Raw genomic sequence first — 144,179 nt, forward strand, 5'->3', positions numbered from 1 at the left:
TACATTTTAATACAAGGCAAGTTTCTTTGTTAGTACTTAGAAAGGGAGGAGTGTTTCTTTTCACCTGTTGACTGCAGTGTTTCGTGTAAAGTTAGGAATAGTAATTTTATAGTTTTAGGTGTCTACTCTTTCATCGAGAGAAAATTATTTTCCACGCACATCCCATGGGCTACAGTAATAATGATGATGATGATAATGTATGATGATGATGATGATGATGATGATGACAGCTAACACTTATTTAATTATATTGGTCAGCATTAGAACAGGAGTCAGCAAGCTTTTTCTGTGAAAAGCCAGATAGTAAATATTTTAGACTCTGTAGCCATATGGTCTTTGTCAAAACTACTCAACTCTGTTTTTGTGGTGTGAAAGCAGCATAGACAATATATAAATGAGTGAGTGTGACTGTGTTTCAACAAAGCTTTATTTACAAAAACAGGTGACTAGTACTGACCCATTAGTTTGCTGGTCCCTGGATTAAATTATAGACAAGATTTGAATTCCAGTGAATTGCTTAATAGTACCTAGGTGTTTTACTTCTTTAATTCTTGCTTTAAAATATATTATCCTTTAAAATGTAATAAATTAGTTTAAAATATGTTCGTTTTCAAAAAAAAATTCACCCCCATATCATGCATGTTTGCTAAAGCCTTCTAACAATATTTTGCATTTAAACGAACAATAATAATGGGTATCTACTCTTTAGTAAGGTGTCAGATTTTGTTATGTAACAATCACTCCTAAAATGTAGTTGCTTACAGCAGCAACCAATTATTGGCTCACAGTTTTGTGGGTCAGCAATTTGGGTGGTCTTTGTTCCACATAGAGTCAGCTGAGCTCACTCTATGAGTATGACCCGTGGAGGCTGGATTGACTGGGGTGGCTGGGACCTCTCTCCACGTGCTCTTTCTTACCATTTGAGACTAGCAGGAGTGGCAGGGTCCCCAAAGCAACAAGGGCTTGTGCACAGGTACTTTTCAAACCTGTTCTTGCATTGTATTTGGGATGACTTTATAATTATGTCCTTTGTGCTCTCCCACTTCAGATCCATTTTGGTGTCAGCCATTTAGGCTGTATAAACTAGTTTACTCTAGTTCAGGCAAATCGTTAGGAATAAATTATGTACAAAGGAAGCAAATGAGCATACCTGTTGCTTAAAGCCATTTAACTCATTTTCCCACACAGAACTGTCTTTTAAATTGATTCCAATTTCCATTCTAGTTCACTTACTTGCACTGTGAGGCAGAGACCAGAGCCAATTATTTAGTGTGCTTCAATATACCCTGTGTACTACCAAGAAGTCTTAAAGCAGTTGCTAGATTTCTGGAATTGAGAAGTTCCCTTGGGTACTAGGGAATCACATTGCTTTCCATCTAGTCCCTAAGTCTGACCTTTCAGTCCAAGTAAAAAATGCGTTCTTAATAGCCAAATAAATCCCTACTCAGTTTAAGACTGATTTTTTCAAAATTTTCTTAACTCTAGTTCTCTTTTCCTAGAAATAGAGAACCAAACTTATCTCCCCTAAGCTGTTCCTGCTTTAAAGCTCTTGCATCCCTGCAGAAAGCATGATTTCTCTAAAAGCTTAAAGTATTTTCATTCCTCCTCTCAACTTTCTTCAGCCCATCTCAGTGACACAAAGCTCATATTACGATTTTCTTAGAAACCACTGTCTTCTGCGTCAAACATTATTATATGCCTACTACCCAATTACCAGGATATATTCCCAAATCTATTATTTTCAAGTAGAATTTGCAAAGTTTACAGCTCTTTTTTAAAAATTTTGTTATTTCTAAAAAGTAGCAGAATTTTAATTAAAAATTTATTCAAATATCTTTTACTTTTTTGCTGTTTTTTTTAAATGAATACTTGACCTAAATTGACTATTTTATTCTTCCTCAAGTCTTCGTCCTGATACAGTCATTCCTTTTTTAAAAAGTTTCCATAATTGCTATTTCTAATAGAAAAAAAGTTGATTTACAAAATAGAACAAAACTTGGCCACAGTTGAGACACACTGTTAATAGAGAAAGGGAATTAACAAGGTGAGTCCAAAAGAAAGAAAAATGAAAAATGTTCTTTTGGAAAAACATGGAGAAGGAAGATTTTATCACAATGAATTTTTTTCTATCTAACTTTTCCTTTTAACTTTATCAAAATCTTAGAGTTGTATGCAAAAATCTAGGAGCACACTAATCTTAGACTTTGCTTATTTGTCTAATACAACTATTTATTTTCCAAGTAGGCTATAATTTAGGGGCTGTATGGACTTTACAGGATTTTAGTAACCAGTGATTATGTAGCTGCAAGTTGTTGGTCACGAGCAATCTCTTTTCTTAAGCTCATCGAAGAAAAATTTGAAAACTGAACAGCTAAACCTAAAGATTCTGTTTCAGTTGAACCCGAGGGAGAATGTGATAGATGACCACAAGGCACTTTTCAACAGATGTGCTTTGGCGAACTTCCTAGTGGGCCACAGGCATGCTTTAGGGCTCCCCTTGGAGTCGCTCCTTTTTCTTTTGGAAAAGCTTTGGGTACTGGAGAAGAATAAGGTTCCTGGTTACTGTGTCATCTCTGTCCACCAGGCTTCTGCCCAAGCCCACCCTTGCTGCTCTGCCAGCCCACAGCTTTCTGGTACTCCTGATATGATCATGCATGGAAGCTGGGCTTGGTAGAAACTGATTCTCCTGGCTCTTTGAGATAGGAATGAGCCCTAGATCCCTGTAAGGGGCTCAGAGTAGTGTTTGTTTCTGGGTACAGAGAACTCCCTGAGACTGATCCAAGCAGTGGTGAAGGGAAGGGAAGGGTGATGAGGGATACCTGTTAGCAAAAGCAGCAGGGCCGCAGTAGGAAGAAGTTGCCAAAGGCTTACACTCATGTTTCTAACGATATTCTCCCTTTCTTTGCTCTGTACTCTCTTCATCCCTTATTTCTCTTTTCTATCTCTTCTTATTTCTGTTAACTACTCACTCAAGTTCTTGCTTCTTTCCCTTACTGTACTTCCTTTAGTATAATCAATCATATTCCTTTTAAAGACCTACCTCTACTCAGTATTTTTTCCCTCTGATAAACATTGGAACAGAAGCAGTAGGAATTAAGAGGTAAGCTAGTATTTCCAAGTTAATATATTATTTATGTATTTAATTTATATTTTAATTTAGCATATATAACTAAATTAAGAAATTTGCCTAAGACATTTGACTTTCTAATTTCCTTTCGTAAAAGTTCACCCACAAAGAGCCTGTGTTGACTGTCAGTGAGATGTGGGAAGGCAATTACAGTGGGGGCAGTTATTGTCTGACTGTCCTATTGGCATCCCAATCTCTTTTACTGAGAATGCTTTATCATGTGTAATTTGGGGAGGGAGTGGCTGCCCTCCCTTAGGGGGACTCAAGGGTATGGGAGTGGGGAAGTATCAGGGTTAGGGGGTGTTGAGCCTATAATTTAAGTTTAGACAATCAGACACCCTTTGGGACTTTGAATTTTGGATCAATGAAACACCATTATGAAAATATTCACAAGTTTTCAAAGATTGTTACTGTTGCATGAATTTTGCTGAGAACTTGCTTCCTGAGCCTTGAGAGCAACTTGATTCCTGTTCTTTGTCCAAGCTCAGTCTCTCCAGCTTTCTAGGAATTCTCTAAGCTCTTCCAGTAAATTCCATTTTGCTTAACATAGCCAGAGTTAGTTTTTGTTGTTTGCAACCATAAAATCCTAGCTGAAGTACAAACTGCCAACTTCTGATTCCATTACAAAAAATAAAAATAAAAAATTGTATCCTGGTTATATTGCCAAAAAATGTTCTAAGATGACAACTCTACAGTGCTCTCTGGAGTGGTCGAATGGATCATTAATTACACTTGGTACTCTATGGAAATATTTAATATTTTAAATCAATTTTTACATTTAAAGTAAAAATTTAGAAAATTCAGAAGAAATAGAAAAAATGAAAACAAATGTGGTCTCACTAGTTAAATCCAATTACTGTGAAAATTATTTGCAGAATAATCTCAAAATTGATGCAAGCAAGTACTTCTATTTATCTATCCACCTCTCTATCTAAACATGAATGAGGTACAAATTTTTTCATTTTTCTTCTTTGCTACTTGGTCTTTTTCTATTTGTAGCTATTTATATATGCAACAGATCTTCATCGATGTTGCAGTCTGTCGATTCAACCACAGAAATTTCTATGATGTTATCTACTAAACACTGACATTTTGTTTGGTTTGTTCAGTTTGCAGGGAAAATAATCATGCGTATGCTCAGGCTATACTGTCTTTTACATCTCACTTACAGTGGTTGATAAACACCTAAATTGCCCAGTGTGATAGGGAGATTTTTGAAGCTAAACAGTCCTGATTCAAATATTAGTTCTTCACATCTATTTGCTGTGTGATCTCAGGTATTTTATGTGATCTTTATGCTTCTTAGATCCTCTATTTGCACAAAGGGGATAAGACTATCTGCCTTCAAGGGCAATGTGAAAATCAAAGATAAGATATGGAAAATGCTTAGTGTAGTGACTAAGCTACGCTTTGGGTATAGAACCTCTACTGTCCATGTGTCATCTATATTAAGTAGGCTGTAAACTATAGCCAATATTAAATATAAAAGGAAGAGTAACAGCTGATTACATCATTTTTCTCCCCTTGCCTTAAATTAGTAGTTGTCTTTTTTTTTTCAAGCATCCCTTTAAAACCAAAGAAAGTTATGGACCTGCACTCCAGAAAAATAAACACCACAAGTCCAAATTTTTGTATAAAATTTAATGAGAGTACCAGGTATCTTAAAGCCATTCCATGAACTCAAATTAAGAGCTCCTGCTTTAAATCAGGTAGCTTCCTTTTATGTCTCCTGTGTAAGAGACAGTGTTCACAAATGCCTGTGTGTTGCCCTATAATTGGGATGGGGCTATAGAAATAGTTCTGGCCGGAAGACTCTGAGGGTAAGGACATATGACACCTCCAGTCCAAGACTGTAAAGGCAGGTGTGAGTTCTCTGTGTTTTCTATTTCCCATCTGTGGGGCTGGAAGCAAAGAAATTTAAGATGGCAGAGTTGTGAGATGCAAGCATCTCAGGTCTCAGAATTGAAGGAGAGCCACCAAGAAGATTCATCTGACACATACTGGAATATGATGTGATGGAGGAATAAATGTTTGTTGTGTTAATGCCCTGAGAAGTCAGGTTTGCCTTCTAAGGCAGCTTGCATTGCTTAACCTAACTAATACATCTCCTCTACTGATACAGAACCTCAAATAACTTGGATTAATCTGTACCATGTCCATATTAAATCAAATGTGTATATTAATAATAACAGGTCTGTAAAGTTCCTGTTCAAAGGTCTTTCACATATCTCACTCTATTTTTACAACTTTATGAGATAGAAGGGTAGGGATTATTATATCTCTTTTATAGTTAGAACAAACTAAAGCTCAAAAAATGTATGTGCCTTGACCAAGCCTAATACTAGAGACCAGAGCTTCTTTTACTATATTTCTTACAGAAAAATGTCTTAGAACCTTATTGCAACTTCAAAATTTGATCTATTCATCCATTTATTCCAAACTTGTTCTATAAAAGATTTGAGGTGGTTAATTTCAAGTGGATTCTCTATATTAACAGATTTAGCTAAAGTAGATGCTATATATAGAACGTCTGATAACTTTCTGGAATTATCCTCAGTTAAAATTACTGGATGGCTTCAACTAAAATACCACGTATATTTGATAAAAATTTGTTAACCAAAGTAACACATTTTTGATTGGGAAATTCACTAACAATAATATGGCTTTTGTATTTTACATTTCTTTTTGTCAAAAATAAGATATTTGCTTCAAAACAAGTAAAAGCTGTATTTTTTAAAGAAACCACAAAATTCACTTCTTTAATCCTTTATTATTATGAGATACATAATACAGGAAAATACATAAGCATATGTACACTTTAATGGATAATTACAAAGTAAACATATGCAATTATCATCCAGATCAAGAAATAAAACATCACCAGCACTTCAGAAGCAGTCCTCTTCAATGCAAAATTCACTTATTATTAATTCAACACTCAATCTTTTTAATTCATCAGAACACAAATTACCCATGACACTGATTTTTTCCACAATTGCATTAGATACAAGAATTGAAAATGAATACTGAATTTGCTTTTTAAAGCAAATTTGAATTAACAATCTATTTGCTTTAAATAACCTGTTTCTGCTTGTCAAGACATGCTATTCCTTCAAGAGAAGTGAACATCATGTTGAAGGTACCAATGTCCTCAGAAAGAAAAATTGGAGTGAGCTGTGTTATTATTATTATTTTTTTTGTTATGGGGACATCATTTAGATTTTAACTACTTAATTAAAATGTATATGCCACACTTAGCCAAAACTAAAATACTTAGAGCATGGTATGATACATTTTCAAATGGAGATAATTTCTCTCATATTTGAGAATTTATCAATTTGAATTAGGTGTAGCTATGAGTAACAAAAAATCCAAAATTACAGTGGCTTAACAAAATCATAGATTATTCTCTCTCTCACACAGAAAAATCTGGAGGTAGTCTCTTTAGAGATATGCCATTCTATGGTGCCAGGAAACCAGGCTTTTATCTTTTGCTCTGTCATCCTTCACATGTGGCTTCTACTTCATAGTCCAAGATTTAAACTCCAGCTATCATGTTCACTTTGTAGCCAGAAGGAAAGAGAAAAGTAGAATAGCTCTTTCCCTGTAAGGACATTTCCTGGAAGTTCCATGCACTACTTCTGCTTATATCCTATTGGACAGACATGGCTACATCAGGCTACAAGGGAAGTGGGGGAAATACAATGTTCTTCTGGACAAAGATGGGCCCACTAAAAACCAAGAATTCTATAAAGAAAGAAAAGGAGAAAAGATATTTGGAGAAAGCCTCTTTGTGTCAGGGCTTTTATATTTGTGGTGTTTCACAGGTAAATTTATTCATTATATAAGCAGGTCAATATTCCTTTGAACATAAAAATAACTTTTACCTAGAAAAACATCAAAATTTTATTTTAGGATTTTTCAATCCTAATTTAATCTAATTTTTTAAATGTTGATTTAAGATGGCCTCTCTTTTCTTATGTAGCTGATGAATATTCCTTTTTCTAGATGTATGGTTTGTAATGGAAGACAAAATGAAACCCAGATGGAAAACATTTTTAAAAGTAGAGTATTCAGTACTACCACACCATTGCATACCACCTGGTAAGCAGACAACACTAACATACATCTGGATCTCTGCCGGTGAAGTCATATGCCCCTACTGGGCTGGGCTACAAGGACATACACCTGCCTATATGTGCCAAGCATGCTCCCTGGCACAACGCTCTTAATGCAGTGGCCTAAAAGCACACAGCACAGACCAAGGGTGGGCTTAAAAGAATATTCCTACCTAAGTCACATCATCCCAAGATAATAATAAAACTTGATTAATTAGGAAATATTAGACATTTATAAAGGTGGAATTATCATACTATTTCCTCAAACACTGCATGAAAAGCTGGGTACCTGGTAATTCTAGCTTAAGTTGGATTAAGCTGTAAGTCCACATGACTCCCTTGATCTATCTCTCAGGAATTCAAACTATGAACAAAATACCTGAATATGCATGTTTGGAAAGTTTTGCAGAAGTGGATTATATGATAATCTCATGGAGCATTAGAGTTTGTAAAGAGAGAGTGTTCACAGTGGTAATGATTGCAAGCCACAGGATCCAGAGAAGCCCTACTTTAACAAGAAATAATTGCAGAAAGTATTAGAAACCTCTAGGTTTCTACACCACACTCTATTTGCAAGCAAATTTTGCTTTAGCAAAGACCTCTAAACAGATTCCAATCTCTCTAAAATTTAGGAGAATAAAAGGGCCCCAAGAAACTACTTGCAGTCTTTTCCTTTGCTTTGATTCAAAGACAGATAATAGCGGAAGGATAATACAGAAGCCTGTGAGGCAGTGATAAACAATTGGAAGCTGAAGAGCTACATGTAGCTTATCTAGTGACACTATTCACTGGCAAAACAATTGCAAGAATAAGAAATGAAAGCAGAAGGTAATCATACTCACTCATTCATTAGTTTTCACCATGAGAATGAATCCTCCTGCTTGTATACTGGGACTGGGGTGGTTGCATGTTGCTCCAGAACTCAGTCAAGGACAAAGGCTTCCTCAACTGATGTGGCATTTGGGACAGAAAGACAACATATGGAACAGCAGTAAGGAGCAAGAGAAATCACATCCAGAAAGAAAGACTAAAGAGCTGCTTTCATTTCTAAACTCTTTCTTGGAGAAATGTTGCTAGTTTTTACAGTTCCTAGCATTATTTAAAAACAACCAGTATTTTGGTACAAAGTAGACAAAACTATGAAAAGTTTTTCAAAATAAGAATCAGCTTCCCTATAAAAAAAATGTTGCTTACCATTATCTTAAGGTTTTGTATAGCACATGTACTGTTTTACAAAAAGAGGTTTGCAGAGGAAAGTTTGCGTTGCAAAATGATCTGGATAAAACAGGGACCTGAACAGGTAGGGCCCGAGCAACTGCTATTGTAACGCTATAACTCCTTGGCCAAGTGGAGTTGCATCATACATTAATTGGAAAACTGGTACTTCTGTTTTGGGGTAACTTCCTGGCACAACAGAACCCCAGTGCTTCCTTTTTTGGCTCCAGCCTGCTCTGCTGTAATATAACCAGGACTGTAAAAGCCTAAGGTGGGGACCCAGAAGCAATTTAGATGTTCTACCAATCTAAATTTTTAATCTGTCGGTAAATGAGGATATATACAAGCGGACAACCATGTCATGCAAATTATATCTAATACTGTAGTTTTGTGAGCAAGGATTGGTTAGTATCTTGGGGTCATCTGTGCTGTATGTCTGGTTATCCACTTCATGTGAGACCCATATGAGGGGTATTGAAAAAGTTCATGGAAAGATTCATATTATCTTTTAATTCTATTTTTCCATGAACTTTTTAAAGTACCCTTGTATAATGATGCTTCAGGTTGTATTTTAAGTTATTTGGAAAATGATTCCTCACATAGTGTTTTTTAAATGTGGTGAATATACATTTATAAAATTTACCATTAAAACCATTTTTTTTTTTTTTTTTTTTGTCTTTTTGTGACTGGTAAGGGGATCGCAACCCTTGGCTTGGTGTCGCCCGCACCGCGCTCAGCCAGTGAGTGCACCAGCCATTCCCATATAGGATCCGAACCCATGGCGAGAGCGCCACTGCGCTCCCAAGCACTGCACTCCCCCGAGTGCGCCACGGGGCCGGCCCTAAAACCATTTTTAAGTGTACAGTTCTGTGGCATTAAGAAAATTCATATTGTTGTGCAACCATCACCACCATCTATCTCCAGAACTTTTTTCATCATATCAAACAAACTCTGTACCCATTAAACAAGAACTCTCCATTATCCCCATCCTCCCAGCCCCTGGCAACCACCATCCCACTTTCTGTCTCTATGAATCTGACCACTCTGGGTACCTCATATATGTGGAATCGTACAATATTTGTCCTTTTGTGAGTGAATTATTTCACTTAGAATAATGTCTTTCAAGGTTCATCCATGTTATAGCATGTGTCAAAATTTCCTTCCATTTTAAGGCTGAATAATATCCCATTATATGTACACACCACATTCTGTTTATCCGTTTATCCATCAATAGACACTTGGGTTGCTCCCAACTTTTGGCTATTGTGAACAATGCTGCTATGAACACTGGTATACAAATATCTCTCCAAGTTCCTGCTTTCTTTTGGGTGTATACCCAGAAGTGGAATTTCTAGATCATACAAAAAATCTATTTTTAAATTCTTGAGGAACTGTCAAACTGTTTTCCACAGGAGCTGCACCACTTTACATTCCACCAGCAGTGCACAAGGGTTCCAGTTTCTCCATATCCTTGCCAGCTCTTGTTATTTCCTGTTTTGTTTTTGTTTTATAACAGCCATTCTGTTGAGTATAAAGTAGTATGTAATTGTGGTTTTGATTTGCATTTCCCTAGCAACTAGTGACACTGAGCATCTTTTCATGCGCTTACTGGCCATTTGCATATCTTCTCTGGAGAAATGTCTATTCAAATCGTTTGTCCATTTTTAAAAATTGGGTTGCTTGTTTTTTGTTGTTGAGTTGTAGGGAGTTCTTTTTATATTCTGGATATTAATCCCTTATCAGATATATGGTCACATAGTGCTTAAAGGGGGAATTCAGTCTATAATGATGGCTGAGTAGCAGTAGAAGACACACACTGTGTGTAACTGAATAAAACACACTGATAAGTAGGTTTTGTTGGGGTAGAAACAAATACACACTAGAGACCTTCCCACAAATGCTGAAATAAAGGGTTTTGACCTTTCACTCTTAGGCAGAGTTGCCTTTGAGTCCCCTTTGCTTTTTATCACCCTTAGTGTGGGGGTCTGGAGTTACCTCAAGTTCTGTGCCATTTTTCTCAGACCCTCAACACCTACATCAAAGACCACCCCAGACAGATCAATGATTTTCTTTGGAACAGTGTTTCTCAAACTTCCCTCACTTAATTTTTGCCGTATTCACGTATCTAACATTTTTTCTCCTACATTTCTCTATTGCCATATTCACATAATATCTAGCATTTTTCTACCACTTTGGTTTAAATCATCTCAATTTTGAAAATTAAATTTATTTCAAAAGGAAACTTTAAAATCAGCATTGTATATGGCATTGGGTGTCTTTCCCGGCACAAAAGATGACAAACATCAGTTAGTTCTTTGTCATCCAGGACACCCTGGCTGTTGGCCCTAGATAAGCACGCCCTCTCCATAACAGGGAGTTCAGTTACATCTGTCAGCATGCTGGAGTAGGGCCATTTACTGACAGAGGTGCTGCTCAATGAACACTTTGCACTTGTGCACAGGTTTGTGACCAGGGAGTAGAGATGGGCTGATGGCGGCATAATATTATCCCAAATGTTCTTCCATACTTTGGGACACAGTGCTCTAGCCTTGAGAACACTTCTTGATATTTTATTCTGGGGGAAAAGCCACAGATTCCCACAGGTATGCTCTGTATATCTGAGGGAAATGGAAAGGGGGATAGAGGCTTGACTAACCAAGCTCATCTGAAAGTAATTCTTTAATTCAGTAGTTCTCAAACTTTGTGGTCTCAGGGCCCCTTAAAAATTATTGAGGGCTCCAAGGAGCTTTTGTTTATGTGAGTTTTATCTGTGATATTCACCATATTAGAAATTAAAACTGGGCTGGCCAGTTAGCTCAATTGGTTAGAGTGTGGTATCTAACACCAAGGTCAAGGGTTCAGATCCTTGTACTGGCCAGCTGTGGAAAAAAAAAGGAAAGAAAAGAAAGAAACTAAAGCTGAGAAAAATAAAAAATATATATTAATCCACTTAGAATAACAGACTAATAACATGTTAACATAAATATTTGTATGATAAATAACTATATATTTCAAAACTACATTTTTTGTAAATCATTTTAATATCTGACTTAATGGAACTCAGAAGGATTCTCACATCTGCTTCTGCAGTCTTTAGCAACATTATGAGGGTACTTCAAAAAGTTCATGGAAAAATAGAATTAAAAGATAATACGAATCTTTACATGTCATACAGCCTCTAGAAAACTACACTGTTCACTCATGAAAGAAAGCAAAAAAGCCAATGTTTTAGTACTATTATGAAAAGTTTGGACTTCATAAATCTTCTGTCAGGGTCTTGACTACTCCCAGATCACACCTGAATACTGCTTTAATTCATTTAGAGATAGCATAGTGTAGTGGTTTAGACGGTAGACCCTAGAGCCAAACTGTTGAGTTCATAGCCCAGATCTGCGACTTTTATTATCTGTTTATTTTTGGCCACATAACTTAACTACTCTGCACTAGTTTTCTTACTGGTAAAATAAAAATAATAATGAGGTGATACACATAAGGGCACATAACTATGAAATTAGAAAAATAAAATGGGACCTTGAAAAAAGGTACAAGTAGCTGCTTAGTCTAGTCTTAAACAAAGTCCGTTGTTATTTTTGTTTGTATTTCTTATTTAATATATGACATTGAGTATTTATTATTAGCCATTTATATTTTTCTGACTCTATTAATATATTCTATCTACTTTCCTGTTGTGGTGTTGGTTTATTTTACTTTTTTACCAAATGGAATCAAGCTGCTAGAGTTTTTTTTTTTTTTCCTGCTAATTTTAGGAGCTCTTTAGACACATTAACTTCTCCATTCTTTTATGTGTTGCAATTATCTTCTCCAGTCCATAACTTATATTTTATTTGCATCGTTGTTATTCATGATGAAAAAGTTTTAAATTTGTATGTGTCACACCTATCAATCTTTTTCTCCATGGCTTCTGGACTTTATGTCCTATTACACCTACAACAAAACTTTTCTTCTATATTTTATTTTAGTACTTTTATACTTTAATTTTCAAATTTAGATATTTAATACACTAAGAATTTATTCTGGTGTATGATGTGAAGAGCTGATCCAATTTTTCTTTCAGAATGGGTAGACAGATTATTGTTTCAACATCATTTCTTGAATACTCCATCAATTTGGTACTTATTTTGAATGTTTCCTTTGGAATACACTGAATTCTCATTACCACATGGATCTATTTTTGGATTCTATTTTCGATTCTCTCCTCTGATTCATATAGTATTTGTCTCTTCCAATATTCATAACATACATTTTGAATTACTTTAGACTTAGAGTACATTTTAATGTGTGGTATGAAAAGCTTCCCCTCATTATTATTCTTTCTCATAATTTTGAATTTTTCATGAATTTATTTCTCATGATAAATTTTAGAATTAACTTGTCATATACTACCCTCAACTCCCCAAAGTTGTGACTGTGATTGGAACTGCATTACATTTATATATTAATTGAGAAGTATCTTTACAATATTGTTATCCCATCCAGGAAATTAAATAGCTTTCAATTTAGTCAAATTGTTTTATGTCCTTCAGTACTCTCTTAAGATGTTCTCAGTATAGGTCTTGATACTTCTTTTAGAAAAACATATACTTGGGTATTAAATGGGATATTCTAAAAAGATCTGATTGTGGTTATTAACTTTAGTTAGGGTAAAAACTATAAGGCAGATATAAGCCTACGATTGTGACTTTTCTCCTGCATATTTTTGTTTTGCCTCATATTAAAAAATAAAAGTTAAGGTATTGATACTCGAGGTTTACATGGAGAACAAAATGCATCCAGAATTAAAGATAATTTTGTATTGGATAACATGGAGGAGCTGATTATCTAGTATAGTTGTATGATCCATTAAATCTGTCTCCCTAAGCAATATAAAGTGTTTGAGTCAACAGTGACCCTATTCCTCTACTTGAGTCTCAGAAAGAGAAGAGTCAGTAAGAAATAAACTGAGTCTAATTCAGTGATTCTCAAACAATCACATGTATCAGAACCATTTGGAGGGCTTATTAAAACAGAATTTACATTTATAACAAGTTCCCAGGTGATGCTATGCTGTTAGTCCAGCGACTACACTTTGAGAACCACTGTTCTAATACAACAACTTCGGGAGAGAAAGTCCAGTAGCCTTGCTCAGAGATGGATGCAGGAAGTGATGGAAGAGAGAGTACTATAAGTAAGATCTCTGATCACAGTAAGAATTATTATGTTTGGCATTATATTCCTTTAAAGCTATGAACTTTTCTCTGAGTTTAGGTTTTATTCATATCCCATACATCCTCATATGAAGCGTTCTAGTTTTTCAATCTGTATACAACTTGTAATCTCAAATTTGACTTCTGCTATGGTCCAATAATTACTTCATAGTGTTTATAAAATTGATTAAGTCTTTTTGATTTGTTTGTTCATTCATTCAAATATTTATCGAGCATCAGCTATGAGCCACTTGCTTGGGATTTATTAGATAGCAAAAGAGACAATGCTTCTTACACTTATGAAGGTTACATCAGTGGGCAAGAGATAGACAATAAACATCATATGGAAATTATATAGTATCCTAGAAGGTGTTAAGAGTTATAGGTAAAACAAAAACAAAAAAGAGCAGAGAAGGGGGAAATCATTGGTGCATGCTGAGGGACTGCAGTTTTAAATAAAATGATCAAGGTAGGACCCACTGAGCAGGTGAAATTTAAACATGGACATAAAGCAGGTGAAAGAATTAGCCAAGTGAATATATAGCAAAAGAATACAGAGAAACAGCTTGTGCAAAAGCCCTAAATTAGTAGCATGCCCAGAGTACCAAGGGGAGATAACTGGAGATGAGTTTACGGAAGTAAGGAGGACCAGTTTATGTAGGACTTTTAGGCCACTGTTATGACTTTAAGTTTCACTATGAGTAAATGGGGAGACACTGAATAATTCTGAGCAGATGATGACACAATATGATTTACATTTTAAAAGCGTCACTGGCTGCTATGTTGAGCATGGACTATAGGAAACAAGGGTACAAGCAGAGAGATCAAGTAAAGGCAACTGAGTGGTAATATACAGATGAGAGATGATAGGAGCTTGTATCAGAGTGGTGGTAGTGGATGAAATGAGAAGTGGTCAGATTCTGGTTCTCTTTCAAAGGTAGATCCAACAGGACTTTTTGATAGAATGGAGGTATGTTGTAAAAGAGGGAAGTCAAGGATGATGCTAAAGTTTTTAGACTCAGCAACAAGAAGAATGAAGTAACACCAGTGAAATGAAGATGACTACTGAACAGGTTTAGGGTTGAAGATGAGAAGTTTGGTTCTGGATACGTTATATTTGAGATGTTTATTTGACATTCATGTGGAGATGCTGAGTAGATAGATGTAGAAGTCTGGATTTAGAAGAGAAGTCAAGGCAACATATAAATTGGGAGTTGTCAGCAAATAAATGATTTTGAAAGCCATGAAACTAGATAAGATCTCCAAGAGGTATGGATAGAGACAGACTGAGCCCTGAGGCACTCCAGTGTGACGAGATCTGGGGTCAAGTATCAGACCAGTAAAGGAGACACTAGTGAAGCAGGAAGAAAACACAATGTGGTGCTCTGGAAATCAAGTGAAGAAAATATATCAAGAGGGAGAGAGTGATGCACTTTTGTCAAATGTTGTAATAGGTCAAAAAAGGTTGAAGACTGGACATTGGAATTAGCATATGGCTATTAGAGACCAGAGCAGTTGTTTCCCTTATAGGGGATAAAGCCTGATTGGAGCAGGTTCAAGTGAGAATTAGAAGGGAGGAATTCAAAACAGCAAATGTAGACTATTATTTCAAGGTTCTGTGTTGCAAAGGGGAAAAAAGAAATAGAATAGTAACTGGCAAGTTAAATGGAATCAAGAGTTTTTTGGTTTATTTCTAAAGATGGTAGAAATAACAATGCTTGAATGCTGAGGGAAATAATCTAGTATGGAGGCAAAAATTGGTGAATGTAGAAGGGAGAATTGTTTTGTCAATATTGAGTGAGTGACACGGAATGGTATCTACTACAGGAATCACCAAATGCTTTCTGTAAAGGGTCAGATAGTGAATATTTTAGGCTTCATGGCTACACGTGGTCTCTGTTGTATATTCTCCCCCCCCACCAACCATTTAAAAATGTAAAAACTATTCTTGGCTCATGGGACATATAAAAATGAAGAGCAGGGTTTGGCCCATAGGCTGCAGTTAGCTGACCCGGATCTAGTACACATGCAGAGAGGCTGATTTTAGATAAAAGCATGGAGAGCATGCCTAGTTGGCATATAGTAATAATATGGCAAGCAGAATATATGAGTTCAGATGTTGATAGAGAGATAGATGTGGTGGCAAGAGGTCTCTTCTGATTGCTTCATTTTTCTCCAGGAGTTTGGAAAAAGTTATCATTGAAGGTAAGACTGGGAGTAGAAAATGTTGGCTATTTGAAGAGAGAGAATTGTATAAAATGATCTAAGAAAATGCGAGTGCCATGGTCTGAATGTTTGTGTCCACCTGCCCCTCCCCCCATTCATATGTGAAACCCTAACCCCCAAAGAGATGGTATCAGAAGGTGGGCTTTTGGGAGGTGATTAGGTCTTGGAGGCAAAGCTCTCATAATTGTGACTAGTGCCCTTAAAAGAGAGGCCAGAGAAAGACCCTTCATCCCTTCCACCATGTGAAGACAGTGAGAAGGTGCCATCTATGAACCAGAAAGTGGCCCTCACTAGACACCAAACCTGCTGATGCCTTGATCATGGACTTCCCTGCTGCCAGGACTGTAAGAAATAAATTTGTTGTTTATAAGATACCCAGTTTTTGGTATTTTGTTATAGCAGCCCAAACAGACTAAGACAGGAAGAGTGAACATATTTGGAGAAAGTATAATTTGATTATCTGGCAGCAATTTGAACTCACATGAGGTTTTTGTTCATGAATTTAAAGTGAGACCCTTGCCTTTTTCTTCCAGTTATGTTCAGCTACTTGGGAGCAAGAGTGGAGTAGATGAACAATGATTAGGGTTACGGTTTTGCCAGTTAGTATGACGATCAAGAGAGGAAATCAAGGGAATATCTAATGGCATGATTAATGGTTGACTATGGCATTTAAGCATGGTTAGGAGACAAATAAGTGTGAGGGGCAGTGAAACAGTGATAGGTTCAATATAATGGAATTCTCAATGAAGTTGTAGAATTATTAGAAACCAGGGATTTACAGGGGGTGAGCTAAAAAGATAGGAGGTAGTGGTCAGAGAGGGGGATGCATGAAACTGAGATAATTGAGGGTCTGCAGTTACTGGTAATGTAGATCTAACTAGGGAATAACCAAGGGAGTGGCTTAGGTAGAGTGAAAAAGGACAGATGTCCAAAAAGTTGTAGGTCAAGGTATTGAAAAGATCATTGACATGCATATTAAAATCACCAAGAATTAAGGCAGGAGTGCTGGAGAGACTGACAATGCACCAGCAGTTAAAATAATTAAAAAAATAAAAATAACATTTGTTGACTTTGGGTTTTATATTTAATTAATTAATTAATTAATTTATTTATTTCCTGCAACAACTTCAGGATTTATTGTTCTGAGATCTGAAGAATAGTTTTTAAGATTTCTACTTTTTGAAATTCACTAAGGTTTTCTATGTGGCAAACCTTATGATTAATATTTGGAAATGTTCCTTGTGCATAAGAGAAGACTGTCAATCCCCTACTTGTGAGATACAAAATTATATTTATAGTTTATGTATTTATTTGAACAAATAAATGTGCATATCCTTGTTATATTAAAAAATTATATTTATAAGTATTTTTCATTTGGTTGTTCTCAGCAAATATGGGGAACTCAGTTAAGAGGCCATTGTAAAGACAAAGGATGATGGCTTGGATTAGGCTGGTGGTAGTAGACGAAGGCAACTGGATGGAGTGAGAGTTATTTAGCAAGTCACATAAGTAGGACCCAATGATGAACTGGATAAGGCATATAAAGGAGAGAAATTACAAGGGTGACTTCTAGGTTTCTATAAAAATGTGAATGATAGTCTAGCAGTGTCATTAAAAACTTAGGCTCTGAGAAGTAAGGATTCCTTTGTTCAAAGTTAGCCTTACTTAGAAGATGTATGATTTCAACAAGTTATTTTACCTCTCAATTTTCTCACTGCAAAAAGAAGACAATATCTGAAGTTCCTGTAAGAATTAAGTGAATTAATGGATGTAACACTTATTTCAGTCCTACCACATGGTAAACCCTCAATGACTGGGACCTATCTTAACTCTGCAGGGATAGAAAATATCCAAAGATGACCAAGTTTGAAAGGCAAGGTAACGAGCTCAGTTTTACATTTCAAAGATGCATTTGAAGCATACATATGGAGATGTTAGGTAAGCAAGCAGTAATATATCTAGGCCTGGAACTCAGAAAAAGCATGTAGGTTGAAGATACAAAGTGCCTATAATGAGGCATATGTGTATAGGTGGTACCTATACGCAGAAGTGATGGAAGTGGATAAGAGTGCATGGGAAGAAATTAGTAAAGAGAGGAACTGCAATGGTTTGAATGTGTCCTCCAGAGTTCATGTATTGAAAAACTAATCCCCAATGCAAGTGTTAGGAAGTGGGGCCTAATAAGAGGTGATTAGGCAAAGAAAAAGCCCTTATGAATAGATGAATGTCATTATCATAGGAGTGGGTTTGTTATTGCAAGAGTGGGTTTGTTATAAAAGCAAGTTCAGTCCTCTCTTTCTCCCCATGTGATGTCTTCTGCTATGTTATGACACAGTAAGAAGGCCCTCATCAGATGTAACCCCTAAATACTGAAATTCTCAGTCTCAATAACCATGAGCCTATACATTTCTGTTCTTTGTAAATCATGCAGTCTCAGGTATTCTGTTATAGCAGCATTAAATGAACTCAGACAGAAAATTGGTACTAAGTGGGGCTGTTACTTCATCAAATACCTGAAAATGTGGAAGTGGCTTTGGAAGTGAGTAATGGGTAGAGGCTGGAAGAATTTGGAGAAGTAGGCTAGAAAAAGCCTAGACTGCCATGAATGGAGTGTTTGTCATGAATGGAGTGTTTGCTATGAACAGAGTGTTAAGGGCAATTCTAGTGAGTGCTCAGAAGACAAGAGCTGAAGGGAGAGCCTAAACCTTCTTAAGGATTCCTTACCTTGTTGTGATCAGATGTTGATAGAAATATGGACAGCAAAGGTCATTCTAATGAAATCTCAGATGGAAATGAGGAACGATGTATTTGAAACTGGACTAAAGGCCATCTTTGTTATACAGTGGCAAAGAACTTAGTGGAATTGTGTTCATGTCTGAAGACTTTGTGGAAGGCAGAACTTAAGAGCAATGAACTAGGATAGCTGGCAAAAGAAATATCTAAGCAGCAAAGTGTTCCAGGTGCTACATGGCTTCTTTTGAAAGCTTACAGTAAAATGAAAGAAAAATGATTTAAAGATGGAATTTATAATTAAAAGAACAAAATGTAAAAATTTTGAAAAATTTCAGCCTGGCCATTTAAGAAATGAAAAAGTGTGTTTCAGAGAGAATACTAGGGGTGTGGCCAACCAAACATTTCCTAAAGAGAATAATATGGATAGAAGGAAGCCAGGTTCTATTCATCAAGATAATGGCAGAATAACCCCAAAGATGTTTCAGATATCTTTAATGCAAGCTAGGACCCTCAATGCAAAGTTTCCAGAAATGTGCCTGTAGGACATCAGCATTCACTGCCCTCAGGACTCTGCTCCCCCAAAGTCCTCCCCAAAGTCTGGCACAGTACCCCTTGGCTGCCCTAGCCAAGGCTTGGGTGGACACAGGTGCAGCTTGACCTGCCACTCTGGAAGGCTCAAACCATAAACCTTGGCAGTATCCACATGGTGCTAATTCTGCAGGCACACAGAATGCAAGAGTTGTAGGGCCATAGCAGCCTCCAGCTAGATTTCAAAGGATGTTGCAAACAGCCTGGGGGCCTAGGCAGAAACTTGTTGTGGAGACAAAGCCACTGCAAAGTGTTCCAGTTATGGCAATGCCTAGTGTAGCTGTGGGAGTGGGGCAGACCCCAAGACCCCAGAACTGTGAAACTCCAGCCTTGGAAAGCTGCAGATACAAGACTCCAACCCATGAGAGCTGCTAGGTGAACTGGGCCCAGGAAAACCATAGGGGGAGGGCTGCCTGAGGCCTTGGGGATCCAAACTCTCTCGGTGTTCTCAGGATGCAAAACATGGAGTCAAAGAAGATTATTCTGGCATCTTAAGATTTAGGGCTGTCTGCGTAGCTCAGTTGGTTGGAGCATGGTGCTGGTAACACCAAGGTAAAGGGTTTGGATCCCTGTACCAGCCAGCTGTCAGAAAAAAAAAAAGGATTTTTTATTGTTTTCCCTCGAATTTTGGACTTACTTGGGACCAGTTACTCCTATCTTCTTGCCTACTTCTCCATCTTAGAATAGAAATGTCTATCTCATGCCAGTTCCACCACTGTATTTTGGGAGTTGATAATTTGTTTAATTTCATAGGCTCGCAGCTGGAGGGAAATTTACCTCAGGATAAATAGTGCCTTGAGTCTCATCCATATCTGACTTAGATGAGACTCTGGACTTTGGACTTTTGAGTTAATGCTGAAACAATTTAAGATTTTTGGGGCTATTGGGATGGAATGAATGTATTTTGCATGTAAGAAGAACACAAATCTTGGGAACCAGGAGTGAAATGCTGTGGTCTGAATGTGACTGTCAAAGTTCATACTTTGGAAACAATTCCCAATAGTGTTGAGAGTTGGGGCCTAATAAGAGATGATTAGATCATAAAGGCAGAGCTCTCATGAATGGATTAATGTCATTTTCATGGAAGTGGGTTCATTATCACAAGAATGGGTTTGTCATAAAAGCAAATTTGACCCTCCCCAGATCCCCTCTCTTGTCATGTGATGCCTTCACCTATATGAGAGTACTTCAAATAGTTCACGGGAAGATTTGTATTATTGTTCAATTCTATCTTTCCATATACATTTTCATATATCCTTATATTATGACACAGCAAGAAGGCCCTCACCATATGCAGCACCTCGATCTTGAACTTCCCAGCCTCCATAATCATGAACAAATAAATTTCAGCTCTTTATAAATTACCTGGCTTCAGGTATCCTGTTAATAGCAGAATGAAATGGACTAAGAACTATTTTTTTTTTTAGTTGAGGTAAAAGTCGCATGACATAAAACTCACCATTTTAACCATTTTAGTGTACAATTCAGTAACTTCTGGTATATTCACAATGTTCACAACCATTGCCATTATCTAAATCTGAACATTTTTATCATTCATACCCATTGAGCAGTAACTCCCCATTTCTACCTTTCTGTAGTCCCTGGTAACCACTCGTCTGTTTTCTGCCTCTATTAATTTGCTATTTTGGATATTTCACATAATTGGAATCATATAATATGGGAGAACATTCAAACCCTCATGTGACTTTTTGTGTCTGCCTTCTTTCACTTAGCCTGTTTTCAAGGTTAATCCATTTATCACTACTTCATTCCTATTTGTGCCTGAGTAATATTGCATTGCATGGATATACCACAATTTGTTTATCCATTCATTTGTTGATGGACATTTGAGTTGTTTCGACTTTTTGAATCTTTTTTTTTTTTTATGTTTCTTTGATTTGCATTTTGTTTTGTTTTGTTTTTTTAATTTTATTTTGTCGATATACATTGTGGCTGATTATTGTTGCCCCTCACCAAAAGCTCCCTCCCTCCTCCCGCCCCCCTCCCCCCCACCAATTTCCCTTCTGTTTGCTTGTCATATCAACTTCAAGTAATTGTGGTTGTTATATCTTCTTCCCCGACTTTTTGAATCTTAAGAATAATGCTGGTATAAAGATTCATGTACAAGTTTTTTTATGAATACCTGTTTTCTGTTCTCTTGAGTATATATTTAGAATTACTGGGCCATCTGACAATTTTATATTTAAAATTTTGAGGGGCTGTCAAAATGTTTTCCACAGTGACTGCACCATTTTACATTCCCACCCACAAATTATGAGGCTTCCAATTTTCCTACATCCTTACCAATATTTAATTATAGCCATCCTAGTGAGTGTGAAGTGGTGTCTCATTGTGGTTTTGATTTGCATTTCTCTAACGACTAGTGATGCTGAGTGTCTTTTTGTGTACTTGTTGGAACACTTTTTGTGTGCTTGTTCAATATCTTCTTTGGAGAAATGTATATTCAAGTCCTTTGCCTATTTTGTAATTGCATTATCTTTTAATTGAGATTTGTAAGAGTCACTTAATTAACCTTTACCAAATATATGACTTGAAATATTTTCTCCCACTCAATGGGTTTTCTTCATAGTGTCATTTGATGCACAGTTTTTAATTTTAATGAAATCCAATTTATGTATTTTCCTTTTGTTACTTGTGTCTTTGGTGTAATATCTAAGAATCCATTGACAAATCCAAGGTCATGAAAATTTACCCCAACATTTTCTTCTAATGATGTACAATTTTACTCTTTATAGACTCTTTTTTACTATTTCTTGTAGGGTAGGTCTACTAATGACATACTCTCCATTTTTGTCTATCTGGAAATGTCTTAATTTCTCTCTTTTTTTTTTTTTTTTGGCTGCTGGCCAGTATGGGAATCTGAACCCATAATCTTGGTGTTATAAGTCTCCTTTACTTTTGAAGGATAGTTTTGCTGGATATAGAATTCCTGGTTAATAGTTTTTTTCTTTGAGCACTTTGAATATGTCATCCCATTCCTCCTAGCATACATGGTTTCTGATGAGAAATGAGCTGTTGATCTTATTGAAGATCCCTTACACGTGAGGACTCACTTTTCTTTTTCTGCTTTTAGGATTCTCTCTTTGTCATTAACTTTCAATAATTTGATTATAGTATGTCTTGGCATGGGTATCCTTAAGTTTACCCTATCTAGGGTTCTTTGAACCTCTTGAATATCTAGATTCATGTATTTCATCAAATCTGGGAAGCTTTCAACCATTATTTCTTCAAATATTCTTTTTTCCCCTTTCTCTTTATCCTCTCCTTCTGCGACTCCCGTTATGCATATATTAGTATGTGTGATGGATTCCTACAGGTCACTTAAGGTTTGTTCATTTTTCTACATTCTTTTTCCCTTTTGCTCCTCAGATTGGGTAACTTTTTTGTTGTTGTTGTTGTTGGTCAGACCAGGGATCCAAACCCTTGACATTGGTGTTATAACACTGTGCTCTAACAAACTGAGCTAACAGCCAGCCCTAGTTTGGATAATCTTAATCAACCTTTCTTGAAGTCTGCTGATTGTTTCTTTTCACTATTCAAATCTGTTGGTGAATCCCTCTAGTAAATTTTTAGTTTCACTTATAGTACTTTTCAACTCAGAATTTCTATTTGGTTCCTTTTTTATAATTTTGATCTCATTATTGATATTCTCTATTGGCGAGATATTATTCTACTGATTTGTGTTAGTTCTTTGTCCATGGTTTCTTTTAGCTCTTCTAGCATATCTTAAAGTATTGATGGAAAGTCTTTGTCTAGCATGTCCAATGTCTATGATTCTTTAGGAACGGTTTCTATTAATTTCCTTTTTTCCTGTGTATAGGTCATACTTTCTTGTTTTCTGTGTTTGTTTTTGCTTTCCTCGTTATTCTTTTTTAAAAACTGGACATTTTAAATATTACAATGTGGCAACTCTGGAAATTGGATTCTTCTTCCTCCCCAGGGTTTACTGTTGCTGCTTATTAGGTTGCTGTTGTTTGGTGAGTTTTCTGAACTTCGTAAAGTCTGTATTCCTTGTTATGTGTTGTCAGTTAAATCTCTGTTCTGTTAGCTTAATGGTCAGCTAGTGACTCAACAGAGATTTCTTTAAATGCCTGAAACCAAAACAAGAAGCAAAAACTCCCAGTCTTTGTGAATGGGTCTGTGTATGTTTTAGGGCACACTTTCAACATTTAGCTGGGCAACTTACAAATACACCTTAGCTTTCACTCTCTATTTGAACAGACCCTGAAAGTTAGTCAGAGGTGAGAGTTTAGGGCCTTCTCAGATCTTTTCCAAGTATTTGTCCCATCTTAGGCATGCATGTGACCTTTTGGATACCCAGGAATAAATGTAAACTTTTAAAGCCATTATTCCCCAAAGTATCTTACTCTCCAGCTTTTCTTCCCAAGGTTTTTGGTGTATCTGTTGTTTGTTCCAACTGCTCTTCCTTGCCCCACATGGCAGTGGCTATTAAACTTGCCTTTACATATTTTTGACAAATGCCCACTGGTAGTTATCTCTGCCTTGGGAGAGTTCTGAGTTAGGCAAAATAAAGGCTAGCCCTTTGCACCACTCCTTCAGGGAGCCATCAGGCAAGTCGAAATAAACTACCACAGTTCTTTGAGAACAAGATCCATTCTGCTCCCCTTGGCATCAAGAACCCACAGCAGAAATGCAGGTTGTCATCTGCAAAATTTCTGAGGAACTGGGCACAAGAAGATGAGGCCAGGGTAAGTATAAATGATACAAAGCTCTCTTCCTGAGATTCAGCAACTTTTTTCTTAAGTGTTTTTATAGTCAATGTAAATGTCTGACTAGTTTCTGAAGTTCACATAAAGTTGATTCTGAAGTTTTGCCTATTTATTAACCGCTTTTGTGGTGGGATAGGCCCTTGGGAGTTCCTTCTACTTGCTATTTTTGCTGATGTCACCTCCAAAGGACTGATTCTTGAAGAAACTCAACATTTGGTAGTAGATCAGAAGAAGATGAATCTGTGAAAAGGAATGAGAAGAAAGGTCAGAGGAGTAGAAAGAAAATAAGAAATGTGTTGTGCCACAGAAGCCAAGAAGAAGGGCAATGAAAAGAGAATAGTTATCAATGTCAAATAATATGAGATCAAGTAAGAAAAAGATTGAAAAATGTTCATTAAACATATGTATAAAGAAGTGATTTGTGACCTTAAGATTATTTCTCAATGGGGAGATCCTGCTATTTTAAACAAGACAATTCTTAAATATAAGGGTCTGTCCTGCACATTGCTGTATGTTTAGCATCTTTGGCCTCTGACAACTAAACACTGGAAGCAACCCTCAGCATCATGTCATATAGAAAATATACAAGTGAGAAACCAAAAATACTGCCACACATTTCCAAATGCCCTTGGAGAATCAGCAGTCTCTTAATAAACCACCACCTTGGGAAAATTTATTTTGGTAATGTTATGGGAGATGTCAGACTGTAGAGACCTGAAATATGAATAGGGAAGTGCTGAGCATTGATTGAATTGTGTACCCCAAAGTTCGTATATTAGAAGCTTAATTTCCCCTGTAACTGTTGTAGGTAGGAAATCCTATTACGGTAAATGAAAGGAGGGACCTTGACGAGGTGATTAGATTGTAGGACAATACCATAATAAATGGACTAATAATGGTGGTCAGGGCATAGTTCTGAGGGCTTTAAAAGGAGAGCACATGAGAGTCTCTTTATCTCTGCTCCACCATTTCACAATGTCATACCTTGTGTCACTGAAGTCACCACCAAAGAAAGCTCTGACCAGATGTTTTCCCTGAAATGTGGACTTCCCAGCCTCTGAAAGTGTAAGCAATAAATTTCATTTTCTTATAAATCACCCAGTTCCAGATATTTTTATAAGCAACAGAATCATACTAATACAGGGAGTAAGGAATAAAACCAGTGAGGTGCCACAGATAAGATGTGTTGGAAGTTTGGCTGAAATGAGAAAGATGAAAGAGCAGTAATTGGGGGGAATAGGGTCAAGGAAGGGTTTTTTAGAGACAGGATTCAGATGTTTAAAAACCATATGCTCCAGATAAGAGGGACAGTTTGAATACACAAAGGAAAAAATAATTGATAGTATAAGGTAACTGAAGGGGTGGAAGGAAAGCACAGGTGAAGAAAACGGCTTTAGATAGGATGCTTAACTTCTATTTTGAAACAGTCACCTTAGGACAATGCAGTAGTATCCTAACTAGTTTCCCTGCTCCCTTAATTGCCATATAGACTATTCTCAATACAGTAGCAGCATCACTTCTCTGTTCATAACTCTCCAATGGCTTCCCATCTCACTCAGAACCAAAGTCAACTTCTTATAATGTCTATAAGATTCTTCACAATCTGTTCACCCCCACTCTTTAAGCTATCTGACCTTATTTCCTAATATGTTCCCCCTCAGTCACTACCCTTTCACCACAGAGCTTCCCTTGTTCTTGAACACACCAGGCACACTCTTGCCTCAGGACTTTTGCTCTGGATGTTCCCTTTGCCAGGAACACTTCTCTTTAGACACCCATATAGTTTGGTACCCCATCACCTTCAAGTCTTTGATCAAATGTCATCTGCCCATTAACCACTCATTAAAAATATTACCCCTCAATCCAACACTTCCTCTGAACCCACTGTTCTCTGTAGCACTTACTATTTTTTTTTTCTTTGTCTTTTTCGTGACCCTTTGATCAAATGTCATCTGCCCATTAACCACTCATTAAAAATATTACCCCTCAATCCAACACTTCCTCTGAACCCACTGTTCTCTGTAGCACTTACTATTTTCTTTTTTTTTTCTTTGTCTTTTTCGTGACTGGCACTCAGCCAGTGAGTGCACTGGCCATTCCTATGTAGGATCTGAACCCGCGGCGGGAGCGTCGCTGCGCTCCCAGCGCCGCACTCTCCCGAGTGTGCCACGGGCTTGGCCCAGCACTTACTATTTTCTATGTTACTATATCAGTTATTTATTTTATGCCTGTCTTTCCATACTAGAATATAAGCTCCAGGAGGGCAGACTTTTGTTTGTATTGTTCACTGATATATTCCCAGCAGACAGTGGGTGTTCAATGTTTGTTGAATAAATAGGAGAGAAGGATAAGATGAGTGTAGGTAAATTTACATATTTGGAGCAGGAAGAAATTTCCATTTGGTGGTTCCAGTTTGGGAGGAAGGAGGTGACAGTTATTTGAAGAGGTGAAAGGGAGATAGTAAAATGAAGGAGACAGATTAGAGGAGAGTAGAGGTTTTTGGAATGGGTGAGAAAAGTTGAGAGAAATGTAAGATTGCCTGGCTGTATCCAGGGATCATTTGATTTTGGTGATCGTAAGATTGTAGGGGAATCAGTTTATTCTATTATTCTACAGTCTTGAGCAGTGTAGAACTGCTCAGAAGTACTGAGAAAGTGAATAATTGGGTTAATTTAGGCTGAAGTTTTGCCAGACAGAGGCAAAGAGTTTAGAATATGGTTTTCAATCTTGGCTGAATTTTAGAATCTATCACCTGGAAGGACTTTAAAAAATCACCAGTTTGGTAAATCCAGCTCTTATCTGTACTGCCAATATATATCTGAGTCAAAAAGTAATTGTCCCAGGATCTGCTGATTACATTATTTACATTATCCTTGCCTAAAAGGATACACTATATACTGATATGATACTGTTATGGAGGTTTTTACTCCCCTTTTCAAAATAGTAATTTTTGTTGTAGCTTTCATATTTTTCCTTATAAATGAACAAAAGCCTCACATTACAAACCTGAGAACCCAAAGCCTCTCCTTTTAGTTATGCATTACAGTTATTTAAAATACACACTCTATAAGAGCAGAGACCATGTGATTGCTCTTAATACTATGTTCCTAAGACCTGATACACAGAAACTCAGCATTGTTTTTTTTTGTGAATACATCAATGATAACCATTAGTAGTGGAGCATGTATGTACCAGGTGCTGCTAAATTATTTACATAATTTCATTTACTTTTCACAAACAGCACTATAACCTATCAAGCCAAGTTTAAGAGACAATGAAGCATAACCTCTGAGACTTCAGTTATATGCCCAGGGTCCACACTGCTAGTCAGTCAGTAATGCAGCCAGTTCTACATTATGCTATTCTGATTCTAAAACCTATGCTTTGCACTACAGTACCATGCTGAGTTTGAGAGGAAGGCAAAGACAGACGACAATAGAGATAGAAGTGAAAAGAAGCAGATAAAAATTTCAGGGACCACATATCTCTTTTGTGACCCTTAGAAACTGCAACAAAGCTTTTTTAAGTCCCTTTACAACTAGTGGCTTGAGGACTTCACTTTTTGAATCTTCCTCCATTAACAGGATCACATTAAAATCTTGGTCACCTACAGCCTATGAACTAATAGTTCTTCCCCTCTATTGGTTGATATATGTTAAATCTATTTATTGAAATGTGGGTCTTTCAGTCATTTGCAAAATAGGTATCTCTTATTAGATAGCAATGCAAATAGTCTGCTTAAGATTAGCTATATATGCAAATTTATACACATTTTCAACTGTTACTATTACAATATTTTACCTGTGTTAGGAATAATCCAGCTTTTTCTCATTTTATTTGTGAGAGCAGGACTGGATTTATAACTCTTCTGTTCTTTCAGAAATCAAGTAGAATTAGAATCATATGCCTTTTCCTCTTGAGAATTCCAGTATTTTGTCATTTTCTTTGTACATGTTTTTGTAGGCAAATATCCTTTCATTCGACAAATATTTACAGTATGTCACATGGAGCTTTCATTCTAGTGAGAGGCAAACAATAAACAAAATATGTAACTGTGATATTCTGAAATATATATTTGGTCTCTGTCCCAGTCCCTTTCTTGGCACACAACTCCTAAAATTCTTAAGAGTCTCCAGAGTGATGTCTTTTTGTATGCTACTGAGTTGAGCATGGCTTGTCGTCCCTAAGGTAGCTTCAGGATGGTGGCTGGTCACCAAGAAAGACCAAGGCATGATTAAAGAATTGGGACTTCCAGCACTACCACCCAACCTCCTGGGAGGAGAGAAAGGCTGAAGGTTAGGTTGATCAACAATGGCTAATGATTTAATCAATCATGCCTATATAATAAAGCTTTCATAAAAACTCAAATGGATGGGGTTCCAGAGAGCTTCTGGATAGCTGAATACATGGAAGTTCCCGGAGGGTGGTGGGCTTCTTTCCCCATACTTTGCCTTATGCATTTCTTCATCTGTATCCTTTGTAATATCCTTTATAATAAACTGGCAAATATAAGTGTTTCCGAGTTCTATGAGCTGCTCTAGCAAATTAATCAAACCCAAGTAGGGCATGTGGGAAACCCAAAATACAGTTGGTTGGTTGGAAGTCCTAGAGGCCTGGACTTGTGACTAGTGTTTGAGTAGGGGCATTCTTAGAGACTGAGCCCTTCTATCTCCAGGTAGATAAAGGGCACCTGGTGTCCACTGCAGAATTGACAGTTAGCTTGATGTGTGGAACAAACCTCAACACATTTGATCATGGAAGTCTTCTGTGTTGACTGTTGTTGAGTGAGAGTACAGGAAAAGCATTTTGGCTTGTTTATTCCTATATACACAATAACATATTACTTTAAGAAAAATACAGTAGGATAAGAAAAAAAGATGGTGATGGGGTGCTGTTAAATAGAGTACTCAGGAAAGACCTTTCTGACAAGGTGAGATGTAAGCAGAGACCTGAAGAAGTGATAGTGAGAGCCAAGTAGGTACCAAGAGGAGAGCACTCAAGAGTAGAGGAAAGATCCTGAGGCAGAGACACGCCTGGTATACTGGAGAAATGAGGAAGATAGAGTTGTGGGAAGAGAACAAACAATTTAAAAAGTCATTAGATAAGAAGCCAGAGGTAACATGGTTGGTGGCAGTTTACACAGGGCCTTGTGGGTCATGGTTAGAACTCTCGCTTTTTGTGAGGAAAACAGAGACAGACCGGACAGGCTCCCTTACCTCATACTGGCTGAGCATGGCTCAGCCTATCTGTTGTAAATATATTGTGTGTGTGTGCGCCCAGGTGTTCCTTGGCTATCTGACTGTAGTATAAAAGACAAGAGCCCTGATCTACTGGGGCTGAGCTTGCATCCAAATGAAGCTTGTTAACCTTGCCAGTGACTCCCAGGATCTTTCTCCAATTACCTAGCTCACTACCTGCATATGAGGGGTCTGTGAACCAGTCTGTACAGAATGAGTTTGAAGGGTCTGTGACCCAGCTTGCCACTTTTATTCTGAGTGAGATGGGAAGCCATTGGTAGGTTTTAAGATAGGAATGACACTATCTGACTTTTAAAGGGATCATTCTGACTGCTGTATGAGTAGACCAAGGAAGCAAGCATGTAAGTGGGAGATCAGTTAGAAGGCCTTTGCTATGGTCCAGGTATAAGATGATGGTGGGTTGTACTAGGGGGAACTGAGATAAGATTCTGGATATATTTTGAAGGTAATGCTGGCAGGATTTGATGATGGAGTTGATGTGAGGTATGAAAGAATCAAAGTTGGCTCCAAAATTTTTAGCCTTAACTGAAAGAATGGAGTCCCTATTTTATGAGGCCTGAAGAGCACTTGTTTGGGTGGAAAAGGAGTTTGGTGTTAAATACATTAAGTTTGTGATGCCTGTTAGACATTCAGGGAGTGCTCTAGAGTAGGCAGTTAAGTGTGAGTCTAGTGTTTAGGGGAAAGGTGTAGACTAGAGATTCAAATTCAGACACAGATCTGAATGAAATTGCCTAAGAAGAGAGGACAGAAGCAGTTCAAGTTGTGAGATCTGAATCCTGGGGCACTCCAGCATTTAGAGGCTGGAAAATGAAGAACCTGCAAGGGGATGAAGGACCAGCCATTTGAGAAGAAAGAGAAGCAAGATAGAAAATGGAATCCCAGTGGGTAAGGAGCTTCAGGAAGAAGAAAGTCATCAGCTGTGTCAAATGCTGCTGACAGTGAAGCGAGATGAAGACTGAGAACATGAAGGTTACTGATGATCCTGAGCAGGTTCAGGAGCGTGGGAATACAGTCTGTGTGGGCTCAAGACGGTGTAGTAGAAGTGGAGATAAAATATTTTTGCAAAGGAGAGCAGATCAGAGAGCATTTGGAGGGAGATACAGGCCAAAAGTTTTGTTTTCTTTTAAAGATGGTGTCCATTTTGTGTTGCTATAACAGAATACCTGACAGGGTCATTTATAAGGAAAAGAGGTTTATTTGGTTCATGATTCTGAGACAGCTGCATCTGGCATGGGCCTCAGGCTGCTTCTACTCATGGCAGAAAGTGGCAGGCAGCCGGCGGGTACTAGCAGATCACATGGTGAGAGGAAGCAAAAGCAAGGGACGAAGTGCCAGGGTCTTTTAAACAACCAGTTCCCGTGGGAACTAATAGAGGGAGAACTCACTCACTATCCTTCCTTCCCCAGGGAGAGCATTACTCCATTCATAAGGGATTGGCCCCCATGACTCAGTTTCCAACACTGCCACATTGGGGATCAGATTTCCACGAATTTTGGTGGGGACAACACATCCAAACTCTATCAGATGATAATTAGTATAGAATGTTTATAAGTTGATGGAAATAATCCAGTTAGGGGGAAAAATTCATAAGGAAAGTGAACGATTTTAAGAGTAAAATGCAACTTAATGCATAAGTGGCAAGTTTGGTTTTAGATAGGAACTTTTGACAGCTTATCCAGTTACTGGATTATAGCACAGTATTCAGATGAAGAAAGACTGGTAGGTGCAATGGTGGGGGTAGGTGGGAGTTGTCCCTGCTTTCTGATTTCTTCTATTTTCTTGAATAAGAAGATAATGACCTACAAATGAGGAGTGAGCAGGTATTTGTGGGTTTAGAAGATGTGAAACAGCTGGTTAAGAGGGCAGGCTAGATTAGGGAAATGTAGCCTGAGCGGGTGAGGAACACAAGGGGCTTCCTAGTTAGCACGGTTATGTGTTTTTGTCCAGCCAAGTTCAACTGGTTTGCTGCAGGCACAGAGTGGACTACCAGGGCTGTGGTTTAGGCAGATAAGATGGAGAAGAGGAAAGCAGTTGAGGGCACAGTATTTGCAAAGGACGATTTATCTAAGCTAGAAAATGAGTTTAAAAACATGGGCATAACATTTAGATGTGTCCGTTAGTAAACACAGTTGATTATCATTATTTGTGGTAGTTATGATTAATAAAGTCACAGTGAACACTGAACTGCTCCTAGGGTAAATACAGGGTTAAGTTCCTGCGAGCCTTTGGTCACAGCATTTTCATCCCCTGATCAATGCATAATCTTGTTTTACGTGTTTCTGCTTAAAGACACCTTATTTAATATATATTGCTAATTCATTAACATGGAACTCATGGCCAAAACACTAATAAGCCTGAACCAAACTTATTCAGCACACCTGTTTTTTCTACAATGCACATTGCGGTTTTCTAGTGCTTAGAAATATTAGACAGCACTTCAGCACTACTCTTGGAGGAGGGGCAGGAATTTAAAACACAATGACCAATTTAAAAAAAGGACAAAAAAATGTAAAAAAAAAAAAAAAAGTGGCACTAAATATTCTGGGAAAAGGATAGTTGTGTTTGCAGCATGAGAATGAAATAATTAGGCAGAGCACTGCCTTGTTCAGTGTCAGCTGGGAACGTGGTGTCAGGCAAGTTAAATTTTCTGCCACTCTGCGCGTGTCCACGAGTGCCGGACATGTTAATTTGGGGGTTACAAATAAATTTAAATGAGTAGGTGAATTTGCAAATATGAAACCCTCAAGTAATGAGGATCAACTGTACAATGCTTGGAACTGTTTCCCCCCATAGCTCAACACAGTCTGCTGCTTTTGTTTAAATGGTATGTATCAATTTCAGCAGACATCTGGTTACCAAATTGGTAATTTTGCTGCCAGTCTTCAAAAAGTTTAAGATTTACATTCTTTTTGCACTCTTCTAATCTGATGTCTCCCATCTTCAATGTATTTGCTACAAAAGTGTTAGAAATTGCACACAGGGCTCTACTTTTTTGTTATATCAGTCACCAGCAATTTTTTTATAAGTTACTGATAGCTTAAGTGGGCATTAATTAAGTGGGCTTTCATTGGTCCTCACAAACAGCAATAACCTGAACAGTTCGCACGTGAATGTGACAAATATGGCTATGTAATTATTTCTTTCAATCAGTTACCACTATATTTCATCTCTTCATTAGGCCTAGCTTGTTGGGAACCAAATACATCAGTTACTTTTTGACGTTTTTTGGCGGGGTCTTGTTTCTTGTTTCCTATTTTTGCCTTTTTCTTCCAGGTTAGACATTTCTATATTTATGTTTACTACAGTCCTTTTCGTTAAACTAACGCTGCCTTACAAAAAAAATAAACAAATCACCTGAATACCACCATCCTCAAGTAAAGCTTAATTGTTGGGTATACTTGACATTTCCCCTCCCAATGTGCCTGAAGCAATATACAAAATCAAATTTGTAGCAATTTCATTCAGCACACCCCATGCCTTTATTCACATCCAGGATCTCCAAATGAATTTTCTTTCACCAAAGGACTTCAGCGAGGAAGAGAGAAAAGTGGGGAATAAAGACAGGAAAGGGGTGGGGAAGGAACGGCCGGGGATGGAAAATATAAAAAAGGATGAGGTGGCTCAGCACCTTTTCGAGTAACCCATGCCCCTAACTCTCCAGTCTCCTCCGCTGTTTTAACTCACTCCCCCAGCGGCGCTCACTCTTCAATCCAGGAATCTCCACCTTCCAGCCGCCCAGGCAGGCGGCCTTCCCGCGTTGGGTACAGTACCCATCCAACGCTTCCCAGTCGCCATCTGTCGCTCGGCCAGAGGGCCTTCCTGCACGCTTCGGGGGTGTGACTTACGTCTAATATGCCGCCCGGCGTGCTCGCAGCAGCCACAGCCCCGCCGCAGGCCGGTCGCGCGCTCCGCGTCCGGCCAGTGCCAGTGCCCGAGCTCGGCCGCGACTTCCAGGAACCGGTCTGAGGACGCAGGGGCTCGCTCCGCACCTCCCCGGAGGCGGCGTTCGCGGCTGCCCCCGAGGCAGCTATGTGGTAACCGTCCGCCCGTCGCCAGGCCAGGGGGTTTCCGACCACCCCGCCCGAACCCGAAGGGGCGGGGGCGGGGGCGGCGGCCGAAGAGCACGCCGAAGGGCACCCCCCCGCCCGCAGCGCCTTTGGGCGCACGCGCAGCCGCCGCAGCCTCCCTTATTTAGCCCGCGATGGCCTCCCTCGCGCCCCACCGTCCTCCTCCCGAGGGCGGCTCCCTGCCTGCGCCGGCCGGAACCCGTGGGACCAGCCTCGAGCAGGTCCCCGAACGGGACTCTCCCTAAACTGGAACGGCGGTGGCCGGACTCGCGCGTGAGGAAAAGCTGCGGCAACCGGAAAGGTCTGACGGATTGCGGGGAGGCGAGCCAGGCCTCAGAGGAAGAGGAAGGCCGGAGGAAGCCGAGGTTTGCCGAAGGCGGCGTTCCGGAGCGGCGCGGGGCGGGGAGGAAGGCCGAGGGTGGGAGAGGAGGGGGCGCGGCGGAAACTGCCGAGGTTTTCCGAAGGCGGCAGCGTCCGAGTAGCCCGGATGTAGTTGGTGGAGCGGCAGCGGCGGCACCAGCGGCGGCGGCGGGAGGAGGAGGAGAACCAGGCAGCGGCGACGGCGGCGGGGGGAGGAGGGGAGGAGGCGGCGGAGCAGGAGGAGGAGAAGGCGGAGGAAGCAGTAGCTCTCCGCGAGGTTGAGCCGGACGCGTCTTCTTGCCCCCCTCCCCCCGGTTCGCGCTGCCGCCGTGTAGTTGGCGCCGCTGCCCCGGCTGAGAGTGAACGTGGTGTCGACGGAGGGACATGGCCCGGGAGCGCCGGCGCCAGTAACGGGGAGGTGCTGAGAGTCACCGAGGGCGCGCCGGGCCCTGGTGCCGGGGCTACCGCCCGCCCGCCGCCGCCGCCTGCGCGCCCGCCCGCCTCTCGCGGCCGCTCTCCCCCCTCCCCGACACACACTCATAGGCCGGGCATTGATGGTAATGTATGCGAGGAAACAGCAGAGACTCAGTGATGGGTAAATTGTCTTTTCGTTTCGGGCCGGGCCGCAGCGGGGGCGGGGGGCGGCGGCGGCGGCTTGGGGGGGGGGCTGTTCCTCCTTATCTGGAGCTGGCCAAGCCGCCATTTTTGTTGTTAACCCTGATCCGGATCGGGCTGGGGAAAGGAGCAGCCGCGCGGGCAGGCGAGGAAGGAGTGAGTGTAGAGGGGAGTGGGGGGCCGGGTTCGCGGCGTCTCGCCCTTCCTGCCCCCCGTGGGAGCGCTGTGTGTGCGTGGGGGCCCCGCGCCGGTACGTTCGGTAGGTCTCCCGCGGGGAGGGGCGGCGAGGGGACCCGTGTTCTCCCATCGCCCCCCCCCGTCGCCCCGCAGTGTCTCATGTCGCTGTCTCTTCCTGTTTTTCAGCTGTCACGACCGGAGGGGGGACTCGCAGCCTTACCAGGTACCAGCCGAGGCCGGGGTGGAGGCATTGGAAGGGGCCGGAGGGGGAAGGGAGGGACTGCTACTCGAGCGCAGGCTTCAGAAGTCGCTACAGGCCTTTCGGTGCAACAAATCCGAAACTGGCGTCGCGGGTACCCTTAAAATTTTGCGTTTGGTACCATTAGCGCCCTCCAACAAGCTTTAGAGACTTATTTTGACAGGTGACCGGAGGAAGTTCTGTTTTTTGGGGAAAAAAAAATGAGTCGCAGGCGGGAAGACTTACCCGATAATTTGGGTGTGAAGGGATCGATGGGATGAGGTGATAGGTGGCTTTGGTGGTGTATGTATTTTATATTGTTGGGGAACTGAAAGTTAATGTAAAGGTGTTAACGTTAGATAAGTCCTGAGAGAAATAGCCAAGTGATTTACAACTCATGTCGGTTTTAAACTACTATCCCTTCCCATTTTAATTGTTACTCGTTCAAAAAATTGCCTTACAGTTGAAAGGTGGTGCTTTTGTTTTTGTAAGAATGGAGATCTTTAAATATTTGGAAATTCATTCTAATGTAGATGGTTCCAAGTTATGTAGGTTCTTTTTTGTTACTGCAGTTGTTGCACGTAAAGTTCTAAAAAATTATGATGGAAGTGGGGGGGAACCTGGTAAATGGTTAGTAACTATCAGGTGACAACGGAAGTAAATACTTTTCTATCTCTAATCTCTTAAAGGATAGAGACCAGTTTTCTAGCCTGATGGTTTCTAACATGAGTTCTTAAAACTGAGTTAAGAACAGTAGGCCCCTTATTTGTAAAACACTGTCCGTTACATTTGAATACATCAGAGATTAAATACTACTGAATCTGTCTCCCCAAACAATTAATTACACATTGTAAAAGACTGTTAAGTTAATATCATGGTTGTCTTAACATATCTGTTAGAATAATACTAAACCATTATTTTGAGGGTGTTTCATTAAGTTATATTATGTTTTTTTTAGAAATATTGTTCATATAAGAGTTTATTTTGGCCATTTATTTTATACCTTAAAATTGTTTCCCACACCTGTAAGAGTAGGTAAGTTAGGTCTGAAATGCTTTATTTGAATTGAAATGGTGAAACCTGTGTCTTTTTTTTCTGTAGGTTTGCAGAAACATACAAATGCTTGTTTATACGTGTGCCTGTGCTTATCTGTTGTAGAGCACCAGTTGATTCCAGTACTACTGATTTTCTAGTTTTCTTTTGATTAAACTTTCAAAAAAATTTCTAATGTTAAGTCCCAGAAAAATTGAGGAATCAGTTTGCCAAGGTGTTTGATTTCTTGTATTTACAAGATAAAGGAGTGCAGTGGATTTTTTTTTCTTTTTTTCTTATGATTTGTTTTAAGAATCTTATAGTAACTCTTAAGCCTTTAGGTCTCATCTGAATAACGTAAGGGCACAGTTGGGATTGGAAATTTTAATTTTATTGATGTAAATTTATAAAACTTAAGCTAATACACCAAGATTTATGATTGAATTAGTTTAGGGAGTTAAGTTTAAAGTTTCAATATTTTCTCTCTTCCTTTGGGGGGGTGATGTTTTACAGGCACTTAAGTATTCATCGAAGAGTCACCCCAGTAGCGGTGATCACAGACATGAAAAGATGCGAGACGCCGCAGATCCTTCACCACCAAATAAAATGTTGCGGAGATCTGATAGTCCTGAAAACAAATATAGTGACAGCACAGGTCACAGTAAGGCCAAAAATGTGCATACTCACAGAGTTAGAGAGAGGGATGGTGGTGAGTAGCTTTCTTGTTGAAACTTTCACATGTATTTATTTTAAACAATATATGTACATAAAACAATAGGTGGCAGTGATATTTTCAGTTTGAGGACCTTTACTGTGTAGTTATGTCATCAGAGTATTTTATTTCTACCAATGTTTTTGATTCATAAACAAGTTATTGTAAAAGTAAGATGCCAACCTGAATGTACTCCAGTGTTTGATCATAAGGGAATACATTTGTGAATACAGTCTACCAAATGCTTTATTAATAATGATGGGAGAAATGCAGGACATTTTTCCAAGAAAGGAAGTTTAACCTTTTCAAGTAAACATTTCAGTTTATTGTACTTTGAGATCATTGCTGCTTCAACTTATTTTTCAAGGAGTTCAAATCTGTTTCCTAATTGTAATAATAAATTATGAATTTAAAAACTTAGTAGGTTTTACAAGACAATTCCCAGGTTAAAAAACTATTTATGATTCAGAAAATTCATTTTTGGTTTTTGTTGTGACGATTTTAAATCTTATTTTTCATATTAACCAGTGTCTTGTTAGTGTAACTATTATACTGTGTCAATTGAAATACATATTAAACTTTCTAAAAGTTAGCCTCATTTTTTTTGCATGGTGCTGATATCCTTCAGTTGGTTCCTTGCCTCAAGCTCTTTGTGGTAGGAAGCTGAGAATAAGTAAATAAAACTAGCTCTCAATAACTATTTTCAGACTTAATTTGCCCCAGATTTACCACAGTAACAGATTTATGTCTAAAACGTGTTAAGGAACAAACCAGTTTCACTAAGGTAATTAAGACATCTATACTTTCTCTCACTGTAAGAACTTATATTGCTAACAAGGTAATATTTGAGATAAATATACAGTATTAATTGAAAGCTTCCAAGGATACTCAGTAGAGTACCATGTGTCTTTTTACTCCTCTTGGCAACTAGCTTCTCAATACTTGGCTTACGTTTAAAAAATAATCTGCATCTCCTGGGGTTTTTTTGTTGTTGTTGTTTGCCTCCTAGGATAGAAATCAGCTTTATTCAGTGTGTTTGTATATTGAGAAACATTGGCCTCCTCTACATAATTACTGGGTTGAGGAAATTAATGGTCAGAAGATTGCATTGGGATGAAATAATTTGGATGATTATTGAATGGGAGGGAAATAGTTCTCTGTTGAATATAGCTTTAGCTTTGTGCTATTTATGCAGTTAAACTACTTTTTTGTTTGAAAGTAACAGTAGTTCATGGGTTTGATTATTAAAGTGTTCAAAGTTCTTTGGTGGCAAAATTACTTAAGCTTTTAGTTTTATGCTACATATAGCCTGAGATGATACTGTTTATCAACCATTCTTCTCTAGTGGATTTCATTTCCAATGTTAGCTCTTGGAGAGTAGGTACTAGCTGTACTGTACTGTCCTTTATTTTGAAATTTTGGTGATTGTGACAGAATATGGCCCTTCCTCTTCTTGTACATAGGCTCTCAGGTTTTTATTTTAGTGACTGTGACCCAATTAATTTATCTATCTCAAAATCCAGGGAGAAGTCAGTTTAGGAACTCAGGGAAACTTTTGTAAATGCTTTCATATATTTAACACGGAACCATGCCCTGTCAATTATTTTGCAGGTGAAATAATTCTGAGAACATTCTGTTGTTATTCATTCAACAAACATTGGGCATCCACTATGTGCCAACAGTTGTGTGATACCCTGGAAGTAAAGATAATGTGATCTTGGCCTTGAAGCTATTCTTAAAGATTTTGACTCTTGAGAGCTTGTGCTGTTTTAGCTGCTTTCTTTTTCTGTATCTCTTTTTTCTTCACTTTGACTTTCATTTTTCCTCCTGTGTGAACTCCAGTTACCTGTTGGCTTTTAGTTTCCTTTTTATTTGCATCTTTCCTAATGTTTCTTTAGCTCCATTTATAAGAAACTTGTTACTTATTTTTCATTTCTACTCATTTGCTAAGTTAGGCCCCACTGTCTAATTTGTTTTCTAGTTGCTTCTCTGTCTTCCTTTGGAGCCTTTTAACTAATACTGTAACTCCATTTGTGTCTGTGCTGTCTCTAATATACCTGGCTGCCATATTCCTTTATACTGTGAAGGAATAATAAACAATATCAGAAAATACGGTATCTCCATTCTGGAGTCGAGTACCTCTTTAATGTTAATTCTGTCTTTTGAAGATGTAAAGTGGTGATTCTTCCCTCATTTAATATTTAGATATTTAGTCATCATAGTTTGACTTAAGGTGTACATATTCAGGGTTTGTTTTTTTTTTTCTTTCTGTTGCTAATATGTGTTTGAAACTAAGCTTTTAAAAATGTATATGTATGATTTTATTACAGGCAATATGAGTTCTTTTAGATTTTTAAGTATGAATTGAAATATAAAAATATTCACATATAAATTCAAAACCGTTATCAGAAATTACATGCAAGTGAGTTGGATTGTCTGTGCTCTTGGCATGTACAACAAATAACACCTTAATGTAAGAACAGGCACTACATTGTTCTTTGAACTATTTTAAAACTATTTCAAAATTGCTCATTGAACTATTTTCAAATTTCTTATTTTTCATTTTAGGATTTTTTTAATCTAATGACTTTCTTTAGTAAATAATAACTTAACTTACATGCTATGATTTGTAACTTGGATCTTACAAATGCGGAATTTGTAAAATGTGTTTGTTTTTCCTTAGAGTTGGGCTGAACTGGAATCACAGCATATTTTTTTCAGTAATTACTAGATTTCTTTCTTGGCATCTTGGATTCCCCTGAAAAATATCTGTTCAAAAGTAATGTATAAAAGGACTATAAGATAAACTATAAAAAAGCAAGAAAGCAGGAATTAAGAAGGATTGTTTTTCACTCCTAGAAATTTTTGTTAGTTAAAATAAGATTTATTGCAACATACCATGCACAGTTTAAAGAGTTAGAGATTTTATTCTTTAGGATTTTTTAGAGGGAATATAGATTGTCTATTGTAAATTAAAGGAGGTTATGAACTTAAAAGGTTTCTTGGTGAAATGTTATTTTTATATACTCTGTGATCCATCTATGAACACAATCTTTTTTTTAAAAGTAACCAAAAGCAAATATCTTAAGGTACAATCATTAGATTTGTTTTTTATAGCTTGGATATATTTTTGGAGTGTACCTGTCACCCTAACCTCAAAAATATGAACATACAATACAGGTTGAATTTGTACTTTTATGGAATTTTAACATCGTTTTCATTTGGTTAAAAAACAAGGCAGGAGGGAACCTTGAGAGGTTCCCTAGTTCCTACTCTTTTTCTTACAGGACTATTTCTAAATAATTATTTTCCCAGGTAATTTTAAATTTAAGGATGATCATACAAATGAACTTAGGAATGAGGGGGTATCTATCTCTGTAGGTGTTCTGTAAAGCTGCTACACAGAACTTCAACCTCTTGAGGGTTGTCCCTTTTTTTTTTAAATTTCCCTTTCAGAATTAGTATGTTTGGAATACTTGTTAGAAACATCTTTTTTGGAGAGATAGTTCAGTTGGTTAATTGAATAATATTTTTTATTGGCTCCCAGATTTGTTGGACTTCTAGTGAATTTGCCTGGCTTTTTACTTAGCATTTAAATATCTTTGATTATAAAGGAAAATTGCCTTTAGTGGTTTGGTAAACAGTGTTTGTAAGATTTTAAAGTTTATAGCTGCATAGTGAAATTTTTATCCTGTCATTTAGCACTATTTTTGGAGACATTAGGAAATGTATTTTTAGCTCCTGATTTTCAATTAATATTTTGAAAGAATTATACCTTCTGTAGGGACCATTTGGGGATAATTGATCTTTTTGTAGTTTTTAATATAATTTAGTAATGTTCGAATCTTTTCTATTGCATAATAGACTGATAGTTGTACAACATGGCCTTATGGTTATTCAAATAACTTTACATTTTGGATAAAATGAAATTAGTGATTTAGAAAGTACTATAAAAATTTAGTCTCATTTGATTCTTATGTTGGCATTGGAAAATAGAACAGATAGTATCTCTATTTTACAGTTTTACAATTGAGGGAAAATTTACTTGTATAAAGTTGAGCAAATAGTGATACTGCCAAGTCTAGAAATTGTTTCTGTCAGAGGTGAAACACTTAGGTATACTGGAAGTTTAATTGGTGGTGTTTACTATGGCACAAATTAGTTTAAAAGTGTTTTTGCTTTTATTTTCTTAATACTGTTCATCAGCTTCCCTCAGTGGGTACATCTTGACTAATTATAGTATAATATCAAAGCCAGGACATACATATTGGTACAGTGTATGTGTGTATTTCCAGGCCTAGTTATCACGTTAGTATTTTATTTTTATTTTTGGCAGCTGGCCGCAACAGGGATCGAGAGTTTTATTTTTAAAAGTAAGTTTTAACATGAAAGCGTGCTAAAAATTTCAGCAGGAAGAAGCCATTTTTTCTCTAGATAAGCCCTCATATTCAGAGACTTGACTACAAAGAAACGTGGAAATTTTGCACAGAATCTAATATAGTAATAATTAGGTTTCAATAATACCATTGATACCATTGTTAAATATTTTTTTGTTTAGGAAAAATAGAGAAATACAATCTTTTTTTTATTGATTCATGTTTTGTAGTAAGATAGTAAACTAGGCAGAAGTGTTTGCAATGGATTTCCATAGATCATTTAAAAAAAACCACAGGAAACAGAATTTCGTTTCAAGAGAAACAGAATAAGGTTGAAACATTAGCAGTCTTAATTTTTCAACTCTAGTATTTTTCTTCAATTTTAGAAATCAATATATGTGATCTAAGCATCTGTGGATGTAAATTGTGATATTTGAACACTTGTACCAAGTTATTTGTCTTTTGGTTTCTTGCCACCACATCATTTTAACAGTTTTGGCATTTTTAGAGATATAGTTACTGTGTATTTCACAATCATAAAAATATTTTGGAATGGTTCATGTTTTTTTTTTTTTTTTGGTGGCTGGTGGGTACAGGGATCTGAACCCATGACCTTGGTGTTATAAGGCTACGCTGTAACCAACTAAGCTAACCAGCCAGCCCCAAGACAGTCTTAATTGAACTGTTTTCTAGTTGTGCAAGATGTAAAGTTTTTGTTTTAACGTACCTAGGGGTTTTGGTCCATAAGTCACAGAAAATTTATGTATTCTAGTTTCTCTGTTAAGCATCTCTTACCTCGTTCTGTAGTGCAGAATGGTTTTGGAGTAGTGAAGAGTGAAGATGGCAATGAGTTGGGGCATCTGGGGTGCTATACTGAGTTCTGGAGATACTAAATGTAAATTAAATTCATTACAAAACCAATTATTTAGGGCTTGAAAATATATCATGCGAACAGTCTTTTTTTTTTTTTAGGATTAATGTGATGATTTATAATTTTTAAAGCCATTTTACGTTGTTTCTCATCGGATCCCACAACAACCCTTTGTAATAGGCTGATCAGTATTCTTGTTGTACTGGTGAAATTACTCCAATTAAAGTATTAGCCTGCTATTAATCGTTGAAACTGAGAAGCAAGTCTGTTTTAATAAAATTTTACCTTTTTATCTTCATGTTATATTCCAACTACAACTACTTCTCAATACTTAAAATACAGCTATTTTAATCCTGCCTACGGCTTTCTCTTAGATTCTGCAAGAGCCCTGCTTCGTTTTTGCTTCATACAATTATTTCCCCATGCAGTAGCCAGAGCAATCCAGTTAAAATGTGTCGGCTCACATTGCTTTGAGGCTCACAGCCCTTCAGTGACTGCCTGTTTATCAAGGCATATAAAAGATCCCATGTAATCTGGTGTCTGGGTATTTCTTCAGCCTTTTCTACTGCCACTCTTCCCCTTGTTTATGCGGCTCTGTCCATACTGGCTCTGCAGGGAGAAGTTTGTTCTTGTCTCAAGTTCTGCACATTATGCTCCTCCTTTCCGGGATGTTCATTCTGTATGTCCTCCTGGTGTACTCTTACTTCAGTAATGAGTCTGCTTAAATGTCACCCTCTAACAGATTTCAATCCCAGCCCTTCCTGACCATTCGAGAATAGCCATTCCCATCATTGTCCATCTTTCCCTTTGTCTTTTCCATGTACTTAATGTGACCTGATGTTATTTACTTATCATCATTCTGCTGTAACATGACGTGTGTGTTCCTGAAAGTCACCATGCTGTGCAAAATCACACCACAGGATTTATGGGGAAAACGGAATTAGGAGCACAATACTCAAAAACATTGTCAATGACACATTAAAAAAAGATAGGAACCTAAGAAAATTGTAGCATAGTGTAATATGTATTAATTGGTTAAGGAATACACTAACACTACAGTAAATGGCACTTTAACTTGATAAAGACTTGAAGTTTTCTTGTGGAAGTGGTCATTGGAAGGGTTGCAGCTCATGAATTACCACAAAGGGATGGATGGAGGATTATCTGAAATCAGATGGAGAAGTGTAATACCAAAGTGGGTGGATGTGACAGAACTAAGGTAGCTGGTCGATGTTTGAGGGGTGTGTATGTGTGTGCTTTATGAATTCCTGTACAGCTTTATTCTGCTGGGTGCAGCTAGTGTTTCCTGCAGGTGAAATTGTATACAAGTAAGTGGGAAATTTGTTGTTTGTTGTTCTTCCTTGATATATCAATAGCATTTGAAAAAATTTGCATTTTTCAAAACAGTGTTGTGCAGAACTGACTATATTTTAGTTTTTGTTTGCGTTTTGTTGAATATAAGCTCCACCAGAACAGGGAGTGAACTTGTTTTGACTTTTTTTTTTTTTTTTTTTTTTTGTCTTTTTCGTGACCGGCACTCAGCCAGTGAGTGCACCGGCCATAACTCGCGGCGGGAGCGTCGCCGCGCTCCCAGCGCCGCACTCTCCCGAGTGCGCCACGGGCTCAGCCCTGTTTTGACATTTTAATACACCTTATATTCCTCTTGTCTAGAACTGTGCCTGACACTTTGTAGCATTTTGATAAATGGCTAGGTAAAAGAATGTTGGGATTGTCATGATTTAAGGGAAATGAAATTACTGTTTTTGGACACTGTTTGTCAAACTTGAATATATATACTAATCACGTGGGGATCTTGTTAAAATTTATATTCTGGTCCAGCCGTTCTGGGGTAAGGCTCAAGGGGCTGCATTTTAACAAGATTCTAGGTGATGCCCATGCTGCTGGCTTCATGTGTTCAGAGTTCTAGAGCAGTATTGTCCAGTGGAATTATAATGGTAGCTGCAAATGCAAACCGTATGTGTACTTTTGTAGTAGCCTTATTTTAAAAAGTAAAAATGAAGTGAAATTAATTTTAGTATATTTTATTTAACCCTGATATACCTAAAATATTATCATTTCAACATGTAGGTGATACTTTAGAAACTATTAATAAGATGCTTTACGTTCCTCCCCCCCCCCCTTTTTTTTGCACAAAGTCTTTGTGGGATTTTTTTCTTGGTGGTTGGCCAGTATGGGGATCTGAATCCTTGACGTTGGTGTTAAAAACATTTGTACAAAGTCTTTGAAATCAATCCAATGTGTGTTTTACACTTACAGCACATTTACACTACAGAATGTTTCAGTTTAGACTTGTGACATTTCTTGTGTCTAATTGCTGCATGTTGGTGGCTATTGAATTCGACAGTGCAGTTTTGGAGACTGATCACCCTGTTCATCTGCCTAGCTTTGCACATACTCCTGTCTTTAAAAAAATTTTTTTTTATGTTTGATTTCTGAAATACCTTATTTATGCAAAGCAAGGTTGGAATTAATGAGTCCTTGAGCTATATAGTCCTTATACTGAACTTTTTCTTTGTTAGTACACATTCATTATAGAAAAATTAGGAAATGCAGAGAAAGGGAGGAAAATAAAATTCCCTCAAATCGTGTCATTTAAAGTTAATCACTAGTTTTCATGAGACATTCTTACGCCATAAAATAAAGATTCTAGAAATAATCTTTTCAGAGTTTTTATGAAAATTGTTTTATACTTTTTTGTTTTGCTTGTATTTAGTACTTGCACAGTAGGAGTACTTCTCAGCTAGTGCTCAGAGACTATTAATACCTACCGTATATCCTTATTTAAAGAGTGAAGTCATCTTTTAGTTAGACTTGTATTTAGGCTCAGGCTCTGATTGATACTTATAGCTAGGTGACCTTAGGAATGCTACTTAATCTCTGAATTTTTGATGTCTACTCCCCTAGGATTGTTTTGGGATTAAATTAATATACAACATTATATATATATATATACCACATTTCTAAAGCACTTAACTAAGTGCCTTGACTTTGATAGAGTAAATTATTGGTCTTATTCCTCTGAATAATTAGAATTTTGTGTCAGCTCAGCAAGCTACTGCTTACTACTACTTTTAGAGTTAGGAAGGAAAATTCTGAGCAGTTTCGCGTATGAGAGCTACATGAGAGGGGCTGCCAGAACATTTTATGTTGGTACTTGCTTGTGTCCAGGACTTGGCAATTTAGAGATTTGGGGGGACAGATGTAAGGGTTAAAAACCAAGAACTACACACATTTAGAGTAATGGCCTACAAATTTGGCTGCGTATTGGGATCACCTGAGAAGTTTTAAAAGCTACAGCTTCCCTGACTCCATCTGAATTACCCTTAATCAGAGCAGTAGAGGATGGAGCCTAGAAAACTGGATTTTTAAATAAATAAATGCTGGTTTAATTTAGATACTTATAAACTACAGGTCTAGGAAAAAGTATACACAGAGGAGGAGGAACTCTGAACTGGACATTAAGGAATGTGAATTTTATCATTAGGTATCTGGACATTAGAGTGGCATTTGCCAAATCATGTATTATAAACTGAGTTTTAAAGAATGTTTTTCTCTATCATCTTCATAGATTCCCAGATAGTATTACTATTTGTATGCAGTTACATATCAAGTAATTAACTTAGTATCCTGTGGCAAGGACTTCTAATGCCCGGCAGAAGAACTAATAATGCCTGGCAGTAGAGAAGTTTCTAACTGTTACTAGCAGCTGGACAGGCCAGTGAAATACATTTGGGTAGTATCTAGAACTACTACTGTTAACTTTAGATAAGACTGTCTTAGGTACTACATACCCACCACAACCTTGCCTCCCATCATCAAGACTATTCAGTGGTAAACTTCATTTTGTTTTTGTTTTAGGTTGAAAAATAGCCTTCACCCAAGTCAGTATACGTAAGGCTGACTTTAGACATTAGTAGACAATTTTCTTAAAATGTACCCTTAGCATAGAGCACACCAGACTTGCAGAAAGAAAGAGCACACTCCAGAGGAAGCTGAGGCATGCCTGCTCAAGAGCCAGTGGTTCCACATGTAGTTTTCCTTTAAAAAAAAAAAATTTACCCTTAGCAGTATTTGCCTTTTAAAAGAAACATAGGATATGTGTGGTGCGAGTATGTCTGTTTAGTCTTTTACTTTTGAAATTGTATGACAATATGCTAGAAGAGCATGACATACAGTTGGCATCTTCTGAAAGGTTCTGACCTGTTCTATTCATACAACTAGTCCTTTCTGGTGGCCAAAACAGTGCTACTAAAATATACGTTATCCATGTTATCCTGGGATATTTTGGCTAGGATGAAGAGAGGCGGTCAATAACATTTCTGCATTTAATAATTGATTTGTGATAAATAATTTTGCAGACTCTTCCAGCTTCATAGATGTGTATGTCTGTCAATAGTGAAAAGATTTACTGTAATGGGCAAAGCTAGGAAGCTGGAACACTTCTCTTCACATAGTGTGATAGGCAACTAGAATGAGTGTTCTCTACTACCTTCAACCTTTTTGTGATGTTTTGGGCTAGTTTCTGTTCCTGCTACCTGTTGGCTCCTTATCAGTCTTCTAAAGCATTTGTAATTAATATTGTTATGAGCAAATATCTGAATCTCAGTTATCATGACATAATTATAAAGAATATTAAGGGTTAAGTTGCAAAGTTATACTTCTAAAACTGTAGAATGACCTTTTATATTTTTGTGTAATTATGAGAGTTCCATTTTTATATAACTGTTAAATGCCAGTGTTGATTATTGTGGAAAAATAGAGTACTTGGGCCTTCAGCATCTCCCTTTAATTTGTGATTTGGACCAATTATTTATTATTTAACATGTACATTTTCTAAACTTTGCTGATTTGTTCATATTGCATAGGTTGTGATACAGAGTTCAAGAGTGATCTCATTTTTTATTTAAACCATATGTAATTTCATTTTTAATTTGTCTCTCTGTTAGCTCAGTTGGTTAGAGAGTGGTATTGGTAACACCAAGGTCAAGGGTTCAGAACCTTCTACTGACCAGCTGCCAAATTTATAAATAGATGTTTTAAAATATCTAAATAAATTAGTTTTGTAAATCACTATTAATACTTGGCTTTTTGTTAAATTCTAATTTTATTGGCTTTTTAGAATGTTTTTCCTTTATCTCTGGATAGTTTGTTAATTATTGTAAATATTTTGGGGGTGTTAGAAAATAATGTATATTTTCTCTTTGGTACAAAGATCTGTCAGTAGATCAAGCTTTTTAGTTAGGTAATAAGTAATTATGCAATACATTTTGTGTATTCTTAATTTTTACTTGATCTGTTTTCTGACAGGAGGAATAATTTTCCAATATAGTTGATTGCGTTTTTCATTTTTTATAGCATTTTATGCTTTATGTGTTCTATTTTTATGTTCGTGTAGAGATTTGTAACTTTTTTTGTGTGGATGGTAATCTGAGACTTTGCATGTCAGGAAGTGTCTTCATATCTGAAGAATGATCTTTTTGGCTAGATTAACAAGTCACTTATCCTTGCATCTTTTTTCCCTCCCTGATGATACTTCTGAATTAATGATTACTATTCATTGTTGCACATGTGAAGTCTGATATCAAACCTAGATCTTGTTTATAGGTAGATATCCACTGAGATCTGTGTCTCCTGCTTTTAGTCTGAAGATAGTGAATGTCTGAGAGAGAGTCATTCCCTCCTTTCTCCCCACTGCCTCCCTCCCCCTCTCTTTTTTAATTGTTTCTGACTCTTTCCCTTTTGGAACTCCTTTTAGGTGTCTTTTGGTTCTATTCTACTTCTCTCTTGCCTGGTAAATAGTGGGTACTTAGATGCTTTTTGAGTGACAGAACATACAGTACTGTTGGTAGAATCCCTTGGCATATTCACTACAGTAATTATATTTAAGGTGTGTTCTGGTTTTAATTTTTTATAACTTATAATTTTATGAATTCAATTCACCATAAATACCCTGAGAATTTTTAATTTTAAAGTTTTTTCCATGTCAAATATGTTTCCTCAGAAGGTCTTGTGTTTGAGTTTGGTACATCTGTTCCATGGTATTAGGTTCACATGTTTGCTGTTTGTAATTCTGTGATCATATTTGGGAGTGAGAGCCTAGGTCAGTCTTGATTCAGTAGAATGTTTGTGTGGTTGAAAATGTTCAAAGTCTGAACTGCCTGCTGTAGTAACCACTAGTCACATATACCGGTTGGGCGTTTGAAATGTGTCTAGTGCAACTAAAAAACTCATTTTTTAATGTTATTTTAATTTCAGTTTAGTCCACTGCTGTTAAGCTTCTCACTATTGAGATTTCTTTTTTTGCAATTGTTAATTTCTTGGTTACCAAGTTCTCTGAAAAGCCTTCCAGTTCTTATCTGACTTAAGTCCTTTGAAGTGATTTTGCCTTACTTTTTAATAGTTTTTTGATTTTTCAAGGTGTTGGTTTTCCTTTCTGTTCTACTGTTTTAATCATATTTTTGAGCTCTGAGTCTCATTTGCCTGCTTCTGAAAAGTTAGTATTTCCTGACATATTCTGTCTTTGTTGCTGCTCATTTTTCAAACCCTATCTGGGTATAGCCTTCGGTATCTAAGACTTCTATTATCACTTCTTTGATTTCTAGGCCCACATATCTTTTTGTTTATTAGGCAGCCACAACCTTGATGTTTCATAGATAATCTTCCTAAATTTATTCCTAACTTGAGTATTCCCTGCCCTGATTAATGCTTGGGAAGTAGTCTTTGACTGTTTTTTCATTTCTCCTGTGTTTGGGGGTGGGCTTTTAGACCTCATTGCTCTCTTCATACCCATTGCTATCTGAGTAAAGATTTTAACATATTTTAATGACAAATTTAAACATACATTATTTTCTTTGTTAACCTTAAAGTATTAGTTTTATAGATATTAATTGTATTGATGACATAATTGTCCAAATATACTAGTTTTTCTTTCTACTTCCTCATATACTTAACGGGGAAATCTTCCCATATAGTGTACATAGAGGACACTGAAATGAACAGGACGCTGAAATGAACAGGAAGCACTGTTCATGCTAGAAAGTTGGCATCTCAGTAGATTTTCTGCTTGTAAATATAGCTTGCAAATTTGAAGTTTAAACTCTTCTAAGTTACCATTGCCAAGAGTCCATGCTTTTCTTTTCTCAACCTTTTTCAGCTCCTTTTTCTGTAGTCCAGTCATGTAAAACCACTTAGCCAGTCCTTGCACATCTTTTTTTATGCTATTGTTCCTTGTATGTGTTTTCACAGCCCAAACTGCCCTCTCTCAATTCCTATCCCACCTTTTTTTATTTAGTCAACCTCTTAACTCAAGATCCCAAAACAGCTCTTTTATAGTGATTTGTAATTATTTACATATGTGGTTTGCCTGCTGTACACTGAACTTCTAGCAGGCAGGGATTGTTTTTATTTTTATTGTCAGGGTCTAGTATATCAGTGTAGGTACTCAGTAAATATTAAATTATGTCTTATGTCGTTTGGTATAGTCAGAAACAGGTTGGTGGCAACCTTCAGAGAATTGGTTCCAGGTAAAAGTTTTATTTTTAGGTGCATTTAAGAAAAAGGTAAAATGATAAAAAAAAAAAAAAAATACTATTCTAGAGTTTCTATAGTGCTTGAAGTTGCTTTTGTACTATTTATGAAAGAAACAAATGGTTTATTCAGACTTTCAGGAAAATATATAACTATTAGCTTATAAACTTCAAGTAATTGTGTACATAATTCATATATTCCAAACCATTATTACTAGTCCTTGTTAGGCTAGTATCAGTTACTTTATTATCCTATAAAATACTATATATAATTTGAATAATAAAGTGACATTTAAAATCCTACAGCTCAGACTTTTTACTGATTTTTATCGTTCCTTTCCTAAGTCATTATTTCTTAAACCCTCTTAAATTTGTGTCCACTTGCTAAGGACATTTTATGGTTTTACTTTCTATAGTATAGTAGGCAGAATAATAGGGGGTTTTTCTTAGTGGTAGTGGTCTGTCCACTTGCTAAGGACATTTTATGGTTTTACTTTCTATAGTATATTAGGCAGAATAATAGGGGGTTTTTCTTAGTGGTAGTGGTCTGTTTTCCAAATATAACCTTATATTTGAATATTCAATAAGCTTTTCTAATTGGAAGTAATTGCTTCCCTAGAAATTCTCACTTGTATTACTCTATTTTGTTTATACTTGAGAATTATTGCTCTAATTATCTTGAACTAGTGACTCATTGTGTTGTAATTTTATTCCTAAAGTGACTATAGTGTTGACTGAAGGTCATTTTGTATCAGGACAAAAAATACAACTATTACATAGCATACTTTAGCTCTTGAACTTGTGCATTTTGACAGTGAAATTATGACTTTTAAAAGTTAATCTATGGGCCGAGCCCGTGGCGCACTTGGTAGGGTGCTGCGCTGGGAGCGCGGCGACCCTCCCGCCGCGGGTTCGGATCCTATATAGGACTGACCGGTGCACTCACTGGCTGAGTGCCGGTCACGAAAAAACGACAAAAAAAAAAAAAAAAAAAAAGTTAATCTATCGAAAGCACAAACTATTCCAATCCAGCAGTGGATAAGTTGTAAAAAAGTCTTTCTGGGATTCAGTTCACATCTTGTTGAAAAGCCAAGGGCCACATAACAGGTCAGTCTTGATTTCTCTTCAGTCCCATCTTATTTTTGATCTGAAACAATTTAAGCCAGCTTGCTTTCTACCTTGTTTACTACTATTTTCACTGAACTTTTCATTGTTTTTAATACTTAAGCTAATTCCTTAATCACTGAGAATGAATTTAAGATGTTTGAGTGAATATGCTTTAGGCTCTGAAATGCTTTCGTGGATTCTCCCTACTTTTTTGTATGTGAATATTCTAATAGCGTTTACTTTTAAAAATTCATCACATTATTTGTGACCTTTTCATTTTTTCCTCTCAGTGTTTGCTCTTAAGGATCAGTGTGGCTTCTTGCTTGAAAAAGCATTGTTTTTGTAGATGCTGAGATAGTGTATCATCATGCTTTTTCCTTTACTTTGGCTTAGAATTGATCAAAATCAAGCTTTGTTGGTCAGAGTGGCACTTAAGTTTTGGTTTGTTAGTCCTGTTTCTTCGTTTTATGACACATATTACTCCTCTGTAATCCTTTCAATATTAATGTTGGTGTCAGTGGAGGAATGCAAGGAAGCACAGAGAGCTTCTGTTTTGTTTTTCTGCTTTTGTTGTTTCAGAAGACCCCTTACTGTTTTGGCTTTGGGTTTTTAATGTACATGTGAAAGCATCATGTTAAGGAACTACCACCAAATAAAACTTAAGCACTTAAAAAATTTAACGCTTAGAAAATATGGAATCATATAACCAGAACTCTTTGAATACTGACTGGATTCTAACGTCTGTGAGAAAGTTCTTTTTGAGTTTGGATATATGTATCTTTTAGGATCGTATGCTGCTGGAGATAGACTATTGTTAACTTGATAACAAGAATTAAAGTGAGAAAATGTAAAGTGGAAAGAGCACTAGCTAGTCTTGAGACCTAGGTGGGGTAGTTTTTGTTTTGCTAGTTATTAGCGTTTTGACCATGGGCAAATCATACAACCTCTTAGCTACTGCTTTTTTTTTTTTTTTTTTCCCCTTGCTAAGGCACAAGGTGTTGAATTAGATAATCTCAAGGTCCTTTCCACATAAATGGCTTGAGATGTGTACAGAGCCTTCTGATTGTACTTTAATTTCTGCTGTCAGATATTTGCTATGTCCTGCCAACCCATGGTAACTAAAACTCTGTTCCCTAGAGGTATAGTATTTATGGTTTTTGTTTGTGTGGAGACATTTGGAATATTTCCCACCAATGTTCATTTAGTATTCCCACCAGTATATAGAGAAGGATAAAACCCAAAATAGTTATCTCTGGATTTATTAAGTTTAAACTGAGAAATGAGGTTGAAAATTTTCAGAATTATTATAGACTGAAGTCCTTTATAGTTTTTTACTGTAGGCACTGTTTATATTTTTTTTAAAAAGTCAGTTCTTACAAAAAGTGGTTTAGTTTGTAACCTGGTCAGTACAGCTTTCAATTTATTAATTCTTCAATTGCCCACCAAATATAGTATTCATTTTCTGCTGTAAGTCAGGAAATACTCATTTTGACTCTTGAAATATGGGGTAATAAACATTTAAACCGTTAGTCAAGTACCAGTTTCTATTTCTGGTGGGTTTACTTTTTTAAAAGAAAAATAATGAAAAAATACTAATTTCATATTCCAGAAATTTTTGTATATTTTTTCTGTTTTACCTGTATGCTTTTTCTGGGTTTTACTTAATAGATAAAATACTGATGGTATAATAGAACAGAGGCATTATACAATTGTTTTTTAGTGCCATTTAAGATTGAGGGTAGTGTTGTGATACCTAGAAAAAATCTGCTCTGACCAGGTCAGCTAAATTATAGTGCTTTGGGAAATCTGGGATGAGTCAGTAGTCATGTCCCATGTCCTGGAAAACATTATCATTTTAACTTAGAAGCATACTTACTGGAATCAGAAAAATAGTAAAATAACCTAGAGTGCTTCTTGTAATCATTCCCATAGATCCCTGCATATAGGATGTAATCTGGTAACAATGCCAAATCTATATGTCATATACAACCAGCAGAAAAACAGGTATAATGATAAGGGGCCTGTCCTCTTCTCCCCTTTGATTCTCTGCCTTTCTTGTGATTATAAAATGCTATGCTCTGCTGGTCCCTTAAACTTACTGTGTTAATTAGAACTTAGATTTTCTTTTATCTTGGTTTCCTTTCCTTTCCTTAGCTCTTGGCTCTCTCAGTGTCATTATCCTTCCTTATCCCCGGTATCCACTAAGTGTCTTAGATCCTGCCTCTGAAATAGCTCATGAATGTGTTCACTTTTTCTAGCTCAGATCATGATTTTCTTTTGGCATCAATTAAAGAGTGGCATATTGCCCCTCCACTCCACCTCTTCCCATTGCCCGTAAGAAAGTACAAACGTTTCATTGAGCAGCTAGATACATCTCTTCCTACTTCTCCAGCCCTCCTTAATGCTTTGTTCTTTGAAGATGGTAAGAGTTCAGTGTTATATTTGGTACCTCACACATTCTGTTTCTTTCTCATAGAATACTATCTCTCCTTCAGCCCCTTTGCCTAGTTAATTCCTTTCTATTTTTCAGGCTTCCGTTGAGAAGTTACTTACTCTAACCTCCCAACCCCCAGCCTAGATAAGTTAGCAAATCCATTATCACATGTAATAGTTTATTTATGATGATAATATTGTACTGTATAAAACTGCGCTGCCTGTTTTCCTCTCCCAAACCTGTGTTTCTCACAGTCTTCTGCATTTTGTTAAGTAGAATCTAAGGCCTCCCGCTTGATCAGGTCAGTAGTCTTGAGCCTCCTTCATAACCAATCTTTGCAATTAGATCAAGTTACTCTTCTGCTTGTAGTGGTCCATGCAATTCATTACTGTCCCCATTATTAACTCTCTGACCTCATGTCTCTGGTTTGTACTCTACTTTCTGAGCTTTAGCCACCTGACCTCCTTTTGGAGTTCCTTTAGCATTTCAGGCATATTCCTACCTCACAGTTGTTGTCTTTGCTGTTCCTTCTTATTGGATAGGTGATATCTTCCATCATTTTGAAAATGATATAGAAAACATGTAATTAAGAATAATTACTAGAGTGCAATAACATATTTATTGAAATGGAATAATCAAAAAGATGACAGTGATATCTGTGATACCATGGTTTGTATCCAGGGCAGGAACAGATTGTCAAGTGCTTGGTTTCTCATGAATCCTTTTTTCTCACCATAGGATTTAGATATCTAATCTTAAAGATTAAATCAAGTGCAATTATTTAGAGTTTATAGTTTCGTTTTTTTTTTTTTTTTTAAGGCTAATATATACTATGAAATATACTGCCAGTGATCTTACCAAGTCTTCTTGATTTTTCAGTGTTCTCTAGAACATACTTCAGAGAAACATTCTGGCTATTTTTGGCATGGTTAGAAACACTGTACAGTTACCATTGTTTTTCAAAGTTTGGTTCATGGACCGCTTGTCTAGAATCACTTGGCATGTTTAAAAATGTACTCAATCCAACTCAAGACTAATTGAATAAGAACCTCTGGGTGATGGGACCTTGGATGTCTGCACATTTATCATGCTCCCAAAAGTCTTGTTGGTGACGCATATGAAAATTTGCCAAACACTTTGTGCTATTATACAGCTAATTAGTTAAAATGGAATTAAGGAATTGAGAATCTAATCCCATGATATGACTAGTGGTAGGAAGTTTAGGATAGATACTAAGTTAAAATTTAAATGTATTTTAATATATTAAAAACTTTGGAAACTGTAATTTAAAGCTCTGATAAGGGAACCTAGGCCTTTAAAGTCTGCAAAAGTATCTTTCATTTTTTTCTAGAAGCAAAGTACATGGGTCTTCCAAAAGTTTATGGAAAGTGCATACTTTGAAAAAACTGTGCATGGATTTCAAAATTTTTTGCACCAGATAAACTTGTACTAACTTATGACGTGGCTGAACAGGATCTAGTTTGAGGTACTAAGAAGGATAAGACATCAAATTGAAAAGAGCACCTATCAGAGCAACATAAATTCTGCTAAAATTGAAGCATGAACAATCATCAAAGTGATGGCGAAACTTGGGTGGAAAAATGATGAAATTATTGATGCCTTATGAAAAGTTTATGGGGACAGTGCCCCAAAGAAATCAGGAGTTTACAAATGGATAACTCATTTTAAGAAGTGACAAGACAATGTTGAAGATGAGGACACACCATCCACAACAATTTACAAGAAATTAATCTTGTTCATGCCCTAATTGAAGGGGACTGATGAGTAACAGCAGAAACAATAACCGCCACCGTACACATCTCAATTGGTTAAGCTTACACAGTTCTGACTGAAAAACTACAGTTGAACAGACTTCTTATTCAAATGAGTATCAAAACTGCTGAGCCCGTATCAGCTATAGACAGGAGCAGGGCTTTTGATGAAAATTTTAAACAAGTGGGATCAAGATTCTAAAGCATTTCTTCAAAGAATAGTAACAGGATGAAACATGGCTTTACTGGTATTGTCCTGAAGACAAAGTACAATTAAAGCCATGACTACCAGGAGGTAGAAGTGGTCCAGCCAAAAAATGGGCCAGTCAAGATTAAAGGTCATGACAAGTTTTGGGGGATGATCAAGGCATTTTGCTTGTTGACTTTCTGGAAGGCCAAAGAATGATAACATTTGTTTATTAGGAGAATGTCTGAAGAAAGTTAGGCAAAGCTTTAGCAGAAAAATGCCTAGAAAACTTCCACCACAGAGCCCTTCTCCACCATGACAATGCTCCTGCTCATTCCTCTCATCAAGTAAGGACAATTTTGCAGGAGTTTTGGTGGAAAATTGTTGGGCATCACCTTAACAGTTCTGAATTATTTCCTTCTGACTCCTTTTTGTTTCCTAATCTTAAGTCTTTAAAGAGAACCCATTTTCTTCAGTTAATAATGTCAAAAAGAATAGTTCTTAGTTCTTTAGGGATGGACTAAATGACTGGTATCATCGCTTAGAAAAGTGTATTGAACTTGATGGAGTTTATGTTGAGGAACAAAGTTTATATTTTTAATTTTTATCTTTTAATTCTATTTTTCCATGAATTTTTTTGAAGTTTCCTCATATAACATATTTTGGGACTGAATAGTATCTGCTTTGAGTTGCCAGTACTTATGTATGTGCCTTTTGATTCTTACTGACATTTTGTCACTGGAGGGTTAAACTAGAGAACTTTGCGAAATACCCTTTGATTCAAACCACAGAAACACACACACCCAGTATTGTAAGGATTTCTGTGAACCTCTGCTTTCTAGGGAAATAACTCTTTTATCTTAGTGCTTTAGTTGTTTTCAAAATTGTTCAGGTGTTTCCCCATAATAATTGTGAAATGTTTTACATTAACACTCAGTTTTTAGCCTGGATGTGTATGGGCTATTTTGGGTTAAGGAATACTGTGTTTTTCCTGCTACCAGTCCTTTTGTCTAATGAAAAATTTGACACTTTAATCTACTTAATGTATACCAATTTTAAGTGGATATTGTCCTAAACATTTGATACTGGTAATTGCATACTGAAATACATACCTGAAAAGGATGCTAAATCAAGATTCTCTTTGGCAGGAAACTTTTTAGTTTTGTTATTAGAATAATTGTTTTTTCCACCTTGTTTCGAAAGGTTTAAGGTTTATAATAATAGCTGCAGTTTCTTTTTTTATTTAAAATATTTAATTGACAAAGATTGAATGTATTCGAGGTATACAGTGTGATGACTTGATATATTTACTGCAATCAAATTAACACGTCCATCACCACCAGTGTTCTACAGTAGATATCTGGTATCCTTTGACCAGTATCTCCGATTCCCTTGCCCCTGGCAACCTCCATTCTGCTCTGATTCTGTGAATTCTACTTTTTTGGTTTCCACATATAAGTAGATCATTATTTGTCTGACTTTAAAGTTGGTCGTATTTTACTCAGCATGATGTTCTCCAGGTTCATCCATGTTTTTGCCAATGTCAGCATTTCCTTTTTCTGTGGCCGAGTAGTACTCCATTGTGTGTATGTACCACATTTTATTTGTCAATGGACACTTAGGTTGTTTCCATATTGTTGTTGTTGTGAATAATGCTGCAGTGAACATGGGTATGCAGAGACCTCTTTGAGATACTAATTTCTTTTTAGTTTGACATAGTCCCTCTTATTTATTTTTGCTTTTGTTGGCTGTGCTATTGGTGTCATATCCCAAAAATTGTTGCCAAGACCAGTGTCAAGGAGTTTTTTTCCCTGTGTTTTCTTCTAGTTTTACAGTTTCAGACCTTACATTTAAGTCTTTAATCCATTTTTAATTAATTTTATTACATGGCATAAGACAGGGTCCAGTTTCATTCTTTTGCATGTGGATATCCAGTTTTCCCAGCACCATTTATTGAAGAGACTTTTTATTCCCCATTGTGTATTCCTGACACCCTTGTCAAAGTTTCCTTGACCATATATGTGTGGGTTTATTTCTGGGCTCTCTGTTCTTTTGGTCTTTGTGTCTGTTTTTTGTGTCAGAACCATACTGTTTTGATTACTACAGCTTTGTAATCATTTTTAAATCAGGGAGTTTGATACTTCAGCTTTGTTCTGTTTTCTCAACAGTGCTTTGACTATTTGGGGTCTGTGTAGTCTGTTTCTGTTGCTTATAACAGAAATACCTGGAACTGGGTATTGTATAAAGAATATTTACTGTTGCACATTTGGAGGCTGGGAAGTTCAAAGTCCAGGGAACACACCTGGTGAGGAGACTCTGCAGCAATGTAGTGTGTGACATGGGAAGAATGGCAGAGCAGAGAGAGAGAGACTCTCACATGCTCACCTTTTAAAGCCTTCAGAACCATGTCCATGACCACCATTATTAATCCATTCACTAGGGCATGGTCCTCACAGTCTAATCATCTCTTCAAGGCCTCACCTTTCAGTTACTGTAATAGGATTTCCCATCCTCAACAGTTACAGTGGGGATTAAGCTTCAGTGACTTTGCAGGGGTGGACATTCAGTCCACTGCAGGGTCCTTTGTAGTTCCATATAAATTTTAGGATTGTTTTTTCTTTTTTTGTGAAAAATGCCATTGTAATTTTTTTAGGGATAAGTCAAGATTAGTTAAGTTGTATTGGTCTTTAATAAAAACAGGTAATATAGGTGGTTGTACCCTGACTTGGATTCTTATGCCAGTCTTTAAAAATGACTTTGAGTATTTTGTATAATCGACTAATAAATTTAATGCATTTTCAAATGCCAATAAAATCATATGTTGAGGCAGAGTTATAACAGTATTATAAAACTACTAGTATTGTACAGTGCTTTCATTAGGTATATAAAGAATATGAGATTTTCTTTTTTGAACAACCCAAATCGGAAAGAAAAGGAATAGCTTTAAAATGGTGCAGGAATTTCAAAAAAGTTTCTTTAGGTAGATTTTGACAGATGTTAAGAAAATACTTTTAGGGTCACTTGAATCACTTTCTGAAAAATTCCTTCTGGATAATCTTTTGGCATACCTCATTCCTTATGAAATTTCTGTAGACAGATTTAGTCTTTAGTGATAAAACCTTATCTGGGAAATTATTTTTCTGCTTTTTTTTTCCCTGCTGCCAATTTACTTTGATCTCTAATGTTATGTTAAAAGATACAATTTGGTATATTAAAATTTTAAAGAGTTTATTTGAGCCAATAGCGATCTATGACCAGACCATAAGTAACTTGGGGCTGTGCCAGAGGTGGTTGAAGAGAAAGTGCTTATAGGTTGAATGGGGAAGCAGAGCAAAGTAATTATTTGATTATTAAAATTTGAGTGATTGCCTTATTGGACTGTCGTAGTTGGAAGTTCAAGACAATATAGCTAATGCTCAGTTGGCTGCCTGTATTTGGTATAAATCAGCCCAGCTGAATTTGTTAATATAACAAATGGAATGTGTAAGATAAAGCCTTAGAGGAAATATAGTATATTCTGTGAGATACTGATGTAGCTTACGTATATATTGAGCACCTATTGTGTGTCAGATACTGTGGGTATTATAGACAACAAAACAGTTAAATCTGTGCCCTCAAGAAACTTTTTTTTTAAAGGAACCTTGATGTTCTTTTGAAAGAGATAATAAACAAACTATTAATATATAATATCAAGGTTAGAGGTAAGTGCTGCCTCATAGACAAAGCTGAGTAAGGGAAGGTAGAATATTCTTGGGAAGTAGGAGTTGCTATTATGTATAGAAATGAGGAAGCTAGGCAATATGTAAACAGGGTGAGGGAAGTATGTTCTAGGCAGAGAACAGTAAATGTCAAGGCCTTCCGGTGAGAATGTGGTTGGTATGTTTGAACAGCAAGATAGCCAGCAGTGTTTTCAGAGTGGGGAAGTGATAGAAGATGAGGTCAGAGAGGTGACAAGGTTCAGATCATGCAGGACCTTGTGCGCTTTTGGACAGGATTTAGGTTTTCCTTTGAATAGAATTTTTCATCTTTGGAGGATAATGAGTGACTTATTCTGTGAGAATAAACGGAGCAAATGGAAAAGCAGATAGATTACTTAGGACACTACTAGTCAAAATTGAGAAACTGTGGTGTCTTGAATTAGGGTGATGGCAATAGAAGTGGTATGATTTTGGGTACTTTTTGAAAGAATCAGCTGGTGAACTGGAAGCTAAGAATGACTCTGAGATTTTTCTCCTGAGCAGTTGTAAGCTGAAATTGTCATTTATTGAGATGGAGGGAGAAGACTGTAGAACAAAAGATTTTGAGGTATGGGGAGAAACAGGAGATTTGTTTTTGGGTTGTCTTACATCTGACATTCTAGTTGAAGCACAAATGGGAGATGTTGAGTAGGCAAATGAGTATGTAGAGTCTTGAGTTTAAGGCAAAGATTTGGGCTGGAGTCACTAGCATACAGATGGAATTTAATTTATCCAGACTACAGAAAGTGAGTAAAGGCACTGCAGGTAGTAAATGTTTTTGGCTTTGCATCCATAGGGTCTCTCGCAGGTACGCAACTGTCAATGTAGTGCAAAAGCAGCCGTAGGCAGTATAGAAATGAATGGGTTTGGACGAATTTGACCAGCAGGAAGTTTGCCCACCCCTGCTGAAGAAAAAGGGCTGAGGATTGATCCCTGTGTTACTACGATGTTTAGAAGTCAGGGATTTGAGGGGGGACTAGCACAGGATACTGAGGAGGAGTGGCCAGTGGAGTAGGAAGAGAATATAAAGTGTCTCTTGGAAGCCAAGTTAAGAAAGTTTTCGAGAATATGTAAGTGATCATTTGTGTCTGGGTCTGCCAGGAGATTGGATAATGTGAGAACTGAGAATTGGCAACCTAGACAGCGGTGACTTTGATGAGAGCAGTATCAATGGTCTTGGGGGAAATGAGGGCCTGAATCGAGTGGGTTTAAGAGAGTAGGAGGCAAAGACAGTGAATATAGCAAACTCTTTATAGGAGTTTTGCTATAGAAGGGGAATAGGAAATAAGACTGTGGCTGGAGTAGGATGTGGATTAAAGGAAAGGATTCTTTTTGTGTTTTTCTTTCTTTCTTTTTAACGATAGGAGCTACTGCAGCATATTGATATGCTGATGATCCAGTAGGGAGAAAAATCACAGGGGGCAGTTGTTTGTGTAATGTTGAGATTCAGTGTACAAATTAAAGTGTTGACCTTAGATTGGAGCATTAACTGTTTATTGATAATCAGTAAGAAGGCATTTTATTACTGTTACGTGTATACACTGATGATTGTTTGCCATTTAATTATTGCTGGAGAGATCACTGTAGCATCATTTTTTTGTTAAACATGGGAAGATTTACTTTAGGCTCCAGTTGCTAAATGCATATCTTCTTAATGCTTTCAAACTGCAGCCTTTGGTGCCAGGGGTGTTCTGCAAAAGTACCTTGCAGACTACTGTTAGGATCAGGGGAAGAGAGGCCAGTACCACTTTTATCTGTTTTATATATTTGTTGTGGGCAAGATTTCGTTTTGGACAGAGTTTCTTTTTTAAAGGTTTTGAGAACCACTTTTCAAGATATTTTAGCTTCTGCTATATCTTTGATAGAAATCAAAGTTAAAAGAACAGTAAAGCAAGCTGTGTACTCCCCACTCAATTTAAGAAATAAAACATTATAAATAAAGGAAGCCCCTTGTATACTGCCCTTTCTCAATCACATTACCCTCTGACTTCTCCTTTCCCAGAATTGTCTTGATTTGGGTGTTTGTCATTCTTATGAATTTGACTTTTATGTTTTGTTTTTATTTTTATTTTGTGTTTATTGAAAACAATTTTTTTTTTTGGACAGCTGGTTGGTGTTATCAGCACATGCTTTAACCAACTGAGCTAACTGGCCAGCCCTCAAATACATTTTTAAAGATTTTCTTTTGGATAAAATTTAACCAAAAATGAGAAGTTCACTTTTAGATAGTGTTGTTTTTAGAAAGGTGGTTTAAAATAATTAACATTACAGTGTATGTGTGTATTTAAGATTTTTTTCACTAGATGGAATGGTGGGTGAAATACTGTATGTTCCTCTTAAAGAACATTGAATCAGAATCTTTGGGAGATAACAGTAAATATGAGGGGGTAGGGGGCAGAGATCCAGTAACTGATTATGATATGTGTGATATGCTGCAGACAGTTGAGATGAGTTCTGTTTTCTAATAGATTTTCTAAATGGTTTTCCCCTAGTTCCTTAAGGGCAGTGACATTAATTGAAAATTTGATTCAAACAGTGATTACTGTGACCATTTTGCAACATGGTCTTTGGTACATGTTGTATTTGCACATAGTAGATGCAGAATACGGTGATTTAATGAGTAAATAATGTTATAGTTAGTTATTTTAAAATTTGAATATACTTTAAGAACATACTTTAGGAGATAGGAAAGGTAGCAAAAATAAGTAAAATTGACAGTGTTTAGGCATTTCATTGTATGCCTTATTTGAAGAGGTTAAACCAATTACATTTTGGCTATCCCATAACCATATATATATGTCAGATGTTGTGTAAATAGTAGTGTATTAAGGGCAGTGTGATGCAATGAAAATAACAAAGTTAGCATTAGAGCAAGGACTCTAACCTGTGTTTGTCTTCTACTTATTAACTCTGTGGCCCTGGGCTCATTTAAAGAAATTTTCCTGTTTTTTGAATTGCAAAATGCAATAGGCCTTGCATATCCACAGGCTTCCACATCTGCATCTTCATCCAACATTGTATTGAAAATGTTTGGAAAAAACAAAAACAATACAACAATAAAAGATAACAAACAGTACAGCATAACAACTATTTTCGTAGCATTTACTTGTATTAGGTATAAGTAATCAAGAGATGATTTAAAGCATGCTGGGAGGATGTGCATATTTTATATGCAAATGTCTATGCAATTTTATATAAAGGAATTAAGCATCCCAGGACTTTGGTTTCTTCAAGGATATATACCTAGAGATGACTAACTTGTAAGTATTTTTACTACCCCCCCTCAAAGGTTTGCTTGAGGAGTAAATTAAATAATGTATCTAAAATCTGTAACAATTCCTAGCATAGACAGGTGATAAAAATTTTTTATTTTCTTTCCCCCCACCCCCCACCCCTGTTTTATGATACTATGAGTAAAAAATCTCTTTGGACTTAGACCCAAAAAACTATATTACTTTTTCTGCATTACTCTTTTCAAGTAATTTGACTCTTTCCCCTGTACTTGGGATGTTTAGTAATTCCTGGTATTTCTGTCTTTTCTTAATTTTGGCTTATAGCCAAGCTTACCAATTATGTCTTAGGGGGTAGAATGAGTGAGGTTTGGGAGTAAAAACAGGAAAAGGGAGGTTAGATGTGACACTGTTTATTGGCTGCAGCAATATTCTCTGCTAGGTAATATTCTTTTTTGAAAATATTTGTTAAAATTTAACAGCATTTTAATACTATATTTTGTAGCACTAGTCAGTTAAGTTTGGGTATTTGATAATATGTCTTAACATGAAGTACCTTTAGTCTTTTTGGTTCTTCAACATTTTTCATATTTATGTCAATTTACTGATAGCAACACAAGAGACTTAGCATATGGCATTTTTAAGGAGACTTATAGTAAAACATTCTTTGAATGTTTTCTGAAATGGTGTCAAATCCAGAAGTTAAAAGAGAAGAAAAATAGAGGAACAAGAGCAATGGTAAAATTTTGTATGATGATTGATTGACTGATATCGGTGTTGTACCTGTAAGGCAAGATGATTTTTTTTGGAGAAAGTTTTGATGCTACCTGCATTCATGGAGATATGGAATAAGAGTAAAAAGGCTGAGAGAAGAGCCATGGAGGTTAGATGAGTTAGTAGGAATGATTAAATATACATATGTTAGTATAGATTAAGGAATGTTAGTGGGATAGTGAGGGATAATGACAAAAGAGCACCTCCAGCAAGAATGTCTTTATGATTAGGGCACTGAGAGAGCAAAGCCATACCAACTATACTTGTTAACAGGCATTATAGAAGGAGCAGTCACACTTGGGTTTAAATCTCAGTTGTTTGTTTTTAGCTAGTTAGTTAACTTTAATTGTTTTCTATTTTGAGAGAGAATTGTAAATTTGTTCGTAGTTGTTTATTAAAAAAAAAAAAAAAAAAGCAGAGAGATCCAGTATACCCTTCGTTGAGTTTGCCACAGTGGTAACACCTTGCATAATATAGTACACTATCACAACCAGCAAATTGACATTGATACAATCCATTGACCTTGTTCAGATTGTAACAGTTTCACATGCAGTGTATGTGCATGTGTGTGCTTGTATCTGTATGTGTATTTACTTCAATGCAGTTTTATCTCATGAGTAGATGACTGTGGCTACTGTTGTAGAACAGTTCCATCACAAGAATCCCTTGGGCTTACTCTTTTATAGCCAGAGCCGCATCCCTCCCTTTACCCTTCCCTAAACCCTAGCAACCACTAATCTGTTCTCGATCTCTATAATTTTGTCATTTCAATCATGTTACATATAAATGGAAACACAAATCTTTTGAGATTGGCTTTTTTCACAAAGCATACTTCCTTTGAAAATCATCCAAGTTATGTATATCAGCACTATAATGAGTTCCTGTTTTATTGCTGAGTAGTAGTCCGTGGTATGGGCGTACCACAATTTGTTTAACCATACACCTGTGACAGACATTTGGATTGTTTCTGGTTTTTGGCTGATAGCAATACTGCTACTGTGGTATTCATGTACAGATTTTTGTGTGAACATTACTTTTTATTTCTCTGATAAATTCCCCTGAGTGCAATTGCTGGATCATTTGGTAAATTAGCTGCTTAACTTTTTAATGACAATTATGAGCAGGAAAAATCTTTGTTTATTGTCAATTACCAAACCATGTTATTAGAATTTATTATTGTTGCCAAAATTTTGTCTTCATTTATTGTCCTTTCTAATCACATTCTTCTGTAGGTCATTACACGAATACCTGAATTTTTTTTAAGGAAAGGAGTTTAATTACTGAATGCTTATTAAATGTTTTAATATTTGTATCTAATGTGGGGTGGTAAAAACGTATCAGATTTGCCTTCCATTTTGCTCATAAAATAATGTAAGCAACTCTTCCTGGATAACCTGCAGTTTAATATTTGGTCAGTACATACTATGGAACAAATACACTATTTGTTCAGTATATTTAAGGTAATTTATTTTAAGCCTATCAAACTCGTGAACTATTATATATTTTCAGAGGTACGTTTTGCTACTCTGTATTTTTAAGATTGGAAAACTAAAGATTGAGTTTTCAAAAACAGTGATGCAATCTAGAATCTGATAATTATAGCGAAGTTCCATATAGACTGTTCTGCCATTGTAAAAATAAATAAATAAATAAATATGCAATAAAACTTATTTTCTTAACCTGCCTTTGAGGACTTAGGAGAATTGAAGAGATATGTCATAGCTGTAGCATAACTGTAGTTCGTTAATCTGGCTGTCTATTAGAATCACCTGAGAAGTTAAACCTGAAAATCTTCAGGTTATTAAAAGTGGTGGTATGGGACTAGGAATCTTGCTGTTTTAAAAAGTAGCTCAGTTTCTTTTGATACATAGTAAAGTTTGGGAAATAAGGCAAAGCTCCAGGGAAGGATGATTTCTTACTCTGCTGGTGTCTTATGCCATCTTTGGCATATAGTAAATGTTCAGTAAATTAGATGTTTGTTAAATGAGTACTCCGTGTGTGTGTGTGCATGGGTAGGGTGGGGTGAGTGTTAAGTACTTCTATAGAATAAAATACAAGAAAGGAAAAGTTTTTTAGAGAGTATATTTTGAGTAAATAAATGTTTGCTGTATATCAGTCATTTGGCACAAAGCAGTTATCAAAACAGGCAGTTGGTAATCATAGAGTGGCTTTTGATCCCCAGATAGTAAGCAGATGAGTTTAGCTCACTGCCTTTCCTCAGAATACAGCTTCTTCATTTGTGAATTTGTTATTTTGACTTTTCTAATGATTATCTGTGTTCTTTAGGTCCTTCTTCCTCAAGTAATGAATGCTTTAATTTTTCAATTCTTAAATATTTGAGAATATCTTTTAATTGCTGTTACTCATGAATTACATCCTGGCTTAAAAAATAATTCTCTGGGTCACATTCATTTTTTTCTCTTAGCACAAGACATTACTTCATTGTCTTATGGCATTTAGTGTTACTGTGGAGAAGTCTGAGGTCAGCCCATTTTTGTTTTATAAGTGACATACTTATGCTTGGATGCTTTTAAAATTCTTTATGCGTAAAATTCAGCTGCTTCATCAGGATATATGTGTCAGATTTTTTGGTTCTTTATTATTTTTTCCTGATACGTGGTGAGCCCCTTTGAATCTGCCGATTCAGATCTTTATTGTAGGGAAGTTTTGTTTATTATACCAGTGAGTGTCCTCCCTGCTTTTCATTCTTTTCTTTTTTCCATGACCTCCAGTTTTGCATATATTGGCTTCATCTTTCATATCTGGCATCTTATCTCTAAGTGCTTTCATGTTCGTCTTTTTGTTCTATATACTTTGTGGTATTTCTCTGTTCTTTGTTCCATATTGTTGACATTGCTTTCAGCAATGCTGATTTTTTTTATTACTTCTAATGTGTTTTTAAATGCTTTTGATTTTCTTTTCTCTTAAGTTTGTCATATTTCTTTCAGATCCCCCTTTTTTTGCATTGTTCTCCTTGTTTTGTTTCACAAGGTTCATGTTCTCTTTACTCTTTGAGATGGAAAAGAATCTCTCTAAGAAGTTCTTGGTTTCCTGAGATTTCTTTCCAAGTATTTTGTTTGCCTGTTTATGTTGTATATCCCGACTTCAGTTTCTGGGCAGGCTTTGTGTGGGAGGTTTCTGTGAATAAAGTCATTTCGGGCTGGCCCGTGGCTCACTCGGGAGAGTGCGGTGCTGATGAATAAAGTCATTTGGTTGGGCTGTATGTGTGTGTGAGTACATATGTGTACACATCCACACACACATGGATGGATGGATGGTATGATTAGATTAGATTCTGATTCTGCTTCTTATTCTCCTGGATACTGTTTTAATTGTACTCTTAAAATTTGGTGATTATAAGGAGTCCAGATCAGGGAAAGAGGTGTAAAAGCTGTGTATTTGGGGGAAAATGATAAAGTGGGGAGGTTATGTTTTCTCTGAACTTTCACTGTACTAGGTGAATTCTCTTTCCAGGGATCACATCCGGGAGTCCCAGCAAAGGTTTAGAGTGGCAGGGCTCCTCTGATTCAAGCAGTTGTCTACTTCATTGGGACAAGTGACCCTTCTCTCCCATCTCTTCTGCCTGCCATAAATTTTCAAAATTACATGCAGACTTTAGAGGAATTGTATTTAGTAGCTTCCTATATTTTAGTAAGGATTTACTTGTCTTTTGAAACTATTTATCAGTGTTAGTTTGTTGGGTTATGACTATTCCCTTGTTAGATTTGATTACTTGGGTTGTGACTGTTCCCTTGTTAAATTTGATTACTTTTTTTTGTCGTATTCTTTTAGTTAATTGTGATAGGTGTTATAGAGGACAAATATAGAAACATTTCATGCCGTCATCTTTCTGGAAGTCTGTTTTTAATGTAATTTTCAATATCAGTTGTGCTCTGATTCATTTAATTTGTTAAAATATATTTATCATTTCATTCATTGAACTAATGGCTTTTTAAGTCAGTTTGGAAATAGTCTCAAAATATTATTAAAAGAATAAAAGTTATCTTGTTAGATATTGCTTATTTTTATATGGGCTGGGAATTTCAACACAGATGGTAGAGAACATAATTGTGCTGCTGCTTATAGATTATGATACATGCATACACCTGTGGAGTATAATATTGTCATTAAAAATGATGTAAAGTCATATTTATTGATGAATGAAGATGTTTCTGTATATTAAATAGAAAAATCCACAAAGTATGATTCTATCTTCAGGTATAGAATGTATATGTAGGAAAAAAAGTCTTATAAGGATAAAGTTATCTTTTCTATGTTTAACTGATTATATTAATACTTGACTCTTATTTTAGAAAATCAGGTAAAATAGTATAGCAGTTTTTAAAAATGATGGTAAAAATAGTCTTATCAGGATTTTTTTTTTTTTTTTTTTTTTTTTGGTGGTAATAGGTATTACCTGGTGGTAAATGACCATTATGTAAAAATCATTCCTGTTGGAAGTTTATATTCTCTTTCATATTAAGGAAACATCTATCTGTTCCCTACAGTTAATTGTTAATGCTTTGTTTGGATTTTATCAAATGCTCTCCCAATATCTGTTGACAGCCAATTTTAAAAATACATAATATTCAAGAACTATACTCATGCAAATCTTTCAGTACTCAACCATTGTGCATCCCTGGTGTTAATTCTCTTATTGTTCTATGGTTCTTGTTATCTTTGTCAGAATTTTGGAGTTGGTTACTTTTATGATTTTATCTGTTTTTGGAAAAAAATATACATTACAGGAATTACTTAATCCTTGAAAGTTGGAAACAGTTCCTCAGTAAACCTGTATAATGTCAGTCTGGCTAGAGCTGTGATTGGACAAGGAAGGTGGTGGGGAATGGAAAGATTAGGACTGAAGGGAGAGTGAAGAGATTGTTCAAAACGTGTTGTCATGAAATTAGTATGTAGATTAACAAATGTGATCTGTTGGGGCTTCCCTTCCACTAGTCATCCTGAGCTTTTGTTTCTATATTTTAAATACTTTAGAGTAAGTACCATTTGTGTCTATCTCTTAATGTATGTAAAATGGTTTAGGCAAGGTGGCAGTGTTTACTTTTCCCTTTAATAGACAACCATTTCACAGTTGGAGAACACATAGACACAAAGTGTCCAGTGTTAGATTATCAATAGCTGTATCTGAAAATGCAGGCTTAACTGCCTGAATACAAAAACAAAAGCAGGATGACTAAGCAGCAGAAACAGTTTTAGAATAAATGCTGTCTTGTGTGCACATATCTACTGAGACACACGAGCAGTAGTGAAAATATTTTACCTGGAAGAGAAAACAATGTTTTCCTTGAGGTAAATCTGCTATAATATGCTGCCTTTTTTCTTTTTAATACCACATAGTTTTGGGAAAAGCACTATTCCAGTTTATATTAAATGGGTAATAGAACAGAAGCTAGAGGATTTTTTTTTATTAATAAGTATCAAGCAATGTTTTCAGTTGGTGTTGCAGGTATTATGTGGCATCTTAAAACTTATTTGTGGTGTCATAGTGATTACATTTTACAGGTGAAGTTTATATACTTGCATATAACACAAAGGATTTGTCACCACTATCTAGCTTTTTGACAGCTAATCTCTAGAGATTCTCTATGTCATTCCTTTTTAAATGATGCTGTGTGGAACCCAGAGGTTCCAGGAACGTGACTGAGCTGGGAGTTTCATCCTTAATTCCCCACTACTCTTGTCACAATGGGGAGTGGCTTTCGTTTTAAGTACTGGGCTTCTATTCATGCATGTATTTTATTTTAGAGTCTACTGAAAGACCCAGGCACTGTTGTAATTACAGAATTAAATCTATGGCATGACGTGCAAGATCCCTGTGCTCAGAAAGTTTCTTTCCTACTGGAATATATACATAGGATACTTTCATATTGTGATTTGTGCTGTAAAGGAAATAAAAAGTGATTTGAAATGGTAATGGCAGAGAAGTGGGCAGAATATATACTTACTTTAGTTAGGGAAAACCTTGTGTAGTGGTAACTTGTGAAATAACACTTGAAGGATGAACAGCCAGTCATAAAAAGAAAGAATTCTATGGCTTCAAAAAAAATTGGGGGGGAAATTAGAAAAGCATTTTTCTACGAAGAATCCTCTTCTTTAGTCTTTTGTATTATCCTTAAAGATATACTTTCAACATGCTTTTTCCACGATGCCCCCATTACTGTTTAAAAGCATCAAAAAAATACTCAGAAGTCAAAAGTAGGTCTTAAGTAATTTTGAGAGTTCCTTAAGTAATTTTGAGAGGTCCAGAAGATGAAATCTATTTTTTCCTTAGTTTAGCATTCAACACATCTGAGTAGCATTTAGTTTAGCTTCACATCCCTGTTAACTCACATACAAGAAGTTCATGTTTTGTTAAGCTACTCTTACTCATTGCCTTCTTAACACTCATCACCATGTACTTTCCTACTTTTATGGTGGTGTCATATTGTTTCCCTTGACTGAAGTTTATGCTCCGCTTCATTGTACTCAGTTGAAATCTCTCCTTGTGTTAGATGATCTTTGAAGTTTTACTGTCTTAATGTAACTGAGAGTGTAAGTGTGTGAGACACATGAGGGCATAACACGTACTTCAAGATTCCTTTATGTTCATTTTTACCCATTCTCAGATTGAGAAATACCATGTGGCTTCCAAAGTTGTAATCTTCTACTTCTTGCTTAGTTGATTAGAATCAGGAGGTAAAATTACTTGGAGATACCTCAGGCATGCAAGGATTTGCCTCTATTTCTCTTTGCTATACTGCTCTGTAACTTTAAAGGCATCTCCTTGGGAAAGGATGATACTCAGTTTTTGAATTATATTGCTTATACTCCCTTTTATAATCTAATGATAATTTGGTAATTTTTTTTTTAAATTGACTTTTTCACAGTATCCTACATTCTTTTCTCTCAGTGGAATGCTTTCCTTAGACTAGCTACTTAGCTAATTTAAAAAATAAAACATAGGGAGAAGTGTGAGATGTAGTCTAGTTAATACTGCATACAAATAGCTATTGAGAGAAGCATGCAATGATGAGGTTGATTTTAAATTGGACGGTCAGGGAGGGCTTTTGGAGGATGTGGCAGTTAAGCTGAGATTTGAAGGTAGACCAAAAAATGGGGAGGGCATAGAGTGGGAGAGAGGTATGAAGGGTCTAAAAATCTTACTCTAGGGGCCGACCCCGTGGTGCACTCAGGAGAGTGCGGCGCTGGGAGCGCAGTAGCGCTCCTGCCGCGGGTTCGGATCCTATGTAGGGATGGCCGGTGCGCTCACTGGCTGGCTGAGCGCAGTGTGGCCGGTCACACACAAAAAATAAATAAATAAAAATAAAAATAAAAATAAAATAAAAATAAAAATCTTACTCTAAAATTTTAACTAATTCCTTAGTGAGAAGTCAGATGGCCAGGGGTCAAAAGAGGTTAGTAACTTTCATAAGTACAGCATTTCTGACTTCATTGTAACCTTTGCTGTCCTGCACACAGTCAAGAAATATCTTATTTGAGAAGTGAAGATGACCATATGGTTAAATGACCTCCTCAGTTTCATTTAGTAATGTAGAAGCAAAAACTGGAATGAAGCCCAGGTTGTCTGATTGAGTACTCTTTTCATTAAATAAGTAGTTCACTTAAAATAATATTTTCAAAGTTCATTCATGTTATAGCATGTATTAGTACTCATTCCTTTTTATTGCTGAAATTCCATTGTATGGATATGCCACATTTTATTCATTCGCCAATTGATAGACATTTGGTTTGTTTCCATTTTTTGGCTGTTAGGAATAATGTACTGTGAGTATTTGTGTACAAGTGTTTGTGTGGACATGTTTTCATTTCTCTTGGATGTATACATAGGAGTGGAATTGTTAGATTACATGGTAACTCTGTGTTTAACATTTTCAGGAACTGCCAGACTTTTCCAAAGCATCTGCAGTATTTTACATTCCTACCAGCAGTGTGTACGCGTGTTCAGTTTTGCTCTGTCCTCACCAACACTTGTTATTTTCTGTCTTTTTAATAATAGCTATCCTAGTGGATGTGAAATGTGGTATCTCATTGCAAATTTAATTTGCATTTCCCCAATGGCTAATGCCTCTGTTCGTCTTTCATTTGCTTCTTGGCCATTTGTATGTTGTCTTTGGAGAAGTGTTTTTCTCTTCTTTTTTTTAAATTGAAACATAATTGATTGTGCAGTATGTGATGCACATATAAGGATAATCAGTATATTCAACATCACATAGCTTAATCGTTTTTGTGGCCTTTTATCAGTTTCTCCCTAATGCCCCCTCTCCTTCTCCTTTTCCCACTTCTGATGGAGAAATGTTCATATCTTCTGCTCATTTTTTAATTGGATTATTTATCTTTTTATTGAATTGTAAGAGTTCTTACTAATAGAACTAAATAAAAGAGTTTTATCAGATACGATTTGCAAACATGTTCTTTCATTCTGTATATTGTCATCTCAGCTTTTGATGATGTCCTTTGAAACACAAAAATGTTTAGTTTTGACTAAGTCCAGTCTGTTTTTTTCTTTTGTCACTTGTACTTTTAGTGAAGGTTTATGCTATATTTTCATCTAGGAGTTTTATAGTCGTAGCCCTTACATGTAGGTCTGTGATTCATTTTGAATTTATTTTACATAGGGTGTGAGGAAAGGATTTAACTCAACTTCAGTCTTTTGCATGTGCCTGACTCCTCCCTTTTAAAATATATTTTGTAAAATCCCCATTATATATGCTGCCTACACATGCAAAAGTAGGAATGATATGGGTAGCTCCAAAGGAAAAAATGTTATATGTGATTTTCACAGATTTAGCTGTATCGCTGTGCTAAAAGTATTTAACATATACATTTTAGGATAAACTTAAAGTATGGCAGTACTATTTTAAAAACAAGCTTTATTAAAGAAATTAATAAAGTGAGAGCCTTATCTTTCATTTATCTCTGCCACTTTATTGTTTGGCTCAACTTTGTTAACACAGAAATCTCCTTGATATCATTTGTTGGTGACAGATACAAGTGCAAGATGTATTATGGTATTATTTTCAGGGATGAGGTTTTTCAAAGTGGTGAACATCTTGGTAAAAGTTTCAAACAAAATTAAGTGCTGTACAGTACAATTTGCATAGCAGTTATATTTAGCATGCTGTGTTGTACAGAATCAGGTTCTAGACAGCTAAATATAAGCAAAATTTTCAGACATTAGATAGTTTTTTGGGAAATGTCCTATACCCGGTAGGCATCCCTGGTCCCCTTCCAGTAAATGTCAGTGCTACATTTATCTAGAGCAGTTCTGTCCAGCGAGCTACTTATATAATTTTAAATATTCTAGTAGCCAACATCTGGAGTTAATTTTAATTATGTATACCGTTTAACCAAGTATATCAAGAAAATTTCACTGTGTTGATATAAAAAATATTGTGATATTTTGCATTATATTTGTAATGTCTTTGATTCTAGTTATATATTTTACACATACAGCAATTCTTAATTCAGACCAGCCATGTTTCAAGTGCTCAATAGCTGTGTGTGTCTAGTGGCTATCATTGGATAGCACAGATCTAGAGGAAGTAACTCCTATAGTCAAATGCAAGCCCATTGTTTACACATCTTCTGATCCATTCCTGCCTCTTCCAAGAGACATAGTCTGGTTAGCTACAGGTTTTGCTTTTCACCACAAGTTAGCTGATGTGCAATTGGTAGGTTGCAGGATGACATCAGTATAAGCTGATGTTGTGTTGGTTCATGTGTGAAATTTTTTTCCAGGAAAGGAGAATCAATATCAGGAGTAGGGTTATAACCTTCAAATAGAAAGGAAAAGGCCCTCAACCTGCTGCTGCACAGGCAAGAACCCTGAAGAAAATTCAAGTCTGCTCCCCTTGCCTTGCATGGCTGGTTGGCTGTGGGAAGTTGCTTTTTCTCTTGAGTCCATTTTAACTATAGTCTCAATGCTCAGAACTGCACGTCCATCTCAGTATTCAGTCTTAGCAAGCTGCATTTCTATTCTCATGTTTTTTGCATTTTTAATATCCTCTTAAACCATCTGTAACCATGCTGAGCTTCTTGCCTGTGTTATGCTATTCATTTTTTTGTTGCTCTGGTTATAAAGTTACATAAATTATGGGTGGTTTGCTCCTACTTTATTTTTTCCAAAAGACTTGCATTTTTAGTGTGCAATTTTGCAGAATTCAAGGTTTTTCAAGGAAAACATTTATCATATTATGCAAAAATACTCATTACAGATATGTAGCTTTCTTGATGAAATCCCATTATTTTTTAATGCTTGTTGCCTCTGGTTTGGAGTGATGAGAGGAGGGCCAAAGACAGTGAAAGTCAGTACAGCATTTAGAGAGTAACAGAGGAAGTAGATCCTTGGAAAGGCACTGGAAAAAGCTTATGAGGAGACCTATCTGAGTGAAAAGTATGATCGACTGTGTATATTAGCATATTGCCATCTTTTCAAAGGAGATTTGTTGAGTGTCCACTGCCATTTAGCTTTGTAAACCAATGTTTCGCAAACTATGGCCTAGATACTGATCACACAGAACCATCTTGAGAGTGCTTATTAAAAATTCAGGTCTGAGGGCCGACCCTGTGGCGCACTCTGTAGAGTGCAGCGCTGGGAGCGCAGCAACGCTCCCACCCCGGGTTCGTATCCTACATAGGAATGGCCGGTGCGCTCACTGGCTGGGCGCGGTGCGGATGACACCAAGCCAAGGGTTGCAATCCCCTTACCGGTCACGAAAAAGAGACACAGACAGACACAGACACACAGACACACACACACACACACGTCTGAAATCTACATTTTTTAGGATACTAAAATTTGAGATCCACTGCTGAACTTTTTTCAGTCCTACCTCTTATCTGCTTTTATTTATTTGAAAGCCGTTTGGGGCAGTAGGTGTCCTTAAAATCTTTCATTTAGTACACAGGTATACCTATTTCTTCCAATTAGTTGCAGAAGGCACTAAGACTTCTAAGTCTGAAGATCTGGTAGTGAATTCTGGTGGTTGTCATGTTCTGAATAGGAAGAACACCAATGTTGTGTTTTGCTCCTGGGTGAAGACTGTTGTTTCACCTTTTGAAAAGCTAGTTACATTTCTCAGTCTCATTGGATCGTATAGAATTGTATATCCTTCTGCTTTCTCTCTATTCATTGCTTGATGCTCATTTCTTGCTGAGTCAGCTCTGTTTTGCTACATTTTTCTGGTTTCTCAGTACTCTTGTAGGGCCCTGACTTTGTCAGACTGTAGTTTATAGCCTCCTCACCCTTAAGATCTAGCTTCTGAGGTTTTAGAGGATGCCAAATAGGGAATATTCTGCCTTTTAAGTATTGAAGATTTTGTATAGTACATACACTTTTATGTTAATCTTATCTAGTCCAGGGGTCAGCAAACTTTTTCTTAAAGTGCTAGATAGATAGAAATATTTGTCTTGTCGCGCATACAGTTTCTTTCCCACTTAGAAGAGCAAAACTAGCTGTAGATAATACTCGTATGTTTGGCTGCAGCTGTGTTAAAAAAAAAAAACATGCACCCAGCTAGCCCTTCAACTCTAGTCTGAAACTAGCATCCATTTATGTTGTTACATCTCCATTTCATATGTTTTATATAGTTTATTTTTAATCTTCTGAAATATCTTTGTCTTAATCTTCCTCCTCACCTTTTAAAAATTTTTTTAAGTTGTTTTTGTTTTTGCTAAGCAGTCTAGAGAAATCTGTTCCATAGAATGTGGAATCTGGTCTCTGACTCTGAAAATGAGTTCCCTCTTAACAGCTTATTCAGTTTTTTCTTTAAAGTCTTAGGCTGGTGCGCTTTGAAGCTTATAGTTTTTGATTTGCCGTGCCCTCTGAAAACACATATACTAGACCTAAAAGCTAATTGATAACTCTGTCAGGCTGGTGGAAGACATACCATTTCTTCAGAGGTAAGAGCTTAATCAGTTGGAATGCTTGTCTATATTTGAGTTTTTATTGATTTTAGGAATAGCCACTATGGTGGAGTGAATTCCTGGATCTTAACCTCGTAAGAGGTAAATAGAACTCATCCATAATGTACCTTATGTTCATAAAGTACTCTACCTATCATGTCTTTTTAACAAATCTTTATTATGGTACTTTTATTTCGTAGATTTAAGCATACACCATTTTGTTCAAGAATGTATGCAGATAAATGTCAAAGTAGGGCATCAAACCCAAGCTTCTTAAAGGATTATTCTAGGGTTCATTTCAGTCAATAAGGTTGGCCTTTCCTCCTTTATTGTTGACATATTTATGGAAATTTCCATGGAAATCTCAACTCTATGGATAGCATATAAATATGGTATTCTAGTAGTCCACGTTGCTAGTTCTGTTTATTTGTATTCGACTATAGACTTGATTTTTTAAAAAAAAATTTATTAGTAATGTCTGAAAGGTGGAAATTTCAGAATAGATCTAAGATTTTTTTTAAAAAACAGTATTATTGAGTATTAATTTTTCCTTGTTACTAGTGTTTTGGGATCCTAAGACCATCCCCAGATTAACACAGGACCCTACATGTAGTTATTATCATGGCTGTGATTTACTACAGTGAAAGTGTACAAAGCAAAATCAGCAAAGGAAAAATGCAAATGGGGCAAAGTCTGGAGGGATCCAGGTGCAAGCTTCAAGGAGTCCTCTACCAGTGGAGTCACACAGGATGCATTTCATTCCTCCAGCAACAAACTGTGACGACAACTATGAAATATTTTCTACCAGGGAAGCTCATTAGAGATTTAGTGTCCAAGGCTTTTATTAGATTTGGCTAGTTACGTGGGTGCCCTCTGCCTAGCATGTACCAAAATTTCAGACTCCAGTAGAAAAGAGAGTGTTCAGCACCAACCATATTGTATGCACAAACAGCTTAGACACAATGAGCAACTCGTGTCAGGGAACCTTTCGTGAAATCTAGGTTCCCACAGGCCTGACGAGGATCAACTGTACAAGCAGTTTCTAAAGATAGCAGTGTCAGGTGTGCTCTGTTAATTTTTCTGCACAGTGACCTTTCTGATTGATTTCTTCTTGATTGTGTTCATTCTTAACAGTATTTATTGAAAGATTGATTTATTACGTAATGTGTTTAGAAAAAAGGATTTTAGGGGGTTTCACGTAGATACCGTACAAGAAGATAAAACAAGTAGATGAAGAAATCAGGCATATCAAGCATCAAGCTTCTAGGGAAGTTTCCTATATCGTACCACTACATTGTCCTTAAGTAACCATTGTATTTAAGTAATCTTTTATCTTTTGTGACATCATTAACTTTCTTCGGTCTTTAAATCTGCTTGTAGCTTTCCTTGTAAGTAGACCCTATCCCAGGTTAAATCTTGGCCATTGTGAGCTCATAAGGCTTGTTTATTACGTGCAAGGCAAAGTTAGTTTCCTACCTTTGAATTCTAATGTAAGATTTCCAAATTCACATCTACTTATTCCCTTTCTCCTGAATTCAAAGTTCTACATATATCTGACCATTTCTACTTGGATATCTAAAACTTTACAGTCATCATCTGTCTGTCTCTGTTCACATTTCCTCTTACCCATTTAGTTTTTTTTCCTCTTGATTAAAATAGTTAATTTTTACTCATTTCTACTCTTACCCACTCTGATTCTGAGTTCTAATTCCTGGACCAGTGGATCATTTAAATTGCTCTCCCCACTTTCTGTTTTCTGTTTATTTTACTTCATATCATTACCAGCTTTTTTTTTTTTTTTTAAAAGATACTAGTTGGATTATGTTATCTTGTTGCTGAAAAACCGCTAAGTATATGGAATGAAATGGACGCACTAACATTAGGCTTTTATGGCGAACCTTTTTGTATCATGAATCAAATGTTTTTTACAAGTCTGGATTGTTAAACCTTGGCTTTTTTTAAAACAGAGAAACTATCATCCCTGATGGTCTTTGAGATGTGTAGATTATTCATAAGACTCAAGAGTTACTTTTTAGCAATTTTTAGGTACAGTTGGTCCTGTTAGGAGGAGACTCTTGATGTCATTTTCACTATCTTGAAAGCAGGTCCTTTCGCTCATATTCTCAACATTTTGAAACTTGATGCTGTGTTAGTTGAGAAATTGGCAAGACTATTAAAAGCAAGTTGGGGGAACTATTTAAGAAATGGAAATGTAATTGCAAAAACATATTGATAATAGTGACTTTTAGTTGTTTATCAGTTGAATTTTGGTCTTTGTGTATGTTGTGTTTGTTTTTCCAAAAAACACTTTCTTCAAAAAATGTAGAAGTTGCTGGAAAGGATACAGATAAGGTTTTATTCATCTAATTATAAACAGCATGTTCCGTAACATATCAGCTGTGAAGTGTATTTTTAAGCCACATCTTAAGTAGGCTCACAGATATTTTATGTATTATGAAAAAAGTATGAATATATATATTCCTGGTGCTTATATAAAATGTTGATTTAGGAATATACAATGATCTCTTGTATGATAGAAACCAGTTTAAATTAAACATGAAATACAATTTACTTGTAATTCACTTTGTTTTTTTTTTTCTTAAGGGACCAGTTACTCTCCACAAGAAAATTCACACAACCACAGTGCTCTTCATAGTTCAAATTCACATTCTTCTAATCCAAGCAATAATCCAAGCAAAACTTCAGAAGCAGTAAGTATTATAAATGTGCCCAATTTTTGTTTTTGGAATTTATTGCAAAAAAATTCCCATAGCAAGTCTTGTTAAATCTAAGTTTTTTATCTTTTCTAAAATGTTTTAATCAAAGTTGATCTTTTCTTAATGAATTTGATACTATAATTACCTTATTTTAAACTAATGAGACAATTTTATTAGTGGAACTGATTGTCAGAAGATAAACATCTTGGTTTGATTTCATCAGCATTCCTGTACAAAGCAAAATTTTATCTTTGTGATATCTGAGTGTAAAGAACTTCAGACCAAAACTTACATAGTTAAAGTGGTTTAACCTAGGCTTACTTTCTTTCCATAATATATGAACTTTTTCATAGCATATATCTATTATCTACAGTGTACTATCCACTCTACCAGACACCAGGGATATAAAGGTCCCTGTCGTAAAGGGCATGAAACCCACTGAGGAATTTTAAATATTTTCAAAAGAGTAGGTTAATGAAGTAACTGTTACTCATTTTTTTAGTATTTCTAAGTCACTAGTTCAAATGGAATTTCTTAGGCATTCATTCAGCAAAAAATTAATAAGATTTTAACTTACTGGGTGTATGCTAGGTTGTAGATGTATAGAACTAAGATAATGTGGCACATCTTAAAGGAACATTCGGACCTGTGGTGGACACAGAAGAGCAAACAGTTAACACAGTACATATTAAAGTTGCTTTGAGGAGCATTCAAGACAGGGACCCTGGCTTGGATGAAGTAGATATTAAAGTGTAATTAATGCTTCCCAACAGGTTGAATATAACTTAAGTCAGCTGAAGAGGTCTGGACTTTGTGTAGCATTCAGAGAAATAGCATAGCATAGTATGTTTGGAGAACTGCAAGGATTTTGATAGTGTGGAAAAATGGCAAGAGCTGAGGTTACAGAGTTAAGTGGGAGTCAAATTGTAAAATGTTGTATATCTTGCCAAGGATTATGAATTATATATAAAGGCAATGGAGAACTTTTAAGAAAACTTTTTGGCACCTGGCCAGTATAGGGATCTGAACCCATGACCTTAGTGTTATAAGGCTACACTCTAATCAGCTGAGCTAACTGGGCAGCCCCAAGTGGAGAATTGTTGAAGGCTATAATCAGTAAAGTAACACCATATTTGCAATTAAAATAAAAAATCGTCCAAAGAAGCAGTATAAAAAATACATTAGTGGAAAGAAAGAACAATTAGAAGGCCATTGAAGATATAGGTTGAATCCAACAGATTTTGCCTTGGATATTTGGGTGATCATCAAACCTTGTCATTGAAAGACCTTTGGGTTTTATTAGTTTTCGTTGCTTGTTGAAGCAGTGTGGACAGTACCTTTCCATAGGAAATTGGGACATCCATAGTTAAAAATAAATTTAGAATTAGTTTTAAGTATTAGTCAGGGTCCAGTTAGGAAAGCAAATCATACTAGTTATTTTAATACAGAATTTAATACACGGGATTGTTTAAGTAGATATTGCAGACTGGAAAAACAAAGAAGGACCCCTGAGGTAACACATAGAAGGGTAATTCGAAAAGTTAATGGAAAGATTTGTATTATCTTTTGATTCTATTTTTCCATAGACTTCGAAGTACCCTGTATAGTAATCACTCTTTAGGGCCTTGAAACAAAATGAAGAAGTTGGGTTATCAAAACTTGATAGCTTAGATGAAGAGCCCACAGAGCGATGATAGTACCTCTGAAGGTACAGTGAAGCTACTTCTGGTGGTAGAGTAGTGGAGTAACAGAAAGCTGGAAACTGGAAGCAACTGTGGCTGCTAGGCTTCTCCTTTCTCCTGTCTTTTCAGTTGTCTTCTAATTTCTAACAGGAAGCCAGCTGGCTAAACAGAGCATATTTTACATTGTCCTAACCCTGGCGTCACAGAACAGACTTGAGAAGGATGGGATTGAGGCTGAGACAGCAGCTTGATAAACCTTTACAGATGCTATCATCGAACTTGTGATGAGTCATTTTCAATGAGACATATACTCTGGGTTTTAGAATGAATCTCCCTATTTTCTTGGAAAATGGCCCATTAATTTACATAGTAACACACTAACTTTCTGAAGTTTCTTTGGCCACTGACAATTCAGATTTAGTATTTGCCTGCTGTTAGAACAGAAGCAGCTTATGTGGACATTATTATGGTGTTTTTTAAAAAAATTCTTATTCACCAACAGCAAATTTTGATTATTTGGATTTTCAAGAAATGAATTAACCTCATGAAAACAGAACAGAATAATAATAGGTAAATTTGAAAGTTCAGGTAAATTTGAAAGATCCAAATCATAAGGAGGTCAGGGAATTAAACTATGTGAGTTGAAGCTGAAAACTATTACCTGAATGGATTAAATGTTGTGTTTTTGGAATTGGGGTTCCCCCTTTCAACTGTAGATACATAATTAAATAATCTCCAAGTAGTGGTCTTTTCCATTATAATGTCCCCAGTGGGCAGGACACAGATAGCACTTACAAACTGTGAGAAGTTGGCTTTTGAACATTTCTGAAGGTTACTTTTCAACTGATATTTTCTTTGTTTTAAAAATCACTTCTAATGGAAGTGTTTCAGTGATTATTAAACCGTGAAATTGCCTTTCATCTATTATTTTCATAAAGAAGAGATGAACAGATAAATATTAGGTAGCCTTGGTTAACACATCATTAGATCCCAGCTTCAAATATGCAATAGCATAAAAAAAAATCAGTGTCTTTATTTTCTTCGAGGTTGTCATGTTTTAAATCTCTTTGAAAATCATTAGCAGTGTTATTTAGAGTTGTCTACACAGACAATTGGCTATGTGAGTGGGTTTTTAAAATCAAGTTAACTGTTGAAAGTCAAGCTGAAATTATCTTTTTTTTTTTTTTTTTTTTTTTTTTTAGTATTAGGACATTAGCATGTAGTTCCTTGGTATATCCTGTGACAAACATTTATTGGGGTGTGTTTAACAGAGCCTGGCTCATGGCAAATATTTAGGAAAAGTTTGTTGAACGCCCCCTTCCCAATAAATATCATTATAGACATGTAGACTGTTTTAGTTATATATATTTGGGGTTTTTTTTTTTTTTTTTTAAAGAAAGTGCCCTGAATTGCTTCATTTAGGAAAAAAAAAATGTTTATAGCTATTTAAAGACACTGTAATTGGGATCTTTCCTACCTAAGCCAAATTTGATTTGCTGGGAAGTGCTTTAAATTCAGTTCTACATGCCTTTGTATTCATATACCAGCTCCTGGTGTTAGCAACTAAGTATCCTCTGCATATTTCAGAGCTTCTGAGTCTCCAAAGATCTATTTTCTGTAACCATTCTTGCCTGAAGGTATTCTATTTAATTAATAAAAAATAGAAATATATCAAAGAACTCTTAGGACTTCATAAAATTCTTTATTATAGGAAATGCCATGTTTGGTATAGTTATCTAATGAACTATTCTTTATTAACAATTCATAAGTTAATTCTAGGATTAACTGTTTCTTTTCCTGTAGTCTTAGAGGAGGAGTAGTGTGACGGTGTTTAGGAGAGTGGAAAGGGAGATGCTCTTTTAAGAAAAGAAAAGCAACGTTCACCTAAGATATCTAAAAGACATTTTGAATTCAAGGAGAGACCCAGATAGGTGCCATAGTAGCAGTTTAGTGCTGTTGTTTTAGAGCAGCCATTCTCATAAAATTGTTTTTCAAGAAAATTGAGAGCATTTGTTTATGTGCACTCTATCTTCAGCATTTACCATATTAAAACTTAGGAATTAAAAAATATATAACTTATTTAAAACAACAATCATAAAACCATTGCATGTTAACATTTAACATAGTTTTATAAAATAACTTTTTCTAAAAAAAAAATAGACATTAAATATCTCTTTTAACACCTGACAGAAGACAACAGAATTTCATATCTGCTTTTGCATTCAATTTCTTGTGATATCAGATGTTCTCTGTGTAGTCTCTGGGTAAACTTGTGATAGAATGTGGAGGAAGAAGACAATATCATCTTAGTATTATTATGAAAATAGTTTTGATTCTGTGAAAGGATCTCAGAGTTCCCCAAAGTTTCCTGGATAACTGCTTTTGAGCATATGTTGACAACCATCTGAGGCTTAATTTAGAAAACTGAAAATGTTTGCAGTCCTTTTGTTTGTTTAGTTGTCAATTTTAGTTATTTTTGTAAAATCAAGAAATTTCCCACCTGTTGTTGCACATCAGCATTTTAAAAATTTCTCCATTACTTGAAGGGTTTTCTTTTTTTCTTTAACTACTTGAGAATGGAAGAGGGGTAGAGAAGATAAGCAGAAGCTATTGTTATGTTGTTATAATGCTGTACCCTGGATCATATTTCGTTAAGTAAGATATTAACTTGTACTAACCTAGGATTTAGTAGGCAAAATCAGTGTAGCATAGTAGGCCAGTGCTCTTTTTTCAGAGATTTTGGTCTATGAACTTTTAACTGTTCTGGAGGTTGTGCTGGAATGTAAATTAACTGTTGTTAAATGCACTGTTTAGTTCAGCTGAATTATTTTCCCTTAAAGTAAGACTTTTGGTGAAAGAAGCAGTGTGTTCATATACTCTGGTCGAAACTCCTTATCTCCTCCAGTATAGGTAACAGTTTGCAAACCATCATTTTGAAGAGCACTGGTCTAGACTATACTACTCCACTGTTCTCTGTCCACGAGACTCGAATCTCATTATTCCTCTCTGATAAACCCAGTAATCCTATATAACCACTTGGCAAGCAACCAAGTCTTCTAGGTAACATCTGTAGAAAGGGTCATTTTACTTAATAATTTAGGTATAGGGAGGGGTAGGTGGAGGAGGAGAACTTTCTGAATTTGTCTTTTTTGACTGGGTTTCTAAAGCTTGGTTGTGGCTTACTTTTGGAAGCTAGAGGGACTGAGAATTAACTCTCCACTCCTTTCAGAAGTTTAGAGGCACGGGGCTGATGTCTAGTACCTTCATTATTTTGAGATGTGAACCTGAGAGTATAAACATATGGCATTTGGCAGTATTTCTCCAACTGCCCTCAAAGTTGTTTGGGCACTTTCAGAATTGGTGGTAGATTTAGTGGAAATAATGGACATTTGGAAACGAGTTTTGGTCCTTTGTTAGGCCACTAATGAGTTTTGTGACGTATGGACAACTTACAAGTTCTCTGTTTGTTTCCTGATTGGTAAAATTAAAGTTGGATGGAGGCAAGGCAGTGAATAAGAATTCATTTTCTCAAGCTTTGTCACTCTACACTGTAGTGAACCCAGAGGGATAGTGGCATAACATTATTTCATTTTAATCTGAAATTCCTTTGAAAAAAATAGTTAATGAATTCAACTAGAAGAATATTTGAGGTTCTCTCAGATATCCTAGGACCAGTGCAGGCACTTAAACTTTTCACTTTTTGAGACCAGTTCCTTGGAAACTGGACCATTCAGATTTTTCTAATTTCATTATGATTTTACATGGCCTATAAAATACATGCGAGAAACTGTATCTGAGAATTTTGAAAGACCAGTTTTAGTTATGTGAAAATGAATGATACTGCTGATTCTGTATGTTGTATGAGACAAGGTTCTTGTTAATACTTGACCCAACTCATAGATTTTGAAGGTGAAACAAATTCATAGCTTTTAATTAGCTTGCTGTTTACATTTTTAAATTTTTTGTTGCTTTTTTTTAAACAATAAAAGTAAATACAGGCAGGTTGTTTTCTTTTATACTCTATCTGATTATTATTGTGCCTTAGAGTTTAGCATTGATGATCTCATGCTATCATATCAATCAGTTGAGAGTGACTTCCTGACCCCACCTTGTTACTGGATTTCAGCGATTAAAATGATAATGGGAGCTTTTGTAATTGCTTTCTAAAGTCAAGATGTTAATTTCACATTTTTCTTCCTGTGCCTAATAAACTAATATTTATTTTAATCTGTTTAATTTTGATCTTTTATAGAGTTTTCTATTGTTATCCTCTAAGGTTTTCATAGACTAAGCTCTTCTAAACTATATGTAATTGTGCACATAATTACATTCTAGATCAGTGTACCTTTGTCTTGTAAGTCTTTTCCCATATGTATGCTTTGAAAACCATTGACACTTTTCTTGAGATTTCATATCAAGTGGTTAAATAGCATTAACATTTTCTAATTTTTAAAAATGTATTTTTAAGCCTTATGATTCTGCAGATGACTGGTCTGAGCATATTAGCTCTTCTGGGAAAAAATACTACTACAATTGTCGAACAGAAGTTTCACAGTGGGAAAAACCAAAAGAGTGGCTTGAAAGGTACTTTTTAAAATCTCATTAAACAGTATTTCTCATTCTTGAGTCTATAGTTTAACATCTTATGGCATTAAACATTCTAATTTTAGATTTCTGTAGTGACATCCATCACTCCCCTTTTTAATTGCAGTGATAGGCCAATTGTCTGTATTTTTTGTAATTTTTTTCTAAAAGAAAAAATCAAGGACAGATAGGCAACTGTCCATGAAGGCCTTGTGAACATTCAGTATATTTAAGAAAATACTTGTATTCTGCATTTATGCATATTCCTTATAATATGTAATAGTTTTTATAATTTTTATAGGACAATACTATTTTTTTCACATATGTAGGATTAATATTGCAGAATTTGGTTGTAGGGATGGCGGTGTAAATAACTGGTATCGTTTTGCCATCAGTGAGAAACGTTGGGGTTCTGTTTGCTATGTCCCATCTCCCACACCAGTTAAACTATATGATGACCATGTTCAATTCTTTCATTTTACATATATTATTTTGTTGAGTATTTGGGCAGAGCTGTTGATGTATTTTTTATGGGTTTATCTGTTTTTTACTTTCAGAGAACAGAGACAAAAAGAAGCAAATAAGATGGCAATTAATAGCTTCCCAAAAGATAGAGATTACAGAAGAGAGGTGATGCAAGCAACAGCTACTAGTGGGTTTGCCAGTGGAAGTAAGTATTAATTTTTTTTTCTTTGAAACAGTATAATGTGTGATTCATTCCTAGTATTTATATACTTCACAAATCTGTATGCATCGCCATCTTACATGTGTAAATTAAAATATATAGAAACATGTAGGGTTTCTTTTATGTTGGATCTGTCTCTCCAACCTCTACCATTTTGTTTTCTGAAAGGGGAAAGGATGCATAGTGAAATAGCACACGTATGTATTTCTCCCTACCCATGATGGCTATAATGCAGTTGAATTGGAAACAGTAAAATTTCATGTTTTAGTTTGGCTTTTTGGCTTTTTTTTTAAACAGAAGCTTCCTCTTCCCCCTTGCCCTAAATTGTGTTCTATTAGGTTCAACCTAAAAGTCACTGGGTTTTAGTCTAATAATTGCATAATAGCCACACACAAATAGTGACATGGAAGTATCTACCTGTTTTTTAATTTTATCATTGAGAACCTTGTTTATCCTTATATTTGGAAACTAATTTCACCATGATCATAGATCAGTATAATTTGTACTGAATTTCCAGAAAATTGTTAAAATACCTACTAGAAAACTTCTAAGGTGCTCTTCATCTGTAAATCAAACTGTGGGCATACCTTAATGTTCTTTTGAGGCCAAATTTTATGCAAGTGAGACAGTTTGGTTAACATGATACATTTGTTTTTTAATTCATTCTCTAAATTTTAAACTTTGCTAAAGGTATTCCCAGTGACTTTCCTTGCTCAAATAAAATTTAAATACCATATAGAATTCTTGAGTTCTTGATTAAATATTGAAATTTGGGCAAGACTTATAAGATTATGTGTTTTGGGAATTCTTAGACTTAAGTAAGTTTTTGCATCCTGCTTCTGTAACTCAAAACAAAAAGTATGGGGTGTATTTGGTCTCAGCAAGGGATATTGATTTCTTGATGTGAAAAATTATTTAAGATTAAACAGTAACATAGTTCCGGAGGACTGAATGTTTTATATGTTCTTTGGGACATTAAATTTTTCAGTAGTCTATTAGTGAAATTGTACATAGTCCATAGAAAACAAAGATTTAAACTATTAAGTTATGAAATTAAAGGTTATTGTATTTTGAGACACAAGATGACTTGGCTTCTAGTTCCATTTCACTTTATATCTTAAGTACCTGTAAGGTCTGGCAAACAATTAAAAATGAGGCAAAGGTTTTCTTCTCTTGAAGTAAATAAATAGCACCCAGCCTGTAGGCCTCCTGAACAAACTGAGGAGGGAGAAGAGCATAATGGAAGACAGAATGATACAAAAATAACTTTTTTTAGTAAATAAAAATTTAAGCTGAAGTAGGCAGTGTTGTGTGCCTGCTAACCAGATCACTCCCAGAATTAGGTAGCACCAGATTGGGCCAGGCCTCTGCACTTAGTGGCTGATGGTTTCCAAAGTGAAAAAAAGAACTAAGCCTAGTGTTTCTATTTTATTCTTTCCAAAATAACCTACCATTTAAGTCACTCTTCCCTTGAGGTAGAGTAAATTAAGGGGGAAATTAAAGAACTGTAGAAAGATTTATGGGAAGTGAAAATATTATTTTTGTGTTTTTAAATTATCTATCCATATCTTTTTCTTTTGAAGATTAGTTTTTTTGGTTTTTTTCTGCATCATTTCAAAAGTAAGGCATGATTATTATATAAAAATTAGAGAGGCAAAGCTTTTTAATCTCCTGACTCAGGTACATTTTGGGACACGCTTTTTTTCTATGTACATATAAATATGTATAGAAATTGCATGTATATGTATTTTACACCAAAAATGGGATTATATATCTAACTGTTCTTAACCTGTTCTTTTGTTCAATAATATTTCAGGGATGTGTTTCCACATCAGTTTGTAATTCTGCATTTGTTATTGACTGCATAGTATTCCATTCTTTGGCTATAGCTTTATTTGTAAATAATTCCCTGTTGGTGGGTTCTGGGTAGTTTTCAGCCTTTTCCTACCATAAGCAAGATTATGATTCATACCTGTCCACTTATCTGATTGCTACCTTAAGCTAAATTCCTTGATGTGCAAATGATGAGTCAGTGGGTCTGTGCCTATGTTAAAATGTAGTCATTGTATCATACTTTTGGTTTTTTAGTTTTTAAGCAATGTTCGAGAAAGGACCTTGGATTATGTTGCCTTTTTTTTTTTTTTTTTTTTTTAAATTGGTCACCTGAGCTGTACTTGGTGTGGTAGTAATAGAGTCAGTAAGTCATTTAAGTGTTTAACTTTGTCTCTCTAAAAAATGTTGGCAGAGTTTTCCCATGCATCCATTGTATTGGTGTTTGTGTGGGGTAAGGCTTAAAGTTTGTTCTTAACTACCAATAAGACAAGTGCGGGGAGTGGGACGGGGGAAGGATTGGGAAGGTTTTTACATGTAAAGAGGTAAAGTAGGAAAATAGATTTTAGAGAGATGTTTTTTGGGGGATTTTTTTTTGCAATGTAGTATTAAGATATTTTAGCAAATGTTCTTTACAACTTGATATTGAAAATTATATGGATAAAAAATTTGATATTAACTGCTACTAGATTATTTTTATCATATCTAATCCAGTTTATAGGGTGATTGCTCTGTGTTTAAGAGAAACCTTACTTGGGGTTTCTCAACAGTAGCACTAATGACATTTTGGGTCAGGTAATTTGTTGATGTGACGCTGTCTTGTGTTGTAGTTTACTGAGCAGCATATCTGGCTTCTACCCAGTAGCACACCTCCTCTCAGCTCCAGTCATGGCAAGCAAAAAATATCCTCTGGGGGTGTGTGCAAATAGAGTCACTGCTTTAACTGTGTTCTATCTATAGTTCTGAGTAATAGAAAGTTGTAGCTATAGCTTCCCCAGTTTCTGTAATGCTGCTTCCTTTAAAAAAAAAAAACTTGGAAATGTTAGAAGTATCATCTTTAATTTTCATCTGAGTATATTTACCTGATACATTTTGACTGTTGCTATACAGAACTGAAAGGGAATTTTCTTGGTGAAGGAAATAGAAATTTGAGCTAATCAAGTGATAGGATTGGGCATGGTATTATTCCTGTTATGTCTGTCCCTAAAGGTTTTTATCTTAGTAGTATCCTCTTTGCAGGAAGAAACTCTAGGATGAAATTTTAAATGTTTTATGGCCATGCAAGTTGAGTTTACTGATGAATTGATATGCAACAGATGTTTGTATTCTGCTGTGATGGCTCAGTCTATTTTTTATTTTTCTAAGATAAAGTATATTGTGTAATTTATAACACTGAATTTCATATATTAAGTCACTGTCAAAAGACCTTGTGTTTTTATATAATTGACATTTTGGCAATACCCCAATATCTTTTGTTGTGGTATAACTTGTAGTAGTTGTGTACTGACACCTAAAAACTGACGTATAGTTTGAGTGTACTTCATCATTCTTTGTGTTGTCTTGGTCTTTAAAATTGGAGGAGCTGTGAATTGGAAAAAACAGTACAGTATTCAACAGAGAGGGCATCCTTTGGCACAATTATTGTATATCACATGCTTGAATCTTAAGGTATTTCTCTACTTGTAGGTTACTTTAATTCTTTATTGACTGGAATATTTTAGGTTAGAGACTTTTTGACAAATATAAACTTTAATGTACTTGTTCAAATTTTTCTTTCATACTGTTTTGTGGAAGCATAGTGCTAGAATTTAAGTTGTTGATGGTGTTTATACCATTTTTAGTACTTACTGCTGAGTTTAAAGTATTTTTATGGTTTTAAATTGAAAGAGGATCTGTTTTTAATATAACTTGGTGATAAGTAGATTTTTCTGACTGCTGCGGATGTAGGACGTCTGTTTTCAAATATCATTATGTATAATAACTTTATTACTAACTCTCTGGTATTTGTTAGTATTATTAAAAATATTATGAATTGGTTTACTTATTGAATGAACAGTTCATAAGTTCAACCATCTTAAAATGAGATCATTTAAGCCTTAACGTAAACTGCTTTAGATCCACTAATTAGCTACCTTAGCATTCTGAAAAATCAGGTTGCTAATATTCCTTTGCAGTTGACCACTCTGAATAATTCAGTCAATTATTAGATACTATGATCCATATTTTAAAAGAATGGAGCACTTTTTTATTTTATGACATTTAAAATTTTTTTATTTTAGTAAAATGTTATAAATCCATATATTGATTTTTTAAAAAAATGTTTTGAACTACAGTGTGGTTCTAAAGAGTCCTAGAAAAACTAGTAGCCCACTTGAAATCTGAGTATAGGTTAATATTTACAGTTGAGCAAAAACTGTTCTTCCAGTATTTGAAAATTTACATACCATTGGTAAAACTGCAGACACTAACTGGGCTTGCAGTTTTATTAAAAGATATATAAGTACAATTATGTTGGTAAGCTAGCTGATGTTAAAAGACAGGATTCTAACGTAATCTTTTTTCTTCCCCCTTCCGTCATTCCAACATCTCTTTTTTCGAACTGTGAACTAAAGTGGAAGACAAGCATTCCAGTGATGCCAGTAGTTTGCTCCCACAGAATATTTTGTCTCAAACAAGCAGACACAATGACAGAGACTACAGACTGCCAAGAGCAGAGACTCACAGTAGTTCTACGCCAGTACAGCACCCCATCAAACCAGTGGTTCATCCAACTGCTACCCCAAGCACTGTTCCTTCTAGTCCATTTACGCTACAGTCTGATCACCAGCCAAAGAAATCATTTGATGCTAATGGAGCATCTACTTTATCAAAACTGCCTACACCCACATCTTCTGTCCCTGCACAGAAAACAGAAAGAAAAGGTATGCCATTGATGCTGCACGTTGAACTAGAGTTTCTGAGTATCTGATATTACATTATTTCCTTTGCCTGAAGTAAGACGAGTAATTATAATTTTTTTTAAAAGTCTTTTAGAATGTTAATGCATAGATTTAGGTTTAGAGTTAGCCATATTTAGCCTTTTCTTTTAACTTAACAATTATCAAACCTCAGAACTGTTTTTTGCCTTTGACTCTGAAGTGCTTAATTTTATAAACAGTCAGCAGTGGTTTAAATAACTTGCCAAAGTCAAATGACTGTTCCTTCATATTTGTATAAACTTTTGTTTTTGTGATAATTGTCTTTATAGTTTAGTTTAGAAATTGTCTCAATTTTCTCTTAATTAGAATTTAATATGAATAGAGACATTTTTAAAGTTACCATGTCTTCAGAACATGTAACAATTGTTTTCAGTTTTTGAATTAGAGAACTAAGTCATGGGCCACAAGATGAGGAGTGTGAATATCTGAATTAGACTTTAAGTCTAAGGAATAGAAGTTAAACATTGCAACTCAAAACGTGTTTATCCAGCTCAGTGTTAATAACCATAGCATGTTCAAAAAAGTTAGAGAAAAGTTGTAACACCTACTGCTTGGAAAGTTATACACAACATAAGCAATGTGATGAGATAAGTATATTTGCATAGACTATTCACAATCCCCAAACTTCACAGTATGTTTTAAGAAAGTAAGGAAGTTAAAGGTAATAAATAAATAATCATTTAACAGACCATTAGTATATAAGGAACTTCTAAATGTCCTATGCATTTAGGAGATGCTGGTGAGTCTTTAATCCTAATGCTTGATCCATTATTTCACGTTGACTTAATATGCTGACAAAGGGTTCAAAGAATTGGATTTCTTTTGCTTCTGGTGTCCTCTTTTTCTGCATTCTTTTTGAATTTTCCTTATACTGTAGCAGTTGCATTACTTATTACTAAACCATACATATATTCTTATCATACACTGCATAATACATCAAACAGATTAATGCTTGTTCCAGATGTTGTCAAATTTCTTAAAGATGGTTTGTACCAAAATTTATATGTACATGTCAGATTTACCCTGTTGCAGAATTTACTTTGCAAAGAAAACTCTTGAGAGATGAAATCTGAGTTAATGCAGTAATGACTATATTTTCCAAGAGATGTTTTAGGTTTTTTAGTTGCTGTAGTTTTATTTGACTACTTGGTCACAGAAAAATTTATCGTAAAAACACTGTCAACTTAAAAGTTCTATGCTCTTTTTAAAATCTTGATCCCATTTCACCTTTGTACATTAAACACTTTTTAGCTCTTTACTCCTTTTTGAAATTTTTGTCTTGGTTTCTATGACACTACTCTTGTTCAATTTTCTGTTCTCTTCCGGCTCCTTTAGTATCAGTATCGTTCAGCCTTTTTTCCTGTGTTTTTTATTCTTTTTCTGGCTCGATATGTCCTCTTTTCCTTGGTTGTCATTCTTTGTGACTATCTTGACTCCAAAATCTTTAGTTCATACTCAATATATACTTCCCTTCTATAAGCTCTTGGTATTTGTTGCATTTCCTTGGATAAAGTGCATTCAGATTTCTCCTTTTTCCCACAATTTATTCTTAGATTATCAGTTATTGACAGCACTATCCCCCCAACTTTTTCTTGTTCTTCAACATTCTCTCCCACCCACACATCGGCGAATCTTAGACTCTTCCTCCTATATCTTTTCTATTGCTATTGCCATTATTGAATCTCAGGTTCTCTCTCTCGAAATAACTTTCTGATTACTACTCTGCTTCCTTCTTACCTAGTCTGTTCACTTATGGTGGCATCACTATAAAATTAAATTAGATTGTGTCATTTCCTTGCTTAAAACCCTCTAATAGTTTCTCATTATCCAAAGGATAAAGTCCATACTTCTTAGTAAGATTATAGCAAGCACTTGAAAGTCTCGTAGTGGTCTGTCTTACTAGCTTGATCTTCAGCCATTCCATTCTTAAGTTCCATATAAGTCATCTGTTGCAAACTTGTACCTTTCATGTTCTGAGCCTTTGCTAAGTAGAAGGGCACGTTTGTTCCTTCATTATTATCCTGTTGAATTCAGTACTCTTTCTTTAAGACTCTGATGTCCTTGGGTTCCAAGTGTCACTTAACCTCTCCCAATCTGTTTATCAAACAGTTTGCAATTTTTTTGAGGGGGGGGGGTCTACTATAGCACTTAGCACATTATAATTTTGGCTGCTTTTGAATTAGGTTATATCCTGTTTAGGGTTAGACATTATGTTTTATTGCATTTTGTACTTTGTTCACCTTCCACCCTCTGTCCGCATTCTTCAAGCACCATTCCTGACAAACTTAACATAATTAAAAATTAGCTGTGAACCAGATTTGGTGCTAATTTTCTATATATTTTAGTTTATTCCTTAATACAACACTGTGAGGGAAGGTATTATCTCTGTCTTAGAAATGGAGAGCCTGAACATTGCCGTAGTTTAAACATGTGGTGTTAGAGGCGGCTTCTCCAAAGTCCACGTTTTTTCCCCCAAAACCATATGTAATGAAAGATATAAATAACAAATCTATATCAATTTGGACTCCAGTAATTCTGAATTCCTCACATATCAGAGGAGATGCAAGTGTAAATTCTACAGTGTGTGTGTTAATCGCAAACATTATATCCAAAACTTTATATATAATAATTTTAAACTAACAAGAAGAAACGTGATTACCTTGGAATTGCCTGTTTATATAGTGCAGTCTTTCCAAATATTTCCTTTTACATGTGAATTGAAGACAGTTTTACTTCCTCAAATAACAGTTTTGATCTTTTCAGGTTGTTTTCCAGTTAGTCTAAATTGGTGAAGTATCCCTTAATTTGAAATTTTTTTTCTCAATGGAAACATCTATGTTATTTAAATTAAGCTTCCTGTTCACTCTTCTCTTCAGCACAGTGATGTTCTTTATTTGGATTTTCCTTAACAGTTAAATAATGTATATTAAGGGTTGATGGTTCAAATCAGGTTGGTCTATTGGTCTTAAGTGTTAACAGTATAGTTAAGCTATATCTGAGAATGTTAGTGGTAAGATACTGTATTAAATAATAGAAGAGTGGGACCTTTATCTTTTTTAGCCATTACTCTGTCCCTAGTGCTGGCAGAATAATAGGCCAGTGTGTAAACATTTGTTGTAGATGGATAAATAACTGCAAGACTGATAATGGGTTGAGGGTTGGGGAAGCATCTGCAGTGGTCATGGTTTAAAAATTGTATTTGGAGAAAAAAGAAGAGTGTATATGTGATACGCATCTAAGCAATAGATTTAGATCTGTTCAATGTCAGTGTGTCATTTTATAGAAAGAACCTAAGATAAGTTCGCACTTGCTCGAGGGACAGAAATATGGAGAAGGAAAGCTCTTTCCTTTTGCAGAGAACAATTCTGGTGTTAGGTACAGCAAAAGAAGGGGGGTGGGTGCCCCCATTTAGGTCTTTATCTGTTTGTTAGGGTAACGTTTGAGCATCTTTTGGTGAGATCACTTTACCGTGTAAACCATGTAACAGTGTGATAGAGAAACTGGTATACTAAAAAATACAAGTGTAAAACTGATTTTTTTTTTATGAGTTGGCACCACAGTGACCATTCTAATTTGGCTGAAATTTCCATGCCCCTTCCAGATTTGTGAAATGACAGAAAGGCAAGAGATGTGGGTCATTGTTCTTTGCCATGGCCAAATAGGTGCCAGTGTCAGAAGAGCTTAATGACCATGATCAGCAAGTTTCTCATTTAGTACTTTAGAGTTATGATTTATTAGCATAGGTAAGTTTGAAAGTAAAACAAAGTAGCCACAGAAGTAGACCTATACAGTGACCTCAAGCTAGATCTCAGAGGATTGGCTTGTCTAAATGGTCACATAGTCATGTGCTGTGGTTCCAAAATGGGAGGGAGAGTAGAGATTAGTCATGTATTAATATGAGGTGTGATCACTTGAGAGAGCTTGGTGCTGGTAACACCAAGGGGTCATAGGTTTGGATCCCCAGACTGGCCAGCCGCACTCCTCCGCCCCCAATAAGGTGTGAGTTAGTTGCTTGGAATAAAATTCCCTTTTGTGTTTCTATGGTATCTGTAGAGTAAGTGAAATTTGAATGAACCAGAAGACTTCAGTTTGTGTTAAGGCAGTAGCCTTTTGTAGCTAACATAGAAGGTCATTGACTGGCTGTAGTGGGCCAACTTCAGTCCTTAGTTGCTTTGCTTTAAAATAGTTTTTAGGATTACTAAATATTCATGAAAAATTAAAAAGATTGGCCATACAGTTACTCAGATATTTGTTGAATAACCGAATACATTAGTGGAAAAATACAGTCTTAGTCAATAAGTTTAACAAATTAAGTTTAGTCAACTTAGTAAAGATGGCATTTTGAACAGTGGGACAAGAGAAAACAACTGTGATAAAAGGAATATTAGAAAATATCATTTATAATTTGGAGATAAGGAAGAACTTAATCAAGACCCCAAATACATTTGCCTTTTTAAAAGTTGATAAATTTGACCACATTAAGACATTTAAACTTCTCTGTGACAGAGGTACAATAAAGATTGGAAGACAAATACGAAATTGGGAGAAAATATTTGCAACATATATAGCAGACAGGATACGTTAAGAATTCGTACAAAGCAGTGTAAAAAGACAATTCAGTAGAAAAAAGGGCAGAGAGTATGAACAGACAATTAGAGAAAACATTTTTGTATATGGTATAAGGTTATCAGTGTTACCTTAGACCGTATGCAAAAATGAACTGAAAGTGGATTAAAGACCTAAATTTAAGAGCTAAAATTATAAAAGTCTTGGAAGAAAACAGAGAGAAAAATTTTCATGATTTTGAATTTGGCAGTGACTTCTTGGTTATGACACCCAAAGCACAGGAAACAAAAGAAAAAATAGATAAATTGGACTTCATCAATATTAGAAAACTTGTGTGCTTCAAAGGACACTATCAAGAGAGTGAAAAAACAACACATAGAATGAGAGAAAATATTTATAAATCATATATGTGATGAGATTAATATCCAGAATACATAAAGAAATCCAACTAACAACAACAAAAAAGCTATTTCAGAAATGGGTTTGAATAGACTCTTCTCCAAAGAAAATGTTCTAATGGCCAGTAAGCACATGAAAAAATGCTCAATATCATTAGTAATTAGGGAAGTGCAAATAAAAACCACAGTGAAAATACTACTTCCACCCATAAGGATGACTATTAAAAAATTTTTCAAAAATAGATAATGTGTTTTTTAAGGATATGTAGCTGTAGGAACCGTTGTACATTGCTGGCCAGAACATAAAATAGTGCAGCTGCTGTGGAATACAGTTTGATAGTTCCTCAAAACGTTAAACAGAATTACCTGGAGGATCCAGCAATTTCACTTCTAAATATATATGCAAAAGAACTGAAAGCCAGGGACTCAGATATTTATGCACCAGTATGCATAGCAGTTATTCACAGTAGAAACAATCCAAGTATTCATCAACACATGAGAGGATAAATAAAATGTGATACATATACATACAGTGCAGTATTATTCAGCCTTCAAAAGAATTAAAATTCTGTTACATACTGCAACATGGATGAACATTAAAAACATTATGCCAAGTGGAATAAAACCAGGCACAGAAGGACAGATGTTGTATCATTCCATGTATATATATAAGGTAGCTAGAATGGGCAAATTCATAGAGACAAAAAAGAATATGGTTACCAGGGGCTGGAAGGGGAGTTATTGTTTAATGGGTAGAGAGTTTCTGTTTGGGAAGATGAAAAAGTTGGGGAGATGGGTAGGGGTAATAGTTGTACAAAAAATGTGTGTGTACTTGATGTCAGTGCATTATGCACTTAAAATGGTTAAAATGCTAAATTTTATGTTGTATGTATTTTACCAGGATAAAAGCAATGTAAGGGAAAGATTACCAGTCCATGTTGGGAATTAAGATTGAAACAAGGCCATTTTTCGCCCCTAAGATTAGTGACAATTAATGATTGAACATAGGGGAAAATGGTTAGTGGGAGTGTGTAAGTTGGTATTGCTGGAGTGGGGGGGTTAGTTTAGCAAAATCTGTTAAAAGTTTTAAAATGTGCTTTTATATGATGGTACTTCAAAAGTTCATGGGAGGATTCATATTATCTCTTAATGCTATTTTTCCTCCAACCTTTTTAAGTACCCTCCTATGTATTAGCATGAAGATTTTTCTCAGTTAAATAAAAAAGCAAGTTGCAAAAATACAGTATCTTTCTGTTATAAAACATCAACAGTTTTATGTGCATTTATCAATGCATAGAAAAAGTTATAGAATACATGATTTAAAATATTCACAAATTATTTAATTAAAAGTAAATTAAAATGAAAGTCACAGTAAGATAACAGGTGTTGTTACCTAGCTATCTTATTTTTTTCCTACTACACTTGCACACTTTGTTTTTCTTATAACCTACTTCATGTCTCCCTTGTATCACCACTACTGCAAAATAGAAAAGCAGGCTGCCCTTGATGTATCAGTAGTTTGAGCGTCACAAGTTCACATGTCCTGTTCAGTATTAGAGCAACTGTCAAAACACCACAGGAAATTAATGATTATAAATGCTATTATTACTAGTCTCTCTTTAGATCTGTGTGTCAAAAAGAAGTTATTTGACATACCAGAAAAATGTACTTAAGAAATAAATTTTTACTTTGGTTTATGCTCTCTAGAGTAGTTTGAAGGGGTGCCTATAATTGGAAGATTTGAGTGGCATTACTTTAAACCTTAAAGTTAGATTATAGTAACAGATTTCAATTGTCTTGTCTTTGGTAGATTACTCCCCCTTCTGGCAGAAATTGGAAATACAGGTAAATAATTCATAATTATAAGCAGAAAGGGAAGGAAAGAGGTTTTATCTCTGAAAGCAGGTATACACAATTTAAAATCAAAGGGTGACATATGTATTTGTGGCTCATATTAAAGAATTAGAGATCTACAAGCCATAGAAGTGTCAAGTGGGGAAGTGAATAAGTTTAAAATAGCTTAGAAGATCACTAGATATTCTTAAGACCATAAACACACACACAAAGTCAAAATGCTAGCGCTAAAAACTAAATACCATTCCAAATACTGAAAAACTACATACCATACCAAAGACTATGAAAGAATGTTTAGAGTAACCTAGGTTTCTTGAATGTTTGAGGATGTTCGCATTGAAGGAATGAGATTAGAGGGTGGTATTCTTAAAGAGCAGAAGAACCAGTTGAAAATTTAATAACACAAAACACTACATTTATTCTTTTATGTAAGTTAATTCTTTGTTTTTATTTTCAAAGATCCAAATTTTCTGTTTATGTTCAGTTTGATACAAATCTATATAAACATGTTAAGTTGTATTAGCCTCACATCCTAAAAAATTAGATTTTAGCTTAAAGGGTTTCAGATTAGTAAAAGTGTTAGTTAAAATTAGATATCTGTAGGGCCGGCCTGTGGTTCACTTGGGAGAGTGTGGTGCTGACAACACCAAGTCAAGAGTTAAGGTCCCCTTGCCGGTCATCTTTTGAAAAAAAAAGAAAAAAAATATCTGTAAAAAACAGACACCTGTTTACTTGTTCTGAATAGTATTGTTGCTTTTGTGTATGAGAAATATAGTCAAGTATTTTTATAAGATTATTTAAAATAAGTCTAAGTTAAATTTGTCTCTAAACTGTGTAGTGTTATTCAGCTTTATGAATATAGCATAAAATGAGCTATTTGTTATCTCCTTTGACAGTTATATTGATGGAGACCTAAGGCTTTCCTACCAGCATCATTAATTTTGAGGCCAATTAAAAAGATTGGCCTAGAATTTAAGAGAGTATGCAACTACATTCACCTGTGCCTATATTTCAGAATTGGGCATCCAGTCAAGAAATTTTGATGCTGTTTTGGTGCCAAGTCCTGTTTTGCATCAAGGCTGCAGAAATAAATACAATGAAATTCCTCTCCTGAAATAGCTCATGTTCTAGTAAAAGGGAGAGATAGTAAACATTGCTATGCAGTAGTAGATGCCATGTAATATGGAGTCTGTGTGAGGACACTCAGAACAAAGAGGAGGGCCACTTAACCAATAACTTAAGTATAAAACTTCTACCTTTTATAATATTTTAATGATAAAACTAAGGGTACCTTTCAGAATAGCATTTTATATTTGTATTAATTATTAAGTTCAGTTATTTCCAATTATGTACGTAGGTTGAGGCACACAATATAAAGATGTTTAAATAACCTGTAACATGCTTTGGAAGAGTATTTATATGGGTGTGTCTTTTGGAGGGTGGATGGGGCTAATAAAAAAGTGTAAAAGTAGTGTGCTGAAGACATGCCTGGAAAAGAAGTTTAGCTTTCCCATCTTTGATCTTATTCTTACCTGTACTCAGTTCTCCTCATTGTGCTGTATATTTTAAAAATTTTATTTGGTCATGTTTCCTTTTATTTGCTTGTAAAGTTTAAAAGAACCTTGGAGGTTCTCCAGTCTTTTTTTCATAACCAGCAAGAGGTGCCAGAATCATGCATAGAACTTTTATAAGTTGTTCATATGCTTAGGCCTCTCCAGGTTCATTAGATCTGGGTTGGAGGCCAGATATCTTTTCTTTTGTCTTTAAAAAAAATTTTAGAAGTGATTCTGATAAACAGTCTGTTGAGAGCTAATACTCAAAATAAAAACTTTCAAGAGAGAAATTATGACCTTCAGAGACTTTACTTGCCCAAGGGTCCCACAAGTATTAAGTACGGTCAACTGGTTTCCATGCTGCTCATCTAATCTCAACAAAACTGCAAAAGCAGCCTTATCTTCTGGGTAAATAAACCTGTTAAAGTTAGAAATTAGGGATGTTTCATTTTTGTTAGTTTATTTATTGTGATATGTATTATTTTTCTATTTTGGGGTGTTTTATTTGCTTGGCTAAAAGGGCAACACTGAAGAATTTTTAAGCCCTTTTAACTTACCAAGTCTGAATAGATTTGGCAGCACCAAAACGAAATTGAGAACACCTTGTACTTCCTTTTCTAACTCACTTCAACCTGACATTAAAAGCAGAAGAAAATCCACAGGAGTAACAGAGTGAGGATAATAATTTAAGGGATATAAATACTAATTTAATTGTTCATGCAGTAAGTAAAAATACAGAACTTTTTTCATTCTAAACATAATCAAGATCTCCCTAAACTATATGTGAAAGAGGCTTTAAGGGATGTATCTGTAGAAAACTGCTAGTGAAGTCTATAATTGCTGGTAAAATATAGTAACACAGATTTTTACAAGGAAATGATTTATCAGTTCATTCAAGTTTCTATATACATGTCTGAATCAAGAACAGCAAAGGTGAAAATGATAGGTAGTTTGTTACCCTTCTTTAAAATGTATGCCATACAAAGATAGTAATATCATAGGCTTTTTGAGTTGATCATGGTTAGCAGCACATTCTTGAAATGTACTTGAAGCAGCTATGAGAAGCTGAGCCATCTTTTCTTGGGTTTTTTAGCCATTCAGGTTTCTTCTGTGAAATATCTATCTTTCATACATTTTTGTATTGGGCAGTTTGTCTTTTTTTGATTTATAAAAGTTCTTTAAAATATTCTGGTTACAGGGCCGAGCCTGTGGCGCACTTGGTAGAGTGCTGCGCTGGGAGCGCGGCAACGCTCCCGGCCGCGGGTTCGGATCCCATATAGGAATGGCCAGTGTGCTGAGTGCTGGTCACAAAAAAGACAAAAAAAAAAAAAAAAAAAAATTCTGGTTACTAACACTTTGAATATAATTGTTTTGCTTTCTGTAATTTTAGAATTCTTCCTGCTGTCAAAGATATGTTCTATGATTTCCTCTAATAGTTTTAAAAACTTTCAAATATATTTACCAAAGTTCAACCTACCTTAAATTGGTTTAGTTTTAAATTTAAAAGTTTATATGTAGCAAGGCTGTGTTCTTTTTCTTCAGGAATTTATAGAATCTTCAGGATTTATATTATCACCTTGTCAAGTAGTATACAAAATTCTACTGGGGCTTTGATTACAGTTTTTCCATGAATGTTTCATACATTTTTTTATTTCTAAATATTATGAGGTGGGGGTTTGTTTGTTTTTACTATTAAAAGGGTCCTTTTCGGTGCTAATAATATTTAAATGATACAGATAGATCAATTGCTTTATATATTTAATTACAAAAGGGAAGTATGTAGTTCTAAAACTCAATTATTAAGTATAAAAGTTTAAAATAGGAGTCTCCTCATTTCTCACATCCTTTGTTCATTCTGGGGATGATCACCATGGCACCTATCAATTTGTATTAAAGCTATTGTCATTTAGGTAGGTTATTACTATGGTCATAAACATTTTTCCAACTTATTTTGTGGTACATATAAATTAAGTCCTGTAGAATTGTATTGTCCCTTTATCCTAATGGAAGCTGTGTCTGAGATAGCTAGCCATTACTAGTAGACAGAGCATAGTACTTTTCAAATCGGGCATGGATATGGTAACTTCAAGAATATGTCTTGCTCAGTTTTTTCACCTATGAAATAGAGATAAAATTGAAAAATGCCTACCTCATTATTCTAGTCAGTCAAATATTTACTGAGCATCCTCAGTGTGCTTCCTTGTAAGAAGTAAATGAGATTACTTGTGTTAGGTGCTTGGCACATGGGAGATGCTCTTGATTTTTTTATTCCAATTTCCTCTAGTCAGGTAAATTTTTTCAGCCTTATTACCTCCCTTTTATTTAGAATCTACATCAGGAGACAAATCCGTATCACATTCTTGCACAACTCCTTCCACGTCTTCTGCCTCTGGATTGAATCCCACATCTGCACCTCCAACATCTGCTTCAGCAGTCCCTGTTTCTCCTGTTCCACAGTCACCAATACCTCCGTTACTTCAGGACCCAAATCTTCTTAGACAGTTGCTTCCTGCTTTGCAAGCTACGCTGCAGCTTAATAATTCTAATGTGGACATATCCAAAATAAATGAAGGTAAATTTTCATCGTAACAGTTTTTAAAAATTCATTTGTATTGTGCAGAATTATATAATTAGTAAAATCCTCAATTTAGAAATTTGCTTTATCTTAAAATTCATGTTTGAACTTCATTTTTTGGATTTTGGAATTTATATCCTCCATAACTTAAGGTCATTGGTAGTATAATTGAGTTAGTGATACTTGGATCTTGTGTATTTTTCAAGACTTTCTATGTATCTGGTAGTCAACTGGAGATAAGCCATTCTGTGTGTTTCGTATGTGTGGTGAATTTTTAAGTAAAAATAAAGAGTGTTTGTTAAAATTGGTATAAAAAGTTTTCATTTCTAGTACATTTCTAAAAGCCTGTGTGTGGATAAATAATTATCGGGAATATTAAAATATGCTAATTACTAGAAAAATAGAATTCAGGTAGTTACTTAAAATACTTGGAAAAAAATTTTGAAAAGAAAGGTAGGTACTGGATAAAATTTTGTCATTTTTCTTGGTTAATTGCATTGCTTAATTCCAGCCATGTTTTTAATATGCTACTAATGTTTAGGCAGCCACCTTGAAGTAGTATTCTGAATAAAAGTGAATGTGGTTTTAATTTGGAAACTATTCAGATTCAACCATTAAATCCTAAGAGCATTGCAAAACTTTCTGTTTAAAATAATCAATTTCTGTTCATGTACATTTTCACATTAATAGTAGCAGTAAGTAGGTAAGTTCTTCCCTTATCCTGAAAATGAAGCTATATCGGGCTCGTTGGTCATTTGTCTTCTATTCTGTCTTCACCTTCGCTGTAGTTTTATTTTATACTCTTAAGTTAATCATGCAGTTCTCTTGTTTGGTAGGTAAATGTTTCACTTACACAAAGTGGAACTTTTAAACAGTTTGAGGAAACGAGCTTAAGAAAATGTCAATAATAAAAGAATTTATGCATTAAAAATACATGGTATTCTTTAAGTGCTGGCTTTTTTGTATCCATTTTTAAAAGTTGTTGTGTTGGATGTTGATGTAGGGTTTGAATGGCCAGCTTGTCTAAAAAAGCAATCACATGAAATAGCAACCATTTATTCAGTTAATTTCAAATAATATACTGAGTACTTTGTTGTTATACAGATAGGTTTCTGGTGTAATTGGAAATTCCAGTGAATACATTTTAGTGTTTTTAAAAAGTCTCATAGAGGAGTTTTCTTTAACTAAACATCTTACTTTATTAATGTAAATGAAACTATATTGGTTTTCCTTTTTCGTAAATCCATTTTCTTTTTCTCTGCCTCACATCATTTCAAATCTTTAGACCTATTTTATTTTCTAGGCTTTTATTATGAGAGTTGTACTTTGAAATACTCCACAGTTTTTTCTTGGTTTCTCTTTGGATTTTCAAGTTATTACTAATGCCACATAAGCCTCTGTGTTTTTATTTAAATTTAGGAGATAATGTTTTTAGTTCTTACAGCAGCTGTGACACAAGCCTCACTGCAGTCTATAATTCATAAGTTTCTTACCGCTGGACCATCTGCTTTCAACATAACTTCTTTGATTTCTCAAGCTGCTCAGCTCTCTACACAAGGTATTTATATTCTTAGATATCTCCAGAGTTGTACCTTGTCTTCTTTTGGAATTAATAACTTTTTAGCTTTTGAAGAGATTAGCTACAGTAATGATATTATTTTTTGTTTGGTTTTTGTAATACTAGCATATACAGTAGTATTTTTATTTCCTTTTGCTTTTAGATGAAGCAAGCTTTGTAAGGTATTGCTATCAAATCTGTATTGTAGTATATACTTAATTAAGAATTTAATTTGTTAATGAGATATTTTAGTCCAAGGCTCAAAGTAAACTACAATATGCCTTTAATCTTTGTGAAACATTGTATATATTTAAAGAGTTGAAGTTTCATTTTGGTTGATGTTAGGTGGTTTTTGACTGGAAAGAAAATGCAAAAGCACTTATTTCCTGCCTTTAATTAACTATTCTCCATGAAAATATCCAAATGGAGAGAGAAACATACAGGAGCAAATGGGAAGTGAAAGAGTCACTTTTTCAGAAAGCTGGTAAACTGAGCAGGAATACCTGGGCTGGAATGGAAGTGTAATGGTGCAAAGATTTCATAACCCTCTGTGTAAGCCTCATACGGCAGGAGACTGAAGGGGATACCTGGGCCTAAATTTAGAATAAAATAGAAGAAATAAGGAAGCCTTCTGTATGAGAATAGGTTCAGCCTTAGCTTTCTGCTTCAGTTTCAGAAAGAAGGAACGTGGGCCGACTTACCTATACCACAGCTCATTTAGTCAGGGTGGCCCAGTGAGGATGTCAGGTTCTGACTTATTCACATAAGTGTTCTCAGGGGGTGTGGGATGTGTACAGTGATGCAAAGATCTTCACCACCTGTATTACAAAGGTTTTGGGTTTATTTGAAATTGTTTTTCTTTTATAGCCCAGCCATCTAATCAGTCTCCTATGTCTTTAACGTCTGATGCGTCATCCCCAAGATCTTATGTGTCTCCAAGAATAAGCACACCTCAAACTAACACAGTCCCTATCAAACCTTTGATTAGTACTCCTCCTGTTTCATCACAGCCAAAGGTATGTCGTCTTTGAGGGAAATTTGGTAACGAACCTGTTCACTTTTGGGAAAATAATAGCATTTCAGTATCTGAACTGTAGAACAAGCTGAGAACAAGGTAATGGTGGAATGAGTGACTGGTGAGTGATAACAAGATGCAGGTTTGAATCTCTCAGTTTATTGAGAGGTCGAAGGGGAACTTGAATCTGTGCGTTTTTGTATGCTCTGATTCTATTCCCTTCTGGATTTGTGACATAGAGAGCAGGATAAAGAATGTACACTAAGCAAGTATTACTATTTGTAGAATTTTCAAACACTAAAAAACATGTTTTCCAGTGACCTTTTTCATACTTTTATTTCAAAAGTGAGTCAGTTTCTGTGCTAAGAGTAAGGCTTCGTGTATATTACATTTAACTTAAACATAATGAGAATTCACCTACTATTTGCCTCATTTAATAGATAAAATTAAACTTTCAGTTAAGTCTAGTTTGTGTGATAGAGTCAGTTTGAAACTTACAGGTTCTGTATTCAGAAAGACCTTTTATTAAGCTGTACTATCTGTCCAAGCAAAATCCTACATGGATTTGCCCCTTAGAGCACAGTTATAAAATTGCCAGTCTGTTCTTACTGGACTGTGAACAAGACTTTACAACGCTGTAGTCAAATTTTGTACCACATCATTTAAGTCCACAATTCATAATACCAGTAGTGCTCATGCTTTGCTATTTAACATAACCTCTAGTAAAACATTGAGAGGTTTAGAGTTCACTATACGCAAGTTGTGGTCTTTTTACTCTTAATTAAGGGTGAATGTAGGTGGGATGTTCTTTTTAGTAATGGTGAAACAATAAAGCTCTTTCAAACTTTTTAATGCCAAAGAATTCTTTTTTCAATTAAGATTTTAAGCAGAAGCCTAAAAATGCATTGAAACATAGCTTGAAAGTGGTGGTAGGCCAGCTTTTAGGTCTTTCTGTTCATTTCCTTCCTGTGTCTGCCATTGTTAGGATCAAACTAGATTGATTTTTTTAAATTCTGAGTTCAATTGTTACTTTATTGTGTGGTTCTTTATTGTTTGTATTTTGATGGGGGAAGAATTAACGTGAGTTTCAGTAGAAGAGACCTTTTCCTTAGAGCTTAGAACTTATAACTTGAGGATGGTATCTTAAGAGTGCAATAAATAGTGGATAAAAGTAAATAAATTGTAGATTAGTTTCACGGTCACTTATAAAATCCAGCATTTCAAACCACGTAAGCAGATGGCTATCAGTCTTTTGCACTCAGGAACTTTTTTCAAGTTGTTTTTAAAAATAATTGGACATTTGAGCTTAAGTAGAACTTACTAAAATGTTCTTTATAAAAAGATTTCTGGTTAGAACTGATAGGTAGGTAGTATTCAGAAGAAGCCTGACTACCCAGATTTGTTTGGGAGAATTATTAACCATCCAAAACAAAAAACCTGCAGCTGGAGGATATGACTTAATCGCAGAAGGCTCCATCTATCTTTGTGCCTTAATTTGGGGCTTATATTTTAAACTGCTTGTTTTTTACTCTCTATGGCGTCTCAATATAAGTAGCCTAGTAACCCCATTGGCAATCATGGGCCTCGTGGTCTTCCTCTATAGAGTAATCTCTTTGAAGACCTCTTAAGTTGAATTTTTTATGGGCCATATTTCATTCTCATAGATCAATTTATATACAGTTGACCCTTGAACAACACAGGTTGGAAATGCATGGATCCACTTACGGATCTTTTTTTTCCCAATAAATACTGCGTGGCAGTGCAAATGTATTTTATTCCTTATGTTTTTGTTAATATTTTCTTTTCTCTAGCTTACTTTATTGTAAGAGTACAGTATATAATACATATAATATACAAAGTATGTGCTAATCGACTTATCAGTAAGACTTCAGTCAACATTAGGCTATTAGTAGTCAAGTTTTTGGTGAGTCAAAAGTTATACGTGGATTTTCAACTTCATGAGGGGGTCAGCACCCCTAACTCCCACATTCTTCAAGGGTCAAGTGTGTTCTCTGGATATGTGGTTGAAATCTGAGTATCTGTATTTGTATGGTGTGGTAACATAGATATTTTTATTGATACAGAAGTAACAGTAAATCAGAAGAGGTAATACAGTGTATTGGAAAGAAAACTGGACTGAAAATCAGGAGAACTAGTTTCTTATGCTGGTGTGATAGTAATTTTATGGCCTTAAGCCATTTTATGAAGAAATTGGATCTAAGTTTCAAAACTTAATTCCATCATCTAGCTATGTTACCTTTGGCAAGTCTTTGATTTCACTTCTTAATTTTAATTCTTTTTTTTTTTGGTGGCTGGCTGGTAAGGGGATCCGAAATCTTGACCTTGTTGTTATTAACACCACCATGCTGTAACCAAGTGAGCTAACTGGCAAGCCCCTGATTCCACTTCTCCAGATTTACCATGTTTAAGATTATTATTTAGATTGGGGGGGTGGGCATGGATTAGATTTGGGGGCCTAAACAATAATTTACATTAATATGTTTATATCACTAATATTAATCTTATTATGGAACTGAATTAAGACAACTCTGTTATCTTAATCACTGGAGAATAGAAGTAATAGGAAAGTTTCATTGATAGCAGAACTTTTTTCTAGTTTCCATGCTATTTGCCTGTGTGATAGAAGCCTATCTCACCAGATTTTGACTTTTCAGGTTAGTACTCCAGTAGTAGTTAAGCAAGGACCAGTGTCGCAGTCGGCCACACAACAGCCTGTAACTGCTGACAAGCAGCAAGGTCATGAACCTGTTGTCTCTCCTCGAAGTCTTCAGCGCTCAAAGTAAGTTGATATGTGTTGAAACTCTGTTTTTTTTCTTTAATACAGCATATTGCATTGTTCAGATATTATAAATTATATATGTAATGGAACTTAGTTTTTGACGAATTCATGGATAGCCAAACTTCATTTTCATGTATTGCAAAATTTATGAAGACAGTCTTATGAAAAAGTAGATTATCATCTCTAGTAGTGAAGCCTGAGTTATTTTGAAGAAAGTGGCTCTTTTTCTTTAAAATTTTACTTAGTGGAATACGATGAGTCTAAAAATATGTGATATTTTTAGATAAAAATATCTAAAAGGGCACATGTGTACTAAAGGGGCACATGATTTTACAGTGCTTTGTTGGAATTACATCATATTTAATTTCCTCATAGCAGTTTTGATTTGAATATATTGAGAAGCCAAAAAAATCTCACATCTAAAACTTGGACTGGTGTTTCCCAACTAATGTATGTCAGGCTTTCCTAATAGCTTCAGCTCTGGCCCTGTACAGATTGCCTTTCAGACAGTTATATAGTGCTGTATTGTGTTGTCAGTTTTCTTGGTTTATTAACAATACAACTTTAAATGAAATTTGTTGAGTGAATGGTTTTCATTTGATTGATTTTCCTATTTTTATTTCATACTGTGAGGCGGCAAAATAATTCAACTGTTGTTTTTATTGTTGTTTTCTAAACAAGCATTTCAGAACTTATACATCCAAATGAGAGTTGTTCCCTTCAAAATAATCACCTTGGGAAGCTGTCTTCTTACTCCAGCAATGTTGCCATTGCTCAGAACAGTTTTGGGAAATTCTTCTTTTAAATTGTCTTTAGAGGCTGCAGTATTATTTTAAATATCCTCAGTGGTGAAAAACTCTTCATCCTTTGGGAGATTTAGTTTTTGGAAATAACTGAAATTCATTCAGAGTCAAGTCTGGTGAAGCAGGTAGGAAATCAACTTGGGTGATTAAATTTTTGGTTCTCACCACCATATCCCCAAACCCTGGCCCAAACCATTCAGTTTTACAAGAAGATAAGATAACCAATCTCAAAGTGTTACTTTTTTGGTCTTGTTTTGCCACTTATGCTCATTCAGTGCTATTCAGTAAAATGACTGTATTTTGGTTCACATTATTTCACCCTCTGATTCAACACTTTGTTCTGATGTTGAACAGAGACAGTATGTATTTTCCTGTTCTTATCTAGATGTATATGAGATACTTCTTCAGATGTGCCTTATATGTACAACTGTAAAAATGTGACCATTTCTTAGTTATATTCTTATTAGTGTTTGTGGTATACAAAGTCAACAGGTTCTACAAATTCGGAAAATACAGATTATTTTAAATTTGACAGTAGTGTTAAAGGGCTTTATTTTCTTCCAAAAGTGTATTGAGGAATACATGATACAAATATACTTTGGGTTGTTAATTCTATTTGTTTGATGTTAAAATAACAAATTTTCCTCAGGAATTTGGATATCTTTAAATTAATAGAAGATATTAAGAAGCAATTTTTAGAATACCCAGAAACTACTTTTAAACACACTACACATTCTGTTTCTCTTCCAGTAGCCAGAGAAGTCCATCACCTGGTCCAAATCATACTTCTAGTAGTAATGCATCAAATGCAGCAGTTGTACCACAGAATTCATCTGCCCGACCTGCGTGTTCATTAACGCCTACACTAGCAGCACACTTCAATGAAAATCTCATAAAACATGTTCAAGGATGGCCGGCAGATCATGCAGAGAAGCAAGTATGTTACATGATTCACGGCATGTTTTATTTTTGGATGACCAGATCAGAAAATCTAATTTGGACCACTGAATTCAAGCTGTATTTAAAATAACTAATTTATTAGATTGTCCATAATCATTTCATAAAATATTTGATACTTAATAGAGTAGTTTATGAGAACTTTTTGTAGATTCACAAAATATTTTAATTATTATAGCTACTGTTATCAAGTACTGGGCATTTAACTCTGTGCTGAGTGTCTTAAGTTTATTTTTTCCACCGTTTAAATCTGTTAAGCAGTACAGATGATGAGTTTTCCCATTTTGCCATTGAGGTCCTTAAGACCAAATAGGTTATTCCAGGGTCACCCAGTTAAATACACTGGTGTGGCTCAAAGCCAGTGTGCTTTTTTCACTCAGCCGCTGATAGTTCAGAATATACGAACTATTAATTTTATCTCACTTTCTAAGTAGACTAGCAACTAGAAGCTAGGAAACATTTTTGCTTTGGGTTGAAAGACCTTAGGACCTTCTAGTACTGCGTCTCTATTTTATTAGGTAACTGAACATCTAAAATGTTCTGAAAGTTTGCAGAGAACGTGTTGTGTGTCTCATGATATTAGGGATATAGTGAGGTGCTTTTATTAATATTATACCTGAACTTGCAGAGATGACAGTCTCTTTGGCTGACCCAGCATCTTTTATTAACCACAAATTATGAGCCCTTCTGTCCTAGCACAATAATATCCAGAGATTAGAAATGCTATTTTCTCAAGAAACCTGAAGGGGAAAGCTTAAAATAAGTACGTTCCATCATTAGAGTTTCTTAAAAGAAAATAACTTTTCCCCTTAGATTCACCAGCATTTTTATGGATTTAAAGGGAAAGGATTATTCTGTAATCTTGGTATAAAGTTCTACTCAGAAATATAATGTTTTATTTTGTGTGTGTTAATGTTATTTATAATATATTTTATGTAATCTTTATTTCTTCAATTATAGGCATCAAGATTGCGTGAAGAAGCCCATAACATGGGAAGTGTTCACATGTCAGAAATTTGTACTGAATTAAAAAATTTAAGATCTTTAGTCAGAGTATGTGAAATTCAAGCAACTTTGAGAGAACAAAGGTAAGTTTCACTGAAATAAATGTTTACATTTCTTAGAATTATGTACCTTAAATTGAAATTTAAAGTTCTCTTTGATATATTGTGTCATGTTCTGTACCTGCGTTTTTATAATTTAATAATATTCCTGTGAGTGATAGGCACCTAGATTTTATTTATCTTAATCCATGATAAATGCTTCATAAGACATTTTTTCTTATAACACTAAGCTATGGCAGCATATTATTTAAAAAGTGAAATGTTGACAGCAACTAATTATAAAGGTCCCTTCTTGAATTGAGGTTAGCGCTCTATTGCTGAGGGTATTTGTTTCAGTTGAAATTTTAAATTAGTTATAATTAATACTGTTTAAATACTATTAATTACTATTGCATTGCTGTAGATCCTTTGGAAATTACAGAAAATTTGGTTTTCCAGCAAGTTTAATAATGTGGTATTATCTGCTATCTTAATTTTTTTCATCTATACTCTTATATTTCTTAGTCTTGTTTTCATGCAAGTAGAATATCTAAGTCACAGAAAAAATAGCATAGATTTTTTTCTTAATGTCTATTAGAAAATTGAAGACAAACTTTCAGTGGCTTCATATCCTGTCTATATAAATCACTGGGTCACAGAATTAATCTTGTTGTGAAACCATATATATTTAGTAAATACCAAGTTGGGATTTATAATAAATTTGGAATGAGTTCTTAAACTTTTCAATTACTAAAATATCCGGCGTACTTTTTGAATTATCAACTGGGATTCTTTTACTCTAGGATTGCCCTGAATGTAGTTCAAACATATATAAAATTTCATTTTGGCTTGTCAGATCATTTGACTTTTGGGAAATTAAACTTTTTTATTGAATCTTAGGAAAACAGTACGAAGGTACTTTAAAATTTCATGGAAAGATTTGCATTATCTATTTTTCCACAAACTTTTTGAAGTACTCTCGTATAGACAGTCAGGTATCAAGCCAGTATGTGACTATGCCTAATTCACCAATATAGGCCATAAATATCTGTAACTTACAGAAGAGAAGGATCAGAAGAGGAATGATTTTATGAAGTCCATGGGAATCTAGTTAATTGTGGGGTTTGTTTTATTTTTTGTTTTAAATTTACAACGTATCAATCGGACTTTGATCCTACATGTACATTGGGAATTGCTCTTCAAAATAATAAACCTCTTACACATAGTTAATTCTAGTCTTACTATTTTTGTGAACCAGAAAAAACACAGTATAGTTTTATCTCATATTTAATATCTACTGCCTTTTTTAAAAATGTGTGTTATAGTGTGTAGGACAATAAGTTTTAAATCAATTTTATATTCAAAGTAATTAATAAGTTGTTAGGAAACTAAGAAACATTCTAACTTTTTTCATTCTGATACTTTAATATGAGTATATCATGTATTAAGTAGTTATTTTATCTCAACTGTGAACTAATAGTTTTTAATTATTTAGTCTTAATTAGTAATTGCTTATTTCATTTTTAAAGATATTTTTGTAGTTAAAAGTTTGCTTTTCTATAGTGTTTATGTGGGTACATCAAAAAGTTTGTGGAAAAATAGAATTAAAAGATAACATGTATCTTTCCATGAACTTTTTAAAGTACCTTCATGTGTACATACAGGTTCTAATATCTGCTTTTATTTTTCAGGATATTATTTTTGAGACAACAAATCAAGGAACTTGAAAAGCTAAAAAATCAGAATTCCTTCATGGTGTGAAGATGTGAATAATTGCACATGATTTTGAGTACAGAAACTGTAAATCTATTGCCCAATCTTAACATTTTTGAGCTGCATTTAAGTAGACTTTGGACCGTTAAGCTGGGCAAAGGAAATGACAAGGGGATGGGGGTCTGTGAGAGTCAATTCAGGGGAAAGATACAAGATTGATTTGTAAAACCCTTGAAATGTAGATTTCTTGTAGATGTATTCTTCACGTTGTAAATATGTTTTGTAGAGTGAAGCCATGGGAAGCCATGTGTAACAGAACTTAGACATCCAAAACTAATCAACGCTGAGGTGGCTAAATACCTAGCCTTTTACATGTAAACCTGTCTGCAAAATTAGCTTTTTTAAAAAAATTTTGGGGGGTTAATTTATCATTCAGAAATCTTGCATTTTCAAAAATTCAGTGCAAGCGCCAGGCGATCTGTGTCTAAAGATAAGAATTTGAACCATATGGGCAGTGTACAAAAAATATCATGAAACAACTGTTTCCACACTTGCACCTGATCAAGAGCAGTGCATCTCCATTTGTTTTGCAGAGAAATGTTTTCCATTTCCCATGTGTTCCATCCATTTCCCTCTGAAATCCTTGATCTGATTTGATCCATTTTTTTTTAAGGCTCCTCTTCTCCTTTCTTAAGGCACTGTTGCTATGGCACTTTTCTATAACCTTTTCATTCCTGTGTACAGTAGCTTAAAATTGCAGTGATTGAGCATAACCCACTTGTTTGTATAAATTATTGAAATCCATTTGCACCCTGTAAGAATGGACTTAAAAGTACTGCTGGGCATGTGTGCTGAAAGTACATTGATTGCTCAACTATAAGGAAAAGGCCCAATGAACATGGTTGTGGGAGGGGAAAGAGGAAACAAAGCTAGTCAGATGTGAATTGTATCTGTTGTAATAAACATGTTAAAACAAACAAAAATTGTTATTCTTTTCCTTCGGTCAATGCATATTAGAATTTGAACTACCTGGGGATTCTTTATCAGAACTATTCTTGTTGAATATTTATACTTAATTAAAATTCCTTAAGGGAGGTTTTGTTTAAAACATATTAACAGGAAATTGTGTATAAGATATTTAATGAAATATGGAATTCAACAAGAATGATTAAGTCACTTCCCAAGTGGTTGTCATTTGTTAAACCCTGGTTTACCTGTCTTGCTATTACGACATTTCATTTTGAAGGATGTTTGTGTTGTAGCTAACTGTTCAAGTCTGGTGCTGACTGCTGTTCTTAGCCATCACAAAACGCTAAATTTGTGTAATTGGAGCTTCCTGCTGTTATCTGGAAATGGTGGGAAAGCTCAGCTTTGTATATTGTTTCCTAAAATATATTAAAATAAAAAAAGAAACTATTGCTACTATAAAATTACCTTGGCTTTTTTTTTTTCTTTGCTAAAATATTAGTCACATGGCCTTAACATAACACTGCCAGTATTGTATCAAATCACAGGGGTTTCTGTATACAGAAAAATCTTTTAATTTCAAAATCTTGACATCTGATTTAGAGAATTTTGTTTGTTCATTTGGTTTTTTAAATCTGTTGAGGCAGATATGTGCTTCTAGAACTGCCAGCACCAAGGGCTTATTTTTGATGTTAGACGTCAACATCACTGTTACTACATCCTGGATACTAACTTAAATTTTAAAATTGCTCTGTGCTTTAAGCATATTTAAAGTATGTAAGTCAACACCCAGTCTTTTCAATAAATCTAAGAAGTAAACTAAGTGATAGTATTGTTGATATTTTCTAAAGTGCAAAAATGTTCTAGTGTAATTAAGAGGAATTAAAATCTTATACTGGAAGCTGATTTTTTTTCCTCTGTAATTTAAGAATGCTTTTAAAATGTAAGAAAAGGCAAATACCACTATGAATTATATCATCGTGAAATGTTCATACCTATGACATTGTTAACATTTGCTGAACTTAATTAGTACATGTAAATGAAACCCCAAAGAGCTGTGTTAATCTAGAACCCTTACTGTATTTTTTTCTGGAAAGAAGCAAGCAATTTGTGATGTAAGAGGCAAATGTTTCTTGATCAGATGGCAACTTGATTTAGGTAAAATAGAATGATTTGCAACTAGTTTATTGATCTATGTCGCTCTGTTCCTTTGTTTAAAAAAAAAGTTTACATGAATTAGTCACATTTAGGAGAAAGATACCTAATTACAAATTTCTTAGTGGTAAATTTTAAACAAAATTTTTGTGGAAATATTTTTATAATCTGATTCACTTATGATTCTATAGTAAATTATTTTAGATATTGCACTTTAATACAGACATGATGTCTAGCTCTTAATCTGCTTGAGGTAACTAGGGAATATCTATTAAAATAGGCATACATAATAGCCAGAAATACTCTTTATCTAGTTGGCCTTTTGCTATGGATTTGAGCCGTGAACCTTGGTTCAGGTACTTTGAAAATAGAAATATTGAATAGCCCTTAGAGAACTTCAGGGTTTTTATTTTTTTTATTTTTGTGTTGTAGAAGGTTAGTAGTCTACATTCAAATTTTAAAAACTGTTACTGTAACAAAATACATTTTGTGAAGGTGGGTCTGCCAGAAACTCTTTCCCCTGAACAACCAGCTTCTCTACCTTTTTTCCTTTTTAACTAGTCTAACAATTTTAAAACTTGGACTGTAATTCCATATTTTAAGCACACTGAAAATTTCATGCTCTGGCCCTTTTTCAAGACATTATGCTTCTTTTAATAGCCCAAATGAGTGGCTTTATTTTTCTTCTGAATCATATATCTGTTTCACACTTGCAAAATCTTGGGAAGGCAGTGATTAAAATTTTGCAAAGAACAAATTGTTATCCCATTTCATTAACAGTTTCTTGTTCTGTTTAAATACAACCGTAGCTTTAAGGGACTATTTTAAAGGGGAAGGGGGCGGGCAATCTGCCTACCAGGACTATTGTAGTTCAGGTCTTGAAGCTACTGTATTTAGATATTGGGTTTCAATATACAGATTTCAATACCTGTAAATATGACTATATTCTTATATTTGTACAGGAGTGTACAAAATGACACCAAAAAGTAATAAATATGTTTTGACTATATTGTGCAGTTATTTCAGAACAGTGTTTTGAAACAGTCTCAGAATATATAATCTGCATTTTGAGTAAGGAAATTTAAGGTACTAGATTACTGCTCAGTTAAGTGTGTTTCAATAGTCTACGATTTTTTAATTGCACTATTTTAATGCAAATGATGGCATAAATTTGGGATTCTTTGGGTCCTGTTTTAATTTGCTGTACACTCCTTTTCCTGATGACTGCACTTTGGGGGTACCCTACAGTGCAGTCTGCCTACATGTTCTCATCCAGGCTCTTCACCTAAAATGCCACTCATATGTCACATCTAAATTATCTCCAGCCCTGGTCTCTTCTTTGAGTTCCCAGCAACAGTCAACTTGGATATTTGCCTTAACACAGCAAGTTCTCTAAAAAGGAAAACTGATGATTTGCACTTCAGACTTTACTCTCCCCATGTTCCCATTTTCAGTAATTGATGCCATCATTTCCCTGGTTGCTCAGGATCCAATTTGAGTCATCATTATTTTTTCTCTAACACCCCATATTTAATTCATTCATCATCAAGACCCACAAACTCTTGCCTTTAAAAATGTATTTTGGATATGAGAGCTCACTACCTCAATGTTTATCACTCAGTCCAATCCACAATCATCTGAACTGAATGATCACAGCCTCCAAACCATTCTTCGAGTCTCCCCAGGCTGCCTCAACGCCCCCCACCACCACAACCCCCCACATACACAATCTATTCTCTGTACAGCTGCTGGAGTAAAATGTAAACCACACCATGTCATTCTGTTTTCATAATCCCAGTGTTTTCACACTCAGACCAAGACCCAGAACTTCTACCATGGCTTATGCATTCAATCCCCTGCATGTTGCCACATTCTTAGCTCATCCACCAATTTCTCCCTTGCCCACTGCAATCCCTGAGGGTTTTTACATTTTCTCTGCCCAGACAGCTCTGTTGCTAGAAATTTGCACAGCTTGCCTTCCATTCATTCAGGCTCAAAGGTCACATCAAAGAGGGCTTTACTGATTGCCCATCTAAAAGAAAATCTTCCATCACTCGTTTTCTTCAAAAGAACAGTGCTCGATGCATAGTAAGAACCCCATAAATATTTGTTGAATGAATGAACTGTGAATGTTAAAGGGCTTTGGACAGAACCACAAAGAAAATTTACAAAGGTTACTGAAGATTTTTTCTTCGAGATTTGATTTTGGTCTCTCATCTTGGGAAAGGATACATTGGAAAGGAACTGCAAATAGCTTTTTTTTTTTTTGAAGCAATGATTACAGTTTACTATTGGTTACTGAAACTTTACTTCCAAATATGTCTTAATTGTTAGTATTATGAAATGTGGTCTCTCCAAGCAAGAATAATGAACGGAACCAGTAATAATTAGAGCCTCCTATTAACACATTTCAGCAGTAAATAAGCTAATGAGAAGTGAGGTGCTTCTGATGTGGCAGTCTTGGCTAGGTGGACCAGTAGGAGCTGACCCTGCTTCTCTTTGTTTCAGATGATGACTTGACACCCAACTAGACCCTTCTGACTGTTTAGAACAGGAACTGGGCACTTGAGTCATGTGCTAAGATGCATCACTGATACAACATCTGTACTGCACATACCATCCTATTGGGAAGTGGCTGGGATGTGAGAATTGCCTGCCTTTGCAACAGGTATGGGAAGATTAAAATTGGACAGGCATTTGATGCCAATCTATGTACCCCGTAAATGGGCATCTTCCTTTCTTACAGTCCCTGCTGTTAATTGCCCAATTTGACCAGCCTATGTGGGTGTGTTAGGATCAGAATAATTTGTTTCTTACTCTTTTTAGGTAGTTTCAGGGGTTTTACCTTGGGTGAGGACAGCAGAATGTAAACAATTGTTTTTGTCTTGTTTGTGTATTGTGTATCCCCGTTGCCTAGAAGAATTAGCACATGCTGGGGGCTCACAGATACACATTTTTTTCTTTTTCTCTATCAATATTCAGAGGATCAACATATTTTTGCAGGAATGAGTAAATTAAGTATACATTTTAAGTATTTGCCATTTAAGTGCTCAATTTTGCTGTTTGATATTGAGGTTCAATGCTTTGAAACTTTTTATTTAAAAAATTTATGATTAGAGAGGAGAGCTTAATAAGCAGAGACTCCATCTGAAATAGGACAACAACTCTTATAAACTCCACCTTTTCACATTTTGATGCCTGGATATTTTATCAACATTTTGAGCTAAAAGTGATAAAATATTACCATGGTTGGCAAGAGCTCTAACTTTCAGGCTACATTTCTCTATATTTCACAAGCATAAGGGTTCCAAACATGCTATCTGAAATACTGATCATGGAATTAAAGATGAAATATTCCTAATGTTAACAAAAGTTTTTAGAAGAGCCAAAATAGGCCTCTGGAAACAGCAATGAAAGGCATGCAGCCCTGTTCTATAAACTTTGAAAAGTGATGGCCAGAGAGGGAGGAAGAAAAATTTGGTGTAGTTTAGCACATCTCCTAATCTCCCCTGAATTAGTCAGGGTCCGGTCAGAAAATGGAAGTCACCATAGGAATTTCAGAAGGAGGGAAATTTTTTAAATATTTATTAATTTTTTTTTTACATTCTAAGATATTGCAGAGCAGTTGCAGAGGAGGGGGTGGGAAAAGTAGGAAGGAGGTGGGGCTTGGCCCAAGGCACCCCCATCGTTCTGGCAGCGGGGAATGGGGGGACGTTGTGTGTTTCTGGTGGCAGCTTGGTGATCATTGCTGGGCTGGTTGCGGATGTCAGGGGAGTGGGAGCATGACAGGCCCTCGGGGGAGCTCCACATTTTGGGAGCCTGGGGTGAAAAGGAGGCAATTTGAAGCTGATGGAGAATAAAACAAAGGCAGGCCTTATCAGAGGAAAAATCAAAGGAGAGAACTGAGACTATGGACAGAGGGGAAGCATGGAGGGAGCTGATCCAAGAAAAAGATAAAGCCACTGACCAAGATGTCAGCTGATGCAGAGAGAGAGAGAGAGAAACCCAGGCTTTCCCTTTCTTCCTCTCCTCTGGTCTTCTGAGAGTGCCTACATTGGCAAAACTTACCTGGAAATGCAGGCAAGAGAGCTTGGGACATTTCCTGCAACAGTGAGAAGGAAAGAGAAGGGAGAAATATGACCCTGAGAGCAAACAGGCAAATACCCAGCACAACCACTGATTGCAGTAGCAGAATAAGACAGAAAGCATGCCAACTTGAGCAACGTTTCTTGACAAAAGATAACGGAACAATGTCTGTGAAGTTCTAAGAAATGGCTAAGAAAATTTATGGACCCCCAAATTATATTTGCTAACTGTTGTTCAAATAAGAGACTCCCAAACACAAAAGGGTCAGAGACTATAATTGCACTCATGAGACCTTGAAGAAAACAATAGCTGACAAAATCTAACCAAGTGATGAGAATGGTGGCAAAAGCACTGTTGGCCATAGGGGAGCAATTTACACATGCAGCTACAGAACTGTGGAAATGTGGTATTCCAGTATAGTAAAATGGGGTGATGTCGAAATAGTAGTGAAATGGGAGTGATAATATATAAGAATAAACAAACCAAAGTATTTTTCCAATAACTCAGCATTAGCACAGATGACTTCTGTGACCAACTGTGTGGGGATTTCTTCCTACCACCAAGCAAGCAATCAATTCTGCAGTGGACACCAACTGGGAGTCCTCTAATTCAGTCCAATTCTGACACTATCTACCTGGAGATAGCATCAGATTACACAGGTTGGGGGCTCAGTCTCCCAAGGCTGTCCCCCTTCAGATGCCTGTTATAAGTCCAGTCCTCCAGAACTGACTGACTGGCTTCAAATTGGGGTTCCCATGACTCCCATTTTGGGCTTGATTAATTTGCTAGAGCAGCTCACAGAACTCAGGGAAACACATGTTTACCAGTTTGTTGCAAAGGATGTTACGAATGATACAGATGAAGAGACACATAGGGTGAGGTGTGGAGAAGGGGTGCAGAGTTTTCATAGCCTTCCTGGGAATGCCACCCTCCAGGAACCCCCACATGTTTAGGTATCTGGAAGTGTTCTGGACCTGGTCCTTTTGGATTTTTATGGGAGCTTCATTATGTAGGCATGATTGATTAAATCATTGGCCATTGGTGATCAGCTTAACTTCAACCTCTCTCCCCTCCACGAGGTTGGGGGGTTGGGGCTGAAAGTTTCAACTCTTTAATTCTGCTTTGATCTTTCCAGTGACCACACCCTATCTTGAAGCTACCTAGGGGGCGGCCAGCCATCAGTCAACTTATTAGCATATGAAAAACAGCACTTCAGAGAGTCTAAGGATTTTAGGAGCTGTATGCATGAAAATGAACTAAGACTAAGACCAAATATGTATTTCAAAATATCACAGGGAGGCAATGAGAAGATCGAAAGAAATACTAGTGCATTCATTTTTCTTTCTTAGCTGGGAGGTCCAATGTTCATTGATCATGAAATAGAAAGGGGGCCGGCTGATTAGCTCAGCTGGTTAGAGCATTGTAACACTAAGGTCAAGGGTTTGAATCCCTGTACCAGGCAGCTGTCAAAAAAAAAAAAAAAGGAAAGAAAGAAAGAAAGAAAGGTATTCTGTACCAGGCAGACCAGGTTTGTTCTTGCTCTAGTGAACCTTACATTTAAGTGAAGGCAAAAGATAAAAAGTAAACATAAAAAATGTATTAGTCTGTTTTGTGTTGCTATAACAGGGTACCTGAAACTGAGTGATTTATAAAGAAAATGAAATTTATTGCTTACAGTTTCCGAGGCTGGGAAGTCCGAAGTCCATCTGGTGGTGGCAACAGTGAAGCAGAGGTCTCACATTGCAAAATGGTGAAAGCAGAAAGAGGAGAGAGAGACAAAATCCCCTCTTTCTTCCTTTAAAGCCCTCAGAACCACGCCCCTGACCACCATTTTTAATCCATTCACTAGGGCATGGCCCTACAGTCCAATCACCTCTTCTAGGTTCCACCTTCCAATTACCATAATAGGATTTCCCACCCTGTTGACAGTCACAGTGGGAGCTGTTTCCAATACATAAAATTTAGGGGACACGATTCAAGCTTCAGGGAATTTGGGGGGCGGGCATAATTCAATCCACTACATAAAATAAATTCAGAATTCAATGCATAATGCATGATAAATACGGAAATAATTTCTGTGAAGAAAATAAAGCAAGGTGACTAATTAGAGACTGACAGAGACGTGGGAATGAGGGATTTTTAGATTGTGTAGCTAAGAAAAGCCTTCATGAAGACATGACCTTTGGGCTGAAACCTGAGGAGTGGGAACAACAGCCATGTGAAATTCAACATTATGTTATGCTTAATGACCAAACAGAAGCTGCCCCATAAAATTTGACAGCAAGAAAGAACAACTACTATTACCACTGTTATTTTCAATACTGTTGGGAAATACTAGCCAGTGCAATTAAACAGGGAAAAAAATGAACTATATATATGGGAAAGAAGGAGCGAAAATTATGATTATTTTCAGTTATTGTAGAGGGTACTAAAATTAATAAAGCGTATGTATTTCACAGGGCCTTATCCTTTAGCTTAGTAGGGCCACAGCCCTTAGATTAGATCAGGCTGTAGCTCTATAGGATCTTTATCTTAGTAGGACTGTTATGGCCAACGTCCAATGGGTAAAAGAAATTTGCCCACGAGAACCGGGTGATAGGAAAAGAAAAAGAGTTTATTTCTGGCAGCCAGGGCTACGCAGGCCAATCGAAGTGTGCAGCCCCGAGTTCTCGCAGCTTTTATTTTTAGCTAGGCGGGAATTTTTCACGCCTGACACAATGTCGCCAGTGCAAGCAAGCCAGCCGGATACATAAGCTAATTTTGTGGTTAGCCCTGTAGCCCCTCCCCACCATGGATTCCCCATAGGGACTTTCCAGGCTAAAATGGCAGAGCCACCTAAAATGGCGTTGGCCATGCTACTCTGTTTATTCCCCTTTATTTTAGCAAGCGACTTGTACAGAAGCAGAATGCATATGTTAAGGTCAGTAGGGGTTGGGGCATCCCTTAACAGGACAACAGTCCTTAGCTGTTAGAAGGTCCAAAGCCACAGCCCTGTAGTTTTTGCAAGGCCAAAGCCTGGCAGTTTGAGGAATAACCTAACCTTTTAGTATTGCACATAGAAATGCTAAGCTTGGGAAAAAACAGAAAACCTTCACAGGACTAAAAAGTCTCTGGTGGGGATATGAGAATTGTAACAGCATAAGTGCTTGCTCTAAGGGCAGATGCCCTTGGTGCAGCTAGAGCTAATTATGGCAAAATATGTGTACTGAAAGCTTCAAGGCTACTCTGCCAATTAGCTGCTGGTTCCACATTTCACCTTCAACTGCTTCTCTAAGTTTCGTAGGGAACCAAGTGTTGCCATAACGATTATCTCATTGGTTCTTTGGTAAGTCACATAGCTTAGTTTTATGACTCCTTTGATGGTAGATTGCTTAAACTATTTTTAAGTTGCATCTGCGTTAATGAAAATTGTTATGTAGCCAGTTTGTTTATGTTTTCACTATGACTGATTAACTACCTGTGTTCTTTTCTGTAACTTTTTGCCTGGACAATAAAAAAACGGAGAAAAGCATTGATTCAGAGTCATTTCCGAGGAATTCCTTCTCACTTGAAGAAGTCCTTCTTTGGTTTTAACCCTTTCTGGGCCTCTCACTGCTCTGGAGAAATGGGTTTTGAGTAATCCTTTGCGTCTCTGTCTCCGTCAAAATGGGTTTTGAGTAATCCTTTGCGTCTCTGTCTCCGTCACCCCGAGGGAGAGGTGACAAGTTATATCTACCTAGAAATAAAAAGAAAAATGATTAAAGAGAATTCAGCAAGAGGGCTAATTATAAGTTTAATATGCAAAAATTAATAGCTTTGTTTTATAGAAAAAAGTAAAGACTTCATTTACTTTAGCAATAAAGTTAATAAGATATGGATAGGGTCTATGTGAAAAAAAACTTCAAAAATAGAAAACATGCATATTCTCAATAGGAAAAAATATTTTTAAAGGTGTCAAAATCCTCAATATTTTCAATGTAATTCCCCAAAAATATCAGCAACACTTTTTTGGGGAATTTGATAGAAGAATACCTATATTCATTTGGAAAAATGAATGTACAGATTATTAGGGCAATTCTGTTTTAAAAGGCTAATGGGGGGTATCTTAAGCATATATTAAAACATATTATATAATGTTTTATGTACTATATATACATTAATACTACATAAAATGTACAAATTATAAAACTAGTAGATAATGTAACAACATAATAGTCCAGAAAAGACTGAAAATAGAAATATGAATTTAGGATGTGATAAAGGTAACATTTCAAATTGGTGTGGAAATAGTAAATATTCAAAACTAGGGAAAACTGGCCAGCAATTTTGAAAGTTATAAATTTGGATTTCAGTCTTTCTTGTTACAATAAATTTTAGATAAATTGAATACTTAAAAGTTAAAAATTTAAATACAAAAATGGTAGGAAAAATCATGTGTATTTATTTATAATCTTGGGTGGGGAAGGCATTTCTAAGTCAGATACAAAACCTGAATACCATAAAGTAAAGATAAATTATTTTTACTACATAGGAACTAAAAACTTCTCTATGGAAAAAGCAAAACTTAAAAATTCTAAACAAATTCAACATACTGAAAATAAACTGGGGAAAAATTGCAATGTAGAGGAAATGGGAGAGGTCCTCACAAGAAGTACCTACAAATCTGAAAGAGGAATAGGGACAACCCAATGGAAAATTGCAGCAGGATATAAGTAGGCAATTCCTGGAACAACAACAACAACAAAAACACAAATAGCTAATGAAATCTAAGAGAATATGGTTCACTGCATCACTGTTTGGCCCTTTTATAATACATCAGAGTGCCTGGCACATAGTACGCACTCAATGAATACTTGTGGAATGAGTGAATTAATGAAATGGAAATCAAAGTGATGAGACATCAATTTTCTTTCTTTTTCTTTTTTGCTTCTTTATTTTTGTTTTTTTTTTATAGACACCAATTTTCAACTATTGGATTTACAAATGTCAAAAAGTCTGATAAAACTCAATATTGGTAAATACATGGGAAAATGGCATTCATTTGGTAATATTTTCAAGTTTTCAAATGTACATACCCCATGATCCAGCAAGTTCACTGCTGCATGGATATATTCATACAAGTAGATCAAGACATATACTGGAACAGCCTTGTTTATATTAACAGAAAAAAATGAGAAATAAACTAACTGTCCATCGACAGGGGAATAGTAATTCACATTGGTACATCCACACAGTAGATTGCTATGCAGACATTAGTGGAACATTGTAGAAATTCATTCAAGCAATTATTTAAAAAGCAGGTCTGGCTGGTTAGCTCAGGTTGGTTAGAGTGTGGTGTTATAACACCAAGGTCCAAGTTTTGGATCCCTGGACTGGCCAGTCACCAAAATATAAAAAATAAGTAAATAGACAACCAAGCCAGCAAAGGAGCCAGAAGCCCCCTGGATCCTGAGGTGGGGCCAAGAACCTCAGCCCCACCCGCATCCCCGATGTCATCCAGGCCAGTGACTGAGCCAGCCATGGGCCAGTCCTTTCCCCCTTCCCAACCCCCCCACACCAATATCTTAGCATGTACTTAATTATAGGAAAATAAATAAATAATAAAGAAAGAAAGAAAAGCAGACACATAGAGAGATACACATATTCTGAGAGAGGCTTATGCATAAAGTATATTTTGAATATATACATGAGAGACCATTAACTAACTTTGAGGTGACCGGTAGCAGAAAGGGGGACTTACTTTTATTTGATATGATTCCAAATAGTTTATGTTTTTTACTGTTGTTTTAAGTGCTATTCTGGAGGTAAGCTCAAGAAAGCTGATTGTGCAATTGTGTACACTTATTCCCAGCTCTGGGTTTAGTGGCCTCACATTGGTAGTTTGAAATTGGCCATGGTGTTTATATTTTCACCATGAAAATAATATAACTCTTAAATCAGGGTTTCACTCCCAGAACCTGTTATTAAGTATTTACCAGCACGCCACAGCATATACTACTAGATATCACAATAAAAATGTTTGGTTACTAAAAGCACGGACAAATCCTTGGGCCACTATCTTCCATGCTCTGCAGGTGAACATGACTGAATGGAAAGGCAGGAGGCACACACGCCCTGCCTGATGCTTTTCCAACCAGGATCAGACTCAGGAGGAAGTGATGAGACTGGGCCCTGCGAAAGATGACTTCCAAATATCCTGGCTCAGGGTCCTCTTTTAAAAGGTGAAAATGTTTCCAGTTTGAACACAATGTGAACAATCCCAGAGAAATCTCACAGGGATGAGGTCCTAACTGTGGAGTCTGGAGAAAAAAGGGTGCACATCAGGGGAGGGAGAGGCTTGATTACAAAATGCCAGTTTTCTGCCTTTGTGTCCCTCAGTGGTGTTTCCAATTATGCAAAGAAGTTGCAGAATTTTTTACACATGTACTTTACTTAAATATATGTCCACCACAAGAATTTACCAGGTGACTGGAGAAATGTTGGCAATCTCTGGTTCACATGGTCCTCTTTTTAAATCTACTTCTTCCACACATGACCACCCCCTCTCTCCCAGCGCCCACAGGAAAAGATAGCAACTGGCACTTTGGGAACCCTGATTGAGTCTCTCAGCCTATTGCTATATTCCATTTGGGTTTCAATTCCTTTTGCTAGGAGCATTGACTGCTTTTGTGTCAAAATAGAAAAGTAATAGTCGCTGCTATGATGAAAGTGAGAGCCTGGGAAGAGAAACGTGTCCAGCACTAGAGGAGAGAACGGATCTGCTCCTGTGCAACTGAACCGGGAAATAGGGAACCGTGCTCAATGGACAAGGTCAACTCCAACTCCAGAGCACGCTCCAAGCCTTCATGCTGATGTCTCGGCAGCCACTCATCATGAGGACCCCTGTGCCCGGGTCCACTCTGCTTCCAAGTCATCACCCGTGGTGGTCCTGCTATAAGGCTCTTGCTGCAAATCACTTTGGTGAATTCTGTTTAATGCTGCCTAAGGCTTACTGTAGTTTGTTGGCTCAGATCCACTGAGCTTCTCGGGCAGGGAGAAACTACTATCTCCAAGAAGGTTCAACGCTTCCCTTGAGGTTGTCGATTGGAATCCAGTCCCACGCCGTTCAGTTTGCCCATTAGCAATTCGCAGCCCCTAGAAGTCCTGCTCACGTGGAAGTGCACTCTTAAGTTTGGTATTTGACGTCGGGACTATGACTATCCTCTCTCCTCTCACACCTCAGTGATGCTTGTGACTTTTTATTTTGAAAAATATCAAACATGTAAATGGTTGAAAGAACTATACAATGAGCACCTGTACGAGGGTACTTCAAAAAGTTCTTGGAAAAATGGAATGGAAAGATAATACAAATCTTTCCAGGAAGTTTTTGAAGATCCTGCGTATATTACCCATCTAGATTCAATAATTAACGTGGTCATATTTCCGTCCCACACCCTCTCTCTCTGCTCTCTTTTGCCTGAACCATTTGAAAGCCAATTGCAGGCATTATGGCACTTATCTCCACACACTTCAGTGTGACTCTCCTAAGAATAAAGATATTATCCTACATAGCCATAGTACTGTCATCACAAGAACAGATACAATTTGAAGGAATTTGGGGGTAAGGACAATAAGAGAAATATCCATATGGAGGTCAAAGCAGGGTAGATTTGACTTTCCACTGTGTAGGTGGGCTTTTAGAATCACTCTTTACAAGCATATTTAAAAATTTGATCATGAGCATACTGTTTTGCAGTCAGAAAAGAAATAATTTCTTTAGAAGAAAAGAACATTTTGAAAGCTGCAGTCAGGACCACTAGGTCTCAGCAGTGTGCATGGCCACTGGGCTCTGCATGGGCCTGGGCCATCCCGCTGCAGACAGCAGGGGGCAGTGTTGAGCTGCCTTCAGCAAGATGCTGCAGGCTGGAGATGCGCCCCCAGGAGATGGGCTGGAGCAAGACGAGGGTGGTTACGTTTCCAAAGTAAAAGTCAGCACTTCCAGCAGACCACTCAAGAGAGAGGAAGAAAGAAAATGACAGAGAGCTTATTTTAATGAACACGCTTCTTTGGGGGCAAGGAGGAGGTATATAGAACATTGTCACAGGAGTCTGACTTACTGAATTCAAACCCTGGTTCTGTCCCCTTATAGTTGAGTTGCCACTGACAAGCAACTTGACCCAGAGAAAGCTTTGTTTTATTTTATCATGCGGGACTACTGGCAAGGATAAATGTGGCACATGGAAACCCTCAGCACAGGGCCTGGCACAATGTGCATGTGCACAGTCTGCTGGCTGTTGTGGTGATTATTCATTTCTCTCCATAACTGAGTCATGTTGACTTTATCCTCTTGAAAACCTCCTCTGCCTCTGCTCTAGTCAACTTGTGTTGCAGAGCTACTACCTGTGTGCTGGACAGACGGTGGCTTCTTTTGCAGTTAGATGGGTGGACAGTACCCATGTGTCCAGAGCAGGTCTGCATTAGTCAGTCGCTGCGGGCACTGGAGGCTTCCACATCAACCCAGGCCTCACAGAATCTGTCCTTGGTCTAAGTTGCTTCTACTTGATGGACAAGGGGTCTTGATTTTTGCTTCAGAAAATATTGGCAGAAAGCCACCCAGAATTAATCGTGGGTGTAAACATTCAAGCTCCCTTTCAGGCATCCACACCAGCTGCTTTGGCCTCTGTGGCAATGTAAACCTTCTCCTAAGAAGAGGGGTGAAGAAGACTCAAGGGTCGCTCAGTTGCTTATCCCAGCCCACAAGTTGTCCAAGGGCCTACCCCGACAGCTCTCGCTCCCGCCCACCTCAACCCCACTTTCCAGCAGATTTCTTCTACCTGCTGATGACATGATACGTGTCCTCCCTGTCTGCTCTCATCTTTCCCCAGACTTTCTACTGGGAATGCCCATCTCTTTCTCCATGCCTCGGCACCCAGCATCCTTCAAGACCTGGGCAAATGCCACTTCTTACTCCTAAGCTGCTCTGCTATCTCTCGCTGTTTCTTCTGCCTGAAAGCTGCCCTTCCCCCCTTCTCACGTGGCTGATTTCTTCACATCTCAGCTTAAATAGCACCTTCTCAGGGGGCCTTCCCTTCTTAGTCACTCATTATCTTGTCACTCATTATTTTTTCCCTGGCATTTACCACTCTCTTAAGTTCACCACTATTTATCTGTGAACTTCAGAAAAGGTCATTTTATTTTATTTTTTATCTGTTTGTGGATTCTCTCCCACTACTTGGGAGAGTAGTAATTAGCCACAAAGGCAGGGACTTTGTTTTGTTTTCTGCGTATCCCCAGCACCTACAATAGGACCTGACATATAATAAGTGCTCAGTAAAGATTACTGAATGAATGGAGTCTCCTATGTCCAACCTGGAAGCAAACATGCCTTCTGGCAAATTCCCTCAGCACGTTATCTGAACATCTCTTACTGTTCTCTCTGAGCTGATAGCTCTGCAGCTGTCTTATCCCCAGACCTGGATAGTAAGCAGAGTTGTTTCCTTTGGAGTGCCTACCTGAGCATAGTACTTCCTTGGTTGTTTTGGTCAGGGCAGGCATGATCTGACTTACACATTAGAGGGCTGTGTATTGTGAACAGACTGAATGGAGTGGTGGTGTTAGCAGAGAAGCAGGGAAACCCTTTATGAGGCTACTGCAATGATCCACGTGCAGATGCTGGTGGCTTAGACCAGAGTGTGGTGGTAGCAGAACGACTAGAGGCAGGATCCTGGGAGGATTTGGACAGCAGCTCAGTAGAACTGCCTGAAGAACTGGATGCACAGTGTGAAAGAAAGCAAGGGGTCAAGGATGACCCCAAGGTATCTGGAATAATGAAGTTGTCAATGAGTGAGATGGGGAGGTTGCCCCAGTTTTGTGCAGGATACAGCACAGTTTTGGTGCATAGAAGGCTGTGGAAGGCACTGTCACTTTTGGCACCTGCTGTGCTGACAGTGACGGGAGGCAGCAACAATGAAGGGACCAGTGATCTAACAGAAGGACCCCATCTCCACCACCGAGCCCCAGTACCCTCATGTGGTTGGGAGGAGCAGTGATGTTAGTCTTTTAGGGCAGTTTCTCTGGAAAATGCCTTGGTGAGGTTTCAGGGAGGTGGGTTCTGCATGAGATAGGTGAGGACAGGCACCCACAAAATTCTAGTAGTGACCATCAGAAACTGCCTCATCTGTACCTCCAGGCCTGCAAGAACTGAGGGGCACTCTTGTTACAAGTGTACCTGCAGTAGGGTTTCTCTGTCCAGGTATGCTGCAGACTGCTCTGATCAGGGGTTTCCTGCACACGTGCCAAACACACAAAACAAGGTTTGTTAAATAAGATAAAATATAAATCCGCCTTATTATTATGTTGCTTTCTATTTCTCCCTTCAGTTCTGTCAATGTTTGCTTCATACATTTGGGTGCTCTGATGTTAGGTGCATATACATTCATAATTGTTATATCTTCCTGGTGAACTGACCCTATAATCATTATATAACGTTTATTCCTTATGACAGTTTTTGACTTAAAGTCTATTTTGTCTGATATAAGTATGGCCACCCTTGCTGTCTTTTGATTATTATTTACATGGAACATCTTTTTCCATCTTTCATTTTCAACCTGTGTGTGTCCTTAACTCTAAAATTAATTTCTTGTAGACAGAATATGGTTGGGTTTTGCATTTTTATCCACTCTATGTCTTTTGCTTGGGGAGTTTAATTGCTTTACATTTAAAGTGATCACTGATAGGGAAGAACTTACTATTGCTATTTTGTTATATGTTTTCTTTCTGTCTTGTAGCTTTTTTATCCCTATTTTCCTCTCTTGTTGTCTTCCTTTGTGTCTTGTTGATTTTTGTTGTGATGCTTTGATTTTTGCTTTCTTTTGTGTATCTTTATAGGTTTTTTTGTGTGTGTGGTTATGGGGCTTATATAAAACATCTTATAGTTATAACAATCTATTTTGAAGTGATAACAACTTTGCTTCACTTGCACACAAAAATTCTACTCCTTTACTTCTCCCCCGCCCCACTTTATTTTATTGATGGCACAAATTATATCTTTTTCTATTGTGTATCCCTTCACATTTTTATAGTTATAGTTTGTTTTTATCTTCTTGTCTTTTAAACTCTATACCAGAATTAAAAGCAATGTACTCACTGTATTTGTCAAAGTATTTACCTTTACCATTAAGCTTTGTACCTTCATATACTTTTGTTACTGTGGAGTGTTCTTTATTTCCAACTTGAAAGACTCCCTTTAGCATTTCTGGTAAGGAAGGTCTACTGGTGATAAAGTCCCTTAGCTTTTATTTATCTGGGAAAGTCTTTATTTCCTCTTCATTTTTGAAGGGTAGTTTTGCCAGTAAAGTTAGTATTCTTAGTTGGCAGTGTTTTTTGGTTTTTTTAAAAATATGTCATTCCACTGCCTTCTGGCTTGCAAGGTTTCTGCTGATTGTTGTCTTACAGGAGCTCCCTTGTAAGTGACAGGCCATTTTTCTCTTCCTGCTTTCAAAATTCTCTCTTTGTCTTTGACTTTTGACAGATTGGTTATAATGTGTCTCAGTGTGAATTTCTTTGGGTTCATCCTATTTGACTTCCACTGGGCTTCTTGAATCTGGGTGTCTATTTTTTCCTCCAGATTTGGGATATTAGTAATCATTATTTCTTCAAATAAGCTTTCAGCCCATTTCTTTCTCTTCTTCTTCTGGGACTTCCATAATGCATATATTAATCTGCTTGATGTGTCTAATAATCCCCTAGCATTTTTCACTCTTGTTTATTCTTTTTTCTTTTTGCTCTTATGACTGGGTACTTTCAAATGATGTGTCTTTAAGTTCGCTGATTCTTTCTCCTTTTTGATCAAGTCTGCTGTTGAACCTTTGTAGTAAACTTTTTGATTTAGTTATTATATTCTGAAGCCCTAAAATTTCCATATGGGTGTTTTTCACATTTTCTGTTTTTCTGTTGAAATTCTCATTTTGTTCATGCATAATTTTCCTCAGCTCAATGAACGTCTTTTTGATGGTTGTTTTGAATTCTCTGTCAGGTATTTCACAGATCTACATTTCTTTAGGGTGTGTTTCTGGAGATTTATATGATTTTTCCTTTGTTTGGGCTACATGTTCCTGTCTCCTCATGTGTCTCATATTTTTGTGTTGGTACCTGCACATTTGAAAAAATATCCACCTCTCCCAATCTTTATGGCTTGGCCTCCTTTGCAGATCAGCCCAATTAGAGATTTTAGGGACTTCTCAAATATCTCCTGTGGACACATCTTCTCTGACTTTGCATGTAAATTTCCAACTATAGAAGTTTTGGGGTGTTTTTTTTCCACTGATTTTTCTTTTCAGGATCTTGTAATCTCCTGCTCCCTCTGGTGTCTGTCTGACATGCTGCAGGTTCTCTGAAGCAGCAGCAGGATGCAAGCAAGCCACCCACCTCTTTTGTTGTCAGTGGCCCTTAGTCATCTAGAGTATGCTGGTTGCCATCAGTGCTCCCAGCCAGGTGAGACAGAAACTAGTCCCTAGGCAGCCCCCCCAAAAGCCAGAATGTTGGACACACACTCCAGATCTTTCCTATCCCAGGGAGAATCTGGGAGTTTCCTTCCTGTGGTGTCCTGCTGTGCCAAGGGGAGGGCTCTGGAGAGTGGGTTCCATAAAATTTCATGTGAGCTTCAATGCAGCTGCTTTTGCACTCACTGGGGGTGCGGGAGCCTCATAATTGGCTTCTGGTTTTCTCACAAAGGAAGCTGGGCCACGTATTGTTAATTTGGTGTCTCAGTGGGGGAAGAAGAGTCTACAGCTTTCTATTCAGCTCTCTTGCTGATGTCACTGTCTTACCACTTGTTTTTAATTTTACTGTTTTTAAAACTTTTTTGTTGTGCTACAGTTTTAATTTTAATGTAGTTATATTGATCACATAACCTTTTCTTAGAAAAAAACTAGTTAAGATTTTGAATATGCTAATGGAGAGTAACATAGTAATGAGTAAAATTTCAATTATATTTTATCTTATAAAGTTGGTGGTAAGTACACTTACATTTTTGTTCTTCCTATTTAAGAATATTACAGAGGCATATATAGCAAAGTGCTTGAATCTTAAGTACACAGCTTAATTTCTACATACGTATATGCTTATATAGCCACTACCTAAAACAAGATTTAGGACATTTCTAGCAGCCCAGATGCTTCTCTGATGCCCTCAGCACTGCTTGCCCCACAAAAGTAACCACTATTCTGATCTCTATCACCCTAGATTCATTTTCCCTATTCTTGAAATTTCTGTGTTTCTACTGGTGGAAACGCAGCCATTAGTCTTATTGTTGTTCCTTTGAAAATAATGTATATTTTTCTTTCTTTTTTCTGAAAGTTTTTTCTTTGCATTTGGTTTTTTTTTTTAGTAATTTGACTATTGTGTGCTATGGACTATAAATGGTTTCTTCCTAATGAATTGTTCTTGGGGTTTGTAGAGTGTCTTGAATCTGTAGTTCCTCTCTTTCACCACTCTCAGAATATTTGACAGTATTTATTCAAATGTTGCTTCTCTTTTTTCCCTTTCTTGATCTTCAATTACATGAATGTTACATCTTTTTGCCATATCCCCATACTTGTCTGAAGTTTTCATTCTTTTTTTCCTGTGTGGTTCAATATGGATATTTTCTACTGAACTGTTTTCCAGTTTAGTAGTATTCTGTTGTGTGTCTCCCGAGTTCTTAAACCCATCCACTAACTTCCTAGTTTTCAAGTGTTTTCAGTTCTATAATTTCCATTTGACTCATTAATAAATAGATTCCATCTCTCTGTCATAATTCTCTATCGTTTCTTCTATTTTTTTGAGTATCCCAATCATAGTTATTTAAAAGTTGCTGTCTAATAATATTAATATATGAATCACCTGTGAGTCTTTCTTGTTTTGTTTTGGTTTTTTTCCACTTGGTTTTTATTCATTGGGCCCTGTTTTTTAGTATGCATGTGAGTTTTTGTTTGGCTGACAGACATTGTAGATGAAAAAATTGTAGCAGTTCTGGATGGTGTGGTCATTTTCTGAAGAGGGCTTTTCTTTTTCAGACAGGCAGAAAATTGGTGGTAATCCTTATCCTGTCAGAGTTCGTTTTAGACTTTTTCGGGCTAGTTATTTAAGTTTTCCTCTTACTATAGTGGTGTGTCCTTACTCCTAGAGTGCGGTCCTAGGATATGACCCTTCAGAGACCTCAACTGAACATCTGGGATATCTACTTCAGTGGAAACTTTTATGTCGACTTCTGACTTCCCAGCACCATAGAGCTGCTAAAATCTCTAGTTGGCTTTTTAAACTCCAAGCTCTATTTTCTTCCTGGTTCTTTATAGTCTTTCTTAATGCTTATGCAATTTAGGGATGTATATTTTTTATACTTATTTCTCTGTGGCTCCCTCCTCTAGGTTTTTGCCTTTCAAGGTCCAGCCTCTTTTTGGCTCTGAACTCCAATTTCTCTCTATTTCTTTTTTTTTTTTTTTTTTTTTTTTTTTTGTCTTTTTGTGACCGGTGTACCCGGCTCAGCCAGTGAGCGCACTGGTCATCCTTATATAGGATCCGAACCTGCAGCGGGAGCACTGCTGCGCTCCCAGCGCCACACTCTCCTGAGTGCGCCACGGGGTCGGCCCTCTCTCTCTCTATTTCTGAGCTTATTAGATTGCTTCTTTGTGCTTGAACTCTTTTCATCTGTGCTACCATTTGGAACATAAAAGTTTGTGTGCATGTGGACTTCGTCCCATGTGCTTTCTTCTCTCAAAGACTGTAGCCCTTCAAACCTTTCCTGCTCTTTGCTGCTCTTCATGTCTTCAAATCATACTGTTATGCATTTTGTCTAGCTTTTATAACTTTTTTTTTTTGTGGGAAGACTAATTGAATACAAATTCCGGGTAAGAAACTGGAAATCTCTCTTTTTTCATGGGAGTCACTGAAAATAGAATTTATGAGAATCTCTTTCCTTGTTAGGCACAAATCTCTATCAGTACTAAAAAGAAACAATGAATAATTACATATATATGAATCCTAACTATTATAACAGAAAAATTTCAATCATTCATGCTAAAGGAGAGTCTTAATTATATTTCCTATCCCTGCTATGGGAACTATTACAAAATATTTTCCTTAAAATAGGCGATTAAAGGGTATTCAGACAGAAAATGCTGAGAAAAGTATTGTTAATAGAAAAATAATTAATAAAAAATATATTTGGGGAATTTGTGGTGTTGTAGTACTTTTTAGCTTTTTAAAATCTGTGATTTTTAAAATTTATCTAATTTAAAAATTAACATTTGTCTATAATTTTGTATTTATAATTTTATTTATTTATTTTTATTTTTTAATTTTTATTGAATCAAAATTGATTATAAATATTTTGGGGGTTCAACGTTGAGATATGTTGATCAAATCAATATCGCTAGCATATATATTGTTACAAATAGTATTTTTTAGCTTTTTAAAATCTGTGATTTTTAAAATTTATCTAATTCAAAAATTAACATTTGTATATAATTTCATATTTATATTTTCATATATTTTTTGCAGGTATCAAAAACCTTGTTTAATATATATGTACATACACACACACACAGACACACACACAATCACATTCCAATGTGACTAATACCCCTTTTTCAACCAGGAGAGAGCTCTACCACACTCCAGGCTCCGGAGACTCTTCAGAGAGACCCTAGGCCTAGCAGTCTTCACAGGTGAAGCCTAATAGGCAACACTTTTATTAGACAAGTGGAAAAGTGCAGGGTGCACCCTGGGGTGTGTACTGTCTGGGGCCTCATGCTGCCCAGAGTTCTGTTACTTTCTCTTCATCAGCTCTTCATCCTGCATAGACAACTCTGTCAACTTTTTTGCTCATATGAACATGGATGTCTAGGTACTTGGAGACATATCAGTTCAGGCACAGACTAGAGCTTAGACAGCTCTGCTTTCTTGTAGTGGGGAGGCCCGTGCTTATAGTGGCAGGCACTGGTCATTCTGTGGTACTTATCAGCCATCATCTCCACCTCTAGCTCTGTCACCAACTGCTGGGCCCTGAGTGGTTCCATCCCAGCCCAGTTCCACAGAAGAGATCTCCTTCTGGCATCCTAGTCTGGCTGCCCAGGCATACTAAAGCAGAAACATGTGGGTCACTTTTGGGAGAGAAGTCCTGTCTCTTTTTTGATCCAGACTCACTTCTGGAATGAAGTACCAACCTATATTCTTTTTCTAGAAAGGCCTCCATAAAACCTGGATGTGCCCTTGGATGTGGTACATTGATATAAGTGGCAGATCATAAAAATTGGTAGCTTGTAAAACTTACTAAAGATAAATGTACATTAAAAACACTGATATGATTTCATGTCCCTTTTTATTTTTTAAAGGCAAATCTTTGAATAAGTTTGTATATACTTTAAAGAAAACAGATTAACATCTTGGTCATCCACTAACAGGACTGTGCAGGCCTCAAACAAGGTAGCCTGGGACATCAAACCACTCCCAGGTCAATATACTAGGAGGTTTGAAAAAAGCCCAGCATAGACAGGGAAGGAGGCATCACGTGAAACATCCTGGGGTGATTCACCCCCGAGGGATGGATGGGCTGGGAAGCTGGGGGAAGTCCAGACAGAGAGGGGCTAGTGGAACAGTATAATTATGTTGACTCGAGTTTCTGTGTCTGAGAAATTAGATCTGGTGGGCCTTCATGCAGTCTCATATGGTCCTATCTGTTGACTGAATAGATAAAAGCACCCTCTTCTAGTGTCCTGACGAGACTGTGGGGTCTAGAAGCCGGGATTAGGTCATAGGTCTCTCATTTACTAGAGTTATATGGGTCATGTCATTTCACCTTCCGAGTTTCAGTTTCCTTGTTTGTAAAATGACAATTGCAATATTTCCTCTTAAACCTCGCAGAGTTTGTTGCAAGAATGAAATGAGATGTTGCATACGAAAGTATTCCAAGAGATATGTGATTGCTGTTGCTATTACTAATGCTGACGAGTGCTTCACTGCACCTGCTTAGCACAGGGATGCTGGATGTTCACAGAGAGGACCCTGAGGCGAAGCCAGGGCCAAGCAGGTCAAAGATGAAGGAGTAGAGAAGCTCTGGGAGATGTGCAGATGTGCCCACTCCCAAGCGACTTATGGAATCGTCAGAAAAAGATCATACCTATTTTCAGTACAGTCTTAGTGTTATGAATATTTATGACATTTAAAAAAATATGTCAGTCAGCGTGTTATGTATTTGGTAGCTCTGTGGACCAGAATAATTTGTCTCTCCTCAACTGTTCTCTTCTTGTTTTCACTATGTGATATTAAAATGCAACTCCTTCCCCACTTCCTCCTAATAATCTTGACTTTCCTAAGGAAAGAGGTGTTTTTCCATCACTGACTTGCAACAGGAGGTATACAGTGATCCAGGAATCACAGTGGCTGGTCGGAGAGCCAGGTCACCAACATAGCCAGCCACGGAGGCCCAGGATGCCTGTGGGAGTAGGAACAGGAGCAGCCCACATGCCTGCATAAGTTCAGGATCGCTGACGGTCAGTCTGTCCATTACTTAGCATGCCCTTGGCATCAAGGAGGAAGTGAGTCTCACTTGGCTTTTAAATGCAGAAGCCCATATACAACCATTAAAAAAGACAGGTGGGAGGGAAGTTGTGGGGCAGATAAAGAAACTAGAGGAGAGGAAGAGACTCTGACCACACACAGCTCCTTCTCTCCTCTCCACCGTCCACTCCGCTCTGCCCCATGCAGCCCCTGATCCTTCCCCTTCCTTCTATGAACTCGCTTGCATCGACTACTGGCGAGGTGATAATTCAAGCACTTAGTGAATAACTGATGGACATTCTTCATAAAAACCCAAATTTATGGAATGTGCTGGGGAACTATTTTGAACTAAGGGCTCTGTGTTTCTTCCTCCTTGGACTCCTTACCTCCAGGTGTTTTGCCGAGGAGTAAGTTAAATCTTTGCAAGGAGAACTTATTTGTCCATGGAAGAAAGTCCCTTCATTGATCCCAGGTGCTCCCTCAGGGAGTGGGGTGATGAAAAGGGGAGGTGGGCCTGACTTGGCTACTTCCTGGTTGTGGGGGTGAGTCCTGCTGCCTTGGCCCCTGTATTAGTCCATTTCTGGTGCTTAGAACAGCATACCTGACACTGGGTATTTATAAAGAAATTAAATTTATTTCTTACAGTTTCAGAGGCTGGGAAGTCCATGGTCCAGGGGGTACTTCTGGTGAGAGCCTTCCTCTGGGTAGTGGGTCTCCACAGCCACTTAGGGTGTCACATGGTGAGAGAATGGGCTGAGCAAGAGAGAGCTAACATATCACTTGCCCTTCTCATAAAGCCACCAGAACCACAGTGCCCATGACTCCATGAGTGGGTCAATCCATTCACGAGGGCACAGTCCTCACAATCTAATCACCTCTCTCTCAAAGGCCCGTCCTTTCAAATACCATAATTGGATTTCTCACCCTCTTAATAGTGTTACAATAGAGATCAAGTCTCCAACACACGAACTTTTTGGGGGACACATTTCACCCATAGCACCCCACTCCAGCAGTTTGGTGGGTGAAGGATACTTAGCCATGGTTTGGGGGTGCTGGGCAGGTTCTCTGGCTGTCAACCTCAAGCCCCTCCTTGTGCAGAGAGTCTGGGCTGAGAGGACACAGATAAAGCTGGCAGGGGCAGGTCTACCCACAGGCTCTGTCTGTCCTGCCCTGTTACCTGGAATCCCTTCTAGGCCCTGCACAATCGTCTCTGGAGACTCCAGATTAAACCTGAAGAGGTGGCCCAGAAGCTGCCTCTGCAGCTGGTGAACAGCCCTGTTCTGTAAGCGGAGGAGGCAATGTCTGGGGTGGTTATGGTGCAGAGAATTCTTCTCCTAAAAGTGAAGGTCTGGGCATTTATTCTTGGCAGAGAGAGCACCAAGGCAGCTACTGAAGGCTTTTCACGCCATCTAGTACACCAAGGAGCAAAACAGATGGAATTAGTGCTGTTCATAACATGTAAGACTTCTCCCTTCTACCTGCTCTCCACCTTCCAACCTTTGCTGCATGATCTTTTCCTCACAGCTCTGCAAAACCAGGGTCATCAAAGGAGGTGGCGTGGGGGAAAGGATTGCAGCTCATAGAACCGATGCTTCAAACTGCTAAGCAGAGGAAGACTGACAATTTAGCTACGTGTTGCCAATTTTCTGTCCTGGTCAGTCCCCTACCAGACAGTATGGCACCCAGCACTGAACTCTGCAAGAAGGGGACGATACTCAGAGCTAGTAGAGAGGTCAGGGGACAGCTTCATTGATGACTAAGGCTTGGAAAGCAATGGGAATGATTAATGTCATGAATAGGGCCTGGCTGTATCTTACAACGGTCTTCGAATTCATGAAGGGGCATCACAGGAGGGATGTCCTTCCCCTCAAAAGAGGATGATCCAAGTGGAAATAAAATTTTTAAGTTCTGTAAAATTTATGGGTTTGACAAAAGGAAGACTTTCCAGGTAGTGAAAGTCAGTAGGCTCCACAAGGGTCACAGAAGGAACCTTGTCTCCTTGGGACAGCCTCAAGGGTAGTCCTGGTTTGAGTGTGGCCTGAATGGAGAAGCTTCCTTTTAGCTTGGGGGTGGAGGGTCTATGATCTGAGTTAACCAAGGAAGGGGTTCAGGGGAAAGAAGAACAACAAGTAGAGACCAAGAGGCAGCTGAGAAATGAGAGATCTGGTGTGCCAGGTAGCAGAAAGTTTCATACGGATACTTCTGTCATTCGAGAGAGAAGTGAGAAATACACTCTTGTGATGAGTAATTAGAAACCATTCGTGCCTTCACAAATGATTTTTACCAGTGACACTTAAGCAGAACCATTGTTGAGGCCCTTATTTTCTTCCAGAGGCACAGTCCCAACATGGAGACTTGAAATCGCCTGATCAAATACTAGCTCAGGCCTCAGTTGTGAAGTCTTTAAGCTGGCAGATCTTCCACTGGTGTCAAACGACTGCTCAAACAAAGCTACCGGATCAGGTCTTAGGAGGGTTTATTTATCTAGAAAACTGAATCAGAGTTGGACCTAAAGCCAAAAAACTGTGACGTACCTAGACGAGAGCAGAGGGAAAAATCCTTCCAGCTTTCAGAGACTTAATTTTTCATCTCCTCATTTAGAGTTTATTTAGGATGGTGATGTTTAAAGTTCTTGGACTTTGCAGAAACCCATTGAGTTTCATGGCTTTTATTCACCAAACTTTCAGAAATCCATATCAAAGCAAGCCTGCAACTTTTGCATTGGAGGGTTGCCTTCTGCTCTGAGTTCTCCTGCAGTCCAAGGAGCTTGCCTGGAAAAGCTTTGGCTCCTTAGAGTTTGGCGTAGGCCTCTGCAATAAGCCTGTAGAGCTTCAGTGGTTCGGTGAGATATTTTTTCTGTTGAGGCAGAATTTAAAGGTCAGAAATACTTGAAATATAGAATAGGGTGGGCGACGATGTGCATCTAGATTCTAAATTGAAAGATTGTAGTCTGTATATTTCTCTTTAAGCACAGATTTGGCACATTTTTCAAATCTTTATATGTTTTATTTTTACCATTCAGTTTGAAACTTTTTATAATTTCTCTTATAATTTCTTTCTTTGACCCATAAATTTTTCAGAAGTGTGTTTAATTTTAAAATATTTAGGTTTTTCCTAATTATCTTATTGTTAATGATTTCTAATTTAATTCCACTGTAGTCAGAGAACATGCTTTGTATGATTTCAGTATGTTAAAATTTATCAAGGCTTTTTATAGCCCAGCATGTAATTTATCCTGGTAAAGTTATTGTATGTTCTTGAAAAGAAAATGTATTCTGTCTGTGTCAGGTATAGTGTTTTTAAAAGGTAGTCAATAGTGTTAAGGTCTCCTACGTATTTTCTGATCTTTGCCTAGTTGGTCTTTGCTAAGAGAGGGGTGTTAAAATCTCTAATTACAACTGTGAAAATGTCTTTTTCTCTCTTTAATAATATCAATATTTGTTTCATGTATTTTGAACCTCTGTTATTAGATACATACATATTTATGGTTATTATGTCTTCCTGATGAACAGACAATTTGATCATAATGAAATGTCCCTCTTTATCTCTGGGAATACTTTCTGTCTTAAGTCTATTTTATCTGGTTTTTGTTTGTTTGTTTCTTTGGTGGCTGGCAGGTACAGGGATCTGAACCATTGACCTTGGTGTTGTAACACCATGCTCTAACCAATGGAGCTAACTAGGCAGCTCCGTATCTAATATTAATAAAGCCACTCCAGTCTTCCCATGCTTACTGTTTGGTACATCTTTTTCCATCCATTTACTTTCAGCCTATCTATCTGTTTCTATATTTAAATTGCATTTCTTTGAGAAAAAAATACACATGTAAATAAAAGCTCAGTTCTGACAATCTCTGCCTTTTAATTGTAGTCTTTAGTCCTTTGATGTTTAATATAATTATTGATGTTCGGGTTTGGATCTTCCATTTTATAAGTTTTCTCTTTGTCTACTCTGTTTTTGTTCCTCTGTTCCCCCTTTTCCTGCCCCACCTCACTTTTATAATATTATTGCCATGTTTTATATACAACTTCCATATTTATACCTCTAGCCTGGGTCTCTCCCCTGAACTCCAAACTCCTATATTCAACTGCTTACTGAACATCTTATTTGAATATCTAACAGGCATCTGAAACCTAACATGCCAAACTGGAGCTCCTGATAGTCCTCTCTCAACTCTTCTCCCAATGGTCCTGCTGTAAGTAATGGCAACTCCATCCTTCCAGTTCTTCCAGCCAAAGCTTGGAGTCATATTTGACTCTTTCTTTCACACCCCACATTCAATACATACATACTTCAGTGTTACCTTCAAAATATATACAGATTCCACCATTTCTAATCACCTCCACCTCTACCGCCCAAGACCAAGCACCATCATCTCCCACCTGGACAACAGCAGTAGCCTCCTATTGGTGTCCCTACAGCCTGTTCTTAACACAGCAGTCAGAGGGGCTTTTTCAAAAGCTAAGTTAAATCATATCCTTCCTCTGTTAAAAATTCTGCAATCATCCCCAATTTTACTCAGATTAAAAGTCAAAGTATTTACAATAACCTGTAAAACCACTTCCTGATATTTTGCTGACTTTTTCTCCTTTTATTCTTTCTCTTGCTCGCACCATACTAGCCACCCTGGCCTCCTATTGTTCCTTGCACACAGTGTTTTTCAACCTTTTTTTTTTTATTATTGCCCTCACCAAGGGCAAGAAATTTTAATACTGCAGATATATTATGTATGTTTATCTGCCATGTCTGTACCTGTTGCCATAGTACATTAAAAGAGTCAGGGGTTTTTTTTGTCCTCCGAGAATAAATTTTCACCCTTTTGGGCCGATGTCTCCCCTGTTGAGAACATGTGCTTTCTCTGTTGGAGCATAGCTCTACTTCAGGTCTCTACACTCCCTGTACCCTCTGTGCAGAACGCTCTTCCCCATATAGCTGTATAAATTACTCTCTCACTTCCTCCAAGTCTTACTGAAATAGTCACCTTATCAGAGAAGCATTCCCTGGTCACTCTATTTTAACAAGCATTCTATTTTAACTCACTCAGGGACCCCTACCCTCTTTCCTGGATCTATTCTTCTCCATATCACTTATTACCATCTATGTTACTCGTGTATTTCTTTGTTATCTGTCTCCCTCCATGAGAACATAACTTCCAAGGGATATTTGTGTTCACTGATGTATATGGCATCTAGACCACTTCCCAGCACATGGTACATGCTCTCTTGATATGTGTTGAGTGCATGCATGCTGCACTTATTTGTGCCTACCTGCCTTCATTTGGGTGGCAGGTATTTGCCAGCATATGCTGATTTCTCCTTTTTACCTACCAAGTTCTGTCCTTGCTTTGAGGCCCAAGTCAAGTACCAACTCCTCCCTGGCCCCTGTCTTGGTTTTATGTCCTCAAGAATATCATAATGTTCTTATACCCCACAATCCTGGCAGGAGTTATGAATTAGAATTAATTATTGACGACTAAACTTCTTTTCTCCTTGGCCTAATCTGCCTCAAAACTATTCAGGATTCTCCTTACACACTCACTATTAAATGTACCTTTTCGTTCCCAGACATGGTTGGTTATTCCTGAAATTGTGTACATTCACATGCCATTGGAAAACTGAGGGTCTTCTTAATTGAATCTGTGGGCACCAAGAAAGGAGAGAAGACCATTTAGGCTTCAGGCTGATTAATGCTGTTTAAATATGCTCTGGGTAGATTCAATTGGCTTTGTGCTACTGGAAGAAAAGAATGTATTTTTGCTGGGTTTTATTGCATTAGATCATGTTGTTTTAACCCAAGGGCCTCGGGAAGTGCACAGTTAATTGGAACACTCAATCAAATTAAAAAAAAAAAAAAAGTGCTTAAACTGAGTTATAATTGGTTGTGCCACAAATGTTAAAGTTCAAGTTGACATTCCAGCCTGATCACATAATGTTATTAGTGAGGAGCCCATACAAGAAGGAGGAACAGAGAGGGTATCAGACTTCAACACACATGTTGTGACTTTTGTTACTTCAAAAGAAAATGAACCTAGCAATAAACTAACTCTTTTGTATTTATTCCTTTTTTGTGTGCGTTTAAAGGTCACTTCTGAGTAGGACAACAAGTCTCCATATATCTTGCCAAACAGACCATTTGCTTGGTGGGCCTCATCCTGGTGGAATAGGAGTGCCTTAGTGGCAGTCACCACCCTGTCTCATCTCTCCAGTGCTGATGCGCTGCGGGTGGGGATGGACTGTTCTGAAGCAGGGATGGCGGTCCTGTAACCTGGTGGCTTTGCATCCTAAATGCTGGTAGCATTTGGTATTATCTGCATGTTGTTTTCAGCAACCCAGGGAACATGAGCAGGGAGTCTGAAACATCTCAATTTAAAGAGTAAGTAATATTGAAATATTGCCTAGGGATCAAATCAAGCACCAGCAATACTACTGAATTTTGGGAGCCGGACTTTTCCAAGAGAGCTGTGGTGGTGTTTAGGCACAGTTATGAGCGGGAGAAGGACGTATTCAGCAATACTCCCATTTGTTCTTTCTCTGTCCTCATTCTCCTGTTCATGGTCCCTCCTCACATACCAGCCCCATAGAATACTAGTAACTAATCTTACCACTTGCAAAATGATTTCCCATGTGATCCTTTACTTAATCCTCACAACGTTCCTGCGGGACATTATCATCATCTCCATTTGACAGATGAGAAAACTGAAGGGGATGTGGAGAACACACTGAAGCAGGCAAGCATTTTGGCATCACTTCTCAAATCACACACCTGAGCCACAGGTAGCTACTGGCCAAGAAGCCCGAATCCCACAGATTCCCCTCACCAGGTAGCCAAAATAATGACAGCCACGTGCAGGGAGGGCTTACTCCATGATAGGAATCATGCTATTTGCTTTACGTATGACGTCTCCTTTTCCCCCTCCCAATAACCTTGTGAAAGAGTTACTTTATCCTCATTTTAAAAATGAGAACGTGGAGGCTTAGGAAGATTTAAAGACTTCAAGATTGAGTGTATTACAAAACAAAGATTTCTATTATATTCATCATTATTTTTTAGAAAAATACTTCAAGAGTTGTCACAGACCCAATCATGGCATTGCCAGGTTTCAAGTGGAGCTTTGAGTGCAAAGCTGATGCCTTTTCCCACCCCAGCTGGCTCCTCCTTAGGGTCCTCAAGGAGAAATGCCTTAGGTGGATGTGGGGCCAGAAGGTCTCTAGGCAGAAATGTATCCTTGTGGGACCATTAGAACAATGGTCCATCAGAAGCCAGCGAGTGTTCAAAACCAATGTGATGACAGAAGAAAAGGCATAACTCTTGTCAAAGTTAGGCAACCAAACTTAGATGAGAAGGTAGTTGGTTGAATGTGTAAAAGCTAAGCCAGGAAGATATCACAGGAAAAAGCAGTTGACTGCTCCAGATGGCTGTCAATCAGTTTACCATAACTCATCCTTATCAATTCACTAAGGACTTTGACAAGTTCTGTCTTTGCCCCCGTTGCTAACCCTGTTCATACCCCATCCACACACAGTCCAGCCTTTGCCCTTTCCCTCTTGGCCCCTGCGGCCCTTCCAGGCCCATCTCCTTCTAGCTGGTGCTGGAGACTCATTATCCAGCTTTCATGCCAGCCAGAGGGCCTGAGGCCAACTACAGTTTTCCTTTCCTCTCTCCTTTGATTCTTGGCTCAAGGAAATAGGCTCGGGTGACAGGCTTTTGGCTGTAAATTCAGAAAGCCCAACACTCTCAGTACCTTATGGTTTGGGAGACTCCCACAGGTCAGAACCTACTGCCTACACCCCACGCCACCACTCAGCATCACTGATGAGGGACGCAGGACCCTGTAATGGGACGAGGATCTCAGGATGAATGAGCAAGCTTTTTAATCTCTCTTTCAAGAGCGCCTATTCTAAGAGTCAACATTTCATACTATGTAAAGCGTAGTTAAGTCATTGTAAGATAGTCCAGTCCATTTGTCCTAATGCGGAGACATTTAAGATGATGAGTGATTTTGTGTGTGTGTGTGTGTGTGTGTGTGTGTGTGTGTGTGTTCCTCTATCCTAATAAACAGGCCCAAATTCCCTATAGCTGCACTGGAGCATTCAGTATAAAAGCCAGCAACAGCAGCCTCTTCACAGGTAGCACTCCCTGAAGGGACATTGGAGAATAAGCCTGACACATCCACTTAAGTAACATTTGGGAGATTCATAATAGTTGATGCTGGAGAAGTAGGTACAGAGGAGAATGCCCTCATTCTATCTGTTTGCAGCCATCACTTTATACTACCTGTCTGCCAGTATCTCCAAGGACTTGCTGTGAATTATGTTAACTGCAGACAGAAGGGAATCAAGAAAGCTACCAAAGATTTTAAAAATCAAAACTGAGAACTAAATATTGAAATTTATCTTTTGACAGTCCTATCCAGGGAGTCCTTCTCTAGTACATCAGGTGGTACAGAAAAATTATTTGATAACACTGACAACGATGTCTGAAATATAGTGCTAATTAATTCACTGTTTCACTAGACTGCTTCAATGCCACGTTCTAATGCAAGACTAAGGGCTTTCAGCTTAGGTTTCTATTGGGTTATGACAACTGAGCCAGAGAAAAATGGCCTTCTGAATAATACGGTTTTACATGTGTTCAAATGATCCGTAACTAGCATCTTAAAGAAGTAATTATTTGGTTAGAAACAGTGCCCCAATAACTCAGAAGAGTACAGTCTACGGAGGGGCAGCTTGGTAAAGTACGAAGAACATTGAAGACGCGAAAGACCTAGGTGAGTCCTGGGCCCAAGTCCACTTCTTTTTAACTGTGTAATACTGACTGCAGACTTGACCTCTTGAGGCTGCAGTTTTCTCCTCCAAGAATAAGGTTATCTTCCCTATTTGTATCATAGGATTGTCAGGAGGAACAAACAAAGTGAAACAAAGCTCCTTGAAAACTGTAAAGCCCTCTGTGAATAGCAATTATCATTGTATACTTCTCCATGAGACCAACCCCAGGAAACAGATTATTTAGGGATCTGTCAGCAGGTGCAGGTTTAGGTGTCTGTCTGTAGGAGCCCGCCTACCACTGGCAGAGCAGATTTACTACCTCTCGACGTGTTCTGTGTGAACTGGAGGGTTCCTGGTGCCTCCCGTATAGCTCTAGGCCCAGGGTTTTCAAAGTGTGATCTCCAGTCTGGGAACTCACTAGAAATGCAAATTCTCAGGCCCTCCCTCCAACCTACTGAATTAGAAACTCTGGGAGCGGGGACCATTAATCTCTTTTAACAAGCCCTCTAGATGGTTCTGATGGGCGCTGAAGTTTGAGAACCACTGAACTAGGTCTTGGAGCCTCGGCAGGAACCCAGAACAAGGGCCCCACTTTAACAGCCTGTTATTTATTCTCTACAGTGTGAGCAAGCAGTACAAAGAGGCTAAGAATTCTAGAACCAAGAGAGACTTGAGAAGCCACTTCTTAGGTTGGCTTATGTTGTAGCTGAGGATTCATCAACGTAAGGGGCTAAGGGGAGGTCTGATCCAAACCCAGGCCAAGAGAGGGTGTCAAGGGGACGCTTGATCCAGTGCTCTTCTTGCTGTGTCCCACTGCCTCTCTCGTATCCAGAGCAAAAAGTACCATGCGGTGGCCTCTCAAAGAAGGGGCAGAGGTATGAGGAGCAAGGTCAGGAGGAGAAGCACGGTTTGGATTGAGCCCACTTACTTCCAGCCCAGAGGACAGGCCCCAGGGGAAGTCATGGTGACCTTCCTTGTTTTTGGTCTGGAAGGTGAAGTTATCTCCAGGTTCTTAGTGACTGGTGGGCCTCCCATCCATGGTCCTTGAAGTGGAACCAAGTATTGGCCCCAGGAATCCTGAAGTGTCCCTTCCATGGAAGCCACTTCCTTGACTGGTGTGAGGATCCTGGTTGATGTGAAGGCTGGGATTCCTACTTTCTCCTGTTTGTTCACCTAGTGAAGGCTGAGGGTCAAGTTCAGGGGTTTCCCATAGAGCATTTTTTCCACAGGAGAAGGCCAAGGTGTGAACAGAGGAGCCTGCAAATAAAATGAAGAATTGGGGAAACCCACCTCCGACAGCTACCTAGATAGGTTGGTTCCTGCAACCGAAAGCTGAAACCCAAGAATGACCTAAAAACTTATTCCCAGAAGTCCTTACTTCAGGCTCATAAGAACTGAGAGAGGTTTAGGAGTGGCAGTGATTTAATCAACTCATAAACAGCCCTTATTCCCAGCCAGAAAATCTCTTCTCCTCCCTTCCTCACTCCCTCTCTGGCATCCCAGTCTTTGAAATGGAACGTGGTGCCCTGACCCCAGAGTTTCAGTGCAACTGGCTTGATCCTGGGGGAGCCATTTAACCTGGTCTTGGTTTCCTAAGTTGTAAAGTCACAGACAGATGTTATCATTTCTGTCATTTAATTTAAAGAGTGGCTGATGTGGTCTCACATAGCTCTTAGTACACAGATGAACTATTTGATTAATTTGACCAGTATAAACTGGCAACTAATGTAGAGTTGGAGGCTGTTAGCCTCTCAGTTTTGGTCTTGATCTGGATAAAATTCGTATTTTCATGTTGGTACAATGCTGCCATGCTCAGTTATGGGGGAAAATTCAGTCACTCATCCTGTGGAGTTATATGGATCAGAAAAGTCAGGGATCTTTGCTTAACTCATCTGTTTGGATTTTCCTCTTTGCTTTTTTAAAGTCAGAGTTGGTAAAAAGAGTCTGTGGATTTGTAGAAACAATGCACATCTTTAGATCTTAGAGATTTGGGGCGATGCCTTGTGGTGATTGTGTTCGGTT

At 36.8% G+C, this 144,179-nt stretch overlaps 1 protein-coding gene, 1 long non-coding RNA gene, 1 other non-coding gene and 1 pseudogene across 10 annotated transcripts; 2 read left to right on the forward strand and 2 right to left on the reverse strand.

Moving 5' to 3' along the window:
• Positions 1-22,030: 22,030 nt before the first annotated feature.
• LOC134379613 (uncharacterized) lies at positions 22,031-33,659 on the reverse strand. The gene is made up of 4 exons (XR_010023812.1): positions 33,066-33,659; positions 27,764-27,980; positions 24,947-25,019; positions 22,031-24,202 (listed from the first exon to the last, which is right to left on the reverse strand). It is a non-coding gene; the product is annotated as an uncharacterized LOC134379613 (long non-coding RNA).
• Positions 33,420-111,122, forward strand: WAC (WW domain containing adaptor with coiled-coil). 8 transcript variants are annotated; one of them, XM_063098613.1, is made up of 14 exons: positions 33,420-33,652; positions 34,626-34,662; positions 36,223-36,418; positions 76,986-77,092; positions 83,249-83,364; positions 83,922-84,034; positions 88,492-88,800; positions 99,555-99,800; positions 101,239-101,361; positions 102,229-102,377; positions 105,052-105,176; positions 106,730-106,916; positions 107,897-108,024; positions 109,671-111,122. In XM_063098613.1, the coding sequence occupies exons 3-14, from the start codon at positions 36,280-36,282 to the stop codon at positions 109,738-109,740; spliced, it is 1,812 nt and encodes a 603-aa protein (XP_062954683.1). In that variant the 5' UTR covers positions 33,420-33,652; positions 34,626-34,662; positions 36,223-36,279; the 3' UTR covers positions 109,741-111,122. The 8 variants fall into 8 exon arrangements, with proteins under 8 accessions (XP_062954683.1, XP_062954685.1, XP_062954682.1 ...); XM_063098615.1 differs by having other exon boundaries at positions 34,626-34,661; positions 36,204-36,418; XM_063098612.1 differs by lacking the exon at positions 33,420-33,652 and adding an exon at positions 33,779-34,242.
• Positions 45,598-45,744, forward strand: LOC134381389 (small Cajal body-specific RNA 13). Its single transcript, XR_010023981.1, has one exon. It is a non-coding gene; the product is annotated as a small Cajal body-specific RNA 13 (non-coding RNA).
• A 20,446-nt stretch (positions 111,123-131,568) lies between the features above and the next one.
• On the reverse strand, positions 131,569-131,912 carry LOC134381074 (mitochondrial import inner membrane translocase subunit Tim10-like; annotated as a pseudogene).
• Positions 131,913-144,179: the final 12,267 nt, after the last annotated feature.

Source organism: Cynocephalus volans, chromosome 6, assembly GCF_027409185.1.
Source record: "Cynocephalus volans isolate mCynVol1 chromosome 6, mCynVol1.pri, whole genome shotgun sequence".
Lineage (NCBI taxonomy): Eukaryota > Metazoa > Chordata > Mammalia > Dermoptera > Cynocephalidae > Cynocephalus > Cynocephalus volans.

What these genes read in the sequence shown, in the direction of transcription:
- WAC (XM_063098611.1), top strand. Translation starts at nt 34,202, where the DNA reads ATGGTAATGTATGCGAGGAAACAGCAGAGACTCAGTGATGG. An exon ending in GGGGACTCGCAGCCTTACCA is followed by an intron (nt 34,662 to 36,203) that starts GGTACCAGCCGA and finishes TCTCTTCCTTTG; the next exon opens with GGGGGGTGATGTTTTACAGG. An exon ending in TGCTCAGCTCTCTACACAAG is followed by an intron (nt 101,362 to 102,228) that starts GTATTTATATTC and finishes TTTCTTTTATAG; the next exon opens with CCCAGCCATCTAATCAGTCT.